The sequence below is a fragment of the Haliotis rubra genome, unplaced genomic scaffold (genome assembly GCF_003918875.1).
Source record: "Haliotis rubra isolate DU_JTF1 unplaced genomic scaffold, ASM391887v1 Scf45, whole genome shotgun sequence".
In the NCBI taxonomy this organism is placed as follows: Eukaryota; Metazoa; Mollusca; class Gastropoda; order Lepetellida; family Haliotidae; genus Haliotis; species Haliotis rubra.
In genome coordinates, this window is record NW_025767135.1 from 2401203 (window position 1) to 2545381 (window position 144179).

General features: G+C 40.0%; 2 protein-coding genes and 1 long non-coding RNA gene across 3 annotated transcripts; 1 reads left to right on the forward strand and 2 right to left on the reverse strand.

Annotated features, from left to right (window-relative positions):
- Positions 1-2556: 2556 nt before the first annotated feature.
- LOC124289834 (B-cell lymphoma/leukemia 11A-like) lies at positions 2557-73752 on the reverse strand. Its single transcript, XM_046726510.1, is given in 5 exon segments — positions 2557-4098; positions 4199-10639; positions 10641-12453; positions 34164-34580; positions 72751-73752. Coding segments are annotated over 4 exon segments (3096 nt in total). The 5' UTR covers positions 72803-73752; the 3' UTR covers positions 2557-4098; positions 4199-9825.
- On the forward strand, positions 23289-29993 carry LOC124289835. Its single transcript, XR_006901771.1, has 3 exons — positions 23289-23426; positions 26468-26471; positions 29982-29993. It is a non-coding gene; the product is annotated as an uncharacterized LOC124289835 (long non-coding RNA).
- Positions 73753-95028: 21276 nt separating the features above from the next.
- Positions 95029-98360, reverse strand: LOC124289800 (prostatic spermine-binding protein-like). The gene is made up of 2 exons (XM_046726467.1): positions 98339-98360; positions 95029-95477 (listed from the first exon to the last, which is right to left on the reverse strand). The coding sequence occupies exons 1-2, from the start codon at positions 98358-98360 to the stop codon at positions 95029-95031; spliced, it is 471 nt and encodes a 156-aa protein (XP_046582423.1).
- Between the last annotated feature and the right edge of the window lie 45819 nt (positions 98361-144179).

Genomic DNA, 144179 nt, shown 5'->3' on the forward strand with positions numbered 1-144179 from the left:
AACGGCACCCAGACCGCACTGCAACGAGACCCAGGTTTGTACGGCTTTTTAAGGGTTCAGAATAACCAGATTCACGCTCAAAAGAAACAAGTACTTTTCTTGCTCTTTTTACAAAACTCGTGTCCCTTGAGTACAGAAAATGCTGCAGGCCTAAAGATTTCTTTCGACCTTTCATCGAGAACACTGTAACGTTGCATTGAGCATGCTTCTGGTCCACTGCAGAAAGACGAGAAAACGATTCCCTTTCATACATAAAACGGTGATGCCGCTATTATTAGTTGTGGTATCATGTGTCTGATCATGTTTCTGCCAATAGGGCTACAGAGGACGATGACACTGAGGCATCAGCTTATAACGTCCAGGTGAAGAAGTACATCATACGTAGTGGAGTTGTCAGATGCGGACATTTAGTACAGACTAACAATATAGTTTATATTTAAAATGTAATTTTACAAATTATAATAAAATATAATCCAAAAGGAGCCAAGTAGAATGCTTATTTTCAGAGGCTATCTAGACTTCCAATTTTGATTATTTTCGAGGTTTTTGAGACAGGCCATTGAAACCAAAACCACTGGACATAGAATTGTGGCGGTGGGTGAGTGGGTGAGTGAGTGAGTGAAGTTTTACGCCCCCCTTAGCAACATTCCAGAAATATCACGGCAGGGTACAACAGAAATGGGCTTCACACATTGTACCCATGTGGGGAATCGAACCCGGATCTTCGGCGTGACGAGCGAACGCTTTAACCACCCGGCTACCCCACCGCCCCTGTGGCGAGGTATGAACACAGCGGTCTTAGCGATAAGGTGATCGTAACTCCCGTAATGTTACGATCGCTTTGCGGGACGGATAACTAGCCCGAAGAAGCAAACATTGAAAACGAGTAAATTGTCGGTTTAATATTTCAGCGTCCTTATATACCAGTTGACCACGATAACCGGGGGTCAGTTGTAATCCGGAAATCAAACAGGAATTGACTGATAAGGATGACTAAAACAGAACTTCCTTGGGAAACTGAATCGACCATTTGATATATACTGACGAAAATCAGGGAACAGTACAGATGGGTATAGACTGACAAAGAACATAACACGTTTACACAGTATAGACACTGAGCGAGTTGTGTTTTATACCGCTTTTCCATTATTCAAGTCATGTGGGAAATTTAACCCTGACCCCGGGTGAAGGCGGATGTTTAACTGTGGGGATTCGTTCTTTCGTATAAACGAAACCGTTAAAATAGTCTACTACAGTCCAGCTTCAGATCAACAAATATTGTATTTATGTATTCCCTACTTTTTTATCCCTGTATGAAGGCACGAGAGACAATACACGCTTCGGTTCATCGCACATGTTAGCTTAATTAGCAGTTGTCAGCTGAAACATACAACCTGCTGACCCGACAAAACCACATCATGCCGCCAAGCAACGAGACCACACTTCGGCAGATAAAGAATTTTGTTTGTTTGCTGTTTACAGCCGCACTCAGCTGTATTCAAGCTATATGGCGGCGGTTTGGAAATAATGTATTCTGGCTCCCGATCCACAAAGCGTTCGTAGCGCTACGACATCCGTAAACCTATGATAAACTATAGAGTTACGACAGGTCGTAACGTTACGAACGCTTTGTGGATCGGGACCCTGGACCAGAGTGAGTGAGTGAGTGAGTTTAGTTTTACGCCACACTCAGCAATATTCCAGCTATATGGCAGCGGTCTGTAAATAATCGAGTCTGCACCAGACAATCCAGTGATCAACGTCATGAACATCAATCCGGCAGGAATTGGCGAGGTGAAACGAAAGGTTATGTTCAGGATAACTGCATGTATATGTTTTGCTTGTTTTTTAACGCCGCTCTCAGCAATGTTCCAGCTATGTGACGACAGTCCGTAAAAATCTAAGTCTGCACCAGATAATCCGGTGATTGTCACTGATTGACATCATGAGCATCGATCTACCCAATTGGAATACGATGACATGCATTAACAGGCCACTGAGCCTGATCGCCCTTTCCCATTATCACCTCTTACAACAGTGGTTACAGCGTTCGCTCGTCACGCCGAAGTCCCGGGTTTGATTCCCCACATGGGTACAATTTGTGAAGCCCATTTCTGGTATCCCCCGCCGTGATATTACTAGAATATTGCTTAAAACGGCGCAAAAGCATACTCAGTCAGTCAGTCTTACAAACATGGTGTGCTGAAGACCAATTCTAACCCAGATACATTTATATTCCATGCATGCATGCACGTGCGTGTGCGGGTAAAGGTGGATGCTAGTCCGGAGTTATAACCATACAAGCGGCAGATTTAACAAAGACATATCCTCAGACACCCCACCCTGGCCCAGTATACCCACTCAACCGACATGTGCTTTATTTATCCCCTGTATAATAAAGCCGAATTCAAGGCAGGGTAACAATAATTACCATCCGTCTTGTGGTGTGAGAAGCAAGGATCGAACCACCGACGTTCCCTCTCCGACAGACGCTCTGTCCACAGAGGTGGTCACACAGAAATCAACAAAACATTGAAACAGAACAAAACCAATTGCTACATTTGTTGTCCTGGACAGAGTTTTATTGAAGTATACGAGTACCATGTACTGTCATTACAAGTGATAATCCACGTCATAAATACGTACATTAAGCCGGTCTAATAGTAGTACATCACATGTACGTACGATCAGGTCACGTCATAAATAAAGGCACGAGCGAAACAGGGAGGAGAACAGAACAGCTTAGCACTTTCATCTAGGTCAATGTGAGAAACTATGCATCTCAAACAAGAGGGAAAATTAAAAAAAGATGTAACAACGCCGTAAGAATTAAAGAAAAATAATATATATTTTCTTTGCATAAAATCTCCATTAGTTGTGGTACTAAAACGTAATAATATTCGCCATATAAGGGAGTAAGATTAGCTCCACATCACAGAAATTCACATGATGTATTTCCCGCCAAAACGTGAGGTTTAATAACAAGTACAATTCAAAATACACTTTTTAAATTGTTCAAATTGACAATACCCTCGTAATGATGCCCTGTTCATCCAGGGATCACCAAACAGAGATCAGAGGAAGAGAAGAACCCACCATCTTGTGAAGGAAACATCACATCTATATATTCTTCATGGCCAATGTAGACAGACAAAGACATCTGACCTTTTAAAGTCCACATCAATAATTGAAAAGCAAAACTCTTAACATTACCTTTAATATGGTCTCAGCTGGTTGAATTAAGCACAGGCCAGTGAAGCAAAGGCATTCTGCTGTTTATAATTAACTTTCAAATTGTAGCCACTTCTCTGATTTGCTATATAGAATTAAATACATTTATGATGAGATCAAGTTCTAGCTTCAGAGACTGGTGTGCATTTGACCTTGTTCATTATAAAATGCTGTGGGTTATTCATATTTAGCAATGTTTCCAAATCTAACCCAAGGCCAAATACATTGATGCAATTGATATTGAGACATTTTTGTAGGTTCTTGGTTTAAATTCTTTGCGAGATCATGTCACGTCTTCACATATCAGTTTTGTAATTACAAATGTTTGGCTGGCCTTTATCAAAAACCCTTGCTAGTACTAATCACTGTAGTTGCCTAAAAGGTGTCATGTTACCATTAGCAATGCCAAGACTAACAGCCATGGGACATTTTCCTTCATCTGATGGTGTTTTCCACAATATAATTAGCATGAAAAACATGTGATGCTCAGAAGATAAAACATAAAGTGACTTGCTGGAGGCTATAGATCACGTAACATACAACATTCAGAGACCGGAATCCCTTTATATGGAATAGGAAACACTACAAGCTTTTCTTCAACAGCATCACATGTTCTCATGTTACACAGGGCCATTCCGAGCCCACTAGATTGGCATTACTAGGACCTGTGGAACCACATTGGCATTACCATGAATTGTGGAACCACATTGGCATTACTTGGAACTGTGGAACCACACTGGCATTACCAGAAACTGTGGAACCAAATTGGCATTACCAAGAATTGTGGAACCACATTGGCATTACCAAAACCTGTGGCGCCACACTGGCATTACCAAGATTGTGGAACCACATTGGCATTACCAGAAACTGTGGAACCAAATTGGCATTACCAACAATTTTGGCATTACCAAGAAAACCACACTGGCATTACCAAGAATTGTGGAACCACACTGGCATTACCAGAAACTGTGGAACCAAATTGGCATTACCAAGAATGTGGAACCACATTGGCATTACCAAGAATGTGGAACAATTTGTCAATAAATCTTTTTCTTCTCCAATTATCTCAAGTTAAATCCTAAAATTAAACTTGTTAAATGTGTTACGTTAGTCAATCTGTTGGACATAATCCACAAAGTTAGTTAACCACATGGGATGGTACTACACAAGAGTGATGTGGAGACTATACATATTATGAATTAGAAACACTGAATGTAATACATTAACTATTTGTCCCATACAGAAAACAATCATCTTCAGGCTTTTTACATGCTTATACTTGAGCTATGAAATTCAGATTTAAGAATGCTATGATATTGAAAATGTATATTGTAAGAATTCTCAATTTCCAAAAATGCGAAAAACAAACTGTTTGAATGGATATGTTTTTTCTGGATGCATGAAGCAGTATTTTGGATATTCATTCTCTGTATGGAGACATCGAATAACGGACCGGGGGAGAAATGAGGATGGAAGTTACGAAACTACAGTGGAATCAAATTGTAATTAATAATTCATTAAATGCCATTTTCAATCCGTTTCAAGACCCTCTATGTTACATCTGGATCTAAATAACATGAGCAAAACTACACACGGTATACAAATGAAAATGTTCAAGATTCAAATGAATGGTATGTAACAAGATTGGGAGCAGGGTCCCTTGTAGACACTGCCCCACCCCCCATGGCTCTGACAGGGGGAGGGGCGGGACATGCAACATTTACAGAAGCAGCGGAAGCGAAACTCTAGAAAAACACAATCGTGTCATGATGTTGATACAAGTTAGAAGGTATCAGAGAAGTTCAACATGTTAAAGAAGAGGTCAGATGAGCTTAGGGGTTAGGGAAATATATTGAAAAAAATGCAACATTTCATACCATTGTTAGGTTCAGTTTTCAAGTAAACCATGCAAATTCCGACTAAATGTTACAAAGGATTCTCCCAAGATGGCGCCAGTAATAAATGTAGCAAAAACCTTGTCCTTAACACTTGTATTCAATCAAATTTCTCTCTCACAGTGATCAGTAACAATCATTAGATGCGTAGAAAGTCGAGTCTTAACACTGAAAACACAAACAACGTCTTAACTGTACAACAACTGTAAATTTTAAAAATCACTTTAAATATCTATTCAAATGAGATAACATTCCCAGTAAAGTCTGTCTGATTGTATCAGAATTACAAAAGAAATATACATAAGATCATTCTGTAAACAGACAAGAGTTTGTGCAGTTACAAGCAAAAGAATTTCACATCGTTTTGGGTAGATTTGATTAGTAGCAAAAAAAACCAGTCATATGACATTTACATTACTGACATGGTAAATATTGTCCAAATATTGGTTTTATTGGTAAAATATTAGAAAAATGAAGTTACAGTTCGAAAAGTTAATTTACTGTACAAAATGTCTTTCTTGTTGAAATTATAGATTTCAAAGTCTTAAACTGTTTGAGAGTTTATTACTTTTTAAGATAAAAATCCACATAGAAAACAACAAACAGAACCTTGCAGCGATATACTGAAGTAAACTGTTTACAAATCTTTAAGAACATGCAGTCTGCTACATCATGGACAACAATCTTTAGCTTACATCATTCCCAAACATCCATCAATAACACCCGCAGAAATTGTTGAATTTAAAGTCCTTAAAAATCGGACATTTTGCTACAAATCTTTCTTTAACAAATGAAATGTCCCACAAACGTCAAAAAGAACCATTGGAAGGTGTTTTGGAACAAAGGATCCCCCTTTCAGCCATGAATACACTGGTGAGTAATAAATGTATGGCACTTGGAGAAAACGAAACCCAACAGTTTTCAGAATTAAACTGGTCAAGTCAGGACAATCCTTATACACATAAATTGAGTTGTGACTAATAGAGATGTGACTGTCCTCTCACTACACAAAAGGTGCGGTCTCGAACTGATCAACTGCAACCTAGAACTGGACAACAGACGGTGTAGGACTCATAATACACAACTGATGGCACTGCTGTCTCATTCTCAGTGCCGATGGCGCTGCGGATCTATACTGGACAACAAATGGCACTGTGTTCTTTACAAGAAGTTAAGCTGCGTCTTGTTCTTGACCAAATTACGTTTGTAGTGGACAACAGATGGCACTTCATTCTTGTAGAGGCCCAGCGTTTTGTGCTGCATTCTCATAATGGACAACAGATCACACTGGTTCTTGTACTGCACAACTGGTGGCGCTGCATTCTTCTGGAGCAGGCAATGTCTTTGTCATTGCAAATCCAAATGGCACAGCTTCACAACTGACATTTATAGTGTGTATGAAGAGGACTGGACACACAACCGTAGTATCAGACAGAGGACGCCTCATGTGGTCACATCCAATCAGGACTGATACTACAGTTGAACTTGATAAATATCAACACAAAGCATCAAAAATAAACTATTTCTAGTGGTCTATTGTTCTACTCCATCCTCCGGTGCTTCTGGACCAGTGTTCTAGGATTCAAAAATCACCATGTAGGCAAATGGTTAGCCTAGTCTCCTGCACATTTACTACATGTATATGGCACCAAATTGTTGCTGTTCATTTTGAAAACATAACAAGGTTTTTTTTGTAATTCTTCACCGAAATATTCTTAACTTATGTAGTTACTGTAATTATCAAACCAGTCAACCCTTTTTGTCTGAAGGTTGAATCACTATCATGAACACATTATTTGCAAAAGGTTTTAAATACTTTCTCCAATTTTGCAGTTCTGGTTTTCCATTTCCAGAAGCATGATTCACATCTTCCTCCCACAGATCTAAGGTTTGACTGGTCTGAAATTATTTATACAAAAAACAGACATTATCCAATCAGCTTTTAGCCCAACAAAGAATACTATGCAATAATGCAATAAATAGCGTATTGCACGGACAGAGAAGTCCAGGGTGTTTTAGACTGCACCAGGCCGCAGTGAAAGGGTCAGCTATAGCCATTCAAGCTCAATACAAAATAGCGAATACACTGTCTATAACTGTAGTCATATGCTCATCTGCACCGCCAACAACACATTAACCATGCAATAAGTAACTAAAACACTGCTAATTGATAAGTTTTGCAAAGTTTGTCAAGTAGTAACTGTGTAATAAAAGCCCTCACATGCTTTCACCTCTAGCTCACTAGCTGCCGTATATTAGTTGCAAAACAAACCGCACCGGATTCAACAGCCCTTCATGATCCTTAGAGTACAGGAGTTTCACTCTTGCTGCTCCCGGACCAAGTCTCATTATGCGCATCCCAGTCTAACTGGCAGTAGTTGCATATTAAAAAAGTATCACCATTTCTCGTCCCTGCTTCATAAGGACCATAATTCCATGTCGATGACAACAACAACAATGATGGCGGCGATGCTAGCGGCCAGCCAATCACGTCCAGGCATTCTTGGAGGACTTGCTAACACTCCTGGCACAACAAACATTGCCCTCTCAACATCAGCACAATCCTGTTCGTAGGCGAAGGCTTGGCGAAATCCTCAGCATATGTCATTTTTTCAAGGCAACTCAATTTAACAAGTTCTGCTGCCAATAAACAATAGTTTTCAACTATAGTGTTATCTTCCCCTGCACAGACACAGTGTTGCTTGTAGTTGTCCAATGTTCCTCCAGGCCGTCAGCTGCCCCAGTGCGTACGGCCAAACATTTAATGGCACTGACCAAGTGCTTGCTACAGACCTACTTTTCAAGTAAACTTCGACAAGGAAACACAAACAGATGAAAATATTCACTTTGCATATGGAAGCATTAAGAACAAACAGCTTTTTAAGCTATAGGCAATCCGACACTGCATTAAGCTTTAAGCCAAACAAGGTATAGTATATTTTTCCAGAAAGTTAGTCTTTTTCACAGGTATGGGTTTATAGTCAGTATTTTACCTGACTAAGGTAATAAGCAAGAGTAAAATCTTTCTCTACCTGTAGAATAGACAGAAAAAATATAACATCTACACTATTGGATAACCACACTCACGCACTCAGTCCATTTCGAGGGCTTCTTCGAAGCCATAAAAAAACATTGTTTTCCAGAACCCCAAAGTAGTATTATCTTTGTACACAGTAATCCTTAGGCACTATGGTTCTAGTATAATTAACACAATAGTAACGGTATAATCTAACTCCCACAAAGCACCAGTCAATATGGCCCACTCAGACACATGAGTACGATGTTGCAACGATGTTTGGAACACTTAGCACTGTTAGCTGCTGTGGGAGGGTAAGTGTGACTGAAATATGTTGGAAACTAGGGGGGAACAATACAGCCATACAGCTGCCAATACAATGATAAACAGTGATTTACAAGGTTGTATCGTCACATGAATGACACCGAAATTTTTCATAATTAGAAAGCGAATACCAAAAGGTGCTCATAAAAAATTAACGAAAAATTCAAACATTCAAATTTTGTAAAATGGTACATTTTCCTGCAATCTTTGTATTGTGATACATATCCAATCTCAACCCTTGTATTGTTACGCCCCTAGTGGAACGTTTATCATACAAAACTCTTTTCATTGTTCTTACACACTGCCAATTCATAAAGACAGTTAAAACAAGACATAAAAATCTACAATATCTCATATATGTAACTTTAAAACAGCACTAACAATCAGGGGCATTATCAAACAACAAGTTGTAAATAAAATAACAATAGCACTTACGGATGACAGGATAACCCTTAATTGATTAACCAAGTAAAATTATTGAGACAATCATGCCATAGCACTTTGATACACAGTTTACTGTGATGGTAAAACTAGGAACATATAGATATCCATGCGACACTAAACAGCACTTAACAATCGTGTGATCAATACCATTCAGGACCCTTTCCTGTGGGTAGCTGCTCTATAGAAACTTATCACTGAACATGAAGGGGATCACAGGAGACTGACATTTCTTGGCAAGATTTCTGCTTAAATGTGAAATAGCTGATCTCTTTCTTAACCAATGCATACAAGTCACAACAAGGCGATGGAAATGTTTCAACATATTTCAGCCACTGCATGGCATACAGAGTGTACTTTAAAATAGGACCCTGTCTGGTGAACATCGAACACGCTAGATTACACCGTTCATGTGGGCTATCGTGGACACCTATTAACAGGTCACGTGACTTGACAGCTTACTGTCTCGTGTGTATATGAAGTGCAGTGCATAACATTTAAACAGTTATCAAACAGCTAAAGTTGGACTGGTACCAATATCAATGGTATCGCTCTACAGACAAGAATGGTGGTTGGTTAGCTGGGTCCCTCCCATGTGCAATATGACTTTATAACAGCGTCCCCCAAACCATGCCTACAAGTCTGTACAACCATACGGAAACAAGACAGATTACTTTTGTAGTATAACTTGGCATTTAGACTCCAAAACCAGAGAGCATCGTAAGCATTAACATGAATATGGCAGTAAGAAAGAAAGGAGAATGTGAGTATTTTCAAGTGTTTCATACATGAATCGTTCATTGGATAGATAATCAGTGTTACTTTGTGCCATAGAAAGAAACATCTTAAAATAAGAAATAACAATAGTGTCAATAATCAACAAGGTATGATATAAATGTCTCTACGTTGAGTGAGCAATCATAGGTTTGAAGCAGTGGTACTACTGGTGTCCGATGTGTCTATGTCACCCATCAAGCCAACTGGCCGATGATTTTCCATGTCTGGAAATCCCGGCCGACGACTATCCATGTCTGGATACCCTGGTTGACGACCATCAATGTCAGCCATCAGTCCTGGACGATTCTCGATGTCGTTTATCATTCCTGCCGTGCGGGTTTCGATATCAGTCATCGATCCTCCTGTGCGGTTCTCGATATCGGTCATCATCCCGCTAGATCGGCTATCACCGCCGTTGGACAAAAGTCCCTGACGTTCACTCTCGGTCATTTGAAGCCGGCCTGCTTGTCTGCTCTCTACACATTTCCGCATGTGCTTCTCCAGTGTGCTTGGCACAGAAAAGGGCATATTGCAGAATTTGCATCTAAAGACGTCTTTACCAAGTCGCCCATGTGTCTTCATATGTCGTGTGAGCTTACTTGATTGGGCACATGCATAGTTGCACAAGCCGCACTTGTACGGTTTCTCACCTGTGTGGCTGCGACGATGGACTGTCAGATTGCTGCAGTTCTTAAACACCTTTCCACAATATTCACAAGTATCGTTCCGTCGACTATCTTTTCGAGCAAGAGGGTTGCCATTGACGGGAGACGAAGGTGTACTTGGGCCAGGTTTTGGCATACCTAGAGCTTTCAAGGCACTTTCGGCTGCTGCCGAGTTGAAGCCATTCTGTTCTCTCCCAAAATCTCTATGCAATCCAAATGGGTTGAGAGCAGGGTAGATATCCCGCAGAGGATTAGCAGGGGGGAAACCAGTAGCGGGAATATATAGCAGCCTCCATGTTGCTGAGGGGTTCGGAGGTTGGCTCTCGCTTGATGCCATGCTTGAGGTGCAGGTCTGAGATAGGACTTGGTCCTGAGATAGGACTACCATAACTAAAAGCACTGTGGAGTGGGTGAGAGAGGGGGAATCTGTCACTGGGAGACATCTGAGTTGGGGAGTACTCTCTCTTGAGGTCCTCACTGCTACTTCGTCCATTCTCCTCCTTCTCTCTCTCAGTGTCAGATTCCTTTGAGCTGTCATGCCTGTAGTTGTTCTCTTCTAGAGCTTGTCTAAAAGCTTCGTTGTATTGTTGAATGTTTTTCAAACCAGAGTTCTCCATCACCTCAGTGAGCAAACTGGACGTCTGAGGTTTATCTTTAAGCTCTGGAGATCCTGCCCCTGAAGGGGTGCCGTTGTGGTTCACATAGTTGCCATCAGTTGACCCCTGATCCTTGTCAGAACAATTACTGGGGTTGTCAACACTGCGATTATCTATGCTGCGGTTATCATTGCTGCGACTGTCCATGTCGTTGTTGCTGTGGTCCCCAGCCAGATGTTGCTGATCCTCACCGATGTGGTCAGCACTAACCTGATGGGTTTGCCCCTCCTGGGCTCGCCGATCCTCCTCGGCCTCCTCGTTCATTGCCTCAATCTCATCCTCCTCCAAGTCCTCATCCATCAACTCCTCCTCATCTTCATCTTCATCCTCTTCATCATCCTCATCCTCTAATCCAAAGCCTGAACCATCCAGCTTTAGAAAGATGTTCTTGTTGGAATCTGGTGTACTGCTACTAGATGGAACACTGCCATCAGAGTTGGAGGCATTGGAGCCTGAGACACCAGACAGAGGTGATTTATTCATATGTGTCTTCATGTGGCGTTTCAACTTGCTCTGCTGGGTGCAAGCATGTGGACACAGTGGGCATTTGAATGGCTTTTCCCCTGTATGTGACCTTCGATGAACAATAAGGTTACTTTGAAATCTAAATGTCTTGCCACAGAATTCACAAGCTTTGTTAGTGAGAGGCTTGTTTGCATTTGGAGATAGATGTCTTGAGATACTATCTTGAGGAAGGCTTTGAACACCTTCTTGATGTCTTGAGGGCTGCGATTGTTGATTCTGAGGCGATTGCCTTTGCATCTGTGGTGAATTTTGTTGTTGTTGCTGCTGTTGCTGCTGCTGCTGCTGTTGCTGTTGCTGTTGTTGATGTTGATGCTGATGCAAAGATGTCAGTACAGATGCTGCCTGGGTAAATGGAGGGCCTTGCTTCTGCATCACAGGAGTTGCATGAGCCAGCTGTTGTAATCGCTTTGAATAAAAATCCATATGTGATTCTATTGAGAGTCGTGATCTGGATGCCGGATCAAATGCTGGATGGCTGAATGGAGGAAGAGGAGGTGGATGATGATGATGATGATGCTCCATCCCTGGTGACAAACCAATCAGATTGGGTCTCATCCTGAAGGGGTGATGCTCGTTCATCATATCAAGGGGGAAATCCAGCCCATGTGGTGGACGGTTGAAGGGACTGAGGGGCGAGCTGATGTGCAGCGGTGAGCCGTGGTGAGGGGGCTGGACAGTCTCCAGAGGGGGGCGAAATGGAGGGAAAGGTGATGGGTGTGGAAATGGCGACTCTGGCCCACTGCTGATTACCGAAGGAGGAGTTCGATGCTCGGTGCTTGGTCTGGGTGATGGTGTTGAGATGTCTAGTGGGGGAGGTGGGGTCGTGTAGATCTTCATACCATGTTCTTTTTGAGCGTGTTGCAGCAGGGTCCATGCTGAGTTGAATGTTGATTTGCAGTTCTCGCACACAAACTTGGAGGGTTCTGAAAAATACAGAAATAAACATAAATATGATGAAATTTGTTTCATCAAACATAAACATGTATTTCTTAAAATTGGGTACCATCCTCTATTCCATTTCCAATTGGATGAGGTCAATAATTTCTGCATCCAGGCTGTTGATAGGTTGAAAAAGCTCTGATTTCATTATTAAACAATTCAAATGTGTATCTACACACCTTGATCAACATAGATATGGAATTAAGCACCCATCACCCATTCTGAAGAAGGGCAATCTGACCATGGTTATACTACAAGCAGCTCAATGGTACCATAACAGGTGTTTCTTGCACAGAACTGGGTTAGGAAATATTTGACAAAATGACAAAGTGTTTGATATTACATTTTATTTATGATTTTTTTCTGAATACACTGACTGCCACACTAACATCACCTAATTCCAAAAGAAGCCCAACCTTTTGTCCCTGTCATTGACAATAATAAGGTACGACAGGCGATACTTTGATATTCACTGAGAAACTCATTCCTTTACTCACAAAATGATAATCTCTTTTCGGGTGACAATAAGTCATTGGTCTTCACTATTACCATTCATGAATGTTTATTAGGCAACATAAGGATTGTATTAGTGACACGATACTGACTTTTATTTGATGACATGAGCTGATTTGCAAGGAAGACAGTTCACTTTTGTAGAAATATTTACAAAATGTCATCTTCTTTGCAATTGTCAGGATAAGAAAATATTTTATTTAATTTCCTGTAATAACATTCCCCATTATTCAAATGCCTTATGGTGAACATATAGTCTATGAAATCTTTTGTTAACAGGGATAAAAATACTTTTTTATCTAAGTGTGCCTTAGGGCACCAGACAAACAGTTTAAATGTGCCTTTCAGAAATCAAGTGTGCCCATATGTTTTTAGAATAAATGACTGTAGCAGTGATGATGATCTTTTGAAAATAAATTTATTGTTAGTAAACAACAAATGTAACCTGTTTTCTGTTATCACTGATATGTCTTCTGTTTAAAGATGGCTTTCTTAAGCTTCATTTGTTCTGCTTTCCCCCCAACATCTTTAATAGCTAAGAATTTTGTGACAGGTTCACTTGTTCAATATATCTAACATGCACAATTTCCTGTTCAATAACCAAATTATCAGTACTCCCTTCACTCTAAATGGAAAAACAACCACATTTCTTTACATCATCCATCATAATTCCAGTGATTTCCTGGGCGATAAAGTCAATAAATGTTTTTACTTGTTTGTCATTTGCGTAAGTGTTTTGTTTGGGGGATTAAATGACTAAAGGTGAGTTATGTCTCTAAAAAATTAGGTGTGCCATAAGGGCACCAAGAACGTTTTTTATCCGTGCCATTTCAAAATTTACTGTGCCATGGCACGCTAATACATGTGTAATACATGGGGTATTTCGAACCCTGTGTTACACATTACATTTCCCTCCACTAAACCAAATGCTTGTGGTAAACTTCCAAAGCTTGCATCACTTCAGGCTGTCCTCTCATGTTTAACTTTTTAGACTTTTCAAAACAATGATAAACCCACCTTCCCTCCCACCCACCCACCCATCAACTCACTCACTCATAACATGATATATATTATCCTGATGGCGTGGAACAGCACTGGCTTCCTTTTTAGTAATCTGGATGGATTTTGTTTTCACAAAATACATGTTTTCCGCCACATGAACAGGACTACCATTTCTTCAACACAGCGCATGTGTTAAAGACTTACAACATGGCAAATGCACCCTTCCACTCTTCACGGTGCCTGCTGGCATGGTAACACAAGGATGGATGTCAGGTTTCCAAATTGTTAAAGACCAGTAATTAGCAATATCAAATCATATAATCTTCCCCTTGAAATCATATCAGCAGAGGGTTAAATGAAGGCAGATAGTTCATAAACAGCTTCACAGAACACAGGGAAGATGACCTTAACTGTGCTGTACATTTGGGTGTGACGGCATACTTTGACAGAAATATCTCCTGATGCACTTGCAATTACATGTTGCTCCTGGAACATGTGTCTGAGGCCTGGCCGAGGGGTGATGGGGAGAAGAGGGGGTGATGAGGGGGAGACAAGGGGGAGACAAAGAGGGGAGAGCACTGGGAGAGGACGCAGTGAGGGCAGGGACACAGACAGGCTATCTAGCTGTTGCCCATGCTTGCTGCAACAGCCTGTGTTTAGCATCCTAGCTGCCAGAGATGGAATGGACAGATTGAAAGCTTCGTTCTCAAGTTTCCCATCAGGCCACAGTTTTTTGTCTCCCCAAACAGAAGAAATGGCTGGTGGCCAGGTGGTGGCAGAGGATGGTGAGCGGGCCCAGGAGGGAGGGGGCGAGACTGTCCTGATTGCGAATAGATCCGCATACGGTGCATCACTTGATGAAAATGTGTAATGTTAGGAATCTTGATGGTGTTTTCTCACCAATCTCATTAAATCACTTGGCTGGAATCTTTCATAAAAATAGATAAGATGAAGGACAGAAACCCACAACAGACATTTATAACCTGTTGGTAAAAGTGGACCCACTTCCTGGTCAGACTGAAGACTATGACCCAACCTGAACTGAGGCCTTACAGTTCACACCTCACTAACACACTACTACCAGGTCTTCATACTCCTATCTCTGTCGAAAAAAACCCCTTTCCCTTTGCATGTTGAACAGGAGCCAAATAATCAGTTTTTCGGCCATTGGTTGGTTGTATATGACATGGCAGTCTAGATAAAGCCTTGTGCACTTGTCTGACATCGCCACAACCTGCGTTGGCTACTGAGGTTAGCTTCCTCAAGCTATGCCATGGAAACCTATCCGCCTGTTTTTATACACCCTGGTGGTTATAAATAACCCCCAACATTTCAAGCCAAACTAGGGCAGGGGTGAGTGAGGGAGGAGGGGTGGTGAGGGGGTCTGTCTGAGAGCAGGCTGGTCTGTGCTCAGTGTGTTCCCCCGGCACTGTGTGGTCTGGCCATCAAGGAGAGGCTGGGCAGGGAACGCTGCATCAGTGTGAAGCTGGCAAACAAGGCTGACACTTGATGGGAATGCCAGGCTCCCACTACAAGCAAGCATTCACACTTACATTATGCCATTGATATGTTACATACTTTCCACTTGGTTTACACATCACACAAATGGTGTCACACTTCATCCTTACCGTTGGTGCCAGAACACAGGACATGCGATAATGGCTGACAGTTAATCAGGAGCTGCTGAGTCACACAGTTTTCAGATAAGACATCAAGCACATTCTGTAAGATGTCTTCATGTCTTGCCAGAGATCTTTTAATCTGTACCATGTCCCACAGAGACAATTTATACCATGTCACACACAGAGACTATGTATACCATGTCACACACACAGAGATACAATCTGTACCATGTCCCTAAGAGACAATGTATACCATGTCACACACACACACAGATACAATCTGTACCATGTCCCACAGAGACAATGTATACCATGTCACACACACAGATACAATCTGTACCATGTCACACAAGAGACAATCTATACCATGTCACAAAGAGACAATCTATACCATGTCACACAGAGACAATCTATACCATGTCACACACAGAGACAATCTATACCATGTCACACACAGAGACAATCTATACCATGTCACACAGAGACAATCTATACCATGTCACACAGAGACAATCTGTACCATGTCACAGAGAGACAATCTGTACCATGTCACACAGAGACAATCTGTACCATGTCAGAGAGACAATCTGTACCATGTCACAAGAGACAACCTGTGCCATGTCACACAGAGACAACCTATATACCATTTAAACATACCATATCTATCGTGAGACAGTATATACCTTGTCACACAGATCTCATTACACACATCACACACGCCTCATAACATGTCCTGCACACCTCATATACCATATCACATTCATGCACTGGATTGTCTGGTCCAGACTTGATTATTTTGCAGGCCATACTCATGGCTCAAATATTGCTCAGTGAGTGAGTTTAATTTTACCCTGCTTATAGCAATATTCCAGTAATATCACAGGGGACACCAGAAATGGGCTTCACACATTGTACCCATGTGGGGAATCGAACCCGGGTCTTTGGCATGACAAACAAGCGCTTTAACCACTAGGCTACCCCACCGCCCCCAAATATTGCTCAGAGAGACATTAAAAACTAACACACATTACATCCCATGTGACTCAAAACCTAGTATATACAATGTCACACAAGAAAATGGGGTAGTTTAACTTTGGGATTGTAAGACATCACCGTATGACCCATCGATGGTCACAAGATACAGGTCACATCCCGTACAGCTACTGAAGCGCATCACACATTGTGGCCATGACACAATTACGTCTTCTGATAAGACATACCACTTTTATTAGATACTTTTGATCTCTCACTTTATTTGAAACCTTTTCAATTTGTCAAATTTCCATAGCTGTCAAGGCCGCCAATCTTAAAAATTTCTTAAAGATTATATAAATTCATAATTACATTTGTACAAAAAGGATGTTAATACTGTGTTATTCGATTTCTTCATCAAGACAAAACAAAGCTTGAGATATGAAACTATAAAAGGAATTTTGAAAATGAAGATCCCTTATTGCATAATATGCAGTGAGTTTGTTGTGGAAAGACATCCGTATGTAGACTCCCCCTGTTGTCTGGTAAGCAAGCAGGCCGACCTGTGAGAAGCAGGCAATCAGGCACACCCTGGAGGCCACTCTGTCCAACAGAGGGATCTTATGTCATCCAAGCAAGTGCCATACATGGCCTGCTGCCTGCCTTCCGAACCAGCGGACGGACATTCATGCCAGATCCCTTGATCTGCTCTGCCTGTACCGCTTGCTTGCACAGCAAGTCTGCACTGTGCAGAATGCACATGGGTGCGGCCAGTTAGCGCACGTAGCTTGAATGTCCTCCACTGCATATCACGAGGGTAAGAGTAAGCAATGGACAGTGGTGTGACTTGGTGCATGTGTGACCTACTGCACCCGCTAGAGCCGTCAGGCATTATCACCGAGTTGCTGCCTGCCACGTGTCAGACATATCAAGTACTTCCTTCTTTAACACTACCTATACAACCTATTACCTGGCAAGTCAAATACCAGGGATGCATAATTTTCAATACCGACCCTGCAGTTGATGGGCTAAATAGTTCCTATGTCATGTGTGTATCGTGTACACTTTGCAACAATACCAGCAGACAGTGTGTACATGTTGTAACCTGTGTGGCTGTTACACCCACGGGATAGATCCTGTGACATAACACAGGTACCTGCTGCCAGGTCGCACAACACAAACTAGGGATCACACTTTCACAACCGACAGGGATATGATCAGATATGATAACAGACATTTATGATCAGATTGGCCAATAGGAAGGAAAAGTGACATGGACTATGTCTTCAAGTTCAATGAACGCCTCTGGATGAAATTATCACAAAATACACCCTTCTCTGCAGAACAGACAAAATGTCTCAAAACTGTCCAATATTTAGGCAGTCATGATGCCTTCCCAACCATCGAAATCTCTTAATCAGATATCAGTTTGGAAGCACAGACTAACCATGCACTATAACATTCATGTTTGAGAGCAGACGACACTTATTACTATCAACTTGATAAAAAATATCACTCTGTAGGACTTCAAAAGAATTTTTTGAAAATCATATGTCAAAAACTATACCTACCAAACACATCTAATTTTGAAATTCATGTAATCTGAGCTACAATTATTTTTTAGGCTAAAGCAAACAAAACACCATAACGTACTGGAAGAACGCAGCCATAAATTAGACAGGCAGGTTTAAGCTGTCCAGCTAGACAGGTGTACAATGACAAGTCTGCACACCAGATCTACATGTCTTGAAAGGTGATAGGTCACTATCTCCACTCAATAAAATCCCCGCACCCGATCAGACTTAAGGTAAGCTATAAGAAAAAGGCTTGTGTCAGCCCAGCACCTTGGGCTATAGACAAGGCTGGGCTCGTCCCAGGATAAGCAATGAAGCATGAAAAGGTACAATTTGAATAATATCTCCGTCCTTACTATCAAATATTGACAGTGTTTATCACCATAATGTAAGTTTTGTGATCATTGTAAGATTGTTTGCACGAATTTATTCCTCTTTGAAGATGACATATCTTCCATGTCAGTGCCAAATCTGAGTTTATAACACTATTAATGTTTATAACATTAATAGTATCATCTTCTTCAAAAGGTTTCAGACTGATTTCACATTTAGAGAATAAAGAGAAACTAAAATGTTCTGAAGAATATTCAAAACTTCAATAATAATGTGAAAAGATTTTAAGATTTATGTTTTTGTAGTCCTGGATTCAAACATTACATAATTAACTGATAAACGATTCAACATATTTCAATATCTGTCTACATTTCAATCAATTAGTTAATTATCCATTGTTTCGATTCCTATTTTCAATGTCGGTGAAAACAATACTCACTCAACCCTCAAGATACACAATAAAAGAATAATATATAACTCCACCTAACAAAAACAGCTTCTAAGCACTACTTACGCAGAGGTTAAGATGACACCCAGTTTGTTCAATACATCAACTCAACCAGCTTAAATTCACCACAATATCATATCCAGATCACTTCACAGAACCAGTGCAATTGCATCAATTCTTTAAGTTGATCATAACAATCAAATAAACTTGTCAGCTCTCCACAGCATGCTGGTTTAGTCTCATTTTTAATTTGATGAAAATGATGGTTAATATTAACGTCTAGCTTGCTAGTTTTTTTTTAACAAAGTTTTTTTGTGTCCCCTAACTTACGCCCTCGTGGATATTATTGCTACCGTTGTTCCGAGACCATGAGGTAATAACACACAATTAATTCGCCATCCATCATAATCTGAAAAGAATGCTCATGTCTTTGAATATTCTTCAGCAAATCTAATTTTTTTTAAATCATGCCAATTTTCCATGACTACTCAAGTGTTTTAAATTTCTGGACGGGTCTGACAAATCCGGCCACCTGCTATTGAGAATAAGCTGTACAGTGACTGGCCAGCATTAAACATGGGCGGAGCTTTCTGTAGCTGCTCGCCACGTGCTTGCTCCCTGCCTCCCTCCCCCAGCAGAGCACATCCAGCAATGACAAAGGTACTGCGTGGTTCAGGGTCTACACAAAGACCAGGACAGTCATCCTCGCCCACTCGCTCTCGCACCAACAGTTGGGGCTTCTCAGGGCCTGGGAAAATACCCACAATTGTTCAAAATATCCAGTAAGAGCCAAAAAAATATTACTGGGAAGTCAGATAGATCTGCAGTTGCTGCACAGGACACATGGGTGTTGTTCTCCTTGAACTTTATAACACAGGTAGCAGGTCTCGTCCATGATGTCTGTCCACCCATTTGGTTGCAGAGACAAAAGGGAAGCATGAATTCATTTGTCATTTGACTTGCTGCCACCGAGTCAGCAACAACTCATGACACAAAATTCTTATCAGGCACCATTTCTCCAACTCCCACACACTAAAGATTTCAAATGAAACAGCTAGAGTAAATATATACTTTCATTTTAATAAAAACAACATCCGTAAACTCTGTTCTCATCCTGGTATATGTAGTTGAACCAGTCATGTATCAAGTCTTAAATTCTTCTCACCTCACTATAAGATATAGAGTGAAGTAATGTATGTAACATAATGCCTTACTGCCTTTTTCATTGGCCAACTACGTCCCTGCACAAGTGCTAATTAATACTGTCTAGGACCGTGTACATTTTCCTTTATCGCTGAACCAATGTCCTGTGAAGATAGGAGCGTGAACCAGCACCCAATATCTCCAAGTTTTATGCCTCCTACACTATATACCCTCCTGGGTTGATGGAAGTCAGGAACCTGCTAAAGAAACATGCTTGATGAATGTCTGTGTTAAAGCAAACTTTAAACCCTTTGACAATTTATGCCCCTTTTAAGTGATTAAACTTTAGCCTACCCATAAGCTACTTTCAATGATTGCCCTATCTCCCCGGACAATAGAGTCTGCAGCATGTGCAGCCATTCAGCATCCCCGACAACTCAATGCAGACCCTGGTTCCGCAACACTGCCCACTGTCCTAGACTAGGTCACAAGACCTTGTACTATCTCATCAGTTGCCCAGCCGACCAAACCTACCCGGTGTATACGAGAGATATGTCCCGACAGATGCTATACAATACGAACATGTCAGTTATACCATGTCACACTAGCAGAGGTTCCACATCAGTGCTGTTCAGTATGTCTTACGTCACTGCAGAGGCAACAATAGCAACATTCATCATCTTACACCAACATCAGTCGATGCAGACATGTTTCATCACTAGATGCAGACAATCGACCACTCTCTTCAAAACTATTTATGGGTATTTAGAATAGGGTCAACCATGCTGACCAAGAACATAAGAAGTTTTTGAACAGTGTTTTTATGTCTAATCATCTTGAAGTGAAGGTGCCCATGCTACAGTGCAATGGCAAATTCAAATACTATTTGCAAGACAACATATCTTTTGGTGTAAGATCAACCATGCTGACCAAGAACATAAGAGTTGAATTTTTATACAGCACTGAAGTACATATCATAAAATGTTAGAAACATACACTACACAAAAGAAGTTAGGAACCACACAATTCTTTAATATAACTATCATTAATATATGCAGATTATCAACAGTAATAACAAAAAATCCTGTTGTCCCTAACTACTTTTGAGTAGTATACTTCTCAACTTTTGAAAAGGATTTGCAGTATCCATGTGGGGTCTCCTGTTTGGATATGTTGTCTTACAAATAGCATTTGAATTTGCCATGGCACAGTAGCATGTGCACCTTCAATTCAAGATGATTAAACATAAATACACAGTTCAAAAAGTTAATTTGGTGTCACACTAAGTGCAGGATGAAATATCACAGTATCCCTATCAAATGTGAACTAGTTCAAATCAGTTGTGACACATATCTTCTGGCAAGTTTAAATGTCAAGAGAACGCAATGGGCCACTGGGAAGACTTGTAAAAGCATGTGCATGTGTCTACAGCCTTAGCTAAATCTCTTGCTATAATACATGCATAGTTTGCATACTTTGTCTATAACATCTGTGATATCCAATTCCTATACTGCCTACATTGCCCAGTCTACGAAACACAGACTTCAATGCACCAAGATCGTTCAACAATGTAACCTGAAACTGATAAATTTAGGTTTCTGTTACTCATTAAAATTCACAACAGCTGAATACTGATTTCTAGAACACAGAGGACAAGCTCTACGATGCAAACACAATACAGTTTGCCTGACAACCATCCACATCACATAGCAACCATTAACTCAAATTCATATGTCTAGGGCCTAATTACTCATTAATGAATACTTTAAATATCCATGATTTTTCAATAATTAGCAATGGAATCTATAACCTCATCCTTGACAGACTATTGGAACAAATTGGCCATTATCAATTATATATTTTGATAAAGTACCTTAAAACAGATGCTTTATCTTTTAAAAAACATTCATTTTACTAAATAAGAAGGCGCACTAAATAAAAGATGATTTCATTGAGTACCATGTATAAACAATGGCAAGTCTATGATGTTAATCAACATACATGAAAGAAATGGAGGCCAGCACTTACAATAATGGCCATAAACTGAATTCAAGCCCTGACATTTCAATCACCCTGTACAGTTCATTTTCATAAACGTGTCAAAAATGTAAATAGCCTGTCAATTGAAAATAAATATACCTCAGACCATGACATTATCATCAATGTAATACCCTATACCTAATATTTGAGTGTGTTCTACCAATAACGTTCTGTAATGTAGCTTTAAGGTAATATGCATCAAAGGAAAAACGTCTACATGATTTGTGCACAAAGTTGAAAATATTTCATCAAAGAACGAGCATAACCCCTGCTCATAAACCATGACACATTGTAGGCCTCTAGACCACAAAAAAAATATCTTTTCTATGGGCAAGTTGGAACCTCCTTCTAGCTGAAACTACAAAGTGTTTCAATAGTGAACGCTATGAGGCATGGATTTAAAAAGTTCAAAACATGACATATTCAAGGTAGGCCAGCATAGACACAATGCAAGTGTCCGAGGTTGTAGCGTCTGAGAGCTGTGTCGCCAGCACATGACAACCGGTTAGCCTGACAAGTAGGGTGAGGACGTGAACTCTCGCAGCTTGGCTTACCTGTGTTGTACAGCTTACCTACATTGCATCTACCCTAATATTTACCTGTGTGACGCACATGCAGTGCAGCTGTCGGTCGGTACTGCCCATCTTGATCTATATACCTTTCACAGGACACCATTAACCGGCTACTTCAACCATTTATTCTAGCTCACTAGATGTGTACCCGGTCTGTCAAGTTTTCAGGAAAGAAATTGAACATACAAGAGTATTTACTCGGTCTCCTAAACCACTCACATACCCCAATGTATGGCAGCCTAGCATCCTGCCTACCAAAGATTTAATATCGGTTTAGGATCCATTATGTGTACCATGAAAAGCATAATTGCAGTCAGTATAAGCACACGTTACTGTACCTATATTTGTGTATCAGTTTAAGCACCCTCGTAAAGTATCCACATTTGTGTATTAGTTTAAGCACATTTGTAAAGTACCCCAATTTGTGTCAGTTGCATACTTGCATCAGTTTGAGCACCCTTGTAATGTATCCATACTTGTATCAGTTTAAGCACCCCCATAAAGTATCCATATTTGTGTATTAGTTCAAGCACCCATATAAAGTATCCATATTTGCATCAGCTTAAGCACTTCTGCAAAGTATCCATATATGTATTAGGGGTGAAATGGTATATGGCGGTATTAGTAGAACCGTGGTAATTTGCCTTCGGTTTGGTATACCATGATGCAATCCAAAAAATCTGTATTTTCGGTTTTAGTACCATCATTTTATTAACCATTTTAAGCCTTTTCTAAAATGTCCAGAAATCGAATCACTTTGAAGTGGAACACTTTTTATGGATAGACAACTTCTTTGTTGCAGTGGTAGTTGCGACGCTTCGGTGTAGATCCTAACACCGTTATCAAGCAAAATGATCATCTACATCAAACGTATTTTTTCTTGATAATGGTGTTAGGATCTACAATCAAACGTCGATACCACCACTGCAACAAAGAAGTTGTTCATCATCATAAAAGCTTCTCCACCACATAAGGAATCGAATCACTTTGTCAAAATGCCATGCATTTCTTTTCTTTTAATGAATGATCAATCACTTTGGACCGAAATGGAAATCCGAAGGCATTTCTTTTCTTTTCTGTGCATGGTAAGATCACTGATTCACCCCTAATCTCATATACTGAAGAACCCTTGGATCCGAATCTGTATCAGGCCTTGTAAAGCAATTTGTATCAGTTTGAGCACACCTGTAAAGTAGATATTTGTATCAGTTTGAGCACACCTGTAAAGTATCCATATTTGTATCAGTTTAAGCACCCTTGTAAAGTATCCATATTTGTATCAGTTTGAGCACACCTGTAAAGTATCCATATTTGTATCAGTTTGAGCACACCTGTAAAGTATCCATATTTGTATCAGTTTGAGCACACCTGTAAAGTATCCATATTTGTATCAGTTTAAGCACCCTTGTAAAGTATCTATATTTGTATAAGTCTGAGCACACCTGTAAAGTATCCATATCTGTATCAGTTTAAGCACACCTGTAAAGTATCTATATTTGTATCAGTTTAAGCACACCTGTAAAGTATCCATATTTGTATCAGTTTATTTGTATCTATATTTGTATAAGTCTGAGCACACCTGTAAAGTATCCATATTTGTATCAGTTTAAGCACACCTGTATCAGTTTGAGCACACCTGTAAAGTATCCATATTTGCATCAGCATCAAAGTGAGTAAATGTACCCATATGTTTCTACCTATTTAAACACGTAAAGATGAAAAGGTTTAATAACTCCAGTGACCTTACCAGTATCAAGATTAATGATGTTCTGATAGATTCAATGCATTTCAGTCATGTTCAACAGTCAGCAAAAACTATAACATTGATATACCTTTGGACACCTGTCCTTCTGCCACTAAAAAGTAATATGTGTGGTGATAAGTTAAGGCAATGACCTGAGCGATTTGGAAAAAATAATTTAGTAAACAGATCTGGCAGTAATATCTTCATTAGTATGACACTGCATGCCATTACTCAGGTCACCAACACTGAGGCTCAAGGACACACAATTGCTGATGCATGTGGACAGGTAGGCATGAGACAGGCTTATCAATCTTGTACAGTCATGAAATCCAGTGAATTGCTCTGGCTTCAAATGCTATAACAGCCCTCGCATGGGAAAACTGTCAGTGATGGTACTGTGTCTGGTTGTTGGGTTGAATATGTAAGTAGTTGTGCTTGAGCAGACTAGCAGTATATAATATCCAGGACACCTGACGGGACAAAATAGGGCTACAAGGTCGAACAATCGCACACTGACCTCCTGTGACCTCACAGTAATCTACCTGGCTGGTTGCGTGTCCCAGCGCACCTGTCTTGACCAAACCACTGTCTGTTTTTCACCTATCTACACACAACGTTCATTAGCCTCATTTCATGTCTGAAGTAATCGGAGAACTTGAGCAAGTAACCTCAAAGACGCTTAAATATTTTGTTGGATCAGAATAAACTATAAAAATAACCTAAACAAACAACCTGGTCAATTCTGTACTAACGAAAGTAATTAATTTCTCAAACATGATGAGGCGTTTTTTTCCCCTGCACATGGAAGGGCATTCAGTATGTTGGTACTATTACACATAGTTAGGTAAGGAGATAATCGGGCTGTCTGGCTAGCTGGCCCCTACTCGTCCCATGTAAACACTGGAGGGCCACGACCATGTCTCGCTGATACTTGCTGATACGCAGACTATAAATTTCAGCACCCAAGCTGAGGTCACCTGTTCTCAATGTTGTCTGCAGATAAGGCGAGTGGACAGGTAAATGGAGAGAGAATATGCATTACAACCTCACTGCCCTGTATCGTGGACTACAGGTGAGGGTCCACATGGGGTAACTGGGGGGTCTGTATGGGGAGTGGACAGGTAAATGGAGAGAGAATATGCATTACAACCTCACTGCCCTGTATCGTGGACTACAGGTGAGGGTCCACATGGGGTAACTGGGGGGTCTGTATGGGGGCGAGTGGACAGGTATTTGGTGATTACTGCCTTGCCCTACTGTGTATTGGACTTCTGCTGGGGTCTATTTCGGATGGACTTGTGAGGGTCTGCATGGGTGGACTTTGAATTACTAGTATTTGAAACAAAATGAAGGCTGATCTTTTCAGATGACCGTAACGTAAATGAATGTTGATTGACTTCTAACTCCGTGAAATTACTTCACCTCTAACACAGCAGTCAGTAACAAGTCAAGTCTTGGCCAAACCTGTGATTGATAGCATGAGCACAGTCATTTCTAGTTGGCACTCGTTACAAGCAACAGTTAAATGGGACACCACAATTGTATCACAAAAAGAAATTGTAGCTAAGATAATATTATCACATGACAATGAGTGAATGGGTGAGTTTAGTTTTACGTCGCGCTCAGCAATATTCAAGCTATATGGCGGTAGTCTGTAAATAATCGAGTCTGGACCAGACAATAAAGGGATCAACAACATGAGCATCGATCTGTGCAATTGGGAACCAATGACATGTGTCAACCAAGTCAGGAAGCCTGACCACCCGATCCCGTTAGTCGCCTCTTACCACATGACAATGAACGTAAGAGTGAGTGAGTTGGGTTTTACGCCGCTTTTATCATTATAATGGCGGGGGGACACCAGAAACGGATTTCACACATTGAAGCCATGTGGGGAATCGAACCCGGGCCTTCAGCGTGATGAGCAAGCGCATTGACAACTAGGCTACCGCCCCTGACCGTAATCATAACTGAACTCTATGAACCAAGGCTTCGTTATGTGAGTGCTTATAACATCATATCACACAAAAGCAAGCATTGTTCCTTACACACACACATGCTTCCATTTTAATATTACAGAAATGGTATGACATCACCATTTACAGGAAGCGTCAAGTACTATTCTTACTGACTGAGAAACCCACCAACTCACGAAGTACTGATCTGTGGCAAGCAGAAGAACCTACGGTCCTAAACCGAAGTCTTGCAAAGGCAAATGTCAATCACACCAAGTGAAATAATTAGAAACATTAGATAAAAGCACCATAACGTTTTCCTGGTGTGACAGTTTGAGAATTTTGTGGCTATGTAAAGCCTCTATCTAACAATATGGGGTTAGAAGAAACATTAAAATGTTGGGGTGAACACGAGGAAGATGGAGAGGGACGTTAACAAGCAATCCGATAATGGAGGCAGGCCGGATGACAAGGAGATGCAGATCCTGGAACTAGTAGGGATTGGGCAGCTTAGCACTGACACTGCATGCACAGTGGCCGGAAAACAGGTCCAGAAATGACAACATGTAACTCAATTGATTAGCAGATTAATCACGAGGCTTTTAAGGAAAACAATCAATTTTTGTAGAAGACTTCGAAGACGAGGTAATTTTCATAAACAAATTTGGAATTATTATCAATTTTGTCTTTTAAAATATAATTTAGAGGGAAAGAACAAGAGAATGAGTGTTTATATCACTTGTAGCAATATTCCAGCGGTATCACAAAGGGATCACCTCATGTACTTTAGTTGAATTCAGTCCAGTTTTTCAGCACGACAAACTAAACATTTTGACCATGCGCTACTGAACCTAGCCTCGAGAACAAAAGATTAAAAAGCTGGGGTTTCTGAGTGGGGATCTAGTCATGAGAGATGTTGGGCCAATTACTGATATACAAATATATTATTTAGTGTTTAGATATTGTAATCTGTAGGTCTTGCCAGCATGTTTGTTCAGTGCAAACCGTTAACATTCAGAAGATCAATTGTATACTGATATAACCATAGTTCATTATCTACAACTGTGCATCGCCCAAGGCAATCACAGGAGCCCACAACACTGATCTCAGCTGAAGCATGTGTCAGTGATTTTTTCCAAGATACGTAACTTCTGTGAGGACATTCTGAAAGATCATAACTAAAGTTAGAAGATGGCTCCAGGTCATTTGGGGTGACGATCAGTCAGTACCAAAGAAACTCGACTGAACTGAAACCAAGTGCTGTCGTGCGGTTTCTAGGACACTAAGCAGTCACGAGGTCACATCTGATACGTATAAACTGGTCATGGCGTAAAGTGGTTCGTCCTAAATCGAGTGACCGCTCCTTATCACATTGTCCAATATGGCACAACATCTGAAAGCCGTGTCACACCCGATTACCTGGGGTCAAGCACCCCGCAACAAGCCCCATTCAGCTGATGGTCAAATACATTAGCCAAGATAATCAGGTCTTATGGCCGACTCCGGGGGTTAAGTCAAGTGGAAGGTGACTCCCTGGTTCCATTGTTCATCTCGGACAATCGCCCAACAGTGGACAACAGCCCAAGGCTACTGGCAAATGAGACTGGATTAAATTGTATTGTTGACAGGCCCAAGAAACAAGATGGTGTGGAGGTCATTTTGGGTAGTGTAATCCTTCGCCTTCAGATACCACCATACCAGGACCTTTATTTATTCATTAAAACACATCCCATAGGATTTAAAAGACGACATGTGGTTTATGGAATATTGGCCCAGGGTCCTAAATCCTGACATTTCATTGAGAGCCCAGCACAGAAATACATCTCATTTGTTGTAAGACAAATTGCAAAGGGAGCAATTTCTTGAGGCAATCAGAACAATTTAATCAATTACATAAACCTCAGCAGCAATGCATAGTTTCTAAGTTTGAGAGACAAATAAAGAATTCAATACTTTTCCTGTTGACAGATCATTTAAAATCAGGTCTATTGACACACAATGCTTAGTGTATGCTGACAGCATTCTGCAAAGAAACTTAGGATAACAGTCTGACTAGTTTTAAGGTGAAAGTAAATAATCCACAGTAGACTTAATTAACAAAATGATTGGACATACTTACATCTTATCTTCTTTTTCAAAATACAAGAAATGATATTTGACATATTATAAATTTCTAAAAAATAAGTATGATCATCTCTAATTGTCACACACTTTGTACAAATCATTCCCCACGGTTATTCGAGTGTGAGGTGAAGAAGAGGAAAGATGGAGTGGAAGAGTGGAGCTCAGATAAGAGATTTTTGTTTTCATTAAGTGACAGGATATCATTTTCACTCACTGTTTCCAAACAAATAAGCATGGCAACACATATTTTTCACAACTTGTTCTTTTCAGAACATAAGCATGTCCAGCAAACAATATACCTTAACCTGACTGAGAATTAATTTTGACCGGTATTTTCTGGAACAAATTCCTTTCAAACAACAGCCCATTCCTTCTTCAAAGAATATCAAATGGTCAATCCTATAACTTGTTTGGGGCAAATTTCAAAAGCTTCAGAGCATCAAACGACTGATTCATTCTTCATTTCATGAGATTTTATTGTATTCTTGCAAATTAAGTGTAACGTCTTCACAATGTTCATCTCAATCACAATGGTTAAAGGGTAAAATCTGCCCAAGAAACTACACAACTAAGACAATCTGAGAAAGGTCTTTGCATGTAGTCAGATACATTGCCACACACATTACACACAGCCTAACACACATTACACACAACCTACACATGGCCTTCACACACATCCTACATTACACACAGCCTACACACACCATACACACATCACACAGCCTACACATGGCCTACAAACAACCTACACCCATACACACACATGGCCTACACAGACATTACACACAATCTACACATTACACACGACCTACACACAGCCTACACACTGTATCATATCTACCAGGAATGCCTCAATACAAACATCAATCACACAAAACTTGTAAAGAATTTAGAATATTTCAAATGGGACTATTACTCTTACGACGTGTTCACTTGTGAAAATTTACCTGCACGAACTATGATCCTAAAAGCCAAAAGGACAGGTTAATGTTCAAAGTGAGCTTACATAAATGACATTAAGTGCACAAACCACCTAAAGATAGACCATCTTTAGAATATCATGCTTCTCATTGCCAAATACCACATTCAACAATTAGATCACAAACGAAATGATTAAGCATCCACATTCTTTAGTAAGCTTGATCCAGGTTGACAATACAGAAATTCAGCTGTCATCTATATGCAAATCGTAAAGATAATTTTGATGCAAGCCATCGGACAGACAACCTTTTAGCGGCTTTTAATTGATGACAGTTACAACAAGCAACTTTTGCCTAATCAAGGGAGTGCATCAAACTAGGTGCTGTGTGATCCGGCTTCTTAGTTGTCATAAATATTTCAACTTATGAACCTTTACTTTTTTGTTTCCTTTCTGAATGTGCTTTGATACATTAACGCATGACTGTAGCGAGTGTATTTTATGTCCTGTATGACTAAGATGAGATATGTGTCAGTATATCCATTCAGAAGTTGTCAAAATCTTACACGACTTTCAACCGAAGTTGATGAAGTGGGAAGCAAGTAACATGAATTTGTCAATCTTTCATAATGCAGCTGTCTTCAACATGTTTCATGGAAACGTCCATGTTTCTAATATTATTTTAAAAGAACTAAATATATCCATTCATGGATACTTGAACATGAAAGAGAAAATCTAACATCCATCAGATTGTTTTGCGAAAAGGTAAAGTTAAACCAAATTCCAATGTGAGATGTCTAAGGTTCGTGACTTCATTAGCTCTGCAACATTTTTGCAATATGACTTCCAAATGTTTAGATAATAATAAATTTGCATAAATATCATTAATATAGTGATTATTAAAAAAAGGCACCTTAAGGTTAAAACCCCCAGGTCAACTGAATTAAAACAACTGTTAGAGCACGACTATTTTGTCTCCTATCCAGTATTAACATAGTGATGTTAGTTGACAACCACCACAATTTGACATAGTCTCAAGTTGGGCCAATATTGATTGTATATTTGCACCAGGATGTGCATTTCAAAATGCGAGTCACTAAAGAGCGACATGTAGTGCCAAAGACAAAGGGTACATCTCGCAGGTATCATGCAGAGATGGCTCACAGAATTCTCACAGATTCCTTGAATCCCTTTCAAAGATATAATGATCAGAACAATGTCACTTACAAATTTTTGGTGCTAATCTTCTATAAATTTACCTGCTACAAGTAGGTTGGCTAGACTAACACTTAGTCTCTGAACATATATAAATTCTGATGAAAGCAAATAGTTCTATTTAAATCAAGAAGATCAAGCAAGATAGTAGATTAAGATCTTGAACCTGAGGAAATTTAGACTAGTTTTATTTAGGGATTTTGCATCGTAGAAAGAGGATGACGGAAGGAAAAAGTAGGTTGTCCGCACAAACCATTGTGTGTAATAACTGAAATGGAGTCAGAGGTGCAGAGCAATTTTAACAATTAAACAGGCCTCAGTGGACCAACCTGCATATAATGTCCATGAAACAGAGACAATTAAGAAAACAGTGATTATCTGTAACACTGTTAATGTTGTGTGGATGGCTCTACCAGCTTCCTCAGCTACAGATGATATAGAGAGCTGCAACGGAGGCGCCATCACCAAATCTGCCACAACTTTGATGATGCTGTCATATCCCATGAATATGGATACAACAAGTACCAAATATCAGAACTGCATACTTGACTACATCACATGTCATCAATCACAATTCTATGCAAAAAATAATTAGATCACAGTGACACTGAATAATTTATGAATGCATAGAATAAGAGCAATTAGATTTCATTTATATATTTCAGAATTGAAGCAGAAATGATTCTTAACTTCAATGAAATATTGAAATATTCAACATCAATGAAAATTAAGATTAATTTTTTTTGTACATTTAGAGATTTCACCTGATGTCTTTTGATGTAAGAAGACCCAATGAGAGATTCTATTTATCGCTCAAAATAATTTTTCTACTTTCTTTTGTTTGAAAACAGTAACATTACTGACTTGAGAGTAAAAAGTACAATAACCAGTGTCAGTGGCAGATTTGTGATGTCGTTTGATTGTGACATGGTAACAAATGACGTCACAATGCTGTGCAAAGTATTGTAATGCTATGATATCTTTTTACAGCGATATCTATCTAGAGGTATTTCTTGATTTCACCAAAATGATATATCCTGTCAGAAGCTGGTTTTAGATGACAAATCACATTCTTCAGCAAAACAAACTGTAATAAAGTCAGCAAAAACAAACCTTCTATCATGAGTCATCTTCATCGGAAAGAGATAAATAACTCACAAATCACATGGGCCTAAACTTGCACCTTGCACACATGAAGAAACGTCCAAGCGCAGCTGGTTTGGTCTAACTATGCATTACCATGAGAGATCATGAATTAATTCATAACCAAAAACATAAAAAAGGTACAAGGACAATTTGTTTCCACAGAGTCAGGATGATATGCAAATACTGCATACTTTCCAAGGTTATTGACATGAGGTCTCAAGAGACTACAGTTTAATTAACCTCTGTTAACCAAACACGTAAGTGGATCTAGTTGTTTCTCTCACAACTGTGTAACACTTAAATGTCACTTTTTGTGTGCAACCAAGCATGTGAGCAAGACCATACTGCACAGTTCCATAAAGAGAGCTGCTGTCCGAAATAACAGGGAAACACAGACACAAATAATCGAACATACGATCAGAAAAACTTGAACATTACCACACCCCACCCTGTATGTAAAACATGCAAAGAAGAAATATATTCAGCCCTTTGGCTTGAAGACATCCATCCAGCTTAACACAGTAACATATACTAGTTTACCTACATACATTTACAATATTTAGTGGGAGCTTGACTACAGGACGGATTTATGATGGGTTTCATCTTCTGGCAGCCTGAAATAGCATCAACATCAGCAGTGGAGGAGGCATGAACAGCAGTTGGTGTGTGGGTCCCTTGCCTCGTTCTCAGAGGTGAGTCGCTGCCACGCTCCGCTATACTCTGGTGTTAACAGCTTGACACTCACCAGTTTTTATATCACACGTGGTAGTTATTATGCAGACTTAGCCAAAACCTTGTGGCTGCTAACATTCCATCTTCAAGACCATGCAGCTCATACACTGTTACAGGGCAAAGCTGTAACAACATTCCACACTTTGCTACCCCTAGGATATACCAGACTACTGGCCATAGATGTTCATCACACACTGAAGCAGTAATAACATTCTGCATATCCCATACCCAGGAACATGACAAGTCCAAGCTATCTAATTAGTTTTACAGATAAGGTAACAATGCCTGTTTGGAGAAGCTGGAGGCTTGAAACCATGGTTACTTACTGAAAGGACATAGTGAGTTTAGTGCCAAAGCCAGCAAAATGCAACACATATGGCATCCTAACAAGATTGATCTGGACCAGGTAAACCAGTGGCGGGTCAAAGCCTGGATAAAGGTTTTTATTTTGTTTGTTGTTCAACGCCACACTCAACCATATTCCAGCTATATGGTGGCTGTCTGTTATAATCGAGTCTGGACCAGACAATCCAGTGATAAACATCATGAGCATTGATCTACACAATTGGGATACGATGACCTATGTCAACCAAGTCAGTGAACCTGACCATCCGATCCCGTTAGTGGCCTCTTAGGACAAGCATGGGATCTGAAGACCAATTCTAACCCAGATCTTCCCCATTAGGGAAGTCTGATATATAGGGACCGATCTGAGATGAATATCCTCATGGTTCACTGTAACGATTTGGTGGTTAAGTTGTTAAAGGACTGAGGAACACAGGTCTATCTGACTCAGTAATTTCATATTAATCTCCATGGAGACAATAGTATGTGGGGGTTAAAAATGTCAAAGATTTACCAACATTTGAAAGAGTAACAATGCTAAAGCAATTACAGAATCTCCATCACACGAAATGGCTGTTTCCAAGCCAGTCAATTGATTGCTTATACACGGCCTAGTGTTATTACTACTAAGTGCTATTACCATCATAAATTATGTATTGCTGTCATTTCTTTAGATCATTACTGGGCTATTTACTAAGTAAATTACGGAATCTAATCATGTAGAAAAAAAACAGAGTTCACTTTCAGTTTTGGTATCTCATGTATAGGTAACAATGCAAAGTTTAGAACTTAGTGAGCATCTCGAACCCAATATGTGCTCCATCCTTACAACCACTGCAACCAGTGGTGAAAGGGACGAAGTCATACAGAGTCTGAGTTGTTCTGAGTGAGTGAGTGAGTTTAGTTTTACATCACACACAGCAATATTCCAGCTATATGGCGTCTGTCTGTAAATAATCAAGTCTGGACCAGACAATCCAGTGATCAACAGCATGAGCATCAGTCTATGCAACAGGGTTACCAAGTCAGCAAGCCTGATCACCCGATCACGTCAGTCGCCTCTTATGACAAGCATGGGTTACTGAAGATCAATTCTTACACCCGGATCTTCATGGGTCTGTGTTGCTTCAGAAAAATCTATTAATTAAACCTGGTGTAGACAAACCAAAGATGTTCAGTAACAATGGCCAACAGTGACGAATCCTAATGGTTATGGAACTAAATTTACATCTCCGACATGTCCAAGTTGTGAACATTTTTCACGACAAAGGTAGTAAGAATGAGCGAACACTCACCTGATAACGTTGTGTTGGATTCTGCATCCACAACCTGTTTGGGCATCAGAGGTACTCTCTCTTTCGCCTCGTCTCTTGTATCGTCTTCGTCTGTAACCATGTGCTGGAGGGGCGGCGGCGGTTTGTCATCAAAGTTGAGGTCTTTCTGTGAGTCCAATGAGGGGCGGGGCGAGGGGCGACTCTCAATCGACTCTTTGCGAGTGATTGGGGCGGAAATGCTGGGCCGTTTAGAGCCAATGCATGCCAAGGCTGCAGTTTCGGAGTCTGCATCGTCTTCGTCAAAGTCGACACCATCAAGCAAGTCGATGTTCTCCTTGTTGCAGCGCCGGACCTTGTGGCGGATGAAGCGCAGGATATCCCGGAGAGGGAAGTTCGCCTGGCAGTCTCCGCACACCAGCAGGTCATTCTCCTGTTCCACTGCAACACAGACACAAACACATCCTCAGTATAAACTCAGAAACAAACACATCTCAAATACTGAAAACAAGTTCACAGATGATATTAGACTAATGCTTAGTCTCTGAATATATATAATTTTGATAGTAACAAACAAGCCCATTTAAATTGAAAAGGAGCCCTAGGGAGACCAGAGATCCCTGAACCTGAGGAAATCTAGACTTGCTTTATTTAGGGCTTTAGCACTGCAGATAGGGCTAGGCAGTAGGGAAAATAATGTGGTTCAGGTACTGTGAGACAGACTAAGATCATATTGAAAGTGAACTGGAACCCACAAATACCAATAAAAAAAGTAACTTAAGGAAGCAACAATTCAAAATTGTGAAAAATATCTGCACAATATGTTTCTTTATAGCTTACAATTTGTGAAGCCCATTTCTGGTGTACCCCGCCTGATATTGCTGGAATACGCTAAACATGGCGTAAAGCCATACTCAGTCAGTCAGTATAGTTTACAGTCTCATCACACAGGGTTCATCACAACCATATCAACATGTCACCTATCATGCAATACATCATGTTCTTCCGGAACTCAACAATACATAGTTCCTTAGATCACTATATGGCAACAATCAATTTATCTATCTCACTCATAGCTGCCAAGTTAACACTCACTTCCAACCCAAAACACCCGACACTTCTACATCCTTTACCTAATCTACATGGACTAATTATTCAACCTACCCAGTAAGCTGTTATCAGACCTGGTTAAAAAATCATCAGCATTTTACCAAAAGAGAAAAAATATCAATAAACATGATATTATTTCCTTGGAATATTTCACATTATTTTTAGGACGAGACCAAAATAAAGCATATCTAAGTTTTCTAGGATGAAAAAAAAATGATGTTATGTGACACAGCGTTTTATCTATTTACCTTGAGCTATTCCTGAAATGTGAGCCAATGTCCCTATCATAGTGCGTCCTAGGTGACCGTATCTCCAATGCCAGTATCTGCCATCTCTAACACTGGGTATCCGTAACAGTGTCCTGAGTGTCAGGTCAAGCCCACACCGTTGTCACTCATTAAATAGGACCACAGACAATTAATCCTATCATCATCTTCATCATCCCTTCAACACACAAATCACTGCTAACAAGTCTAAGTGAGGATCCTCTATCAACCACCGGTCTCTGCTGACCTCACATTAAATAAATAACCTCAGGGAGACGGAAGATTGATCACCATTGGTCAGTTTCAAACCACATCTCATATTCATAAACCAGTGTCCACTGTGGTCGGAGCCCACACTGACCATCTGCCTAAGTGGCCTAACATCCAGCTTGAGGCTTCTGAGTGGACAGCACATTCATATTCAGTACGGCTGACCTTAATACTCCCGAACTGACCCTGAACGGTCAGGCTGGCCTGAGCGCAAGGGAGTGAGGCAGTGATCACTGACCGACATATCTGGTATCGCTTAGCCTCTATCTGGTTATCGGCCCAATCCTCTCCACCCTTGGACACTGGTTGATTAACATCCGACAGGGCCCGACCACTTTATTGGTTTTTAAAGCCTTTACTTTAGCGCTGACCAATAGGATGGCCAGGTGGTGACCAAATCGAACTGACCGATATACATTAAATGGCCAGCATTTGCATGGGTCAGTGGCGAGGAAGGTAATGCTGTAGGGGCCACTGCAGGTAGTGTATTCAGCTTATTGGATTAACTGTCATAAAAAAGCTGACACAGTTAGTGACCAATGGCTCTCTCGGGAGATATACAGCTTGTTCATGCTCAGGTCATAAATGGGAGTTATGATGCATATCAAATGACAGCTGGACATCGAGCAGTTGTTTGGAAAGCTAAAAATACTTCCTAAGGCTAATAGGATTATTCACTGGCCCTCATACACTCAGGATATCAGGTCAAATTTAGCATATAAAACACTGAAAGGAACCACATAATAATGGGAGATTTTCTGAGAAAAGCTTCAGCAATGATTTGTGAATATCCTGAATCTTGAAATTAACCTCCAACTCTGAATTAAGCTCTGACACTGAATTAAAGGACTTTCATTAGTTTGAAAATAAAAAGACTTACAGAAATTCATTCCCTCATCATTTTCGGCATTTAAAAAAAAAAGTAGGCATTTAAAAAAACAAACATCACAAAAGTTAATGAAAAAAAAGTAGGCATTTCAAAATATTGAGACAAAACAAACATCAGTTGTAAAAGTTAATGAAAATCAGCTGTGCAATTTTCAAAATATTGAGACAAAAGTCAATCCAGAAGCTCAGTGTAGTTGTAGTTGTAGTTGTCAACAGCATGTAGATGTAGTTGAAAGATGTAGTTGTAGATGACCACCCGATCCCATTAGTCGCCTCTTAGACAAGATAGTCGCCTTTTATGGTAGATGTAGTTGTGAAGACCTATTCAATCAAAGGTGACAACTGACACTGAACAACACAGAGCATCAAGATCCTTTGCCATTCGTACACCTGGATATACTCAAGGTGGACAAAACCCCATTACCTTGTTGATCTAATTAGCTAATCAATTGTATGTTGAATAACAAGTAGTACTAGTTTGAGCAGAATGGCAAGCTCTTACAATGATGTAAATTATTGATAGGTTCCGTGTTGTCTCTTTCTATCCCTCATAACAAGCTGTTTTTGCCTTGTTTAACTGCCACCAACACATATCCAATATGATTCAAATACACTTAAGTAGTTGCTATAAGCTTGCAACTAGTGCTATGGATAACTACAAGATTCAGATACCCTTATAAACTTGCTGTTGTAGGCTAACAACTTATACTAAAGTCAACTACAAGATTCAGATACCCTTATAAACTTGCTGTTGTAGGCTAACAACTTATACTAAAGTCAACTACAAGATTCAGAGATACCTTATACTAAAGTACTACAAGAAATTTGCTGTTGTAGGCTAACAACTTATACTAAAGTCAACTACAAGATTCAGATACCCTTATAAACTTGCTGTTGTAGGCTAACAACTTATACTAAAGTCAACTACAAGATTCAGATACCCTTACAAATTTGCTGTTGTAGGCTAACAACTTATACTAAAGTCAACTACAAGATTCAGATACCCTTACAAATTTGCTGTTGTAGGCTAACAACTTATACTAAAGTCAACTACAAGATTCAGATACCCTTATAAATTTGCTGCTGTATGCTAACAACTAATTTTATGGCCAACTACAAGATTTTAATACCGTTCTAAAGTGCTGATGTCAGCTTACAACCAAAGCTACAGTCAACAACAAGATTTAAATACCCTTTTAAAGTGCTGATGTCAGCTAACAACCAAAGATATTGCCAACTACAAGATTCAAACAGCCTTCAACTTTTCCACCTTTCCTGCGATCATTCCATCTCATGTGATAAGCGATAATGAACAGCAGGCCATGGCTCTTTATTACAAAAGTTAAGGTTTTGAGTTTATGACACGTAGTTTCAAAGCATATCATGATTCACATCAGATACGATTTTGAGTAACACTATCAGCCTCAGCTTCTCAAATTGGACCACATATGAACTCCACTTATGAACTTGACAAGAAAACACTTAAACCATAACTACTCAACCTTTTAATTCTAATCAACCCAAGATATTAAAACTTTCACCTGCACACAAAATTCTATAGATATTGAAGAAAATGAGGTCAGTTTGATCTTTTGTGTCAGTACAATTAAGCAATACAGATTCAGCACATGACAAAAGTGTCAGCTCCAACATTCCATCCATCATGGAAATATATCAATTAATAAGGCCATAATGACTGCAGTATATGGATCATTTCTGACCTATGTTGTATTCACCGCGGCAGCTTGGCAACATGAATACCAACACTAAGGTAGATAATCTCCCACACCTGCTGAAGAATACGATCACATATTCCCAATAGCACTGTTCATTGGGCTTGTTGGAAACCAGCCAATGGTCAGCATAATTCTGACCCATTTAATAAATAGGACTCACACCGATGACCTAGTATATATACAATGATAATATCCCAGTCTGGATCTAACTGCTATTATTACTGTCCCAGTAGGATCAATGGCTAGTCATTGGGGGAGCATGGCCACATTGTGTTTACTAATGTAACTATTGATTGTTGCATTTCCCAATCAGTGAAACTAGTAATTACAGTGTCATTTTCTGCATGAGATATGACAGAGCTGGTATTAAAGGAGAAACAGCAGCCATTAGGTGTTTTTTCCTTCTTGATAATCAACGCTGTTGGGGGAAAATACATGTTATATTGATACACATGTCACTGTTATTCACAGCAAATGTGACAGCATGTGACAAATGTTCATAAATTCCTAGTGAACAGAACATAATACATATATTTGAAATGGTGGTTCTACAGTAATATTTTTCTCAGCATAACTGACCACAAATCTAAAGCTTATCAAATTGTATTCGTATTCATGCTAATTTGAACAAACCTTGCCTTAGGAAATAATGTGAAATTACAACCCACTATTTTCAATATTTTAATAAAAGGATTTTAATGTTGAAATTATTATAAAGAAAGATGTAAATTACTAAATTGAAAAACCTTTGGAACATTGGAAAAGCCTTAGTTATTTACTTTCAATATATTACAACTTATGGATTATGGGAAACCGAAAAACGAAACCTTGCCCAAATTTTTAAATGACTGATTTACAAATACATTTTCATCAACCCCAAATCTTTGCTTTTATTTCCATCAAGTCTGAATACGTTTGTGTCAAGGTTTACCTCTGGCAGAAAACAAGTTTATTTTGAATCAGTAAAGGGTCTAACCCTCTTTAAGAAAATCCCACTATCCCTAACAAATGGCCGTAACTGTTAATCAATGCTGTCAATGTTGATAAGCAGTTCACTTGATCCCCGTCTTCATAGCCCAGCCGCTGTACAGCCTGATAGATAGAACCATGGTGCCTTCTGTGCAGATGATGGTAAGACCTACTGCCAACTGTGCCATGTGTTAGAGGTATGTTTCCTCTCTCCTTCATCTGACCACTAACTGGTCACTCACCTGTCAATCATTACAGACAGGTAGATGTTATTGCCAAACACACGAGATTTTCCCTCCGGCAGTTGACCTATTTCTGTTTGAGAAGAAAAACATAAGGCCAAGATCCTATACTCAGAGGAACACCATGAGTACTTCTCCACCGCATTGTAACAAACAGTAACTCCTATAAATGTGGGGCGGTGGAGTAGATAGTGGTTAAAGCGTTTGCTCATCATGCTGAAGACCCGGGTTTGATTCCTCACAAGGGTACAATGTGTAAAGTTCATTCTGGTGTCCTCCACTCCCCCCCCACCATATTGCTGGAATATTGCTAAAAGCGGCGTAAAATTAAACTCACTCTTATAGAATGTAAGCTATCCATCAGTAAAATGAAAATGGGTTTGAATTTTTAGTTGCTCAAATGAAACTGATTGACCAAAGTTCAAGAAAAAGCAATTTCAAAAGACACAAAAAAGTCTTTCATTAAAAATGTCCATTAATAACAAATTTCATAACTGATTGGACATTCAGATAAGAACGGCTGTGTTTGCAATTTGTTTATCGGCAAACATTAACGGCTACTAACTCCCCATGGCATGGGCAGAAGCAATTAATAATTCTTTTCTTTCATTTCCGACCTTTTTGTTATGGCTAAAAAGTACGGATTGTTTTGTCAACAGGTGGCTTGCATGGTCAGCGGGTGACCAGTACAAACAGACAATTAGAGAGCAGGGTGCGAAGGCAGCTCATTCTGGTGGTCATTTGTCTTAAGTTTCTGTTGGGCAGCAAACACAGTCCATTCACCACTTAATTGTCCATACTATTCCCTGGTCGATAGCAAACTGTCAGAACGTTTCGCAGCCTCATTCCCACCACTGTCCCCAACAAGTGGTCAAGCCGTGGCCACAGAAGTTGGCTGTGTCCGGTCACTGCAGCTATTGTGACGGCTATTGTTACTGCTTTTGTATTGTCACTTCCGTGCTGACACTGCATCACCTGGACCGACCTCTGACCTTAACAGTGTTCAACCCCAGGCAACCAATGGACTGAGGAACATTAATCGCCGCAGCAAAAAATCATGTGACCCTTACTAATTTTTATTTTTCTTAACCACCTGGCAAGCTGGTTCAATAGAGGGTTGGTCTTAAAAAACTGGACACCTGTCATCGATGGCTACCTAGACGAGGGCCGTGGTCAGTCCGTGGTCAGTATGACAAACAATGCGAGTTGAGATTTAATAAGCCCCTTCTTTATTAACCGTGAACAGTATCAGCCTTGTGTGGGAGGGTCAGTCATGCCACGCAGGATAATATACACTGAAATAATTCTTTGTTTGTGGAAAACTACCTTGTAAGCGTGGGAACTGACCAAGAAATACAGCTGATGGTTTCACAAAATTACATGCCAAAATTTTTTTAAGTGGCAAACATGTTCTTTTAACATTCCTACCAAATGCAAAAATATCTAATTGCTGTAATTTCAGCAAAGTTTTCGCTAAAGATTGAACCAAAAAATTATAACTTGTTAAACGACCATAATTTTCAATGGACCTGTAATCAGAACAAATAACATTTATATCTTTAGACCTAATGAAGCCATACACATACATAAATAACAATCTTTTGATCTATGTCCTTTCCAGCTGAATCAATGAATCACTGAATTATTGAAATCTTACATTTGTAGAAGCATTATTTTTTTCAAACACTTTCATTTTTATGCAGCTCCAAATACACCATCATTCAGAAACAAGAATACATCGAGAAGTATCGTAAATACATAATAGACCAATATTCCTAAAGATTCAGCTTTACTTTAAGATATTCCATTATTTGAAATGAACAGTGTAGACGTTTGAATCATATTTGAAATTATCTTAAATGCCTTCTCTTCTAAAAAGTAGTTTCTAAGCAATAATAAATTGATGTAAATTGCCTCTACTCTCCATACCCGATTCCAAGACAATTGACCCGATGGAAGAACATAGGTAAGCCAGTCACACATACATATTTAATAAATGCTTAAGTATGTCACTTTGTGTTGAAATTCTGTTGAAATAGGACTTTGCCATGAGACCTTATACATTTAAATGAACAAAACAAAAAGTAAGATTGCTAGAATGTGGAACAGAGGTCAAGTCCTCGAATTACATTGTTATGGATGGCAAGCTTACCACACAAATGGTCCAAATGAAAAGGTTAAGGACTGTCAGAAAGCTATTTGATCCTACATAGGTTTTTAAATAATTCCATCTGAGTAACAACATAACTATATTTGTAAACTACTTAAAAATACATTTAAAAATGTTATGGTTACTGAAATAAAAAGGTTTATCAGAGCAGTGAGAACTCTTGAAAGGAACATCTATGGTTTCACTAAGACGTGTCGGTACAGGATTCAGATGTATCAAACACAGCTGAAGGTCTCTATATTAAATATCTAGAACAGAAAAATAACATTTATGTCACTTCTGAACCTTGGTGACAATAAATGTTGCTGCTCCGGCTGTTCGAACTTGATGATGACCAAAGGATCTTTCCTTCAAATACATCATGTGTGCGATAAGACAATTGTCCTCAAGCAAACCATGTGTCATAATCGCCACCTATCACACCCAGTATTCAAACCCCTCAGGACAACAGGCTTTGAAAGGACAGCATATTATATTTAAAAATGGAAAAGTAGTTCCTTTTAGTCATTCAAGCATCATTAAGATTGTGGAAAGAACAGCACACAGAAAACTTCACAGACCCATATTCAAAGAAACTTTCCACCATTTCAAACAACTTTTATCCCTATCTATGCTCCATAAAACAATTTAAATTGTGGTGTGAATTCCGAGACACGGTTTTCGACATCCCAACTCCGGTGACCCAGAGAACAAAGAAGTCATGTAGATAAAGAGGCTAGAAACTTTGAGCTTATTGCTGTCTGGAAGTTCCGCTTGAGGACACCAGGAGAAACTGAAGCCAGTTGGACAACCCGTCTATGGGTATTAAATATAGACATGGCTAACCTCTATACCTCTATTGAGTCAAACATTAATGTTCCTTTTGTGTCATGTCATGTGTCCTTGTGGTTTGTCAAGATTGCCACTAGGTCAGGTTTTACTGGGGTATCAGCTCGGTAACCCTGAAGCCCTCTCCCGGAAACTCAAGCTGGGAACACAACTGAATAACATGGATCGCCTTCAAACCAAATGTCCAGTTATTATGAAACTTTATATTAAAGTTACTACGATTATTGCAATAAATTTTTAAAAGCATATTTAAAAAAATTCCTAGTTAATTCGATGAATATTTAATTATTATTCATAATCCATGTCACAATAGTGACACAAAGTAATAACATCTTAGTATTTTATCTTAAACTGGGATAACTGTACATAACAATTTCACACTCATAAACACATTTCATCATGAGAAAAATTGTAAATATTATTTCCTCCAGTTTGATTTGAAATTCAGCCTTTCACATTAACAACATTTTGTTCCAGATCTATGAAAACACCTTCAACTTAATAAAATTTAAATAAAATGTTTGTACATCCGTCTGATGCTTCGCCAAGTGGATGAGACTACACCTTGGAAGTGATGAGGTAGTATCCTATGAAATAACACTGGAAGATACGGCATATATTCCCAGTTGTCAGCTGTCCTGTCTGTGATACCTCAAGGTTGAGGAACAAATCCATTCCTCTTCTAGTCTGACTATCTTGTCATGTTTCCACAAACAGTTTCTGTAAAATATGGCTTGTCTAATCCCCACAACTGTCCATGAACACCACACGTTAACTACATTGTTGTCACATTAGACTACTTTACCTATTAGGATTTTCATAAAACTTTCTATATTGTCACACGTAACTAAGCCATAGACATCAATAACCATAATAAATGCAAACATAACTTTTGAAATTTCAAACTAAACTTAAATCCAGAGCACAGGAAGTATCACAGTAAACTGTTATAATGAACTAAAATTAGTTGTCCAATTGGGTTCATTTTAATCATAATTTATTGTATGTCTGAATTAACCTCTTTAACTTGAAAATAATTTTTTAAATATTTTCAATCAAAATTGATTATATAATTGAAATGACATTCTGAAAAAACAAAGTTCAAAAAGTAAATTCAAATAAAAATTGTCAACAACAGAATGAACATATTTCAAATGTACTGATTCTAAGTCGATAAAGTTTTAGACTATTTCAAAGAAAAAATGACTACTTGGATGTGTGCTATGGCAACTTACTGTTTCTCAGCCAGTCCAGGACCTTGTTCCTGATAATCACACCACACATCTTTCCATAGCAAAGTCAATCTCAAAACTGACCACCGTTTTTTGCTGCACGTTTCATGTACTTTTCCCATAAAAGATATGGTGAAAAGCCCGAGGATTCTGGTCACATGACAAATACAGCTGACCACCAGAGGTCACTTTCTTTCATGGCTCGGTGGACATGCTCGGGACACAGGTGGTCAGGAGAATAACAGGTGAAGGGGGAATTTATTACCCCTGTAATTTGGAACCCTCTGGCTTAGACACAACCATTCAATTATACTGAAACTAATGTGCTTGGCTTATGTTTTGTCCATGAGGACAAATTGTCATGAGAAACAGATGACTTTAAACCAATCTTTAAGAATTACTGGATATTATGTTCCAGATTTAACACCCATGAAAAAAGCCTCACAAAACCAAATAAGCTTAAAATTTGAAAGTAACCAAAACATTTGCTTTTTTACATCTTTGTAAATTGCACTGTTTCTTTGACAATAAATAACATTTAAGCAACCGTTTTGATTTTGACTGACCAAACCTCTTAACTACCCTACCTAGGACCAATTTTCACAGGCAACACTTTTCATGTACACCTTGAATTTAGCCTGTGTGACCTCTGTAAGGTCAACCAATTGTTGTGGACTGACTGAGTGACCACGGTTGACCACTCCAAAGGTAATGGTCAAGGAAAAACTACTTCATTAAAATTTGATTAGCCCATTCACAGCGTGAAAGCTTAGCCGGGCTTGTCCGGACCATGACCGGTCACTGCTGGACCTTGGTCAAGCAACAGGACACGGCCAACTGTTGACTTTTCGATTCACATTAAACTAATACAACAGGTTTGAATGTTAACATGTTTATTTTATGTTTGAAATCATTTCTGAAACAATTTCCATGAAAAGCTGGCAGCAAGAAGCCAGGAATAGACTTGAAGACTGCAGCCAGAAAGTCCAGCACTGACGAGGATGGGGAAGAAATGATTCAGGTCCATCTCAGCAAACTCTTGTCACTACAATCTCCTCTAAGGGGATTGCTTGGCAAGGCAATGCTGTGATGAATGTGTCAATAATACTCATGATTAGTGAACACTTACACCAGGGAGGCCGAGGTAAAGGTGTATATGAAGACCTGGACTGGTCCATCCAAGAGATGAGCTTATGTCCCATTTATCAAGCACTTCGGACAAATACTAGAATTTGTTCATCAACACAGATAGAGCAAATACTTTGTTGCAGAGCTATTAAAACAAAAAGGATGCATAACATCCACTTCTTAGATGAATGACAACAAAATTCACACAAAGCCCTGACCAGTGTCTCCATCCAACACAACAAGTACATGGCAACATGAACTTCCTTTTGTTTGTTTGTTTGTTGTAGTTTTTGTAAAGCCACACTCAGCAATATTCAGCTATATGACGGCAGTCTGCAAATAATCGAGTCTGCGTTAACCTGCAAATCAGTGAGGCTGACCACCAAATCCTGTTAGTTGCCTCTTGCAATTAGCATGGGTTGCGGAAGACCAATTTCAAACCCGATGTTTTAGTTCTTTTTGTTGTGGTTATGTTATCCAAAAAGTATTAACAAAATGTTCTCAAACTAATCATACTTATGTTATGTATATTGCATGAAAATTTAACTTTTTCTACACACATTATACATCTTTGCAACGTAAGTCTTGATAATGGCAAAATATGTAATGTTAGGTGTAAAAACATACTGCTTTGATCATTACTAAGCTCCATAACTAATGAATACATTTAGTCAGTGAGTTTAGTTTTACGCCGTTTTTAGCAATATTCCATCAGCATCAGGACGGGGGACACCAGAAATGGGCTTTACACATTGTACCCATGTGGGGAATCGAACCGGGCTCTTCGGCGTGACGGAATACATTTAGTACAGTCAAATGTTGGTGTGTAGTTTTCTTTGGAGATGAGTATCAATAGTAAAGTGGATTTTGAGATTTTGGAGGAGATTCAGTTAAAGTGCAAGTTGCTCAACTCTATTATTTTCCTATTTTGGTGATAACTCTTATCACTGACTAAGATTTTTATCTTTATTTCCAAGAAAACATACTGTTAATTTTAAAGGGCACAACTGTTTTAGATGATGTGTGTGCACAATGCGTCACTGAGTTAGTTGGGCTTTACGTCACATCGGCATAATTTCAGCCATATAGTGATGAGATCAAGTCTGCATTGAGCTATATCATGAACAATTTTTGAGCTGGGCTTCAGATGTCTACCAGGTTATCGGTGTAGTTTTACATTTTCATATTGAAATGCCAGACATCACACGCTACACCAACTTCATATAAGATCATAAAATTAGCTGGGTATTTTTTGAGTATGAAAAAAAAGTTTCAAAAGAATAAAAAATAAAAAGTTGAATTTGAAAATTTAAAATGCCAAAGAACATGAGATCCTTGTGTCTCTGAGCAAAGTTTCATGAAATATCTTGAATGTTGTGTTTGTTCCATTAAAGATTCAAGTCCAAGTCCGGTTTCATTAGTCTTCTTTAGATGAAAACAAGGTAGCAAACTCAACATTCTAAATGCCAACAGCTCACTTCACTACTTGGACAATATTTACGCAAAGTTTGCAAAAGCAACTCTGATGGTGTAAGATCTACGATCAAGACACAAAACATGGCGGAACTGATGGATCTTCTTGTCGAAAGGGATTAAAAACGGTAAAATCTAAATATTCTTTCAAGCTCTTAGCATTGTTTTAAGTGTCAGAATTGCTGTGTGTTAGATCTGCTGATGGGACTCTTTTTCAAATAATACAATAATTTACAGGTCTTTTGAAACATTAGCATATCATATTGTCTTTCCAGAATTTTACACACAAAAAAAAATTGAAGTACCTCTGAAAATACACTGTCAGCAAAAATACATCCAAGCCATAAAAACGTTTGAGTTCAAAGCATAATTGCTTGTCTTTTAATGTCTGTGGCTGCCCTACATAACTCAAGTTATTAAAGTGAATCAATTATTAATGAAAGATGAAACATCCACCGTCACCAATGTCACTGTGACATATCATACTTCAAAATGGAGTCTAAATAATGCTCTTCAGCATTGTTTGATCCCCGTTTTTCACCCCAAGTCAAGATTTACCTAATTGTGAATGGAATGAGGTCTTGTCACCCTCATAATGAACTGCTTGTCCCCACAGGTAAACAAAAACACAATTCCCTTTTCACACGTATTTCAACATAGGCCCACATACGGCCCACCAATTTTCAGGTAGAAAAAAAGTTTTAAAAGAAAACAGGTTTAAAAGCTTTGAAATGTTCGGCATTTAGGGTAAAATCCTTTTAAAAAAGAGACAAACACCAGGGTTTATACAGTGAGTTGAGACATTTATCTAGGCAGAGGTCCAGTGTGCGAGAGTTATGGCCCTTTGTGGTGTGGGTGACGGGATTAGGGTCTAATTTAACCACTGATACAATGGGCAAACAGCGGGCCTCTCTGCTTCCTCACCTTATAGTTGCGGGCTGTTTACCCTCCCTCAGCAAACATACACAATGTGACATAATAGTGGGACCCAAACCATCGCCACTGCTGACAACGCCACCCTATAAAACCAGTAAGCTAGCATTTTCAAGCGACACCTCAAGACACCGCATATTGTATAAAACCGGTCAATTATTTATAGAGCTAGCCGTCGTCACTGTTAGATCACAACTAAGCTGCTCTGACGATATGCTAGACTGGCCGGTTTGGTCAATATCTGTGCACTCCGCCGCAACGGCCATGGCGACAAGTATTTCACCGCTGCCACCAACTGCTTGCCCTGGTGCGATACGTGGCATAGTCGTTGCATAGTCAGCTGCCCAGACAGCAAATCCTGTCAGGGTCATTCACGGCATACGTTGTTTTAGTTATGCAAGACAAAACATACACAACCCACAAGGACAAGCAACCCCTCAAACAGGCCAGACCCACAGTGGCCATTTGGCATGAAGGATAGTCATCACTTCAGTGTTTGATGTTCATTGTTGCACAGTCTGAATGGACATTCACCGTTGCTTGTAGTTATACAAAACAAATACAAGGACTGAAAGGCCACTGAACTATCCCACAGACTGTCTCGAGGGAGCATTTCAGCATCCAGACATGGGTCAAGTACAGAGGCTGACAAACCACTGAACCTTGTTAGCTGATGTATTGACGTCTGCTCTTCCTCTCAACCACAATGAACAAGTTATGCAACTCAGTCATCCATGCAATACCTGTCTGTCATGACATGAATTATTCAAAATGGACATGTAGGTCAAAGCACCCAGGTATTAGTTTCCAAATGATGTCAGTTGTTGTTTAGACCAAACTGACAACCGTTTACACTGTTTAGTCCATCCCACATTGAGATGTAACGTCAGCTCTTACTAAAGGCTGCTCATTGTAGGATGGGATGGTCAGATATTGAGAAATTTAAAATATATCTGATCAGTGTCCATACTATCCAGACCAGAACAACTAAGCTGCAATTCTCTATAAACTTTAGTGGAAATTTTAGTGAGTGAATTTTGTTTAACACCACTTCTTAAATCTATTCAAGTCTCATCATCTGCAACAGCTAAACAGAGCAGGAAAAACCAAAGTGATGCCGGTCTCAGACATTTACTAATACCATTAAATTAATGACCATAGGAATGGTGCTGGCAAGCCGAGAAACATACATTGGGACCAACTAGGACTTTAAAACACACACAAATGGGTTTCTGGAGTGCCAATGGGATGGCACCACAGATGATCAGGGGAACTAGAGTTGGGGTTGTAAATATGAGAAGGAAATAAACTAATTACTTTAAATATATCATTCGCTGCCTCTACTATTATGGAATGTAAGTCCATACTGAACAAAATTAGTTAGGGACCATGAATATTTGTGAAACATCTCTGCCATTTTGTATGCTCAGTCTTCAGTACAGAAATGGCCCCCAAAATATTCATGTCGCCCTACTTTTTTCAATATATCAGCACATATATTCCAGATACAGGACCAAGCAGAAGACTTCAGCTAACTTGAAAACCAAGATGGAGGACCAGAAACACAGGTTCTGCAGCAAACCATGTCCATGTATGCATGCATATGTAGTCTTGCTTGGGATAATTCAGAACACAACTTGTTCAGGCAAATATCAATACCCCCAATTATGTTCACAAACAGATGATTTTTTTTTATCATATTTGTTTAGTGAATTGACTACAAACAAACATTCCTTTCATCAACAAAATTTTCATATTTTATAATAAAAGAAAACTATCTTCATTTAAAACACGCACATACATGAAATTTGAAATTTCTCTACATCACTTTGATCATATAAATAAATTCTATTTTCTTTAATTATAATGAATGAAACCGAAGTTGTGTATATCATTTATACAAATAAAGAAATTCATGCAGTCAAGCATAGCAAAACAATTGCTTTTGAATAGACTTCCATCCATAGATGAAGGTATTTGTTGTGGTCCACTACATCAAGCAAGTTCATCAAGTAATGAGACAATCTTCAATCAGCACACCATTACAACCTCGACATGTTACAACATGATATTCGTCATGAACATACACCTGCATGGAGCTACAGGTGAGGTGTGGTGAAATTGGGTTTAACGTCGTGCTTGAGAATATTTCGCTCATATGACGACTCGCATGCGTGTGTATGTGTATGTGCGGCTGCTTGTACTAGCCTAGACTTAAGCTGGTTTTATAGTGCTAGCCCACTGAGATACCATGCCGCAGTGAAGCATGAATACCCATCTCAGACACATTATACTGACTCCGAGCCGACCAGTCCTTGTTGTACCCATTAATGCCAAGCGCCAGGCAGGGACCAACAAGTACCATATTTTAACGTCTTTTTGGTATGACGCGGTCGGGATCGAACTCTAACCTTCCGCTCTCCAGGTACTGGTTGTAGCCCAAATACACTGAAGTAATTATCGGTATTTACATCCAAGTTATATTTAATCAAAACCCTTGTGTCTCACCCTGTTTATCAAGGGAACAGATCAAGAGCTGTTCCGATCTATGAATACAAAATGCCTTTCAGAATTCTTTCCAATCTACACTCTGTGATGAAATAATTTCAGAAGCTATTGTTTTTTGTCAGAAAATCATTTTTCATAATTTGTCTAAAATGGAGATAGTGTTCAGGGAAATATTGTTAATACACAATGTGTGGCATGAATCAAAGGGAAACATTTTCCGCATTATATTTTCCACAAAACATTGATAATACATGTTAAAAAAGCCTCGGAATCCCTGCTGAGGTGCCTCACCTGAGCTGACCCTAACTAAAGTGGGCTGGACCAGTGATTAAGTAGGTGTGTGAAATGTCACTTGGGGGTATGAGAAGCGTTATATGGGCAGGTAATTACAGGTAAAGGGTGGTCATTATCACTGGTCATTCATTTGACGAGGGAATACAAGACTGGAGGCGGGTGAAGGAGAGCTGCTTGGACAATGGCTGGAGCCTTATGGTCATTGAGGCTGGACAATAACAACCAACTGGCCAGTGAGGTGGAGGGCTGGAGATTCCCTGCTGGGCAGTTAACAAGGAGACTGACCACTGCAACCAACCAATGAGAAGTGGGATATGGTTCATAGGAGGAGAGACCTAGGTGGGAAGGCATATGCTTGGATCATGGCACAGATGGAGGTGGACCAGTGGCTGAGGGCACTCAATGATTGGCCTAATGAAGTTAACACTGATACCTTAACAATTTAGTTTGTATTTTTCTAGAGGTAAAAGTTAAGATCCAAAGAAATCCAATAGTTCATAATATCTCAAAGTATACAACTTGAAGTCAATAGATCCTGATCAATCCTGGAATATCAAGTGGTGAAATGTTTAGACAAAGATTTTTTAATATACAATTTTTAAATGCAACAAAAGAGGATCTTGTCATCTCCACTCAAGGAAGATAGCCATTTCAAACACTGTAGGTAGATGTTGACTCTACAAACAGTTTGAACATGCTGGAGATATAAAGGACAGATCAAGGACATATGGCCAAGGTAGTGTTCACGCCTGATAGGACAAAGGACAAGCTCACTGATTGGACAGGACAGCCAGCCTGCCAGTGGCTGAGCTGTAATCAGAACTGACCACCACCAGTGGGTGGGACTGGGCAGTGGATCGGCCATCAATCATTTGAATCCTGCTGGACCTGAAAGGGGCTTAGCATGTAGCCTTGGCTGCACAAATGACCATCTCAGGTCAGTTGGGGACATGGACAATGGGAGGTGAAAGGTCAAACGTGGACATAATCTGCCTTGATGGACTGGCAGCCAATAAGGTTAAATACCAATTATCTGGTCCAGCAATGACCTCAGCTCATGGGGGGTCTTCAGGACAACAGAAATGACCAATGACTAACACCAGAGCATCACGCACATCAGCTATTTATTAAAATTTTAAATCTCAATGGTTCCAATTACCCCTGCTTTATTAATTTTATCTGCCAAAATTAAATTACTTTTAATTCATCAAATATATGGTCAATGACAAAATAGCTCACTGTTGCAGAATACAAAAATCATAGGTGCGAGACATTTGCATTCTCTGCTCCATGTGACTGATATATTTTGAACCTCAACATGGTATCAGTAGAGAAATGCTGTACAACTGAGTGAACAACTGACTCATCATCCCTAACAGTAGTTGTGATGTCCTTCTTGAACACTCACTTGACATTTGGACATTGAGCACCTCTAGCCAAGATGTAAAAGAAATAAACAATTATCACAGAACAAAGAGCATTAAAACAAGAGTATTACTGATTATTTAACCTATGAATAAAATATGTTTAATATACATAACCTTTTGTATGGAATGATTAAGAATAATGTTTCAGCAATCATGAGTAATTCAAAATAATTTCACACTTTATCACAAGTGACCAAAACAATTAACATGAACTAAACTCATGGTAAAATGGTATTCATCTGTAATTGTCCTTAAAAACTTCAGGTTGGGGAGAGACAGCAAAATTTATTGTGGAATTTTAATTAACAAAGTAAATGTTTTATCCAATCAGTGTTCAACTTGAGTAAGCTACATGAAATTTGAAAATGAACTCTGAATTAAAAAAAATTCTCTTTTCAGAAATTTCTATTCTTATTAAATTCCATATTCTCAAGTATGTATTATGTTCACAAGAAATGTAACATTATGATTCCAGGGTTGACCCTTTATACATTTAAAACAGCTGAAACAATAACCATATAAATGAATACATAATGTTGGTCTTTATAAAAACAAAAGTCATTCATGAAGAATTCAGTAGGCCACCATCTTTATGGAAATAGTTTTTAAAAAATGATGACGTCAATTAACCAACCAGGAAAGTATTGTGAAGATCAATCCAAATTTTGAATAAAACAATTCAGATATAAATTACATACTTTTTAAATTAATACCTGTTCAATTAGATGGAATTAATCATTCATGAGATACTATAGGTTTTAATACTGAATAGTACGTGAATACTGGCTAGTATAACATAGTGGGTACAGAGCCTGGCGACAGGTAAGTTACAGCAAGCTGTTTCTGCCTGACCACTGTGAACACACCTGTCGCTAGTAGACAAAAGCACCTGCTGTCTACTAGCAACAGGTACACATTGATAATGCAAAAACAAATCAGAATTTGTGTGCTGTATACTTTATTCAATATGGCAGTACTAAAATCAACTCCCTGAATTCAAACTATTTTCCACCATAATTTCTACCATTCCAATATGTAGATCTTAACTTCCATTTCCTTTCACAAAAATAAGCTTGATTTGAAATTTATTTTTAAAATTGTTTTCCTCTCATTATAATTTTCAACTATCGCTTTCCATTCAAGTTTAATGAGATTAAGTAGTGTCTGAGTATGATGTGTGCCTGAACAGAATGTCAGTGTTCCTGCTATTATTTAACCTAACATATCTGTTTGGTTAAAGGAAACATCAGCCTAACTTGATGTCAACAGCAAATCATTAAGCCGCCATCACAACAATCACAAATTCAATTCCATCAAAGTCCGGACTTGGTATGTCTGGACAATTTTTACCCTTCCTCTCTGACCCACCATAATGGATGAATTCTTATGCAATGTTTGAATAAACCCAAGTGGCTCACTCTCGCCAACTGTAATTCAGTTTATAAACACTACAGCGTTTAGAGCCTGTTACCCGCAGTGCAAACCCACGCTAAAGGAAAGCTCAAAGGGCCAGGGGAGACAACTCTGTACTCTCGTCTCACTTCACTGTGAAATACATCATGACTGCATGGGTGGAAATTCCTGCCAAGGCTTCCCTTCCATAGCCCAATGTGTAACCAATAAACCCACAAATGATCTCGGCATACTCTAGTGGATTGTCACATGAAGGGGCATTAGATTAAAAATCTTGACATATTATTAAACTTTGCTGGCATTTAAAGAATCATCGTAGTCAGGATATAATGAAACAAACAACTCTGGATGGAGTAAGGACAATTCATAAATGATAGGCAATGTGAATGTATACATTTTCAAGTGTCAGACATTATGCCCCCTGTCTAGAGAGATTTTCTAGGGCATACATACACAACCTTTGGCCTGTGTTCTGGTCACCTGTGTTCTGTATTTTGAACCTATATGTCTCGTTCCTTACTGGAAAGCCTTGACACTATGCTAGTGCATGTGTCACATGACATGTCTGTACAGAATGACACATGGCATGTACTGTGAGTGAGTGAATTTAGTTTTACGCCGCTTTTAGCAATATTCCAGCAATATCAAGGCAGGGGACACCATAAATGGGCTTCACACATGTGGGGAATCGTACCCGGGTTTTCGGTGTGACAAGCAATTATGCTTTAACCCCAAGGCTACCCAGCCACCCCTGGCATGTACAGAATGACATAAGGACTGTAATGACAAATGGTCTGTACAGCGTGACACATGGTATGTACAGAATGAAACTGTAAAGTGTGAGTCTGTACTGAAGGACACATGGTATGTACAGAATGAAAGTGTGACAACTGTAAAGTGTGAGTCTGTACTGAAGGACAAATGGTCTGTACAGAATGACACATGGTATGTACAGAATGAAACTGTAAAGTGTGAGTCTGTACTGAAGGACAAATGGTCTGTACAGAATGACACATGGTATGTACAGAATGAAACTGTAAAGTGTGGATCTGTACTGAAGGACAAATGGTCTGTGCAGAATGACACATGGTCCATACACTGTGACACATGGTCTGTCAGTCACAAAGCTTATCGGCCAATTCCATCTCATTCACAAAAGAAGTGTCACATGGTCTACAGGTCACATGACATGCCTATCTCCCCTAGCCTGTAGTGGACCCTACCCTGCTGCTGGGACTACTGGTGGTGTGTGCTAGGAAGGGGACGATGCATTTCATGTGTTAGGGTGACATGGAATGCCAGTCACTTCCTCTCTCCCTTGACCTGATTCCATCACAGACTTGGTACCAGGCTGCAAGTATGGCTCAAACTCCCACATAATGTCACCCAGTATGAAGAGGCCTTCCACAGGTCGGGCTCCTCCCTCAACATTTCAAACCACCATGACAAGATCCCACAAACTCTACAAACTTTCTAAAAAATCACAACAAGCAAATACCACCCACATCAACAATGAAGTCCTATTTATGCATCTCTTGCTTTGTAACTTTTTCAAAGGCACATTGTGTAACTTGATACATATACAACTCTGAATTCGGTGAAATAAGTCCAGTAAATTTGACTAGCCAATGTCAGCAGATCCACCCAAGTCCTGCATATCTCAGCTATGACCAGTCAAGCTGTACAAGTGACATAACCTGCGGCTGTTTCATTTCCATAATCTCGGATCAACATGTTGGGTCATGCTTAGTGTCCCTACATAATACCCACACATAGATCACCTACAGAAAAGGGTGGGTCTCTGTTCAGGTCACATGACTTGCATGTCATCATATTTTTAAAGCTCATCCTTACATGTCTCACATTAGTGGACCATGATCAAACAAAATATTTACTTGTCAATGAAATTACCGGTACCTTTTTCAAGGATGGTCATGTTAATCATTTCAAATTATTATGACACCATTCTAGAAGCTAGTACTGAAAGGAACCTGATTCATTGACATTTGCAATGGCCTTAAACAGTAATGTAATACTTCCTAACATTTAGTCTGATTTCTTAATGCTCCTGAAGACAACAAACCTGCCACCCCTATTAATCTGTACTTTATAACTCAGTCAATGCATTGAACTTCAACACCACCAGGCAAGCCAATGTCTTGTACATAATCTTACACCAAAAACTGGAAGTGGATGGACATTAATATTTCTTTAATCAGTCAAGAATCTTAGTATTTGGCACGCTGTTCCTAAAGTGATGACTGCCGTTGACCGAAGAGGGCCTCTTGTCTAGTCAGTGTGGAGGGGTGATGGTCTGGCTGGGGGGAGGGGGTGCGGGAGGGAGAGTGGTGTGATTCCCTGCTCCAACAGGAAAGAGCGTACATACACAGCCTGCCACTAGGTCTTGGGCCAGTCTGCGGCAGCTCTTTCGGCATCTGTGGTGAGGTAACCCTATACCCCCTCACAACCTCCACAAACGTAACCACCACCACAGCACTGCTGACATACTCAAGTCCCAAGTAAATTGAAAGCCTGCCCTGGTTCCCAAGCCAGACCTCATGACCGGACCAGCTTGTCTGGAACACAAATAGTTGAGGGGGAAATAGTTTTTGAGGTCAAAGGGCTGGCACTGATGGAAACTGCCAATATTTTTTGGAGCTTCTCTCAAAACATGTCTTGGAGTGTCATATGTAATTTGCAGCAAGAAAGTAATTTATATTTTCATTGCTTGATATGTCGTAGGGTGCAGGACGTCTTTGGATGTTCCCAGCTTTGTCAGTAATCCCAGTGCTGTAAGGATATCTCTGACAGGCTAAATAGCCTGTAACCACTACCATGTGCCACTTTGCCAAATGTGGGGCGAAGTCAGTCTCAGGTATGTGGCATGAGGTGGGACATTACCTCCTGACAGAACCTCATCTCCAGTAAGGCAATGCCATTGTGCCAATCTACATCATCACTGATAACACCACTAACAGCCTACTAGCACTGAAGTGTGAGTCCATGAAGACATGCTGAAACTGTAGAAGTCAACTCCTACAAAAACAATACATTCAATTCTATTTTAAGAAAACCTTCAAGCAAAAGATTCTCATCACCCTGAATACTTTAAAATCTGCATATTTTTATCCACCAGATACTGATTGGCACTTTGTAATATCATTTATATCATATACCAATGTATGTCAAAGAATTAAAAAAAAAAGTGCTTCAAATGTTTCATGTGTACTGCAGATTTCATTTGTCATTAATCCAAATCAAACTTTAAAAAATATTTTCAAACTTTTACAAATATGTAACCATCCAAATTTAAATGAACTGTTCAGTATGACCCACCCTACCAAACACCAGTTCACATTCCAAGTTTAACCCTTAAATTTGAAAACAAAAAAGCTAAGATTCAGCAACCCTTAGTACAGCAACTCGGAAAGTGGAGATGAAAGATGCAAAAATTTGCCAAGTGAGGTGGCAAGAAACGGAAACCGTTGAGACATATCTTTCATCACTGGTCCTCGGTATCGGCCCCACAAGCGGAACACTTACACCAAGATTTAAACATGGCTCTCTAAACACCAGTGTCGCCGCACTGCTGGTCATCAGAAATAGGACCGCCATTGTTCTGTTAGCGCATGGACACTTTCAGGTGATGTAATCCAAGGCTAAGCAAACATTCCTGGCCTTTTTCTGGCCGATCTGCAAGTCGGCAACAAACCCTGTCCACTCTCGATCCCTGAAACCACACCTCTTTGTATCACTAGTCCACAGTGCAATTGGGTCTGCCATCATGCTTCTGGAAATATTTCAGACATCAGCAATGTTTCTTTTCAGAGTTGAAATATGACAAGCAATCCAAATCTTAAGATGTGTAACATATTTCATCTCTGGGCTTAATTGCTGTCCTTGTAAAATTTACAATTTTTTCACTGAAATATTAAGTAATCATATTTGTTAACAAATCTTACTTGTCCCCGCTCTCCACATTGTATTGTGCATTGTTGAAATGGATTCCTTGAAATATTTCATGACTTACCTCCCCTGTCATTAACCAGCAATGGATAATTTGAATCTTCAATATTGAACGAATCTTACATGTTTAGAAGAACACAATATCCATGTAAGCAGTATACTGCTTGTTTACCAATCTGGTTCCACTTTTGGAAATAAATATGTTTAAACAACTGATTATCCATGTACAAATCATTTTAAATAAATAAACTGAGAAAGCAACATTAAAACTCAAAACAATATTTACTGTGCGATATCACAAGACTAATTAGGTCTATTTGAATTATCAAACTAATTTGGGGCACAACCTATTGTTCTATTAACTTATTATCTCAGTATATTACCTCTTTAACTAGACTTCTGCAAATTTACATTGTAGTCTTAAATTAGTCAAAACTCTTGCAACGATTATAATTTGTTCCATAATAATAAGTCAACAATTCACCTCTCAATGTGTCAACTAGAATGGTGTGAATATTAAATACATGTCATTAATTACATGTATTGATCTTTCATATTGTAATTACAATTGAAATTCCTGTGAGCAACTAATATGTGTGTGTATCATAAAACTAGTCTCATTGTGTGGGTGTTGAATCAAGCTGAGAGCTGTCATCAGTCACCAACCGCTTATCATCGGTTAATAAATGCTTTGTTCAAAATGATCAATCATCTGAAATAATCAGTTACAAAACTTCAACAGATATTTCAAGTTTATGATAATGTTAACTCATCATTATCTTATTCCAGAAAATATTTCTTCAAATATTACGGATATAACCATTTTGGGATTACAACAGAATTTTTAAAAAACATTTAAATCTGCTTTTATTAAAACAAATATTTTTCATTACAATCGATTAACAACACAAACTTTTTCATTTAATTGTTACAGGGAAACATCATCGATCACAGAACATCCCTCGACAAACCTAAAACTACATTTTGGAATAATCTTGCAATCTAATTTAAAAAACAAATTTGTTGTTTCTTGGTGGTGGTTATTTAACAATTAACTTAAATTAATTATTCATAAATAGATAAATCAAAACATTCCTCAACATGTTGCTTAGGAATCAAAATATGTGAAAACAACTCTCAAGATGAATTGTGTCTTCACACATTAAGATTTTAAATTGAAAAACATCATCTGTTGAAAGTCGAAACAAACAATTACCTGGTATCCAAAGGTCTATAGTGATATTATTTTCATTTAGACACCCAATTCTAACCTTATTACTTGTGTATGACGTTAAGCGAAAAACCTTTACACTGGCTCGAAAGTCAAATTTTTCAATTTTCTATCAATTTTCTCTTGTAACTGAAATGGCGACAAAGCTCCTGTAATCAATTCTTGTATGATTCTTTGCCCTCTCCAGTCAACAAACAGTAAATAGATAAACCATGTGCAAATGAGCGCCAGATAAATGTGGTTCCTCTGTTTGAACAGATAGCCGAGAGGCTATCACTTTCTTTGTAGCTGTTGCCAGTAGTTCGTAATGCAGTGTGGTGGCCATGCACAGTCCAAGTGTGCAACATGCAAAGCGAGCATGTCACGACCATTTATGACTGTGGCGGCAGGCAGAAACACAACGGGCAGCGCAAGTGATCTGCGCCCTCGCATGCGCAGGAGCGAGCGAGCAGTTGTGGCAGTGGCAACTCCAACCTCCCTCCGATGGCCAGGCAGTGACCTAGGTGGCAAGGTGCCCACTGACGCCTCGATGTAATGTGGGGTGGCGGCCTGGCATTATATAGGCATCCTTGTTTACACCTCCCTATTCTCTAGGCTAGGGTGACAATGTGCCACAAATGTGGCGTATTCACCCAACCCACTCATATGCAACAGGGTCAAATGTTACGGCTTTTACCAACACCCGTGTTATAGCGAGACAGAGAGAATCGCTATGCAGTACATCTATTCCCCACACAATTAGTTAGTCTTTTTTCACTCGCCACACAAATGGTGGACAACTGGAGAATACATCTGTGGTTATTTCTCGCCTACATAGTCACTTGGAATGGCCAGTCACATTCTCAACAATTGCTTTGGGTGAGAAGCAGGCTTCTGTCAGACACAGACAAGAATATCTCTTGTGATAATAAGACTCAGCAAGCTAAGAAGCCTCTTGAAAAAAACTTCTTGAACTTGTAAAAAAATAGCCACTTTCGTATCATGCTGAGCAAATAACCTGAGCTGACCAATCAGTGTGCAGATTCCTGCGTTTTGTGTACTCGATCACTACCTTAGTTATCAAACCTCAAATGACCCCCTCTCGGTCCTTAGACTATGTTAATACCCTCTGATGAGCAGTTGCTAGGATAAATGGCCCAGACGAAACTTGTAAAGAAGTTGCTGTGCGGGCAGTGTAGCGTGTCCTGTGTGGGAACACTTCAGTGAACAGTGCCCTATATGTTCAATGATTGAAGACCTGAGTGACGCCCTCAATTTAGGCAACTAAGACCTCATAGAACGGACAGGGAGACCTGACAATGGCCAGCCAAGTGGTGGCCAACGGCAGACCCGGGAACAGGATCATCTCAGGACAACCTGGGTCACCTCACCTGACCTTGCTTATCTAAAATTACACAACCTCGCATAAACTTGCCCAAGCGCTGGTTGTGTGGAGGTAGCTGGCTGGCTGGCCTGTCTATCTATCAGGACGCACAGAAGGCATTCATTACTGGAGGGGGGAGGACGAGGGGAGGGGGGAGCCTCCCCACTTCACCAGCTGTCAAGGGGCAGTGACTCATTCACTACCCAGTCAACTGGTATGTCCAGTCTTAGGCAACTGCTCGGCCCTTGAGTCAGGTCAACAAATACCCCAACAACTGGCCATTTTGTGGCAAGGGCGGTTATGTCATCGTGGGTACTATTGAAATCCTTTCCTTTCCTGCCCCTTCACACAAGGCTGTTAGCCAATGCAGGAAGCAGACAGAGGGCCAGTGTGGGATAATATGTAGCTGTATCAACACAACCTTACGGCAATTGCCCGGGCAATGCAAAAGGACAGACAGCCAGCCACAAACTCGCAGACAAACGAGACAGCCCACCGGCCAACCGGCCATACTTTCAAGCAGACAGCTGCTTGCTCCTATTCAATTCCCCCTTAAACAGCTGTGAACTTGCTTGTACCAGAAGTCGCACCAACAAGGATGAGAGTATACACCACAGCCAACAAACTGCCTATCTGACACCAAGTCTCCTGGCCAGCAAGCAGGGTAACAAGGCCTCCGCGCTCACCCCCGACCTATATATTATCTCTCCAAATGCCTCGCTCACTGTGCAAATAGAGACAGGTCAATACATTATGTAATTAAAAACAACTTCTAAAAATAGAGATAATTAGATACATTGGATTAGTCATGAGAGCAAACAAAGATGGATCATTAAAAGGGAGAAAGGATCTATTGACTGCAGATTATAGCTGCTCTACAACTACTTTTCAATAGATGGTAATGTCATCTGTTCAAATACAATAGTCATTTACAGCAAATACTTTCCCAACAAAACCTATTCATACGAGCCACCGGAGACAATATGGAATCTGCTAATGTTTTGAGCAGCCTTGAGTAGCCAACAATAATTTCTCATGAAGTTCTTCATGATAAACAATTCATGAGATAAAATAACTTGTAGTTTTTGCAATCTTCCAGTGTCTTATGTCATTTATTTCAGAACAGTTTTACTACTTGCTGGTTAGCAATCAATAGAGGATAATATTTCTTGTGGAATCTTTGTACACAGACTAGCTCCTTCCCATACTGATAAACCAGGCAAACAACTCATACAAATGGTCAACTCCTTGCTTGAGACTCAGGAACATGGACAATAAAGACTTGTCACACTACATGTCTCATCTTACTAAATCTTGTGGTTATAAGAAGTTTTACATCTGCTGTATGCAGTATGTTTCAGTTAAACAATTTTTTTAAACAGTGACAAAAACCATAAAATTCACTACTGGAAATGTTTGGCCTAATATGAATACTGGTCATATTTCCTAATCCTGGTAAAGAATCAACTGTTATTGGTTCTTGATCATCATATCATGATGTATGATAGCTGATTTTATAGGTTAATAAAAGGGAAATGGAAAACCTTCATGAAACTTTAACCTCACTGTCTCATGGCTATAACATCAGCTTTTCAACAAAAACATCCCGGTTGCGAGGTTGTATCATCCCTGTTTCAAGGCTAAATCATCCCTGTTTCAAGGCTACAACATCCCTGTTTCAATGCTACAACATCCATGTTACAACAGCCATGTTTCAAGGCTACAACATCCCTGCTACAAAATCCCTGTTTCAAGGCTACAACATCCCCGTTTCAATGCTACAACATCCCTGTTACAAACATACAACATCCCTGTTTCAATGCTACAACATCCTTGTTACAACATCCCACTTTCAAGGCTACAACATCCCTGCTACAACATCCCCGTTTCAAGGCTACAACATCCCTGCTACAACATCCCCGTTTCAAGGCTACAACATCCCTGCTACAACATCCATGTTTCAAGGCTACAACATCCCCGTTACAAGGATACAACATCCCTGTTACAAGGATACAACATCCATGTTACAAGGCTACAACATCCCTGTTTCAAGGATACAACATCCCTGTTTCAAGGCTACAACATCCATGTTTCAAGGCTACAACATCCCACTTTCAAGGCTACAACATCCCACTTTCAAGGCTACAACATCCATGTTTCAAGGCTACAACATCCATGTTTCAAGGCAAAGGCAGAAGGGTCAATGGTAAAAATTGGTGCTACATGCTGAAGACATATTTTCTTTCCAGGTCTTAAAATCCAACTACTACATAAATATGTAAATTGTATTTAGAAAATTGCAGACAGTTTTCACACTAGCTTCCCCTGCTGCAAGCTCAGATGTAAATGGTGTGTTTATGCCTCCATAATAAACTATGTCAAGTGCAGACATGGACTATAGACACTGCATGAACTATCAGAGCAGCAAGGCCTTTGACTTCTCTTGTATCACCTATAAAGCTTGGGGATACGTTCAACTGAATATTTATTCTTGTCTATGAAATGACTTTACATATTCAGATCATACATTAACTATGTGAAGCAGAGTTCTGTTTAACGCTGTGGAGCAGTGGGTAGTTGTGACTACACAACTTGTTCTAAATAGAGCCATGATTTGGGGGATAAAAGTAAAATAACCAATATCAAAGTTTAACACTAAAATTCCTTTAGATATACATCATCATTTCTTCTCTTCAATTAACTATTCCTACTAAAAAATGCTATCTTTTAAAATCATATTTTCTTTTTTCGTTAAAAAAATCATCAATTAGAAGAAATGAGGTTTCTGTAAGTAGCCGCGTGTGAATTGTCCACCATCCAATGCAAACCTTTGTTTCCATAGCTTGTGGTGACACTTAGATAATTATGGGTCCTTATTTTTCACTCTCTGTGGACAAAAGAATAGGCGAAACCTACCACAAAAGTTACTTAAAATCTGATTGGTGGGATCATTTGAGAGGAGGTATAGGACAGCTGACTGTAAAACATATTACTTATTTCTGACACAAACTATCAAAATGGACTTGAACCCGTGAGAAAAAAAACTATGGTTACACTCACATATATTCCCTTCTTACAATATCTTCACTTCTACTGTCTTTGAACAATTCATACCGTATTGCAAAATAGAACAAGGCAGTACCTCCAAGGAGGATACCTAACAACATTTATATAGTTTGTATAAGGATGTTCATAATTTCCCATGTTTAAATATTGTTTGACGAAGTTCATAGCTACAATGAAACAGCTCAATAAATCTTGATTTTAAAACAACGTACAGTGACATGTTCCAATGTATTGAAATAGAGCATCTGTTTATCTTTTGCAAATACCTGGATGTTAAGAAGAAAAACATGAAAATCACGAACTATATGTCAGCATGCATAGAACCTAGAATGGCATTGTCGTCTTGATCTGAATACCAGCAGGAAGTCAACATTACACATTATATGTACATGAAACAAATATTAGATTCAGTTTGAGTCTACTGCGTATTGTAACCATCACCATAGCGATTGTTGGAATTGGTTAGAAATCAAGAAGTTCCTTGGGTCTTTAGGGCTTTCGGCTGTATTTTTTTAACTCGGTTCCTCAAATTCATAATTATTGTTTTCAAAGGAATGCTTGACTTATGTTTTTATTCTAAATACTGAGATATAATAATTGCTAATTTCTCTGATTTAGATTCATTTATTTTCCACTTGCCACTGTAACACACAATATCTAATGCATGTGTACATCACAATAATCAGACACCACTACACATGCTTACATAACTGTTTCCACCTAAAGCATGTCTATAGATCAAGCAACTGAAGTGGGAATGGAGCTTTCAATATGGTTAGGAACAGTTACTATGCCACTTAATGATGGGGAACAACAAAACACATTGGCTGATGCTGGACATTGACTCAACTGACTTCATGTAACATAGGGTCAAACACCCACAGATAGACACAGACACTGCTGAAGAACATCTTAAAGGGGGGCTAACTTCAGACCAAAAGGCATTCCCCAACAGTTGGATTCAAGTCATTCCAAAGCCATTGCTAACTCAAAGTTTATAATATATACTACAACACAAGTTAGAGAACACCCACAATTAGAGTGAGTTGTATTTAGTCCTAAGCTGCCTTTAGCAATATTCCAGCAATATCATGGTGAACGACATCGGAAATGGGCTTCAACCATTGCACCCATGTGGGGAATCGAACCTGGGTCTTCAACGTGATGAACAAACGCTTTATCCACTAAGCTATCCCGACAATTAGAAGGCAGTGATGCCATACCAACAGACAAAGTGGAATTACAGTCATATAAACATACTGGATGTTCAGGGAAAGAAACCTTTCAAACTTTCCCACTAGACCACAGGACCAGTGAGTGGACAATAATTAGTGGTCCTGTCTGTACTTCACTGGTCAAAAATAACATTCATAGTTTTACTTAACTATCAACACAAAATTCACTGGCCGCCAGGGCCACTGCAAACTTATCATTTTTTCTACTAGCCAGGGACCGCAGAACCAGCGTAAATTTTGCACACTGATGTTTCTTAACTCCTTGTTAGTAGGGGTGGTGGGGTAGCCTAGTGGTTAAAGCGTTGGCTCGTCACGCCGAAGACACGGGTTCGAATCCCCACATGGGTACAATGTGTGAAGCCCATTTATGGTGTCCCCCGCCGTGATGTTGCTGGAATATTGCTAAAAGCGGCGTAAAACCAAACTCAGTCAGTCAGTCAGTCTTTTTAGTAGCACATATAATAATAATATCAGTTGAAGTTCATCAAGTTTCAATGTGCACAGTGTAATGAAAGTGTAGACTTAAGTGATTTCCCAATAACTTACAATTGATTTTATACATGAAAATATTTATTTACCAAATATACTCCACGTTCAAGTCCCAGACTAGCAGACCAATGGACCACTATCTGTGTCGTGACCTGATAATATATAGTATAATTCAGAGATAATAACATAGTCTGCAAAATGAAAGAGGTCGCAGCCTAATTTGAAGTCACTCTCATTATTTTGGAGTCATATTAATAATCCAGACATACGTGTTGAACTGTTGTAAAGGTCTGTGACCAACTGGTGAATATCTGCCAGCAGTGGTATAATGTCAGCAGTGACGCGGGTCAGTAGAGCAACTCGGAACATCCCTGTCTTGGAACAAAGCTGTCCTACAAGTTCTTTTCTTAATTATCAAAGTTGCATAAAGGCTAGACCATGGGCGACCCAGACAATAATGAAGGTAGAAATTAACATTCTGGACCAAATTATGCAAAAAGGATCAATTATGTCTAATGTATATTTCATAGGCCAGTAATGTATGCCACTGAAGATCAACAATCGTCAGTCACCTAATTTCACTGTCTACATTTCCAGACTCTCCAGTGGAGTGGCATGTTTTCCACTTTTCAGTTTATATATTTGTGTTTAAAACAAAGATGTACTCATTTAAAAAATCTAAACATGAAAAGGGACCATGTTCAAAGTAACACAAAATGGCATTTTCAACAACAATTCCCAAACTCCACAATCCATGGAAACAAATATTTTAACGTCATATCCTAGGCATGATCACAAAATCCACATAGCCGCCACAAGTAGGTGATGACAATAGAAACTGCCTTGGTGAAGTCTCTCAACTTTTAGTCACACCAGTTATTATTTATAAACTTTCAAAGATGAAGAATGTGCGAGTACGAAAGGGTTCAATGCATTTAAAATAATCTGCATCATCACAATGAGATAACATGTAAGACTCGACCCCATGACACACATCCCCTACTATCTGAGTACACAGTAAGGCTGTCATAAATTAATTAGCAGGTGTTCATTACTGACTGCCTCACTGCATATATACCTTATTTCATATAATTTCATCATACCCAAAGTCAAGGCAATGACAAATGACACTCAAGATCCTGCATTTCTTTTGATGAAACACAATCAAACATATAGTCCCACCTTCATGAAACCAGGTCAATCACCATCAACAGCTAATACTTAAAGACTGCTAAACAAATATAAATATTTACTGTCTTGATGTTGTAACTGGATAGAGAAACAGTTGGAAATGTCAGTAAAGCAAGAGATACTGTCAGCATTTATATTCAAGTTTTACTGCATTGAGGATGACGATTAAAGACTAAGATCAGTGATTTGACCAAGTTGTTATCCCGAGAAAAAACTTACATACCAAAGTTTAACTTTGTTAGTCTGGCAGTTTTATTGTAATTCTGATAAGAAACCTTCAACCAACTTGGAACTACACTTCATGACATCTCACCCAGCAACTTTCAGACATACTGCCCTTCATGTCTTGAAGAAAATGTAAGAATATACTCTTTATAAATCAAAGATGTCTACCTGGTGGCCATATTGAATTTTCAAAACCTTTCAGGACAGTTAAGCCTAAACATATCCATCATACTTTTAAAATCCTCTTAAAAATCTAATAATTTATTTATTGTTTGAAAATGATGGCTAAAAGGGATATTAGTAACAGGTATTAATTATATTTTGGGATTGTGTAACACAATGCATTCAGCAGTTAACTTATCAATATAGCAGCATCATGATCAATCTTTACCTGAATGCATTGTGATACTGTTGCCTGTAATTACACACAGTATTTCTTGTCTTGTTGTCATACAAAACATTTAGAAGAACTGGGGTGTATCAAGTTGATACAACAATCGGATATCAAAGCACAGCTCAAGGCTATTGTCCAACAGGAGATCATCACCAAGTTCATGTTTTCAGATAAACCTCTATGTAATGAAGTGTTACACAGCAAGATATAGGCCAGTTCATTATTGGGACAATGGGGCAACTGGCATTGTCCACCCTTCTACCTTGACAGATCACTGAGTCAAAATCAAAGAACTGGCTGTAAAATAATACTTTTTTAGAACCCTCAAATAATCAGGCCATAGACACATGTACGATACACACTTGTACCATGAGTTTCCATATATCTTACAGCTGGTACATAGTGTACCATGAGTAATGCATTGTGTGAGATTCTACCATCATATGAAAATGAAAAATATGTTACAAAATATAAAAAATCTAACCAATTAAAGGGATCCTGGCTTTTTGGCCACGCTTTTTGAATCTCATGACAATATCAGTCTTCCAGCTATATCATTAGACGAACAACAAGGACCCTTTTTCTTTCAATTTTAAACTACAAAATTGTGCACTTAAAATTAAGAGCCTTATTTCCAAATTTAAGGCACACTTTTTAATGTTTATCAGTAGAAATTAAGAACCTACAATCATCTGAATTATGATAGACACTTTTTAATCAATGGAGCGTTTCAGCAGCTGTTTTCCATTCTGAACCACTGGACTGTTACAGCTCTGAATAAATCTACTGCTTGTAAATTGAAATGGAATATATATGTTTGAAAAAATTATATTTTTGGAAATTGAAATAGAATATATGTATTAGAAAAATTATATTTTTGTAAATGAAATATATAAAAATACTGCTTGATGTAGGAAGAGAAAACGACTATAAAAATTAATAACAAAAGACAAATGTCCCAAAGCAAACTTTCAGAACGATGTAATCTGAACCATCATATTCAGATTACACTAGTACACATGACCTTAAGAAAGAAGTTCAAGATGAAGATTGAAAATGACAGCCATTTTTCAAATTTGATGCAACTGTATGACATATAAATGATAGATGGCACTATAGTTTCTTTTATTCCATTATTGCACCATGATAATGCCAAGGAAATACCAAGAATTTATCATGAAACAGATGCTGTCATGGCAATTGTTGGACAAATACCATTCTGTGCATCAATTTTTACAGGGAAATAATGTCTCTGCTCCACATTATCCACTTACCCAGAATATTATTGAAGATTATGAAAACCTCTTCAGCTCCCTTAAAAACATTAGATGATTTCAGACACTTTCAACACTGTAGATGATTACAAACATAGATACAATTTTTTCCAAAAAAGACTTTCAAACCAACCATCTGAAGTTCACAAATGATAGGTCATTTTTATTCTTAAAATCAAATTGAAATTAAGAGTGATGGTAGGTCTTGTATTTTTTGGCAAGTAAATCGAATCATGGCGTGGACACTAATTCTAAAGGTATGACACTTTATTCAGCAACAGTGCATCTTAAAGATAACCCCACAGAATAATAATATTCAAGGTTTATCTCATCATGCTGAATTTGATACATAATAATTAAGTCACACCGATAAAGATATTATTAAAAAAAATATATAAAATATTACCAGGATATCTACATTAACACTAAAATCACAAGTCTCAGCAGATTTTTTTGAATCGGACAAAAAGAAGCATGACATTATTTATACCACAGTTGGGTCATGTAATGAACAATCAATGGCTTGTCAACAGATGACAACAGTACATCTTGTGTAAGCATCATCCAAACTGATGACGAGCAGATTCTACTTGCAACAGTCGCATTATGGCTGAGATAATGCTGATGTGATGTTTAAATTTTAACTCACTTGTAAAAAGTATGTGTTGGTTACTTATGGGTAAGTACACACAGCCAGATTATATGCAGTCCTACTCCAGCCATAGGAGATAAATGTATTGAAAATGGGACAAAATTGATTATACTAGAGAAAATGATAGTAGCAAAATATTTACACAATATAGATGCAGAGCCTTTTGAGTGTTTTGAGTGAGCACATGTTTCAGCATGTATTATGGATATAAATGATGCATGCAATGCAAGCATATAGTGAAACCATATGTATTCATATGGGCCTGTGACCCATGCTGGACTCCGCAGTCAAATACCTACATCACCAGCTGATGTGACACTATGAGGAGGACAGTTCATGGGAATCTTTTTGTTTAGGCCCATATCTTGACAAATTTCTCTTGTGTGCATGTGTGTGCACATGTGTATGTATGTAAATTATAAGCACAAAATAGGTGGTGAGGCAGTCAGTACCTTTCTTACTCTATTTTTCAACAACACTTTGTGGGATTTCAGGTGTCTCAAAACATTTGCAGGACAAGTGTAAACTGACTTTCCTAATTCCCACAAATAACATTCACTTCCTTGCTGTCATGATGTTGAATTTACTTCGGTTCCTGTCCAGCCAACCACGAAGCCAGTATAAACAGTTACTTCACCAAAATTGTCTTGTTATGAAAATTTACATTTACTGAAACTATAACCTTACACCATTATTCATATCAAGCTTCAGATTCTGAATGGAACATTAATTCTATTTTTCCAATTTTTATAGAATTAAAACAAACTGTTTGTTCAGATTCTGAAAGGAGCATTGAAATATTTTTTTTCTTCATTTTTTCTAAAATAAAAAAAGGGTTGTTGTACCTTTTCTTGTACACTAGGCATTGACATGATTTACACAGGAGCTTAGAACATTGGACCAAACATGATGTGACGACTTAAGCTGTCAAACGTTAATACACATGACATAGAACAGTACTAATTTTCAACAAGTGACTAACTGTAGTTATTGCACTTATTAATATATTAATGATTAACAAGACATATATAACTTCTGTCCTGAATATATTCCTGGTCACATCCATTTATAAAGCTATCAGTTGACATTCAATTTTTAACTTAGAATAAATATTGTCAGGTCAAATAAAACAAACAGAAGATTTTCTTTTTGTGTCAATTACATTTCGTACTGACATAAATCAGTAATTTATTCTCTAAATATCAGTTCTGAAAATATAAAACCTGAACTTTTCACAAGTTTCCTATCTAACTCCTTCTGTATCAGTTTTCTATTTTCACCTCTGCTTTATCTCCTGGCTTCTCAGAATATCTGGCTAAAGATGTTCCCAGATGCATCCTTTTCTTATAACATTCTGGTTACAAATTTTGCATTCATATAGCTATGGATTAACCCCATGAAGCACAATCTGACCACTCTATCATTCATATAACAGACATTTTTTTGTCATGACTGTCAGTCCTAAAAACACTAAAAAAAAGACAAAGAAAGGGTGTTTATCTTTAAATAAATAATGACAGTTTACTGAGAATCTATAAAGTGTCTGAACCATATAATGAACACAGAAAATCTTTCTGTCTAAATTAAGAAATCAGCTGGAAGGTTTGCTGGTCATCATTGCTATCTCCCTAACTACATGAGCCTTTTCCCCCTTTTTTTACAGAAATATTAATATTGTCAACTCATGTGAATATCCTAATCAATTAACTAATCAAATGGAACCAGTTGGTTTCACTGGTCAAAATGAATTTTATTTTTTTATTTTTAAAAATCAATATTCAAAGCCTGGGAAATTACTCCATTGAACATAATTGGCATTTTCCCTGATTCTTGGTGTTTGGTTATTTTTTATGATGTCTTTAGGGCAGGATTTATATATAGATTTCCTTGAATTCAAGCGGGTAAGGTTCGATGTTATTGGTCGTAAAAGAGCGAGTTCAATGAAATAAAGATGTTTTACAACCTCACTATTGTCCAGAGTACAGGACAAGCACCTGTTTTCACAGAGTCATACAATAACTTCAGGATGATTTTTCTTAATTGAAAATTCACTTTATAACTTTATAATTATTTCCATGTTAATTCCATATTTAAATATAAATATTTGGTTTAAATCAGGGAAGTGATGCCTAGAGGGCACACATAGGTCACACTGCACTTCCTTGTGTTGCATAAAACATTTAAAACTGACGCTGTAGCAACCACACAGGTCTGACAATCAAGCAAAAAAACAAAACAACAATAAGCTTACAATAAATCACTGACAATATTTCATTTGTACTAGTTATGCTGCCATGTTGTGAAGAACACACATGGCGTAAAGAATCATTTAATTTCAGGGTTCATATTGGGAATCATTAACCTTTCATGTCTTTACTACCCAGACGAAACAAATAAATGATGTGCTGACTATTAAAGTAGAGAAAAACATCTCACCGTGATATTTAATCTCCTGTGATTTCCCTTTTAGGTCAACAACCACAAAGTCATGCAAGCAGAAACTGATAAGTCTCTCAGCCACTAAATATCAAAATGCAAGATAATCTTTTATGAAGCAAACTTAACCATAAATATTTCAAAGTGAACATTTTCAGTAATTGTAACAAAGAATAAAACTAACTCTAACCTCCCTTTACAGTTTTCAAATCTTACCAATGTTAGTTTTTACCAACAACTAACTGTACAAGACAATAAAGACTGACAATGTCAAAATGACTCTTAAAACCAGTTACAATCTGTTATGAACTATACAGGCTAAAGACCTGATATAGTTTAGGTGACTGGACAAGTGCTTTAAGTCCCATACACCCTGGGGCAACAGTGAAGTCATAAGTCACTGCTAGACTTAGTGATTCATACAACACAGTGACTGTCGACCCCTATTTCAGTATCCACCTCACCCAGTCAACTGGCCATTTACAGCTAGAACAGTCAAGGGTGTGACCAGTAACACTGCTGGCAGCATTAATTAATCCCCATGCTAATTGCTCAGGCTAATCCAATTTAAACTAATTATGTGGCCTTCACAGCTCGTTAATCAGTAATTCCAGATCCCAGTGGATCAGTACTTGATTGCATAATGTTATGTTAGCAATATAGACTGTTGTGTTAAACTGTTCACCACCTCCTGACTTAATCTGTTTATACTAATGTAGCTTTTGTTGTGTATGTTTAGCTCTTGGCTACTGCTGTGAGGCAGGCTTATACCAATACTTTCTGTTGGTACATAAACATTTACTGTAAACTGATTTTTCACATATGAATATTATAGCTAATATCTTTGAAAAGAATCCTTTGCATTTCTTAAAGAATCCATACAAATATAAAACATAAAAAATATTGCTATAATAAAGTTACTAAAAGAGAAAAAGAATATTTAAAAGCAAATAGAAAACACAAATAAACCAAATTAAAAATAATCATTGAAACCTGGATTGGCAATATAGAACATCTATTTTGTGAAAAGACCATAAAAATAATCTATAAAGTTAAACTGTTTCAAGTATCACAAAAACAATGTTGACAAAACAGCCATCCACAAAACACTATTTTTTCAGGGCACTACCAGTCATATCAAACTGTTGATTGTTTAACTGTTACACATTGTTGGAGATTTAAAACAGTGTAAGAAAATAAATAGTACAAACACACAGTGAGAAATAACACCAAATACAACATTGTGCAAATAAATGTCTAAGGACAATACCTCTTCCGACCATGTAATCCCAGTGCTCTGTATCATAATACACTTTCCATACAATACAAGACACTTCTATCGACTCAAAAACAATGTCTTGTCCCTTCATTCTATCATATTTCTGAACCACGTAGATAAGTTCCCTCCACAAAGCTATTTTCATAAACTGTAACTGCAATACACCTCAGTTATATCAATATTCCTCTGTATTGTTCTTGTGCTGGAGTCAGCGCAACTTGATTGACGTACTGTATTGAAGTTGCTATCACGTGTTGTATCTCAGCGGAACTAGCTGGATACATCAGATCAGATACCCAAGTCCCTAGGAAGGAGAGTGAGAGAGACAGTGTTTCGTGGATAATAACCTCGCGCCTGTACTCCGTTTGGTCAAACATACATGTGCCTAAAGAGTCCTTGTGAGACGAGACATCGACTTTAACCCTGGGTACGTCTGAACAGTGGTCATTCTGTTACATTGCCTTTGCTACTGTGACATTACGACAATTCACGTGTCATTTCTTTATAAACTTCCCTATCCTTTTCTAATTCGTTAGACTTGACGATTGTCATGACTCTACAACACGTCCATTACGTCATACACTTGGTTCGCCTCAAAGCTTCAATGTCAAAATCCCGGTAGACCCTATGATAAATTTAGCGCCAAAGTATTGGCTACTGCAATCCGCGACCCTGTAAATGACCGCTTGAAAACAATGGTTAAGTTGACAGGATTTGTTTAAGAAGTTTACCAACTTTCGTAATATATGTGTTACCCCTCCCCTATGGCGCAACATGATCTCCCCGACAAAGGCCTACAGCGAGTATATGGTCGTCCGTGGCCCTCTGACCAGTCACTGGTCCGCTGACGCTAGGGCCGATCGGGGGTGACAGCTCTCAGATCGGGTGAAATCAATGAAATAAAAGAGTGACATGAAACTCACATGAGTCCGTGGCTTTCCGCTGCTGTGGTCGGCCCTGTTTTCGCCGTGACATGGCCTCAACATTAAAATCGTGAACTTGTCGCTTTACATCTGGACAAAGAGTATCAACAAAGATGGCGGCCTTCCAGCTGAATCATGGGTAACAATTTCCCGCACCTGCCGTATTTCTCCCTGTCTAGCTTCTTCCTTCTGTCCTTCCGTCAAGTCGCGAGCCGTCTACACGGCTACCGGAGTGGGTTCATCTAAGGTGACCCAAGCTTATTGGGTGGGAGGGGCTTGCTGACCGCTGTCCTGAGTCCTATAAATAACTCCCGTTGAGCCACGGTATATTGACCGCTGCCACTAAATCGGAGTGCTTGGCGACACGGCTAGCTGTTAGCGAAGACTGGTCATTCTAGGAATTGTGTCACTCAGCACATGTGTAACAGTAAATGTTTGGCCAGTGTCCGCGCTGAAACATGTGGATCACTGAAATACTAAGGGCGACTCCACTTGGCTGGTGTAACTTCTATCTCCCGAGTCTAGCCCCGGTGACTTGGCGAGCTGCGATTCTCTGATAGTAAAAAACTAAACGCGCCAGCTAAGAGCCGTCTGCTGCTGAACGCCCCGAAAGGCTCGTGGTCAAGTGATGCGTGGTGGCCCCAATGTGTGTTGCAGTTGGCTGACCCCGCCGACCGGCCCAGTCCATTTCCTGTAGGGGTGAAAGGTTTTACTATAGCGTATGGACATTAGCTCATGATCGCGTACGTAACAGTTGTCTGCCGAAGCCAAGGCCGGGCAGGGTTCGCGAAGGCGGATATAAGATGATCCCCTCTTGTTGAAACGGGAAACTTATTTTCTCAGTCTATCACACGTGTTTTCATTAAATATTTACACACATATAGGTATTCATGACAATGACAATATTTGTAAGGGGAAGTATGTATCTATATGTGTACATGTGTATGCTAGTGAATGGACAGTCTTATTATCTTGTCTTCTGGAGCCCTGCCCTGTGAACGCATGTAATCAATACACGCTCAGGCTCGCGGACTGACCAGCGCGGGCAGGCTCGTGTCCTCAGCTCGGACCACTGACCCCGCGCGCGTAATGTATGCCGAAGTATTGACCTAACTATATAGGGCACTAGTACGGCCCTAGACAGGCCGGGCCGATGTCTGACAGAGGTGTTCGCTGGCAGCTTGCTTGTCCGTCTCTCGCTATGGTCCTACCGACTGCTGTGGTAGGGCCATGGACGTACACGCAGAAACTATGAGGCGGAGCTCACTCGATCCGAGCTGGCAACGCTCATTTCACAGTTTTCTGTGTGTTGACTAGCAAGACGATTAAATGGTAACTGTTGCTTTCGTTCGTTAAATAGATTTCAGTTGCTGAGCGAAAGTTTAAATACCGTGTCACGTCCTGCGATTTGTTAGAAACTGCACCGTGCATATCGACATTGGTTAGAACTGACGGAGGATCGACCGGGCCAAAGGAGGGATTTTACAGCAGTTTTGTAGATTCCAGTGTTTAGTAGAACGAGAAGGACTCCAAAGATTCGCACTCCTTTACTTTAATAAAATCTACGGTTTTTCGTATACGTCAGTCAATTTTCGTTTATTGATAGTTATCAACACGTAACTATACTATAATAAGATATCCAATACTCTTAAACCCTCAAATACAAAGTCAAATACTCACTCCAACGGCATGTCCTTAAAGTCAGGTTAGATTATTAATTGTTTATTGGTGTGTGTGGAATGGTTAATACAATTCTTTGACAAAGGTCGAGACTCTCGCGTTGTGATAGTCTTCGTTTCATACAAGAAGCCATTCGCGTGTGCCGTCTAATTCTTTAGTTGATAAGGACCGTGCTACGACTGAGTATGAAATATGCAAAAAGATGACGTAAAGGCTGTTTGACTTGGCTCCTTCTATGGCTTCAGGACTGCGCTTCCCATGCCCGGCTTCAAAGTTAAATAAAATGTCAATTGCTTTGAAGAACAGGTGCGAGGGTCGCTTGTCGCCTCACTTCCCCCGAAGATTATCGAAAAACTGAAAAACAGATCAAGTTATACGTTACCGCGAATGTAACCTTTACGTCATAGATTTCATTTCTTGTATCGTGATGTCACAGAATCCGCCAATGTTTTGTATTGATTTTACGTCATATGGAGTAAATATTTTTTGGATGAAATTGAAACGGGTAGTGACTTGATTTAAAGATAATTTTCAATAATTAATCATTAATTATACCGATGAAGTATGACATATTCTACGAAATTAAGCAATAATGTGAGCTAGGCAGTGGTTCAGGGTTGTTTGTTGCTAGGCGAGCGAACGAACCGTCATTTCTCTCTCGGCCACCACCACCCCATCCCTAAGTAGTGGAAGATTTCAATCGACAAAAATACAAAAAATATAACAGACGATGACTAAATTAAACTGGCTACTATGTTGAAAACAGTGTCCGGAACACACAAAACTGAAGTCGGAAACCCAGCCAGGATTCCCACATCGAAACATCGCCATCGTATAACATTTCGTGTTTGAAGGACCCGGGTTCGATTCCCCATATAGGTACAACGTGTGAGGACCATTTCTGGTGTCCCCCACCGTGATATTGCTGGAATATTGCTAAACGCGTCGTAAAACCTTACTGGCACTCGTCTTTGGTTTACCTTTGGTCGGTTAATATATTGATTGTGTTACCATTAACTAAAATCTTCTGTAGAGATGAGCCATAATTCTTGAATATCTGCGGTATCTTATAAAGTGCACATGCTTAGTTATGTTTGCCCGTGCACGAAAACTCATGATACGAAATAATATATATTCCTGTGGATATAAAGATATATAAGCCCGCTGTGATGTAACAGCATTTTGTAAGAAACGCTGAAATAAGCATGTGTCATTGTATTGTGGTGTACTTAAATGTACCATTGTGTAAAGGCGCCTAGAGTTAATGATTACATACCGTTGTAACCACCTTCTTTGTGTTAATATGTTATTGTGTTTAGAAACAATTATATTGTGTTAACATGAGGAAAAGTACGCTGTATTGTGTTCAGAAATAAATACATTGTGTCAACAGGTGGAAATGTACACTATTGTGTTAAGAAACAATTAGATTGTATTAATATGTTGAAAATTACACTATTGTGTTAAGAAACAATTAGATTGTATTAATATGTTGAAAAGTACACTATTGTGTCAAGAAACAATTAGATTGTGTTAACAAGCAGAGTATACAAAATGTGTTGAAAATAATTCAACTGTGGTAGCATGCACAGTCATTTTAAACCAAAAAACACCACAAAAAACACAAAAGGAAAAACGTCAGTTTCATTGGTGTTAACGCGTGGAAACCTGAACCATTGAGACATAAAAAAACAATTGTAAACAGCACACCAGTGTGTTAACTTACATCCACAGAAATTATACAAGCGTGTTAAAAGGCGACTACTGATTTTGCCCGTATATTATTTTTGGTGATACCCATTTGTGAGACACGCCAGTCGTCAGACGCTTGAATGAGGGTGGAGAAGGCTCACCCCTACAGAAATAATAGATCAGTCCGATCAGTCCTAATTAGCCCAAGCTCTGATCTACTTCAATATACACTGATTTGTACGAGTACTGATTTCTGAATGATTTACCCGTTCTACTGAATTAACCATAAGTCTATATAATTGTTTAAAAGAATCTTGTCAATTATGATTCTGGTTTTTTTCATTTTCGAGTGAGTGAGTGATACCCGTGACACCCGTGATACCCGTATTGTGTTAAACTCCTGATATACCAACACAATGTGTCATCCCGCAGCCATATGTGCAACTTTATTTATTTTACGTCACTCATATATATATTCAAAACAATATAGAGCATGTCATGCTTGCAGTCAGCACAATCTGTGAAAATACATGCTTTTGTTGATCTAATCAAACAGACAAGACGTAAATATAATCCAAAACAATAACGACATTAACACCATAGTGTAAACAAGTAGAAATATTTTACATATGAATCAAACTGGGTTTTTAAGCATGATATGACCCAATTGTGTAGAGACCGTGTATGTCGTGTTAAGCTGTAAATTCCGTAATTCCGAATTATGGCTTGAATTAGTCTTTGATGTTGCCGACCGAAATATAAGTTAGAGAGTTATTGCTGTGGTGGGTGTGTTGTGGTTTAACTGTTTACTGTTGTTTAACTGTTTTTAAGTTTTGTTTACTGTTTAACCATTGTTTACTGTATCCGGATGCTGTATCATCATCGTCATCGTCACCGTCGTCGTGTGTGATATATAACCTTTATTCATTATCATCCAGTTTTAGAGATTTAAGGTTTGTGTACATCTACAGAATAGTATATCAGCGCATGTATGTATGTATGTATGTATGTATGTATGTATGTATGTATGTATGTATGTATGTATGTATGTATGTATGTATGTATGTATGTATGTATGTATGTATGTATGTATGTATGTATGTATGTATGTATGTATGTATGTATGTATGTATGTATGTATGTATGTATGTATGTATGTATGTATGTATGTATGTATGTATGTATGTATGTATGTATGTATGTATGTATGTATGTTTGTGTGTGTGTGTGTGTGTGTGTGTGTGTGTGTGTGTGTGTGTGTGTGTGTGTGTGTGTGTGTGTGTGTGTGTGTGTGTGTGTGTGTATGTATGTATGTATGTCTCTTTATGTGTATTTCCAAATAGTCGTTTAATATTGTTATTTTCAATTTCTAAATACATATACGACAGATATTTTGAAACTGAAACTGAATTATTTCCACACCTATATACCTTGACAGTAGACACGATAACCCAATTTCTCCTTAGGTAATGTCTGCGTTCCCAAATGTTTCATTTTAAATGACATTGAAATGCAATGTCCGTTGTGATAAAACTGAAATATGATATGTCTACATAGTTTGTCTACTTAGATATATTAATAATTAATACATTATCTTCCCACTAGTTTCTGCTAGTGGCGTCTCCAAATTATTCATTCCTGACGGCACCAGGCTTGATGTGATAGCGAACGACCATTTTTATATGACCATAATTAAGATAAATAAATGTCTGCAATCATATTCATACTGTTTGTTTTCAAACTATGCATTGTATTCACATATTGGACAATGTAATGTCTTCCCATGTGTGGCAACGTACAGGATGAACGGTGCATCCACCATCATCTGAATTATTCATCACGTGTCGGTGATGCAGAACCTACTCACTACTTCTTCTGCCGCCGGGGACTATTTTATGTCGCTTATGACACTGTTCATGCTTCTTTTAAAAAATGTGAAGTGTCATTTTCTGCAACCTTGAAGAATATATTTTTTTACTGGACTCTTATGGAATGATTTGTTTGGTAATGGAAGCAGAACTGTATTATTCATAGTCTTTTTGTAAAACAGTACATGGCATAAAGTCAGTTTGAACATGTCGGGAAATGAGACTGTTTTCAGAGGATCTGCAATGTATAATTCGGAATTAAATTCATTTTGCCCAAACTGGTGGATAAATCCACATGCACTTAATATCATTCATAATTGATTGAGTGAGTGAGACAGCGTATTATTTTACGCCACTTTTTGCAATATTCTAGTAATATCACGGCGTAGGACACCAGAAATGGACTTCATACATTGTACCCATGTGGGGAATCGAACCCGGGTCTTTGGCTCGACAAGCGAATGCTTTAACCACTAGGCTACCCACCGCTCCCGTCTATAATTGGGTACACCGAGCTACACACATAGACTTTAGGAAACAAGAAGTATGGAGGAAGTCTTCCCCCACGTGCCACAAAACAAAACAAAACCAAACCAAAGAAAAAAAATAACAGCCCAAAACAAAACAATAATGAATAAACAATCTGGAAGTCAAAGGTGATTCTTTTAAAAATAAAGTTTATGATCTCACTGTTTCGGATAATACCTTAGTTCAACGGGACGTTAACCCTTGGACAATCGTATGCGTTAACCTATGGACAATAGTATGCGTTAACCCTTGGGCAATCGTATGCGTTAACCCTTGGGCAATAGTATGCGTTAACCTATGGGCATTCGTATGCGTTAACCCTTGGACAATGGTATGTGTTAATGTCATGGGGGGTGGTATGCATTAACCATGTGATGTTGGTATGCATTGTCATCTGGGGATGGTATGCGTTAACCATTGGACAATGGTGTGCGTATGCCATTGATGGTAGCATGCGTTAACCCATGCGGTGTGGACAAAAGTATGCATTAACCATTGACAATGGGGTATGCGTTAACCCTTGGACAATAGTATGCGTTAACCCTTGGACAATAGTATGCATTAACCCTTGGGCAATTGTATGCGTTAACCCTTGGGCAATATGAGAGCATATGTCATGTGATGGTGGTGTGACACGTCATGTCATGTGGTGTGTCATGTCATGTGATGGTGGTATGACATGTCATGTGGTGGTGTGAAATATCATGTGATGGTGGTATATCATGTGATGTGGTGTGTAATGTGATGTGGTGGTGGTGTGACATGCCATGTGGTGGTGTGACATCATGTGATAGTGGTGTGTTATGTCATGTGATGTGGTACCCGTGAAGGTCCGGGTTAGAATTGATCTTCAGTAGCCCATGCTTGTCTTAGAGGCGACTAACGGGATCGGGTGGTCAGGCTCGCTGACTTGGCTGACACATGTCATCTGTTCCCAGTTTCGCAGATCGATGCTCATGCTGTTGATCACTGGATTGTCTGGTCCAGACTCGATTATTTACAGACCGCCGCCATATGGCTGGAATATTGCTGAGTGCGGCGTAAAACTAAACTCACTCACTCACTCATGTGATGTGGTGTGCTATGTCATCTGATGTGAGGTGACATGTCATGTGATGGTGGTGTGACATGTCATGTGATGGTGGTGTGTCATGTCATGTGATGGTGGTGTGACATGTCATGTGGTGGTGGTGTGACATGTCATGGCGGTGTGACACGTCATGTGATGGTGGTGTGACACGTCATGTGATGGTGGTGTGTCATGCCATGTGATGGTGGTGTGTCATGTCATGTCATGTGTGACACGTGTGATGGTGGTGTGTCGCGTCATGTGTCATGTGTGATGGTGGTGTGTCATGTCATGTGATGGTGGTGTGTCATGTCATGTGATGGTGGTGTGTGTAATGTATGTGATGGTGGTGTGACATGTCATATGATGGTGTGTGTGTCATGGTGGTGTGTCATGTCATGTGATGGTGGTGTGTCATGATATGTGATGGTGGTGTGTCATGTCATGTGATGGTAGTGTGTTATGTTGTGTGATGGTAGTGTGTCATGTTGTGTGACTGTTGTGATTTGTTTGAAGCTATATCGTTGTGGTGGCGCCATGTCATGTTATATGTGGATGGTGTCTCATATCATGTGACGTTTGCTTTTCCCTCTTAATACCCACATGGTGAAACAGAACCAGTGTCATATATATCGTATGTGCACATGTGCATATCACTTTTGCCCAGCGACCATTGCTTCTGTATTTCGTCGTCTGTAAATTCATTAAACAATTGAACGCGACGTCAATGAAGTGGACCGATACACTTGCTTACCATGTTTTACTGCACAAATGTACATGAATAAATGGATAATAAAGAAATGATTACACTCGAGCAAGTGTGTCATATGAGTTATACGAAACTTTAGGGTAATACAAAATTTCACACTCATTTCGTTTAAGTCGTATGACACATTTGCTCGTGTAATAATCTCTACATATGCATGCACATTTCAGAGCACACACAGACATAAAAATGACTTATCAAAGATATGCATTCCTTATGATTAATAATAATAATAATAATAATAATAATAATAATAATAATAGTAATGTGTACTTCTATAGCGCTAAATTCCATACACCAAGTGCATGCTGGAAGCGCATACAAACAGACAGTTCATCATTACCCCGGACAACCCAAGCTGCCTGTGAGGCGCTAGAAAGTTATAGTCACATGACTTATCCCACCGGGTACCCATTTTCTGCTGGGTGAACAGAGGCATGTTTGAACAATCTCACTTGCCTAAGGTGAGACCACATGTATCACACGTGCTTCGTTATAGGGCAGGACTGAAGTCCTAGAAACTCTCAGGAGTTTATTAGATTAGATTAGAAGTTATTGTTCATATATTTACAATATGACCTTTTGTTACCTGCAGGATGTTACAACATCACCAAACTCACAAGACCAATTTATGTTAAAAAGAGTTATTACGTTTCTGAAAGTTTTAGACGAATTCATAGATATCACACTTAATCTATGGAAAACATATAAGTTTATACCATTTCGAGCATCTTATAGTGCTAAGCACAGATGGCTTCAATACCGCATTCTCCATAGAATCCTTACAACAAATAAAGATGTATACAAATACAAACTAATAGAATCAACACTTTGTACATTTTGTGATGTTGAGATAGAATCGATCATTCATCTACTATATGAATGCAAATATGTCAAACAGCTGTAGCAAGATCTACTGGAATGGATTGAATATGAAATAGACACCCATTTGAAATTAAACGTAGAAACCATTATTCTCGAATTCAAAGACAGAAGAAATGATGTACTGAATTTCATTTTCATATTAACTAAAGAATACATATATTCCAGAAAAGTAGCTAACATTGTACCTTCTCTCGCTGGTCTGAAACCAAAATTGAATTACAATTACCAATTTCATAAATTTAATGCCCACTCTCACTGCAAATATGACACTTTTGTTACATTTTGGTCGTCTTACCACAATCTATTTACATAGGTAATGACCTGCTTTATATACTACAAATATGCCGACATGTTAAACGTATATGAAATGCTGTACCCAGATCAAAAAAAGACAAAAAGTGATAAAAATATAATATGGTACTATTTTTGGCATATTTCATAACAATATCTCAATTGCCACATCGAGTAATCACGACAAAAGATGGCCCGGATGTACCTCACCTTTTTCAAAACAAATTTATTCAATGAAAATGTATCTTAGTAATTCGTTCTGGTAAATTACTTGTGTACTTTCAGAAACAAACGGAAACACAAAAATAAAAATATATGGGTGGGTTAGCCAATCAAATGCTAATCATTAGCAGATTATTAGGAAGAAAAAGCACTAAGGAGGTAATGTGTACTGAAATTACGGGTAACGAAATAAAATAGGTCACACAACTGTGGTGACCTACAAAGGACATGGCCACGTTTTCGAGTATTACACGTTGTCATTTGAAGAAAAATATTGTTTGTTGATGGCTTGTGTGCGATATGAAACACGACGTGAGCAGTACATTCCTACTAAATGTTTGTCATGCGTGACAAATGCAATATGCTTTTAGCATCAGCGATGCATATGAAAATAGACACCTCGCTATGTATATTCAATTATGTAAATTGCTAAAGAAAGATCCACGTTGACTAATTATTGACACTGTTTTATATATCATATGTTCACTTACCACCTGTACGAATATGGGCTTGAGGTGTACTTTCTTCATGATGAAAGATCAAAACATTCGAACTATTAAATGTCTGTTTAAAAAGGAATCTGGAAACATCAGAAAAAACCCCGAAATAAACGAGAATCTAAAAAATATTGAATATTCGCCTGGATTGTGACACGCAAAGTGTCCAAAACGTTTGTCAGGATTTTAAGCGTACAATATGTTAGAATTAACTCTGATGTCGCCGCTTTCAATCCATGGCGACAATCGCCGCCCGCCGCACGCATGAGGATTGAGCCAGGTGTGAACATGTTATTTATCGTTTGTAAGCATCTGCCGCTAAAGACTGATACCACCAGTTGCCTACCCAATATATGCTGGTGACCGAGACGACAGAAACACAGCTCGGCATTTCACAGTTCACGCTGAGGTTGTCTAAGGTGGCGAATGTTCACAACGATGTTGTCCAGGGTAACGAATGCTCATGGCGAGGATGTCCATGGCGACGCATGCTCACGGGGAAGTTGTCCATGATGACGCATGTTCACGCTGAGGTTGTCCATAGTAACACATGTTCACGGCAAAGACATCCATGCTCACGGGGAAGTTGTCCATGGTAACACACGTCCACGACGAGGTTGTCCATGGTACCACATGTCCACGGCGAGGTTGTCCATGGTACCACACGTCCACGACGAGGTTGTCCATGGTACCACATGTCCACGGCGAGGTTGTCCATGGTACCACATGTCCACGACGAGGTTGTCCATGGTAACACATGTCCACGGCGAGGTTGTCCATGGTACCACACGTCCACGACGAGGTTGTCCATGGTACCACATGTCCACGGCGAGGTTGTCCATGGTACCACATGTCCACGACGAGGTTGTCCATGGTAACACATGTCCACGGCGAGGTTGTCCATGGTACCACATGTCCACGACGAGGATGTCCATGGTACCACATGTCCACGGCGAGGTTGTCCATGGTAACACATGTTCACGACGAGGTTGTCCATGGTCACACATGTTCACGGCGAGGTTGTCCATGGTAACACATGTTCACAGGCGAGGTTGTCCATGGTGACGCAAGTTCACGCTGGGGTTGTCCAAGGTGGCGAATGTTCACGACGATGTTGTCCAGAGTAACGAATGCTCATGGCGAGGATGTCCATGGTGACGCATGCTCACGGGGAAGTTGTCCATGATGACGCATGTTCACGCTGAGGTTGTCCATAGTGACACATGTTCACGGGGAAGTTGTTCATGGTGACAGTCATGTTCACGGCAAAGATATCTATGCTCACGGGGAAGTTGTCCATGGTGACGGAATCAAATTTCGTGCATTTTTATGGTTATATTGGTGAATACTTTCAATACTTGCATAAATTGCAGCGCAAAAGAAAATATACGCTTAAAAATTAAGTTACCCACAAAATTGCAAATGGCTATGAAAACGTTACTTGGCTGAAAATAATGGCCAAAACTCTGCGAATTACCTTTCGAAACGTAACTGTTATATCCATATCACAATATGCATTTCTTACTTGTTTCATTTTCAGCTGCCAGCAAACATGAAATAATACGTTCCTTTGTCCGGTAATTTATGTTTTAAAGTTTAAATTAAAGTTTTTAATTTATATTTTAAAAATATCTCTCACGGTTTTAAGGTCTAATGCTAAATGCTGAATTAATTTTTGATGATTCAGCATTTTTCAGTTCCAAGGAATCTGGAAAACGTCTGAATAGAGGGCGATTTGTGTGTGTGTGTGAGTGTGTGCGTGCGTGTGTGTGTGCGTGTGTGTGTGTGTTCGTGTAGGAGTTCGTGGAAGTGTGGGTGAATGGGTAGGTGCCAACAAGGCAAGTTATAGGCGTCGATAAGAGCAACATACAATATATATTGGTAAACTTTTTAAGGTCGATATATGAACTCTCATAAATCTAACAGCTCATTTAGTGATTTAAGCTATGCGTTGATGTGCGTATCGCTACGTCCTGGGCCTAATGACCCCGCTGGTACATTGGGGAACAGCATCGACGACGTCGTGGACAGCCAATGAAGCTGGCAATGTTGATTACCAAAGCACAAACCATTCGTCAATTCTGCAGCATCTCTTTCAACAAGAACGTTTATGGCTGAGTGTATCATACATAATACATAGTCAACCATTACCACTCGTATGGCTATAGCTGGCTTGTTTGCTAGTAGTGTTAAATTGACAAGAAAACTAATTAATCACATCGGTTGTAAAATCTGTCTCCTGATGCTTATACAGTCGTTGAGGCAGTATTTCATCTGCGGGGCGTACATCCGCCATGATGTTCTGTTCATGGGAATCTGATGTAAGAGCCGACAGGAGCGTAATGTGAGGGGAAATGGGGTTTAACGGCTCGTTCAAGATTAGTGCATGTGTGTGTGCGTGTGTGCGTGTGTGCGTGTGCTTGTCTTGTGGACCGTGTCTGCCGAAAACGCGAAAGGTCATGTCTTCGATATTTGTAGGATGGAAGTGGTTCCATTGTTAATACTGAGGTATGGGCTAACAATATGAAACGACAAATTTCGCGACGAAAACAAGTTTGCATAGGCATACGCACACGCACTCACATTACGCACATACAACGCTCTATAGGTGCAATAATCTTGAAAGCGACGTTAACCACATATAAAATCGTCTTATATTCAGGTCTTAGATGTTTAATATCAGTCAAACACTGTGTTATCAAAAGTACGGGTGTCCCGAAGTAAAGGCTCGCCCCCTGCGTATTCCTTCTGTAGTACAATTTTGCGTTTAAGCCGAACCCCGGATTACTCGAAGTATTTGCGAAGGTTCCTTGAAGTTCGACACATCGCTGCACGTGATGACATGATCAACGCTCAACGTCATCGAGGTAACATGACACCCAGTCAACCAAGTCACCAGACCACCCAATCCCCATTTTCTCACACTATCCTAAAATAGAATCCCAACAGGATTCCTTCTTTGTCATGGGATTTCATTCCCAAACATTTTTAGAAAATAAACTGAGTGTAAAACGATGCTTGAAAATATACTATCCGAAAAAAAGAAACGCATAGGCATTTGTAGTATTCAAAATCTATTAATTACCTATTGTGTTCAAACATTCATCAAAATATGTAACAAAAGTGTTGATAACATGATTTTACACAATTACACAAGTAAAAAATCGACTTTACCTGAAAATGTGGATTTTGGTGCGATTTCTTACAAGGATTGAAAGGACATCGCCACAACGCAACAGAAATCACCTTCCAGTTGAAATTGTGCAGCAAAGACCATGCACTGTCTGGCTATAATAATCCAGATTACTTTCAGAAATCGGCATTCGTTTTGAAGGAGTTTCAAGGTCAAATCACTACGCCACATCTTGACGCTGCGATAGGGAACATCGCCATTGAAAGAATACACGCTGGAGATTACCAATCTTCTGTTGCCAGGCGTCTGGATGTTAGTCTGAGCACGAGATCACGGCTTACAGCTCGTTACAACCAAACAGGTATAACAAATGACCGTCCCCGTAACAGGCAGACCTCGAGTCACCACTTCAGCCCAAGATCGGTACATCCGGGTACTACATTTGCGTGTTCGTACTACAACGGGTGAGAGCACAGCAGCCAGGGTGCCTGGATTTCAGGAGGATATCCGGTCAAACTGTACGGAACAGGTTGAGAGAGATTGGACTGAGAGCCAGGAGACCCGACGCTACGTCGTCACCATCGCGCTCAACGTCTCCGTTATCTAAAATTATCCACTTGGTTGTATAGACATTTCCTTCTTCTAAACTGATGTAAAAATTCATATACTAAAGTATATTTGTGGATGAGTTATACATGTTTGAAAATACAACATTTTCGCAACAGATTTCTGGTTTATGCGTTTCTTTTTTGGGATAGTATAATTTGTGGTAAAATATTGACTTAAAGAACTGGTACATATTTACAAAATGACATACATTTATCTGTGAAAACTTCATCTAATGTTGTGAAAATTCCTTTAGAATCAACAGCTTCATCAAACCTTATCATACATGGGATTCGACGATTCTATCGTCTACTGTTTATGTTCGTGATGTTGTGTCCTGCGTTTAGTTCAGGAAAACTGAGCATCTCATTTACCCAAGTGTGAAGTCTCGAATCAGGAAAAGATAAACATTAGTAAACGTTTATTCATTAATAATTGTTACCTTTGTAAACAAGTACACTCCTCTTTACCATAGTGAACGGGCGATAATGGGTTAATTATAGAACCGGAAGTACTTTATGCTCGGGGAATCCCCTGTTGTAATTCCTTTGTCTGCATAATTGATGCCCAAGGTCAATGAAAGAAGTGTAACTGGGAGCGGACGAAAACGAAATGGGAATATGTACGTTAAAACAGAGGAAACGTAAATAAAAGGTGAACATTTCTTACGACAATATTCATTCTACAACTATTTATACAATTCTCGACATTCCTTTGGAAGTGCTTAGCTCGGCCAAGGTTTTATTACATAATGTTTACAACGGCGCTCATTTTTATATGATAATTTTGACCTTTTTGTAATTATTTCCGCAGTGATAGCTTCCTTAATCGTACATAATCAACGAGCAAGGCGTAGACATGTATTTTCAGTTACTTGTCTATGGACTATAACAATGCCTAACTATAAATGAATACATTTTGCAAATTGTAAATGTAGTAATTTTAAATTAATTGTTAGATTTAAATGCATTCCATTTCATTGCATACATTTCTGCAAAAAAATATGTTATATGTTGGATAGAAGATTATATACATGTATTTGCAGTCTGGCCATTGTATGCTGACATTAAACTATCTGCAAGAAATGAGATTACTAAAATTTGAATACGTTTAAAGTCACTTTGAAATTAAACAATAGTAATGTAAATCAAGTTAAAAGATGTTATATATTTATCACACCTGTTTAAACATGCAATATTTCCATCGACCGGAATGTAATACCACACATTATTTGATTGTTTTATTTGGATTTTGTTGTTGTTTAACGGTTACGCCTCACTCAGCAATATTCCAGCTATATTGCGGCGGTCTGTAAATAATCGAGTCTGGACCAGACAATCCAGTGATCAACAGCATGAGCATCGATCTGCGCAATTGGGAACCGATGACATGTGTCAACCAAGTCAGCAAGCCTGACCACCCGATCCCGTTAATCGCCTTTTACGACAAGCATGGGTTCATACCCGGACCTTCTTCACGGGTCTGATTGTTGGAACGGTCCCGTTACACATATGCTGTGATTATTGCTCAAGACGATATACATCTATATACACTCCTTTGGGAGTGCTTAGCTCGACCAGGGTTTTATTGCATAAAGTTTACAATGACATTCTTCTTTATGCTAATTGTGAAAGTCAGTATGACCGTTTTTGAAATTATTTCAGCAGTTATGGCTTCCAAAGTCGTAAATTATCATCGGGCATCGAGCTCGTCTTGAGCAATAATTACAGCATACATATGTGAAACTGTCTAAATCATGCAACCTCTAATCGTGCCAAGATGAATTGTTATTGTTGAACCATTGGCTACTTTCAATAAGTGAGGTGAGGTGAGGTGAAATTGAGTTTAACGTCGTGCTTGAGAATATTTCGCTCATATGACGACGTGCATGCGTGTGTATGTGTATGTGCGGCTGCTTGTACTAGCCCAGACTGAAGCTGGTTTTATAGTGCTAACCCACTGAGATACCATGCCGCAGTGAAGCATGAATACCCCACTCAGACACAGTATACTGACTCCGAGCCGACCAGTCCTTGTTGTACCCATTAATGCCGAGCGCCAGGCAGGGACCAACAAGTACCATATTTTAACGTCTTTTGGTATGACGCGGTCGGGGATCGAACCCGCGACCTTCCGCTCTCCGGGCGGACGCTCTAACCACTTCACCACGGAGGCGGTCACTTGCAATAAGTACCGAAATATAGGGTAATCATGTCTATTGATCTAATTTGATATCATATGTCACTATCTGTCAATACTTTATGTATGTCAGTGTGTCAAACCACTTGCATATCTTTCCCTAGAATATTCATAAAACATTTATATGACACAAAATTACCAACGTCGTCCAACCGTTAGTATGCTGAGAATACTTATCGAAATATTGCATGGAAGGTTTAAACACAAACCCGAATCACCGTCGCATAATGATTTTTTTGTTTCAATAATGGCCACAATGAAAAGTGAGTAAGTTCACCTGCCCATCTGCCGGCTTAATTTAAATACATCATATGACACAAAAGCATCATTAATATCCTATATTAGTATACGCTTTGAATCCATATACTAGTATACTACAGCATCTCATATGTCTGCCTGTCGGATGATACAAGTGAAACCAATCATGCATATAGCCCGTGAAGATCCGGATTAGAATTGATCTTCAGCAACCCATGCTTGTCATAATAGGCGACTAACGGGATCGGGTGGTCAGGCTCGCTGATTGGTTGACACATGTCATCGGTTCCCAGTTACGTAGGACGATGCTCCTGCTGTTGATCACTGGATGGTCTGGTCCAGACTCGATTATTTACAGACCGCCGCCATGTATCTGAAATATTGCTGAGTGCAGCGTAAAACAACTACAAACTAATCAGATATATGAATATATCGATGTTTGTCATACACTCGCGAGTTCGATACATACATTAGATCGAGGTATTGTACAAATAATTAAACATATTGTACAAATAGTGACCTCTGCTGTTCAATTAGTGTCCAGTATTGAACACTCCTTCACCGGTATTGTGCGATGAATGATAAATACTCTATTACCGACAAGCATTATTCACACCGTGACCCGTAATATAGTTAGCAACTAGTACTGTCACGTATCACTCACCCAATATTTAACAATCATTTGTAGGTGACGTGCATAAACTGACGTACAAAAGAAAGTATACACCCGATTCTTTTGGATTACTGTCCAAAAAGCGACGTAAATGTTTTGAAAAGAGTTTTACAGTGATATAAGTCACAGACGTTCCTAATACTGAACCGCAAAAGAAACGCAACTTTCTTTGTGAAACATTCAAATAAATATATTTTAGGGGGGAAAACTATCCCATGATGAAACCACTCATTCCAAGATGGTTTTGCCGTTGTTTCCGGTTATTCTTGACCATATCGCCCGAACGCGATTGTTTTCATGCTTTTGGTGTTTTTTTGGTGATCTTTTCACGTTTCACACAAAAATGCGTGCATTTCCATCCAGTTGAATCCTTTATAAGGCAGGTCATTCAAAAAACACCATACACCACAAAATCGACTTGAAGAATGCTGAAAAAAACATGCCACGTCTAACGCAACAGCAGCGAGGGATCGCCATTGGAATGTTGCTGACCGGATCAACAGCAACTGCGGTGGCCAGGCACTTCGGATGTTACGTGACATCAATCACCAGACTCTCCGCAAGGCATCGACAAACCGGAAATGTTCAAGACCGGCCACGCTGAGGACGTCCGAGAGTAACAACGCCAGGTCAAGATTGTTACATCCGGGTTACTCATCTGCGTAACCGACAACAACGAGCATCACAGACGGCTGCAACCATTCAAGGGCCACCTCGTAACATTTCTGCAGACACCGTTTGTCGTCGACTGAGGACAGCGGAGATCAGATGTCGCCGTCCTTACGTCGGACCGATACTGACACAACGTCACCGCCAACATCGTTTACAGTGGGCTCGACAGCACCAGCGTTGACGACGCCAACAATGGCAACAAGTGTTGTTTGCTGATGAGTCGAGATTCAACATGTCACACGCCGATGGCCGATTCCGCGTGTGGAGACGATGTAATGAGCGTTACGCCAACTGCTGCGTCCTGGAGGCTGACCGCTGGGGAGGAGTTGCGTCATGGTGTGGGGTGGCTTCAGCTACCACCGGGGAAACCTTTGCACGTGTTTCGTCAACGTGTGACTGCTGTAGTCTACACAAACGAAATTCTTCATTACCACGTTGTACCGCTGTTCCTGGCCCAGCCTCAGCTCCAGGTTTTCCAGCAGGACAATGCTCGTCCTCAAACAGCACGGGTCTCTATGGACTTTCTGAGAGGGAACAACATTGCTGTACCCGCCTGGTCCTCTCTGTCCCCGGATATGGCACCGATCGAGCATGTGTGGGATGAAATAGGAAGATGGATACAGGCAGCTGGTCCACCTCTAAACCATAGGGATTTGGAAGCCAGATTGGTCAGAGAATGGAATCAAATGCCCAAAGCCTTCTTGCAGACACTTGTTGACTCAATGAGTCGACGCTGTACTGCGTGTATTGCAGCCAATGGGGGTCACACCTGCTACTGATGGAGATGACATTTTTTGTGTTTGGGGGTGGTGTGGTGACAAGTGCTTTTTCAATAAACATTAGTGTTGTTTTCACCAGAGACCACTACCCATTTCTTCAACGTTTACTTGTCTGTTGTTTATTCATAATGTTAAAATTATATGTTCCATAAATTAACATTTATTGGCATTTGCAATTCAAGTTGCGTTTCTTTTGCGGTTTAGTATATGTTGCCAGAATACCACAGATATCGTGCCCAATTGCAAAGTTGCCAGTCAAAATCACAACACTTTTCAAATAATCCCAAAACACCAGGTGTGTACTTTTTTTGTACTTCAGTTTATTTCCAAGTAGTGATCGATACAACCATCCATAAGTAGTATGCTTTTTTGTAGGCTAACATCTAGTCTCTGAAATGAAAAAAATTAACAGAAAATAAATTCAAATTTTTTCTTCAACGTAAATAATTCACAGGGGCCTAAAGATTTTCTTTATTCATTTTCTGAAAAAGCCACATATTCTATACCTGCAAGGGCTGTACTGGGGATATTGTTTCAGGGTCTGAAAGACAGATTGGGCCTCTGTTCCGCGTCCTTAACTGAAAAGCTCTCACCAGTGTCTCACAACAGACAGACAGACAGATATTTTATTCATGCCCCGCGTTATGTACTACACTTTAAAACACAGATAAGAGTATATCAGCCGTTCTCTACTGAACGATGAGAAACTATGCACATACACCGCACATTGAGTAAACTATTTATGTCATAGCATTAAGAATATATCAATGCTGGACGTGTATCTAACGTATGATTTCGGTATTTTAACAGTTATGCCTTTGTTTGAAATTAAAGAGCAGGACTTTAGTACAAAAGATAAAACGCCACATTCGTCATTAAAATACATTGCTGATGAAGATGAGGTAAATCGTAGGTCTGAAGACGTAGGCAGATTAGTAAAACATGAAGCTCGTTTTGAACAGAATTGTAATAACATAAGGGTGCATTGTACACACGCTACATTCAACGGTCAGTAGGCCAACCTCATTCAGCTAGACTCGTTAATAATCCATTGCAATAGATATCAAGTAGGCTAAGGCTTGGTCTCTGAAAAATGTGAATTTACTAGAAATGAACGACTATGTTAACACTGAAAGGAACCCCAGTGAGATAGGAGATTCTGAACCTTTGGAAAAATAACACTTGGTTCATTTAGGGCTTAGCGTTATAGTACATTCTGGCTGAAGGGGAAAATATGGTACAGGGACTGTGAGATAGATTTATCTATTCATGCACTGTGGTGACATTTACCTGGCCGACTCGGGTGCATTAATTATCAATGCAGTTATGTCAGTTATGCGAACTGACGTAAGACATGAGCTTCAGAGTGAATGAGTGAGTGAAAACAAGTCATAAAAGCGGTTTTAAGTGCCACAGACTAAGTACACTCATGTAGTATATATGAGTAACACTTTGCTTGCTTTTAAGGGTACAATCAGTATCCACGACGACCAGGTACTACCAGTAATCTGTCGAAGACGGTTGAACAACTCCACACGGCGTGCTGGCGTTTGCCAAATGGTATCTATCGATAGGTAGTTTCTACAGAAATACATTTAGAAAGTAACTGTACACGATATGACAGCAGATACGCCGTATGGGATTAAAAATAATCAAGTAGTATATTCTATCACTACTATGGATCCGGAAGTAGGGTGTTCTGCTTTCGTGGTCTAAGGAGGCGGTGGGGTCGTCACACTGAAGACCCGGGTTCGATTCCCCACATGGGTACAATGTGTGAAGCCCATTTCTGGTATCCCCCGCTGTGATATTGCTAGAATATTGCGTAATACTCACTCAGTCACTCACTCGTGGTCTAAGGGGATGATGAGTTTTGCATTTAGTTGACTCAATAAAGCTGTTTCCACTTTCATACGAAATATTCCGAAAGCAGCGAAAATGTCACGATGATAATAATGATAATTATATATATTGTCCACTTATATAGCGCTGAACTGCACGACGCAGGGACATGCTCTCAGCGCATACAACATGAAATATTGCTGAGTGTGGCGTTAAACAACAAACAAAACAAAAACATCCGTCGATGACATAATATTCCAGCGGCGGTCTGTAAATAATGAAGTCTGGACCAGACAATCCAGTGATCAACAGAATGCGCATCGATCTACGCAGTTGGGATACGATGACATGTGTCTACCCATCCAGACAGGAATTTAATTGAATACAATGGAAGTTTGGATATTGGTCAGAAAATAACATACATGTAGTTCATTTTTCGATAGACTCGCTTGTTTGGAACACTTGGTAACATATATACCTATGATAATAATACTAGACCTAAATAAGGGTTCCTTAATAACGTCATATAAATTTTGTGTTATATATATATATGTATAGCAAGAAGAGACCAACAAACATTTTCAAACCAGTGAAGAACCTATGTTTGTTCTTAGTGGTGACTAACGGGAACGGGTGGTCAGGTTCCCTGGCTTGGTTGACACATGTCATCGTTTCCCATTTGCTTTAATCGATGCTCATTCTGTTGATCACTGGATTAATTATTTACAAACCGTCGTCATATATCTGGAAGTAGATAACTTGGTGTTGTGTTAAACAACAAACACGCAATTTCATATTACTTTAAGTTACACACAAGCCTTTAAAGTGCCGACATATTCAAGTTGACTTATCTGGCACAACTTCCTGTTAACGTGTTGCTCCTGGTGAAAATTTCCTTCACGTCTTTTCCGGGCGCACTTTGTGAAATGACATTAGGAAATACATTGTTGTCAGATATTATATCAATGCGACATCTGGAAACAGACCAGTTATTTGTCTACATACGTTGATCAGGATAGGAAACAACGAAATCATGATCAAATAATACCAAAGAAGGACTAAACTTCAAATAGAATATATTTCATAAGATTGTTTAATGTTGTAATTAATATTTCATTTCTGAGTCCAATGGCAGTGCTTGGTCCGGATCATATAGGAAGAGATAGACATCTCTAAAAGAAACAAGCAAGACTATACCAGAGTTGAAAAGGCAATTGTGATGTAAATAAGTTCTGTTACCGAGGTTCATATTAAGGTATGATGTTATGGACTCAGATATTTAAAAAAAATTAACACTGACATATACACTCACTCACTCACACTCAGATTCACTCATATTCTTCACTAAACCATAAGGGGGTTTAACATAGGCACCACAAAACATACATTTAAGAAGTCAAGAACAGTTGCACTCATTAGATCAAGATACATGAACTTCTGAAATCGACATTAGCTAGTTCCTGGTACAACTGCACTTTGTATAGAACTCACCTTGTTTGCTTTTGCTGTAAACTGACTGACTGACTGAGTATGGTTTTACGCCGCTTTTAGCAATATTCCAGCAATATCACGGCGGGGGACACCAGAAATGGGCTTCACTCATTGTACCCATTTGCTGTAAACAATATTTCTTTCAATTATATACCTGTTGTGGGTATAGTGTTTAAAGTGATGAAAATTTAGGGTTGTTTTCAAAACTTTACATTTATAGATAAGAATTTAGCTAAAAGCAACAGTAGGTCAAACACATCATCAGTATATATGTTTTTCTTCAGACCAAACAGAATTAGTTGAAGGTCAAATTTCAAATTATGGATGTTTGATACCATTCAGGGAAAATTCTTGACTGAAAAATGTTTCTTGTCCTATATTGAATTATGATCTCGATTTAAAGCAGAACACGCTTACCCTATTCGCGAGCACCTGTGTCAAGAATGCTTTTCGGTAATCTATTCAAACAATTTTCTTTTACGCAAAATGGAATCCGTTTCGGCGAGTTTACCATGACTAGTTATTCTCTGGCATTTAGAAACTTTTAGAGAAGAGTGAGTTTAGATTTACGCCGCTTTTCCAGCAATATCACGGCGGGGGACACACATTGTACCAATGTGGGAATCGAACCCGAGTCTTCGGCGTGACGAGCGAACGCTTTAACCACTTGGCTACCCCACCGCCCTTTTAGAGAAAGAAGAGCGTTACCAATCAAAGACAACCTTTTGACCTTTTCTTTAACCCCTTCTGGACAACAGCAAGGGCACGACGAGGGCAGAAACAGTTTGTCTTGCTCCACCCATATAAACCAGGCAATAGAAGTGTTATTGTTACTGATTATATTTTTATGAGAAAGAGATGAAAGGGCTATGAGAATTATGGCCACTCTACAGCCAATACTCTTTTCATGGCGTTAGCCCCATAAACTAGCAACAGCAGCAGCTCTTCAAAAGTGGAAAGCACGAAGTGGAAGGAGTTTTATCGGTATATTCCGATTTATAACACGGTGTTTAGCCACACAGTATTGAAACATACACTGGGAAAATCTACCGTTGTGTGTCGTTGTATTAAACGATCTGTTGTTGACATTGGGCACGCGATCCTCTGCACAACGCGCCAGTCACAAATCAGGTGGTGTCCGTACCATCGTTGGTCGCAGCGAGTTGGATGGGTGTAAAGGATCTGAAAATGATAACTGAATCATTATGGTCGTCGTTGTCATCTTCCTCCTCCTCGTCGTCATCTTCATCAGGATCATTGTCATCGTCGTCATCCTTATCATCTTCGTCGTCGTCATCTTCATCCTCCTCCTCGTCGTCATCTGCCTCATCATCATTCTCGTCGTCATCTTTTTCATCAACGTCATCATCAACTTCTTCATCATCACCGTCGTCGTCCTCGTCATCCTTATCATCTTCGTCGTCGTCATCTTCATCCTCGTCGTCGTCATCTTCCTCATCATCATTGTCGTCGTTATCTTCGACATCGTTGTCATCACCTTCTTCATCATCATCGTCGTCCCCGTCGTCGTCATCCTTATCATCTTCGTCATCCTCATCCTCCTCCTCGTCATCATCTTCATCATCGTCGTCGTCATCATCATCATCCTCGTCGTCGTCATCGTCATCCTCACCATCATCGTCGTCGTCATCTTTTCCTCAGTCATCGTCGTCGTCATCATCATTATTCGCTATCAAACTAAAAAATAATATCCTGTTACGTGATGGATAATGGTAGCCACACACCCGTCGATCTATCACTGAAGTCTTCAGATCCTCGGTGGATGTCCTTCCTACATTTCTGGGCGGTGGGGTAGCCTAGTGGTTAAAGCGTTGGCTCGTCACGCCGAAGGCCCGGGTTCGATTCCCCACATGGGTACAATTTGTGAAGCCCATTTCTGGTGTCCCCCGCCGTGATATTGCTGGAATATTGCTAAAACGGCGTAAAACCATACTCAGTCAGTCAGTCCTACATTTCTATACAGAGAAATCACAGTGGTACAAATGGTCAACTGTAGAATCCGACCTGAACAAAGCGCGACTGATACATGTGTCAAGATCTTTTCAGGTGTCTGCCGCCGTGATGTGTCTTGAATATTGTCAAAATGTATACTCACTCACTCACTCACTCACTCACTCACTCACTCACTCACTCACTCACTCACTCACTCACTCACTCACTCACTCACTCACTCACTCACTCACTCACTCACTCACTCACTCACTCACTCACTCACTCACTCACTCACTCACTCACTCACTCACTCACTCACTCACTCACTCACTCACTCATTAGAGTGACCATTAGAAAATTATATCAGTTCACATTTAATGTAATGGCCCACTGTATCGCACAGAATCACTGTCCAAGTAAAGCACAATATAAATTCAACTTGTTCTGTATAAAATATGCCAAAATGTGAGATCAGACTCACTCGTATACAAAATGGATTGAGATAGTTATTACGATTCTTATTAACTGAAATAATACTATGAATTAAATAGTCAGAATGCGTAGATGCGTTGAAACTATTAGCAAAATATTGCCTCTGTACATTAATGAGGTGTCCGCGAACGACACAAAACGCAAAAACAGCCTTTTCAAACGTCCAATACGTTCAATTATACATAGATGAACAAGTTAATGTTATTCAGAATCACTTCACGTGATCACATAACTGTTAGACGTTATCAAACAACTATCCCTCAACGTTTTAAACTTGAATGAAGATTAGGCTTTTCATTGTAATTGAAATTTTGATAGTGAATAGTTTCACGCTTTTCTTGTGATGACTAACTAATTACATTTTTCTGCTAATGTTTTACAGTGATTATTTACGATATTGAAAATTGAATATTGGATTATTGTAATCATTTATGAATTTTCACTCTTGCAGAATGTGATGTGTAGTTCGGTATCAAAGTCTGTTTTTAATTAACACATTAAATATAGAGTAAAGTAGGCAACAGCTAAAATGTATTTCATAGCTAGAAAAAACATAAATGCTTTTGCCCATCACTCCGAAACCATTCTGGAATGTTATCAACAGCAACATTTCATTTTTTTCTTTTACCTATTTTTGCATACTTTGAGAAATATCTGTGGAATTTGGCGTTAGAATGGTAAATGCAATAAAAAAATCCACAACGTTTGTTATATTTGACAAAGTGTTTAAAATATTTATGAAATTAAACGGAGGGACCTCCTTGTCTGTGTTCGCTGATGTGACAGTGTTATGCGTTGACTAGTTCGTTCTGTTTTGTTCTTCATGCCTGAATATTGAATAATTACTTAGTATTGCATTTACTAAAATGTATTTTTTGAAGTTTCTGAATCGTTGTAAATAAGAAGTAAATATTTTCAGTTCCGTTTGTGACACAGAGCAGTACCAATGTGATATTAACTAAACTGATGGGTGTTAGGATGGGTTGGTTGTTTTGTTGTTTAACGCCGCTCTCAGCAACATTATTGCTATATAAACAAGAAGACAAAGTCATCAATATCCCCCGCAACGGCAAAATACTCTTTATTAATATGTCTACTAGTTATGATTATGTCAAATGTTTTGGAGTGTATACAGCAAAGTGGAAGGAGATTATTGAAAGGTTTTTAAGATCTGCTCCAGAGAGGAGCACTACCACAAAATTCAGTTGAAGCCTAACTTGTTGCCATGGAAATGCAACAAGATGACATCCTCGTAGTCACAGCCTTAGTCATGTTTCCATGGAAACCACAAAAAATAAAATTCATATCTGGGTCTAACTCCCCAAAAGGCACATCTAGGGATCATGCTTGACATATGTACCAAGTTTGATGAAGCTAGCATGTATAGTTTGGGAGATCTGCTCCGGACAAGATGACATCCTCATAGCCACAGCCTAAGTCATGTTTCCATGGAAACCGCAAAAAATAAAATTCGCATCTGGGTCTCACCCCCAAAAGGCACATCTAGGGATCATGGTTGACATGTGTACCAAGTTTGGTTAAGTTATCATGACGGACGTGTGACGGACGCACGGACGTACGGACACACGGACGGACGGACGGAACTCGTTTCTATATCCCCCGCAACTTCGTTGTTGCGGGGGATAATAATCGAGTCTTGACCAGACAATCAAGTGACCAACAGCACGAACATCGATCTATACAAATGGGATGCAATGACACGTGTCAACCAAGTCAGCGAGCCTGACCACCCGATCCCGTTAGTCGCCTCTTACGACAAGCATGGGTTAATGAAGACCAGTTCCAACTCGGATCTTCACGAATCTGTTATATTGGGTGAGTGAGTGAATGAGTATGGTTTTACGCCGCTTTTAGCAATATTCCAGCAATATCACGGCGGACACCAGAAATTGGCTCCACACATTATACCCATGTTGGGAATCGAACCCGGGTCTTTGGCGTGACGAGCGAACGCTTTAACCACTAGGCTACCCCTTTTAGATTTGGACGTCATCGTGGTACGTTACAGGATGAAGAACAGCAATACCGAATATTGTGTATAACCATCTTCATTGGACAACGCCTCAATTCCTTGTCTAATAATGTTGGCATGCTTGGGGTCTACACGTAAATGAATTTAAACATGTTCTATGTGTTTACCTTCTTAATACATTGTACAATTTAGTTAAGCAGGCAAATTTTGCTTGGTGGTTTAACATTTCCGATATACTTATCGTTGGTAGTGATTTATATTCGAAGGGAAGATGTTTCAAAAATGCTGTGGGATGCTTTCTCTGTAGGTTTTAAGATTTTGCTGATAAAATGTGTATTCGCTTCAAGAATAATTTATAAATGACATGTTGACGGTACACATGTCGTAGTGGAGTTACATAGGTGAATATTTAATAATTAACACATATTTCCTGTTGTGAAAAATGTATACATATTCATCATTTTATGAAAAATTATAAATTCGTGAAATTCTTGACATCTTGAATATCAATGTATCATATATTTCTGACTTTTTAGCTTTGTCAAAATGATCAGTCACAATTGGCCTCCTTAATTTCATGTAACAATCATATACTATATACAGTTGCAACAACATAATTGTATGCATGGAATGACATGACAGCAACATAACATATGCAATACAGCAAGAAATATACACAACGGAAGCATAATAAGTACCAGAAACAACAACAGCATAATATAAACGTGGACACAAGAACAAAACAACGTATACGTGAACACAATAACAGTATAATCTATACGTGGAAACAACAGCGTAATACATACGTGGAAACAACAGCATAATATATACGTGGAAACAACAGCATAATATATACGTGGAAACAACAGCATAATATATACACAAGAACAAAACAACGTATACGTGAACAGAACAACAGCATAATATATACGTGTGCAAAACAACAGCATAATATATACGTGAACAAAACAACAGTAATATATAGGTGAACAAAACAACAGCATAATATATACGTGGACACAAGAACAAAACAACGTATACGTGAACAAAACAACAGCATAATATATACGTGAACACCAGAACATAATAATATATACATGAACACAAGTACAAATGGTGACCACGATTGAAAAACAGTTTTTCTGACCGGTATGATCCTTTGACTCATAAAAACGACAAAATTATTTGAATCCATTTTGATTTTGTGAGGATAAATGCTCATTTAAAAAAACACACTGATTATCATACAAAACCATGTCTGTACATGGCCTGGAATGTTTAATGTTGAATTTATTGGTGAATGTGAACGTTCAAAATGTCATAATATATACGTGAACACAAGAACAGCACAATATACACGTGAACACAAGAACGTAATAATATATACCTGAACTCAACATAATATATACGTGGAAATAACAGCATAATATATACGTGGAAACAACAGCATAATATATACATGTACATGGAAACAACAGCATGTATATATTACAAGGGAACATGGAAACTCGTCGACAACAGCAATATATACAGTGCAACAGCATCACATACAATGGCAACAACAACAAAAACAACAGGTATATATTTGCAACAGCATAACACTTTTTAAGAACATTATGCTTGTACATATACCAGCACCAGCTTCAAACTACATGTTTCCATACACTTTGCATGAATTATTTTCTTTGTGGAGCATACCGTTACCTGCATCAGGTATGCTACCGGGTATGCTACCGGGTATACTAGACACGAACCTAACTAAATACCATGTACCGATATCACCGACATCGAGATAACGCTGCAAGCTTGGTCTGTCGGTCATCTTCCCCTCTCTCCACGTGATGGACATTGAGATAAACAGCACGAGGCCTTTGAAATATTCATATATCTATGTCTTTAATGTGCATTCCTTTCGTATCATATGGTAACGGTCTTAAATACCCGATATTTCGCAGCGTCCTTTTCTGATAAACTCACCTGGTAATGGCCCACTATGGAATATCGAATTACAGGTAGAATATATAAACCTGAGAATGGCCGGGAAAACGATAACATTCTCACAGTTAAATTTAAATGACCGATTGGAAATCAGAGATGAAGCCTGGAAAAATATGAAGGCGGCTGTATTTCCGTATTTTTTATACAAAGAAGCAAGACAACATCTGCCAGCACTGCAACGATTGTTGAAAGGAAACATTCATCCACTCAGTGGTCAGGATATGGTTCATGTTTTGAGGTTCACGCTCATTAATCGAATCTTTTATGAATCTTTCGTGAAAAAGAAGGAATAATAAAAAATCCTACTTGACCTTTGAATTAAATTGACGAGCAAAAGAAAGTACACAGGTGTAATTGTTGTTGCAATCCCAAATATGCGTTCTAACTAATAAAATTATTGAAAAACATTGATTGTATAGAACGCAACCATAATGTTTCATTTGCCAAAATGCAACCAAAAACATTTGTACGTGTTTTGCACGAAGTTTTGCAAAATTGTGATAATTGTCCCATGCACCAGCACTTTTCTGACAGAGAGTATAAAACCTGTTTGTCGTGAAGACTGAACAATCACTTGACAGAAATCTCACGTGGAAATGCCAAGATTGACGTCGGCGCAACGAGAACGGGCCAAAGGAATGACACAAATGGGTGCTTTCAACAGCGATATTGCAAGGACATTGGGTTGCACAAGACAAACTATAATTCGGCTGTTTAACCGTTTCAGTAAGACAGGCCAGACATGTGATCGACCCAAAAGTGGACGTTCCAGAGTCACAACACCCCAAGAGGATCGCTATCTGCGGGTTATTCACCTACGCAACTGGATGTTGACGGTGACGTCATCAGCAGCCACATCATTGGGTCATCGCGTAAGCCGATTCACAGTGACAAGACGACTTCGTCCTGCTGGCATGTATATATATGAGCCTACCGACCGCTGCGTGGAATGGCCTTGACCTTCCAGCATCGTAGGAACCGTCTGCAGTGGTCATCACTACATCGCTGTTTATTGTTACAATGCCATTTTGCTGATAAAACACGTGTATTGCAGTGTGCTTCAACATACATTTTCCATTTCATCAAAAGGTTTTGTTATTTTTATCTTATTGGAAGAAACACAACCTGTGTACTTTCTTTTGCACGTCGGTTTACAAACGTTATCAACACGTTTCCAGGCTGACAACAGTCACCGAACACTGAACACTTAAGGTCCAAGTGAGTGAGTGAGTTTAGTTTTACGCCGCACTCCGCAATATTCCAGCTATATGGCGGTGGTCTGTAAATAATCGAGTCTAGACCAGACAATCCAGTGATCAACAGCAAGAACATCAATCTACGCAGTTGGGATACGATGACATGTGTCAACCAAGTCGTCGAGGCCTGACCACCCGATCCCGTTAGTCGCCTTTTAGGACAAGCATGGGTTGCTGACTTCTAACCCTGATCTTCACGGGTACTTAAGGTCCAAAATATAACTATGAGACTAATGTCAGCTACCGCACAATCGAATCTAGTCTGTCTCACAGTCCCTGAACCGCATCATTTTCCCTACTGCCTACCCCAGCCTGCCATGATATAGCCCTAAATGAAGCAAGGTCTAGATTTCCTCACGTGAAGCATTCCCCTTTTCTATGTAAATGGGATTATTTGTTACTATTAAAATTATATATATTCAGAGGTGAGGTGAGGTGAAATTGGGTTTAACGTCGTGCTTGAGAATATTTCGCTCATTTGACGACGTGCATGCGTGTGTATGTGTATGTGCGGCTGCTTGTACTAGCCCAGACTTAAGCTGGTTTTATAGTGCTAGCCCACTGAGATACCATGCCGCAGTGAAGCATGAATACCCCACTCAGACACATTATACTGACTCGAGCCGACCAGTCCTTGTTGTACCCATTAATGCCAAGCGCCAGGCAGGGACCAAAAAGTACCATATATTAACGTCTTTTGGTATGACGCGGTCGGGGATCGAACCCGCGACCTTCCGCTCTCCGGGCGGACGCTCTAACCACTACACCACGGAGGCGGTCAATATATATATTCAGAGACTAAGTGCTAGTCTAAATAGAATCGAAATAGAGTCTGTATATTGATGCACTCATAAAACATGATGTATACTTTCTTTATTAGGTTAGTATACCTGGAAAGGTTCCACACGTAGGGAATAGAACCGAACCACTGTTTTGGCAAGCGAACTCCTTCACCAGACTGCTACCAAAGGACATACTAATAAAAACAGGGTACATATAACAGTAATGGAGGATATTCTTTACCGTTATTTCTAAGCAATGTTAATTTTCAATTACATAAACATAGTGGAAACATGTAGTTCCGCCTGGTGGCACCCGTGGTCCGATACTTCACAACTACTGGCAGTACCAAATTATTTACTTTATCACATTTACCTCACAAAATAACTTTTCTTCACGGATCATAGAAAATATAGGCATATGTCTCGAAAGGTACACCGGTGATTTAATTGAATCCAATGCACATATTTCAAACCGCAGTATGTCTCGTAACTTGAAACAATTCTAGCAACTGGTTACAGCGGCGTGAACAAGCGACACCTAGCGTGGCGGTGCTGTGGAGGAGTTTCGCAGTATGTCATTCTGTAATGTTAGGCCTTACTTTTGTAAATAATCGGTTTATTTTTTTTGCGTCTCGAACCATAATTGCTCGTTAATCGAAATCGAAATATAATTTGACTTTCTTTTTACTATTTTTATTGATTTTCTGGGAATGTAGCCTTGAGTGTGCAACGACGTGGCACCTAGATTGTAATTGGTAAGGCCTTTTCTCCACAATAGGAGAATTCACAGCAACAGAAAAACCTTGTTGAAAGGTTTTGAAAACGTTCACATATATACACACTTAGTTAAGCACCCCTGTATGGTTTTCAACACGAACACAATACAACTCGTCGTTTCTGACCCGTATGATCCTTTGACTTATTATAAAATACGACAAAATGATTGGAACCTATGTTGATTTTATTATGATAAATGCTCATTTAAAAAATACCCACTGATTTTCATACAAAACCATGTCTGTACAAGTATAGCCTGGAATGTTTAATGTTGAATTTATTGGTGAATGTGAACGTTCAAAATGTCGTTTTTCGTGTCTTACACGATTCAAGGTCAATACCGAGTGTAACCTCCATGTGACTGTATGACAGCCAGCACACCCCTCCTCATACCCCCTGTCCCGATCCTCTGAAGGGCCAGTCTACGCCATTCCTCGTGTAAAGCAGCCTTCCAGTAGGGCCAGGTTTAGACTAAGGCTTAGTCTCTGAATATGTATAATTTTGATAGTAACAAACAAGCCCATTTATATTGAAAAGGAGCCCCAGGGAGACCAGAGATCCTGAACCTGAGGAAATCTAGACTTGCTTTATTTAGGGCTTTAGCACTGCAGAGAGGGCTTGGCAGTAGGGAAAATAGTGTGGTTCAGGGACTGTGAGACAGACTAGGCCAGGTTCTGTACAGGAAGGTGCCACGCGACGACCAATCATGTCCCAGATATGCTCCAAAGGGTTCAGATCAGATCATTCATTCCTGAGATATGTCAGGGGTGCTTAACTAAGTTCTCTGTGTAATATTTACAAAATATATTCTTAGTTTGAAACTAATGTTTGTGGAGTTTATTGAAGTTTGCAAAAATTGTTGGGGAAAAACATTAAAGAAACCTTAGAAAATAGCATTGGTCAGTGTCAAGAACAGCTCTAGGATCGATGCTATGGGACTAGAATCATGGATCGAAGCTATGGTAATCGAATCAGGGAATTCTGTCAGCTCTAAGGCTAACATATTTATATATTTTTACGTTCTTGTAGCACATAATTTATACGATTATTGAAAAAGCGAACGTATAAAAATCCGGAATAAGAAACTCGATATATCGTCCTGACAAAAGTTCAGTAATGATCCTGTAACACAAAAATATCATTATCTTTCTGTAAGAAAAGTGCGTACACAGTTTTTGGTCCGTTACCTTTAACGGTCGATATTTTATTCAGGGACACTGCTTTTCACTGACAACATACCAGTTCTAAAACATCTAGGTCACACTTTATGTCTTCTCATATATGTCCATGCTGTAGTATGTATTATCTCCTAAGGTAGGTAGCAGCGTCTCGACGTCGTCGTGTGGATGACGGATGAGGCTGAAGGAGTAGCTCGGGGCGTCAGACGAGGGCTGTCTAGACGTTAGAAACATCGGCGTTATTGCTTCTAGACGGTTTGTCTACCATATCCTAGAAACTGACACCTACGCTGTATTGGTACTTCTGGGAATACTGCTCATCTTATCTCCATCTTATCTCCACGCTGTATCTCCACAAAAAACAACTCCATCATCCACCCGGATTAATCTTAACTTTGTCCTGATTTTTACCTACAGCCAGCATTTCAGCTTCATTGTTTCCAACCAGTTCGTTTCTAATAAGTCTTAAACACTCTTTATAGCTAAAAGTCCTCACTTCTATCAACAAACCTCACTCCTAGTGATATACTAGATCACACAGATCGATTAGACACTGATTTGCCTGGCTTGAGTCGGTTATTCACTCTTTAAACACCAACTGTCTTCACCATGTTGATCTAAATCTTTACCTAACTGTACCTTTAACACTTGCAGTTTCTCACATCACTGTTGAAGATCTGTCTCATTTCACTCCCAACACAACGTCATTCCACCAAACACAACGTCATTCCAACCAAACACAACGTCATTCCACCCACACAACGTCATTCCACCCACACAACGTCATTCCACCAAACACAACGTCATTCCACCCACACAACGTCATTCCACCAAACACAACGTCATTCCACCAAACACAACGTCATTCCACCCACACAACGTCATTCCACCCAACACAACGTCATTCCACCCTACACAACGTCATTCACAACGTCATTTCATTCCGTCATTCCACCAAACACAACGTCATTCCACCAAACACACAACGTCATTCCACCCAACACCGTCATTCCCCCACACACAACGTCATTCCACCCAACACAACGTCATTCCACCCAACACAACGTCATTCCACTAACACAACGTCATTCCACCCAACACAACGTCATTCCACCAAACACAACGTCATTCCACCCAACACAACGTCATTCCACCAAACACAACGTCATTCCACTCACACAACGTCATTCCACCCACACACAATTCCACCCAACACAACGTCATTCAACACAACGTCATTCAACACCAACACAACGTCATTCCACTCTTACACAACGTCATTCCACTCACACAACCACAACGTCATTCCACCAAAACAATGTCTAAACCCACACCAATCTCATTCCACCCCACACAAGGTCACTCTACCCAACACAACGTCATTCCACCCACACAACGTCATTCTACCAACCACAAAGTCATTCCACCCACACAACCACATCCCACCACATCCACAACACAACCCTCGTTCACAACCTACTACATCCTACACACACCCATCCTCAACCAAACCACAACACCATTCTTCGACCCTTTGAGGACCCCTCATAATATAACCCGAGGCCGTCGTCTCTCAAGGCCACGGTCTTTGTAAATGACAGTGTGTCAATAACGGCAATCCAAACACGACGTTCAACTCGTGATACATTAAATATAATGTGTATATTAGTAGTTCCCTAATGCCGTGTGTGTAGATATTCTTATCAATAATGATGGCATTACAACGAATTATGTTCCACTACGTCTGATACAGGGTTGTCAACGAGAGCGATACATCTCATATTCACTTGATAAAGACATTTCAATTCCTTGCACGGTCACATGTCTGTTCCAGCCAGCTCATCACTGCTGTTGTCGAGTTTTCTCGCCGTCTACATCACGACGGCATTTGGAGATGTTGGATGGATGGCCCAATACTCAAGTCCCAACCAATTACATATTAATCAATCACGATGTATAATTACTGAAACGTTTGATATTAACTACAATCCTCTTTTATAAATCAAAGAAACTTGCTATCCCAACAATTATAAATATTCAATAACAAAGTTCGAGCTCTGTCAGAGCTGTAGAAAAAGATTATCAAGATGATAAAACGGTTGTAGATTTTCTTAACATAGACTACCCACCAAAAGTTTAGACTCACTAGTGTAAATATAGCTACTTACTTCAGTCAGCCTTTCTAAACTAGATTTTGCAAAATATTCCATACTGTTTAAAGATACTGTTTACACATGAACTGATGTATTGTAAAACAAATTCGTATTGTTGAAAAAATTATTGTCATAAGTTCAATAAATGATGAAACTCGGTGAAAATTGGCAAGTTCTTAACAAAACTTTACACCACAACGCAGCTGTTCACATGCACGATATTTGCACATGCTTTTCTGCAATTTGATGCATGGTATTTGTGCAATTCATCTGCATAAAGTTTGCTGTTGCTTATTCCCAAGATAGTGGAGAAATCAATCTTCGATGTAACCATATATATACATACATAACATATAGTGAGTGCTTTAAGAGAGTCTAAACTTTAGATGGGTAATAATATATTATGGAATGACGTTATGTTAAAACAGCTGTTTCTGTTATCAATAAAATCACAGCTTTTAAAACCATACAACACAGTCATTATTTTCTCAATTTAGTATGAAATTTCAACATCAGGAAACAAGTAGTCTCGATCTTCCAACGAAAGAGATTCATTCATGGGCGTAACAGGCAGAACATAGGTGTAATTTATTCAGTAACCCATCCTTGTCGTAAGAGGCGACTAACGGGATCGGGTGGTCAGGCTCGCTGGCTTGGTTGACACATGTCATCGGTTCCCAATTGCGCAGATCGATGCTCATGCTGTTGATCACTGGATTGTCTGGTCCAGACTCGATTATTTTACAGACGGCCACCATATAGCTGGAATATTGCTGAGTGCGGCGTAAAACTAAATTCACTCACTTACTCATTTATATGAATGGACCATACAATATCATTGATGACAGCAGGTGTTTCCCGAAACGTTTGGATAAACTGGAAGATTTTGATATTTCTTGCGTAGATATTAGGATGTAACTCACTGATAGATAGACATATTAAGATTTTTAGATTTTAAGTCATTGTTTCTCCAGATGTATCAGAGTCTTTTCAGGCCGCTACAATTTTGGCAGGTAATTAATGTAAGGTGGATGAGTGGGTGAGTATGGTTTTACGCCGCTTTTAGCAACATTCCAGCAATATCACGGCGGGGAACACCAGAAATGGGCTTCACACATTGTACCCATGTGGGGAATCGAACTCGGGTCTACGGCGCCACGAGCGGACGCTTTAACCATTAGGCTACCCCACGACAAGTAATTACATTTTACTTCACTTTATGGGCTGAAGTACACAATGCTCAAAGTTCAAACCTAGTCATGTCGGTTTGTATTCTGTATACGATTATGTTCATAAATATCCAGAAACATAAAAAACTAGAAGAACCTGTTAGAAAAACGTTTATGTGTTTTCTGTCTTAGAACAGTTGTGAAGTATTGTATTACTTTACTCTTTTATTTAAGACCTCTTAAGATCAACCAACATTTAGAAAACATGTTTCCCGTTTCAATTCGTCTGTTTTGTCTCTGAAAAACCTTTGACACGGAGGATGCATTTTTCGTTCCGGTTTTGAGTTTGGGTTTTACATATTCACAGGCCAAGCTGTGGAACTGACCTGACTGATGCTATAATACATGTACTAAACAGTTCCATAATGTAACCAAATCGGACTGCTTCATTAGGAAGAAAGGTCATTGAAAATCGATAAACTGTATTAACTGACTTCAGCTGTAAATGTTTAGAAGGCTATTGACACTCGCTATATTCTCTATCACACACGGCAATGAGAGCATTGTGGTTCGAGACAGGCTGTCGTTTTCGGGTTCATTAACTCTCTTATATACGTATTAAATTCTAACTTCTTGACTATATATTGCCACTTAGCCCCATAACTTCTGATAGCGAAGACTAAACACTTCTATGTGTTAATAATTAAACATGTCAGACACAGAAACTGCCTATATGAGAAGGCCATACAGAAAAAATCCAATTATTTATTCAATCTGAAATGGGCATTGGTTCAAATGCCTCTGTTCGCTAAAGGTTGGGAAATGTGTAGGGCAGCCATGGAGAGTGGGTATATATAATCGGAAGATAGATGAAATTAAATTAAAATAATTGTTTTTCTTTTGTGATTCAGGGACATGTGTACATTAATATGAATAGACGTTTGTACTTGCTACTATTTTTTATGTACGATACGACAGCGTTTGACAAGACACTTGCGTCTCAATCAGTCATGTTGCAATCCCAACAATCATCGACTTAAGAAGAAGTGCAAGACATAAATTATAGATCTAAGTCATATTCAGGTCAGAAGCCAGTACTTGTCATGCCCTAGATTGATGACAATGACTAAACGGATTGCCTGCCTTACAACCACCCCCACCCCCACCCTCCCCAACCTATCCCAGCCCCTCTTAGTTAATGGTATATGCACATATGAGTGATATGCTATCCCTTTGTTTGTCATACAGACCCTGAAACAAACATATCCAAGAAAGCCCATGCAAGTCTATATTATGTGGCAAGTCTAGATTTCCACAGCTTCAGGGATCCTTTTCATTATGGTTTATGTTTTTTTTATCATGAACTGTTTTTGTCTGTAAAATATGTTCATTTCAGAGACTAGTGTACATTAAAATAGCTAGACGTGTGTACTTGCTGGTGGTTTTATATACTACCATGGTGCACACGGCGGTGTGTGAAGACGATCTCTCTCATTCTCTCTCTCTCTCTCTCTCTCTCTCTCTCTCTCTCTCTCTCTCTCTCTCTCTCTCTCTCTCTCTCTCTCTCTCTCTCTCTCTCTCTCTCTCTCTCTCTCTCTCTTCATCGGTAAACTCATCGTTCGAAGACAGCGGAATTCTAAATTTACAGGTCATAACAATACCATTATGGCATACAGGGAGTCTCGTGTTATATGAATCACATATTTACCACCCAGACACAATACACAGACGCCGAGCCTTTCCCTCCCGGGGTTCTTCCCTTGCAAATGTTCCACTATAGTGCGGATACAGAGATTGAGAAGCAGATACAGACAGAGGCTATTTCGAAAATATCAAACATGTCCCAACACATAACAAATTGAGTTGTCAACAGAGATCGATACCCATGCTGTTGATCACTGGATTGTCTGGTCCGGAGTCGATTATTTGCAGACCGCCGCCATATATCTGGATTATTGCTGAGAGCGGCGTTAAACAACAAACCACCACCAACAACAGATATATTAAACTACGTTTATAACGAACACGGTTATAACGAACTGACAAATAACCAGCTGTTTTTTCTTTTTGTCTCAGACACTGCATATTTTAGCTGAAGTGCTTATACGAACCACGGTTATAACGAACTAAAAGTTGTTTTCCCTTTGAGTTCGTTATAACCGTAGTTGACTGTCTTGTCGTAAATTACATTCCCAGTTCGAATGTTTTCTAAAACTGGCTACGGATCGCGAATTTGCGCAACACACGGTATGTCAAGTGATGCTGGACAGCCAGCGGTCATGGATACATTCCACAAGCAACGTGGTGGGCAACGTTGTCGAATAGACTCCTTCATCATCATGTGAGACAAGATCCTTTGTCCCGGGTAATTACAAAACCATAACGATTCACGGACAAGAGAACAAAACGAACAACAACATTATCAGTAAAGAGCTTATATTGATGAAAACGTATAGCATTACTAATGAATAGTCTTTATATAATGAATAACTTATGTTTGAAAAATATAACGCCAATGGATAGATTGTTTAATGGTGCTCCGCTTGGCTCGAGTGTCTGTGAAATTTATCCTGGGAACTAACCTCTTCAGTGAAATCCACGGGAATGGGTATAGTGCGTGACTCCTGGCACGTTCAAGGGACGCAACTCGGCACTGGGTCTCAATGCTTTGCCCTCGCCGTCTTGGCTACGTGTTGCTCGGTGTATTTTCAGTGAGTACTTCGAGTTAAGGCGGATTCCGTGTACGTTGTCATAAAAAGGATAAGACATTTAGCAGTGTGTTTATTAATCAAAAGCAGGCCGGTAAAGATCCGGGTTGGAATTGGCATTCAGCAACTCATGCTTGTTTTACAAGGCGAATAACGGGATCGGGTGGTCAAGCTCGCTCTTTAGGTAACTTCATGTCATCGTATCCCACTTGCGTAGTTCGATGCTCATTATGTCAATCACTGGTTTGTCTGGAGCTGATTCGATTATTTACAAATCGTCGTCATATAGCTGGAATATTGCCGAGTGCGGCGTTAAACAACAATATAGAACAAACTTTATGGATAACAACTTCTTTTTATTCGTGAGTGCGACGTTTCGATACAGATTCTTGTACCGTTGTCAAGCATATGAGTGCGACGTTACGATACAGATTATTGTACCGTTGTCAAGCATATGAGTGCGACGTTTCGATACAGATTCTTGTACCGTTGTCAAGCATAATGCTTGACAACGGTACAAGAATCTGTTTCGAAACGTCGCACTCACGGAATGCTTGACAATGGTACAAGAATCTGTATCGAAACGTCGCACTCACGGAATGCTTGACAATGGTACAAGAATCTGTATCGAAACGTCGCACTCACGAATAAAAAGAAGTTGTTATCCATAAAGTTTGCTCTATATTGTACTTCCCAACTTCTAAAATGCCACTCAAAGAAGTTAAACAACAAACAAAATGTCAACAGAGTTTTATTTATATGAAGTCCCTACTAATTACAACTTTCAGAAAATTCGCGGGAATGGGTATCATGTTATGTTTGGAAACAACGTCGTTAGGAGACATTGCTGAGATAATCTTTGAAAACAGGATAATGGCTTCGTGACAACTATTTAAACGTGAGACAGCGGAAAAAAGAACTGTTTGTACTACTGCACTAATTAAAGCCAAGAAGGACGTCTTGCTCCAGCGTTGCGTCCATTCAACAGATCTCCGCCACTGACCACATACAATATCCCCCTCCCGTCCTGTAGTGTCGTTACGGGTAATGGTCAGTTAGATCTAATGTCTCTCCTGTATATTGTTTTTTACACCTGTCGAGGCAATTATTGACGGCTGAGTAATTAGTTTCTTGGCATTTGCATAAGGAATTAACTTGTCCACGTAGCATAGCGGTTACACAGGTGCTATCGATTCCGTGCAGACATGTCGCCTGGTATTGTATTTGCTTAACAGACCAACGGGGTTTGTGTGGAGTCCACGGGGTTCGATTTGGCGCATTCTGTGGTGACATCATTATCTCGTGATTTTACGCTCTCGTTGCCTCGCGAAACCGAAACATGGCTGCTTCCATGGAATGACAGCAAAAGGTCACATTGACATTTTCGGTGACATTATTTTATTAAAGATCTATTTTTTATAATAAATGTGAGAAATTTTACGAATTATTACCTGAGAATAAATTATGAGAAGTTAGTAATAGAGATTGATTGCTCCTTTAGAGTCAGAGACGATCGCGTCAAGAAACAGTCACAGGTAGAATGGGTTCGCCCTACGCTAATGCTTAGTTTCTGAAAATATATAAATATTACAGAAAAACAAAACCTGAAAAGAAACCAGACTAAATTCATTTAGAACTTTGTCATCAGAAAGGGTTGGTCGGAAAGGAAAATAATATGCAGAGTGTCATCCATTCATTATGTAGAACTCGACTCCGTCATGTCGACTGTGGGAAATATAGCTCTTGGTCTAAAGGCAATCGGCATAAACGAATACGGTTCCACGTAAACGTGGTATTCCATTCTACATTTATACAGTATATGTTCATATCTGCGGCTTCTTTAACACTGTCAGCAAGCCTTTGTGTTTTACATTTGTTGAATTACTTCTCATGCTTGAAATGCTCGTGACAGCACAGAATGTGCCTTTAGCGGAGAGCTCTTATGCGTTTCGAAATGGTTTTGAATTTTTTATTCACAATGAAGCCAAGCGAGGATATTAACGTCTTAATATTTTCGGACATTTTTTCAAGCCTTTCATCGGAAGGAACACGTTGATGTTGTTAATTTTATTTATTTTTAAAATTTTTTGGGGAGAAAGGGGGCTTTTTCTATTATTCAAGTTTTCCTTTATGTTACCATATCACTTTGATGTGTATGAGATGGAAATGTGCATACACTTTGTCAAAAAACCCTGAAATGTGCACTTAAAACAAACCAAGATGACCCTTATTAACCATTCAGCTAAATTTTTGTATATTACGAACTTCCGTGAATATTAAAAAATATGATAAGATCGACACGTGATATTGACCATAGTTTGATAAATGTCTATGATATCACTGACATGTGATGTATATTCCTCCAGTTGAAGAGACTGTGTCAGATGTTATGATGGACATATGACAAATTTTCCGTTAGAAAATATACACAGATAACGATTTTTGATAATTGCCTTTTTTATGGGAATAGCCTCGTGGTGCTTATTAAAATATAACTGTATATTTATTGAGTTTGCACACTCACCTTCACGCACTCTGAAGTGTCGTGTGGAATGGATGTTGTTTTCTGAATGTATGCCAGGGTGATGGGATGTGACCAAACAATTCAGGAATTGTCTTGCAATATTATTCATTCAATAGACACATACGGAGCTGTTTCAGATGATGTAGGACTCTTGCACTGGGCAAGATCTATAGATTATAACACTGATGGCTAGTTCACCAAGTGTAGTGGAGCTTTTGACAAAAAGCCCTCCTCAAATTGATTGTATGTGACTCGTTAAAACGTAATGTATGTGCAGGAACGCGATATGTGAGAAGAGTTCAACATGGACAAACCGAACCCAGTTGAAGACAAATGGAGACAAATGGAGTTCGTGTTATTTATGCTTTGTTAAGTCTTCGTCCTCGCGGGGTGGTGCGGTTGAATAGTCTAGTGGGAAAGGTGTTCGCTCGTCACGCCGAAGTCCCGGTTTCTCAACATGGTTAGAAATGTGTGATGCCCAATTTTGTGTTCTCCGTCATGATCTTGCTGCTGATGTATTTATGAGTGAGTGAGTTTAGTTTTACACCGCATTCAGCAATATTCCAGCTATATGGCGGCCCATTTCTGGTGTCTTCTGCGATGATGCTGCCGGAATATTACTAAAAGCGGCGTAAAACTAAAGTCACTCACTCACTCATGTTTGAGACCCGTGAAAGGCGGGTTAGAATGAATCTTCAGTAACCCATGCTTGTCGTAAGAGGCGACTAACGGGATCGGGTGGTCATGCTCGCTGGCTTGGTTGACACATGTCATCGGTTCCCAACTGCGCAGATCGATGCCCATGTTGTTGATCACTGGATTGTCTGGTCCAGACTTGAACCACAGACAAGTTCACAGCAAACTGTCTATACAACAAAACGTGATACGCTATGTTTCATTTAAAATATTTGCTTCAGATGTCAAGAATCTTTATCTATCTAGGATCACCGTCGAGAACAAATGTCCACCAACAATATTTCGACATATAACTTGGGCCGCTATCAAATGACATAACCTAGGGGATCTATCTAGGATCACTGCTGAGAAAAACTATCTTACGAACACTGTTTGGCCTTATACAACTTTGGATCACTATCTAGAAATATCTAGATTAATCAGCTGGGTAATTCCTAGGACAACTATCTTATTATGACATAATCTAGGGCATCGATCTAGTATCACTGTTGAGAAAAACTGTCTTACGAACACTTTTTGGACATATAATTTGGGCCAATATCAAGTGACAAAATATAGGGTGTCGATCTAGGATCACTATCTGGAAATATTAGCAAGATTAATTGGCTGGGTAGTTCCCTTGGATAACTATCTCATAAAACTGTCTAGAATCTATCTAGGACAAGCATCGATGGCCGCTGTGTAGGCCATGACAACTATCTAGGAACACTATCCTGTAAACCTATCCAGAAGCACCTTCAGGGATCACGATGTTCGCCAAAGATCTGCACTGAACTTGTATTGTGTTGTTGCATTATGTCTTGTTGATGTCTACAAAACCGTGGTCCAGTGGAATGACGACGAGATCAATGATCCCGTCAGACACGATCCAGTGTATCTCTTAACGATATCATAATTAATAATTAGTGTATCACTAGACAACAGGATGAATCGATCTGCGGCGGGGTGACTGAGTATCGATCTCTCCCAAGGCCACAACATCTCATTGACTGATAGTAGTCAATGAGAAAATCAACTGTGTTGTGTCGGTCGTGTGTTGACTTTACAGGTCGCTGACAACGCACCTGGCTTTCAGACAAGCCTATGTGAAGACTCGCAACAGTTTGAGTAACCTTCCATTGTCTGTCCTCAATGTGTACGGGTTACGCCACTTTGAACAGTACTCGGTCATACCATGCGAGTACAGCATGACGTAACTCAGTCCGTAGATGCTTCTATAGACAAACGCTCAGTCACTGTAAAAATGTTTTGCGAAATTTTGAAAAGGAGTCCTATTGTTGTGGAAAATCTATTCTTTATTTAGGGCTTTAGCATTACAGAAAAGGATGGTCGGAAGGAAATATGACACGATTTTGGAACTTGTGTTTCTACTTTCGATACATTCGAGCAGGGGTATGGTGCTTGTGAACCAATACGAGATTCGAACGGGTCATATCCGCTAATGGACATAACATAAGGTAATAAACGTACAACTTTCTCTCTAATCCGTTCACAGTATCAGAAAGCGATTTTATAATTAAGACAATTCCAATTCCACACTACCTTTACGATTCTGAATCTTTTGGAAATGAGTTTGTTCGTGTCAAGTTTATTGCATTTAGAACTTGGGTGAATTTTAAACCAGATCAGGTAAGAAAGAAACATTTTGACTCTTTTATGTTTTGGAACGTCATCTTAATATTGATATTGAGAAAAATATAAATATGTTTACAATTTGTTTATAATGCCTTAGTGATACGACTATCGTAAGTGTGTGTTGGAGCATAGAAGGTAAGATCGTCTTAGTGCTAGGATTACTTTGCGGAACGAAGCCATTGGTTGTACACGGTTACCTTAGTGCTAAGGTGATCGTAACTCCCATACCCCAATATAGACATACGACAGTCGTAACCCTGAGGCTCCTTTGTACAACAGATCTCTGGTGGCCACTTCCTAGAGCGGCGTTCAACACAACGATCGTAGGGAAAAGACCATCTTAACTTACCATAAAAAAATATACTTGACTTAGCCAACCATTATTAATATTAATAAAATTAAAAACGTAGCAGACTGAATCTTTTTTCCATTCCATTATACCAAATTTATAATACATAACAGTTAGTGTTATCTTAATAAATTAATTGACCTACACTCAAAGAAAATTCGGAAGCTTCTCGCATTTTCTCGGATCAATACAGTGAACCAAATTTTCAGAATGTGAAAGTTGTAAAATCGAAAATTATGAAAGGAACATATGGAAACAAATACAATTAAATACTGTGCAACAATATTGTAGAAGAATATATACAATCAGGGATTGTGCCACAATGTGGAACTAAGGTATATTCAATCAAGAATTGTGCCACAATGTAGTACTAAAATATATACAATCAAGGATTGTGCCACAATGTGGTACTAAAATATGTACAATCAAGGATTGTGCCAGCAGTACACAATGTGGTGCTAAAATATGTACAATCAAGAATTTGTGCCACAATATGGTTCTGAAATATATACAATCAAGAATTTGTGGCATAATATGGTACTGAAATATATACCATCAAGAATTTGTGCCACAATATGGTACTGAAATATATACAATCAAGAATTTGTGCTATAATATGGGACTGAAGCGTGTGTGTGTGTGTGTTTCTGTTTGTGTGTGACAAGATACGTTTAAATATTAGAATCTCTGTATCAATTAACACCAAAGTACCATTCAAAGTACTGTTTGTGCTATTTCGTTCATCTTATCTGTATCTATTTCGTAAATAGTACATATGAATATATATATAATGAATGTTATCATATTGTGTACATAAGGACAAGATTTATATCAAACTAATATTTACACGAATCAATACTTTAGTCTCCAAACAACACAGAGTAATTGAGTCATTGTACAGCTGCTAGCTGCTTGTTACAAAGCTACTAGTGAAGATGATGTTTCAAGTATTTCGTGTGATAAAGCAAGTAGCTGCTTTTTAACTGCCCTTGCACATCTGGAGGATTTACACCAGGATGTTTTTTTTAAATCAATTGATATTTTTGTATGTAAGAGGACCGCGGTCTGTTGCCAATACCCAGTATTGGTCTAGACCTTGTTACATGAACCTTAAATGAACCTACGAAACTGTTTATACATTAATTGCTAAATTGATATCCATCATTAGCGGAATTGAACAACTTATACTGAACGATAGTACCATATTTTTGTATTATTACATACGTTTACAAGTAGTATCTTAGCAGAATTTATACGTGGGACTCTGTCAATGGATATTCAAATAGAGAGGTTTTCTAGATCAGTGTCCTCTTTAAACAATCGAGAGTACATGTGTTGTAATCAATATTATTTAGGGGCTGGGTTACATTGACTGGTTAACTGAAAATAATTAGACCAGAAATACAACTTTTGAGATCTGCTTCTGATTTAAAGTGTGTCATTCTAGCCGTTTCATGACCAGTTCATGCAGGTAGCAAAGGTACTGTAAGTTCCCATGGCCCTTAGTATAGTGATCTACCTTCAGTTGTTGGCGATCTACAGCCCGTTTTCATATTGTGTTGTTCTGTTTAGAAATCCACATTTAGAGTCAGATGCTAGGTATATACAGTATTCTGGTTCTGTGATATGCTAGTGCTTTTCACTGTCCTTTGTCGGCAGGTGATAATTAGTTTAATTGTTTTTATCATGTATTTAGATTTTGTTTTAGTCACGATATGGCTGAAATAAAATAAATGTCGATGTGACTTTAAGTTTTAACTCACTCACGTTTTATGACCAGTTAGTATCCTTAATAGTTTCTGAAATATATGTCAAACCCAAGCTGCCAATACCCCAACAATAAATGAAGCAAACTTTCTACTTGTCGGTTAATGTGTTTTTCTGATAATTCAGTGTCTCAAGGGGCATGTTAGAGTAAGATTTCAACACAGAGATACGGTTATCTTGTTATAAAATACAAATCTGCAATTTCTGCAAAATCCATGAGGAGCCCCAAGCAATGCTGAATTTCAGTGCTGATCAACATAGAGTTGCCAAATCATTCTAGGCTACTAAGGGACAGTTCATAATTGATGGCTATGGGGGTGGGTTGTGGGTTGTTATAATGTTGTAGGACATAAATTATGAACGGTCCCTAATTGGCTCAAACATAGTGTTACCTTTGATAACGTGGTGCACACGCAGACAGATATTGAGAGAGAGAGAGTGGGAGAGTGAGCGAGAGAGAGAGAGAGAGAGAGAGAGATATAGGGAGAGAGATATATAGGGAGAGAGAGATAGGGTGATAGGGAGTGAGATTGGGTAAGAAATTGGTTGAGAGAGAGAGAGAGAGATAGGTAGAGAGAGCTAGGGTGATAGGGAGTGAGATTGGGTAAGAAATTGGTTGAGAGAGAGAGAGAGAGAAAGAAAGGGTGATAGGGATCGAGATTGGGTAAGAAATTGATTGAGGGAGAGAGAGAGATAGGTAGAGAGAGAGAGATAGGGTGATAGGGAGTGAGATTGGGTAAGAAATTGGTTGAGAGAGAGAGAGAGATAGGTAGAGAGAGAGAGAGATAGGTAGAGAGAGATGGGGTGATAGGGAGTGAGACTGGGTAAGAAATCGAATGAGAGAGAGAGAGAGAGAAAGAGAAGAGTGAGACAGACACTTAATGTGCATATAACATGTTGGGGATAATTAAATGAGATTAATGTATCTTACATTTGCACAAGTTGGTAGTTTATCAATCATTCCTTTGGCAAAGTTATCGCTGCTGTCGATATATATATTGTATAACAATGTTCTCATTCATGCGTGGAACAAGTACATCAGTCATTATTTTCCTGGTATCAGTAATTACACCCATCATTAACTTCAACTATCACTCCTTCAACAGGCCAAATCTCGCCCGATCGAGACTTGACGTGTTTTAACAAGGATGCTGTAATGATATCGTGTAAGTAATATAATCTATATAAACTTGACTGGGCAGTCCCTACATCACCACATCTCGACTATTCTGTTGTGCGAAACAATACTACTTCCCCATCGACCCTGTAACCCTCCGAGCATGACAGGACCCAACATTGGGCTTAGTCGCGTGGAAAGTCCCAGCAATTACCGGCCACAGGGCTGTTTCAACAGCATGCCTGGCTAGTTTCGCAACAGCAGCGGGCGAAACGCAAACAGTATCTTGAAGGGAAAATAATATCATTTTATTTCATTTTCATAGCGTCCCCCTCTTGTCTATGAGGAAATGTTAGCAGTGGTGACACCTTTTCTGGAGTGCTGATTGACACGTGTCTGGCGTCGTTGTCGTTACGTTTTGACGTCGTAGATACGTTTAATAGTCAATTTATAAATATGAATATCATATATCAACCGTAAAATCTCATTTTTTTTAAAAAGACGCTTCGTAAATTTCGTACGTAGTATCCTGACCTGAAAAAATAAAATCTACAGACACTTGTGGTTTGACTAGCCTGTATTGCCGCGGGTAACAAAAGAACCAAACTCACAAAGTTTTTAACAGTGTTTACACATCCAAAAACCAAACTCTGATTGACATGCATTTATCAAATAACCAGCAACGAACTGGTGATATATTGTTAGGTGGGCTGTACCTACCCAACAATGTGCCCAAGCAAGCCTTGCGTTTGCATTAAACCCATTTCATCGCCATTTTTTACGAATTATGCAGTAAATATACATATCAAAACACAAGGAATGGCTTCTTGACATGGTTTGTTTAATTTTAGGGTATCATTGTTCAAACGAACTGTTGAAACAGGTTTTGTCATAGCATGGTCGTAGGTAACTTTATATCGTTATTCATAAAATACGTGTATAAATGTGAAAACACCCTTTAGTTATTCGTAATATATGTCTGCCTTTGACTGTGGACAATGCTCAGCAACCACCTGAGTCATCGAATTATCTGTCATCAAAGCCTCCCCATTAGATACAGTAGAAAGTCAAAATAACAATTACATTGACTCGATTAGATAATAGACGGGCTAGATGCATCTCCTTGGCTGGGCCCGAGTTGAGATTCAGCGATCCGGAACGGCCGTCTCCTCTCCCTGCGGAGCTGCCCTCCGTAAAGCAGGTGCATGGAGACAGATCGAGGAAGACTTGAATGACGCGCTTCACTGGACATCAAAGAAGCCGACGAGTCTATTTGGACAGGTATCTCAGGTGGGGTTTCAGGACAGACTTACGTCACGTGGTGTCGCTTCGATACGGATGACTGGGAGAGCATGGTGTACCGCGGTGTACAGTTAACATGCTGTAAAGGATTAATTAATATATCATGATACCGCCCCATTGGGGAATTGAGTGGTTTGCTGTCATCCACAAAATGACGTAAACGATTATAAAAAAAACATAAATTTTCGCATGATTCACGGTACATTTTGAAGTTGTTAGACTGTCAACATTACCTGAATTACAAAAAGGAATATTTACTATGATAATAAACATACAAAACTGTTTCCTGAAAATTTATCACAAAATCTTCGGAAGAATCATAACCATATATCTAATTATAACAGATCAGAAATGGGCAAGTAGAATAATATGAATTATATTGTTTCTGAAATTTACATGGTGATGTATTTATAAGAACGACATAGCAACGTAAGGCAGCCTATTGAAACAACACGGTCTGTCAAAGGTGTATCAACCGTATATGTGTCGGTACAATCAGTCAATCAGCTTCATATTCCAGATAAGCCGTATAAAACCCTACCCCCGGGCTGTGCCCCGTGCGCCCCCACCCCCACCTACAGCAATTAACATTCAAGTGTCTTACATCCACATCAGGCGACAGAACCGTTTGACGAGTTCACAGTGACCCTCCGGCCTAAGATCGATCAATCACGGAAAACGATGAACCACTGCGTATATAGGATATTTTTATTCACAATGAAGTACATACTGCACATGACGTTTTAAAGTATTATTGTATAAATATAGTACGTTCACTTATACCTGGAGTGTCAATCAACCATCTTTGTAACCAGCGTATCTAACCTTGACCTTTGACTTTCCTGTACGAGATCAATTTCCTTATCATTGCTTTTCAACTTCTGAAAAGACATATGGAACTAAAGTAAAAGGTTTAGCTGTAACTAAACATGTGAAACTAAACCTTATTAACTTTACATACAACATGTAGACCAGCTTAGTATAATATATCATTTTGAGGAGCAATTAAAAACTCTATAAAAATTCAAAAGAATCTACGGTGAGATTGAAGAATGATTCATTCAGGGCTTTTAAACTGAAGGACATTTTGGGTGGAAAGTAAAATAATATGGTCCAGGGACTGTGAGACAAAGTACATATGAAGGCATTTTAAAAATTAAAGCCATGAATAGTCCTATATTTGACATGAACATATTCGTTTAAGCTTTAATCTTTACACATGAAACTAAACCTGTTTAATTTTGAATTAGTCATATGAAAAAAAACCGAGTTAATCTTAAAATTAGATATATGGAACATACATTTGGGGGGATGAACTTGACATTTGAAACGTTAGTACATGTCAAGGTATAGCATCTCTGTGCAGGAGTTGTGTACAACATGTATCATGATACTATGGTACAACTATCCAAGCCTGAGTTTTTTTCTTGTGTACTGTAGCTTACAGCTCAACATTAAGATGCACCCACTGTGTGGTTTATGTACCACGTATACTACAGCTATACATTACGATATATCCATAGTATGGTATATGGACAACATACACTACAGCTAAACATTACGATATACCCATTGTATGGTATATGTACCACGTATACTGCAGCCATACATCACGATATACCCGTGGTATGGTATAAGTAATACGTATACCAAAGTTAAACATGTTATATATCCATAGCATTATATATCTACCAGATATACTACAGCGGCACATTATGATATATTCATGGCGTTGTATTATGATATATTATAGTGTAATAATTATGCCATTGTAGGTCATTATAATACCAATCATATTTCTTATACTAGTATACTGTATAAACAGGTTTATATAGCTCAACTGCACTTAGCCCCATAATTATATCCTAAAAATATATACTAGAAATATGTCTCGTCTACATCGTGGGTGTCTTACAGCTGTATGTTTTGTCTTTTGCCACATTGTCATGGTAACAGGTGCCAACGTGTGTATTTTTCACATAGCTATTAATTATGATGGGTTTTGATCGCCAGGTGAAGACCCACCCCCGGGATGTCCCAGGTTCAGGACACCGGCCATGTTTCCTGGACATGACATTTTTGCTTCATACGTATATTGTAAAACATAATCCCCAGTATATCACGGCGGATGAGTTTCCGGTTCGGGGATTTGGAGGCGGTGAAAAGGTCTATCCTGTCAGCGTGGTCCGTGATTGCCCGGGGGTCACTGCTATTGATGTCTCACCCCGTCATGCTTACATGGTAATATATTACGTTCATAAACGGGGGATACGTATTTATGTCTTTAATACACCAGTCGGTTATGTCAGTATTTTTGGATTTGTCCCATATCCTAGATTATGCTGTCAAGAAGTTTTCCAATAGGCGCTGGATGTGTATTGTTAGACTGACAACTAGACTCTGAAATGAACATATTTTACAGAAAAAAAGTTCATAGTAAAAAAATATATATATATATTGAAAAGGAGCCCTGAGACTTTCTCATTTTCGTGTATTGTGTATGTTCAAATACGTGAAAAGGCCTTTGTTGATGAAGTATGTGTGGGTAATGTTGAGGTCAGTGTTGGGAATTGTGTGAGGCCAGTGTCAGGTAGTGTTGTGCTCAGTGTGGGGGTAAGTGTTGAGGTGGTCAGTGTGGGGTAGTGTTGTGGTCAGTGTGGGGTAGTGTTGAGGTCAGTGTGGGGTGGTGTTGAGGTCAGTGTGGGGTAGTGTTGAGGTCAGTGTGGGGTAGTGTTGTGGTCAGTGTGGGGTAGTGTTGAGGTCAGTGTGGGGTGGTGTTGAGGTCAGTGTGGGGTGTGGGGTGTGTGAGGTCAGTGTGGGGTAGTGTTGAGGTCAGTGTGGGGTAGTGTGGTCAGTGGTGTTGAGGTCAGTGTGGGGTGGTGTTGAGGTCAGTGTGAGGTAGTGTTGAGGTGTGGGGTGGTGTTGAGGTCAGTGTGGGGTAGTGTTGAGGTCAGTGTGGGGTGGTGTTGAGGGTCAGTGTGGGGTGTGTTGAGGTCAGGTGGGGTCAGTGTGAGGTCAGTGTGGGGGTGTTGAGGTCAGTGTGGGGTAGTGTTGAGGTCAGTGTGGGGTGGTGTTGAGGTCAGTGTGGGGTGGTGTTGAGGTCAGTGTGGGGTGGTGTTGAGGTCAGTGTGGGTGGTGTTGAGGTCAGTGTGGGGTGGTGTTGAGGTCAGTGTGGGGTAGTGTTGGTCAGTGTGGGGTAGTGTTGAGGTCAGTGTGGGGTGGTGTTGAGGTCAGTGTGGGGTAGTAGTGTTGAGGTCAGTGTGGGGTGTGTTGAGGTCAGTGTGGGGTGAGGTGTTGAGGTCAGTGTGGGGTAGTGTTGAGGTCAGTGTGGGGTAGTGTTGAGGTCAGTGTGGGTGGTAGTGTTGAGGTCAGTGTGGGGTGGTGTTGTGGTGTGTGTTGAGGTCAGTGTGAGGGTGTGTGAGGTCAGTGTGGGGGTGTTGAGGTCAGTCAGTGTGGGGGTGATGTTGAGGTCAGTGTGGGGGTAAGTGTTGAGGTCAGTGTGGGGTAGTGTTGAGGTCAGTGTGGGGTAGTGTTGAGGTCAGTGTGTGGTCAGTGTGGGGTGGTGTTGTAGTGTGAGGTCAGTGTGGGGTAGTGTTGAGGTCAGTGTCAGTGTGGGGTAGTGTTGAGGTCAGTGTGTAGTGTTGAGGTCAGGTGGTGTGTTGAGGGTCAGTGTGGGGGTAATGTTGAGGTCAGTGTGGGGTGGTGTTGAGGTCAGTGTGGGGTAGTGTTGAGGTCAGTGTGGGGTGGTGTTGAGTAGTGTTGTGGTCAGTGTGGGGTGTTGAGGTCAGTGTGGGGTAGTGTTGAGGTCAGTGTGTGGGGGTGGTGTTGTCAGTGTCAGTGTGGGGTAGTGTTGAGGTCAGTGTAGGGGGTAGTGTGGGGTAGTGTTGAGGTCAGTGTGGGGTAGTGTTGAGGTCAGTGTGGGGTAGTGTTGAGGTCAGTGTGGGGTAGTGTTGAGGTCAGTGTGGGGTAGTGTTGAGGTCAGTGTGGGGTAGTGTTGAGGTCAGTGTGGGGTAGTGTTGAGGTCAGTGTGGGGTGGGGTCAGTGTGGGGTGGTGTTGAGGTCAGTGTGGGGTAGTGTTGAGGTCAGTGTGGGGTAGTGTTGAGGGTCAGTGTGGGGTAGTGTTGAGGTCAGTGTGGGGTGGTGTTGAGTGTTGAGGTCAGTGTGGTCAGTGTGGGTGTATATTATCAATTACCCGACCCCCATATATATACATCAATAAACACATTGTCCTATGGTATGGGTGGGTAGCTTAATGGTTCAAGCGGTTGCTTAGCTTGTCACGGTTCCCGGGTTCGTTTCAACATTTTGATTCAGCTTTCAAGTATATTTCGGTTGGCTTCTCCGTTTTGAGATTGCTTTAATACCAGTAACGCCGGAGTAATTACCTATCAACTCCCCCCCGGAACGATTCATTTTATTTCATATCCCAGTAGACAAATATTGACGTTAAAAACGAGACTGACGTTGGAGTGTGGTTAAATATTTGAAATGTACTACGTTTGAGGAAAGGACGCAATTAAAGTCGGCATTGTTCCTTAGTATACTGACCACGTGAGGACGAACGAATTAAAATAAATACACGACTTGGCCTGGTCAAAGCTTTTCATCAGGTTTAAATTCAAAGTAATGAATCATAAAAATCGTTGTCATGGAAACGAGTTGGTAATTACGATCGATAGGAGAAGCCATATGTTGAATGCACGAGGAACGACTTTCATACCAATATCTTGATCTCTTACATCACGTCTTACAGACGCTGATTATATCAAGGTGATTAGCCGTGGCAATTATCACACTGACCTTGAGAAACCAACGGAAAGGTAAACAGTTACTTAACAGTATCTTCAGGAACCTCTTAATGGCAGTTCTATATATAACAACATTTGCTTAATTAACCGGTGCAGTTATGTGCAAGTCCAACAATGATGTGAGACTGCTGTCTCGTGGGGTTAGCATTGTCAGGGGGATCTCGGCGTGTTGTTTGTGTTGTGGATGAAGACGTGGTGGTAATGATGGAGTCGGTAGTGTTCATGTCGTGGTCAGTCGGGATGGCGGGGTCTGTAGTGTTGGTAATGTGGTCAGTAGTGCTGGTGATGTTGTCAGTAGTGTTAGTGATGTGATCAGTTGTGTCAGGGATGTTGTCAGTAGTGTCGGTGATGTTGTCAATAGTGTCGGTGATGTTGTCAGTAGTGTTGGTGATGTGGCCATCAGTGTCAGGGATGTGGTCAGCAGTGTTGGTGATGTGGTCAGCAGTTTTGGTGATGATGTCAATAGTGTTAATGATGTTGTCAGTAGTGTCGGTGATGTTGTCAGTAGTGTCAGTGATGTTGTCAGTAGTGTCAGGGATGTGGTCAGCAGTGTTGGTGATGATGTCAATAGTGTTAATGGTGTTGTCAGCAGTGTCGGTGATGTTGTCAGTAGTGTTGATGATGTGATCAGTTGTGTCAGGGATGTGGTCAGCAGTGTTGAAGATGTTGTCAGCAGTGTCGGTGATGTTGTCAGTAGTGTCAGGGATGTGGTCAGCAGTGTTGGTGATGATGTCAATAGTGTTAATGGTGTTGTCAGCAGTGTCGGTGATGTTGTCAGTAGTGTTGGTAATGTGGTCAGTAGTGCTGGTGATGTTGTCAGTAGTGTTAGTGATGTGATCAGTTGTGTCAGGGATGTTGTCAGTAGTGTCGGTGATGTTGTCAATAGTGTCGGTGATGTTGTCAGTAGTGTTGGTGATGTGGCCAGCAGTGTCAGGGATGTGGTCAGCAGTGTTGGTGATGTGGTCAGCAGTTTCGGTGATGATGTCATGTCAATAGTGTTAATGATGTCAGTAGTGTCGGTGATGTTGTCAGTAGTGTCAGTGATGTTGTCAGTAGTGTCAGGGATGTGGTCAGCAGTGTTGGTGATGATGTCAATAGTGTTAATGGTGTTGTCAGCAGTGTCGGTGATGTTGTCAGTAGTGTTGATGATGTGATCAGTTGTGTCAGGGATGTGGTCAGCAGTGTTGAAGATGTTGTCAGCAGTGTCGGTGATGTTGTCAGTAGTGTCAGGGATGTGGTCAGCAGTGTTGGTGATGATGTCAATAGTGTTAATGGTGTTGTCAGCAGTGTCGGTGATGTTGTCAGTAGTGTTGGTAATGTGGTCAGTAGTGCTGGTGATGTTGTCAGTAGTGTTAGTGATGTGATCAGTTGTGTCAGGGATGTTGTCAGTAGTGTCGGTGATGTTGTCAATAGTGTCGGTGATGTTGTCAGTAGTGTTGGTGATGTGGCCAGCAGTGTCAGGGATGTGGTCAGCAGTGTTGGTGATGTGGTCAGCAGTTTTGGTGATGATGTCAATAGTGTTAATGATGTTGTCAGTAGTGTCGGTGATGTTGTCAGTAGTGTCAGTGATGTTGTCAGTAGTGTCAGGGATGTGGTCAGCAGTGTTGGTGATGATGTCAATAGTGTTAATGGTGTTGTCAGCAGTGTCGGTGATGTTGTCAGTAGTGTTGATGATGTGATCAGTTGTGTCAGGGATGTGGTCAGCAGTGTTGAAGATGTTGTCAGCAGTGTCGGTGATGTTGTCAGTAGTGTTGGTGATGTGATCAGTTGTGTCAGGGATGTGGTCAGCAGTGTTGATGATGTCAGCAGTGTTGAAGATGGTGTCAGCAGTGTCGGTGATGTCAGTAGTGTTGGTGATGTGATCAGTTGTGTCAGGGATACGGTCAGCAGTGTCGGTGATGATGTCAATACTGTTAATGATATTGTCAGTAGTGTTGGTGATGTTGTCAGTTGTGTTGATGATGTTGTCAGTAGCGTCGGTGTCCGAGAAGAAGGTGCTGTGTTGGTGGTATTGGCATCACTTGTGTTGGTGATGGCGTTTTCATTTGTTATGATGATGATGATCCTGTTTCGGTGGTGTCAGGTTAGGTTGTGTTAGGATTACATCAGATGTTCAGTCAATCGCAATCATCGCAGGGACGTTCAACGCGGCCTCCCGCCGACAGACACGATCGATGCTACTCACCTGTCGCCGGACAGGTAAACTCTCACAAACTGGGTCAGTCAACCATAACGGGAACAGACGCCACGTTCTGTGCAATCTCTGACCTGAACAGGCAAAATGTAGAAAACAGTTGGATGTTGAACAAAAATTCATGGTTGGAGGTGTTTTGCTGGCAAATTAAAAAAGGTTTGTGGAAGAAAGTGCATCTTTGGCTCTGATCTCCGAGCTTCTCCGATAGCTACATTACCATCGGTAACAAATGACACGAACTAAATTTATGTGATTAAAAGAACATAGTCTGGTCCTCGGACAAATTCAACTGAACATTGATTCGGATTAATTTATGAATTGGCTCATATAAAACATTACCCGTGGTGTAGAACGATCGTGCGCGAGTGCTTTTACATATTTTCTTAAGCGCACTTCAGAGCTTATGAGTGCTGATAGGTCGGTTGAGCATTAATGACGTCTCAATCTCAGATTGATAAGAATAATAATATTTGACATCATCACTACGTTCAAGACGTTTTAAATAGATAACAATAAGTTTCACTGAAGTGTATCTGTAGAATCGACATTTTATACATTTTCTTAATTACTTAAAACAACAATGAATAATAAACGTATAGGATAATATATGTATAGGAAAACCTGCTTGAAACGATCAGCTGTCCCTCGGTGATCAATGAATATACATATAGAAATGTACATCCCCGCATGACAATGATAATCTGTAATTCCACGTGTCTCGTAGTTTACCAAAGTAAATGCTATTTATCTTCCCAAAAGTTGACAATGGTTCAGAAATGCGTATTTCTATCAAAGTTGATAATCTTATAGATCCGATGTTTGATAGGCATTTAGAAGTTGATTAGGGTAATACAACACATTTGATATGGGTGTGCAACTTCTTTATTATTTACACACGGCGTTTCTGGGCTAATAATTCATCAGGTGAATGAAGGGGCAAGTATTAGCCCAGAAACGTTGATCATTCACCTAATGAAGGGGCAAGTGTTAGCCCAGAAACGTTGATCATTCACCTAATGAAGGGGCAAGTATTAGCCCAGAAACGTTGATCATTCACCTGTTGAAGGGGCAAGTATTAGCCTAGAAACGTTGATCATTCACCTAATGAAGGGGCAAGTGTTAGCCCAGAAACGTTGATCATTCACCTAATGAAGGGGCAAGTATTAGCCCAGAAACGTTGATCATTCACCTGTTGAAGGGGCAAGTGTTAGCCCAGAAACGTTGATCATTCACCTAATGAAGGGGCAAGTATTAGCCCAGAAACGTTGATCATTCACCTAATGAAGGGCAAGTATTAGCCCAGAAACGTTGATCATTCACCTGATGAAGGGCGTATTAGCCTAGAAACGTTGATCATTCACCCTAATGAAGGGCAAGTGTTAGCCCAGAAACGTTGATCATTCGCCTGATGAAGGGCAAGTATTAGCCCAGAAACGTTGATCATTCGCCTGATGAAGGGGCAAGTGTTAGCCCAGAAACGTTGATCATTCACCTGTTGAAGGAGCAAGTATAAGCCCAGAAACGTTGATCATTCACCTGTTGAAGGGGCAAGTATTAGCCCAGAAACGTTGATCATTCACCTGTTGAAGGAGCAAGTATTAGCCCAGAAACGTTGATCATTCACCTGTTGAAGGAGCAAGTATTAGCCCAGAAACGTTGATCATTCACCTGTTGAAGGGGCAAGTATTAGCCCAGAAACGTTGATCATTCACCTGTTGAAGGAGCAAGTATTAGCCCAGAAACGTTGAACATTCACCCGTTGAAGGAGCAAGTATTAGCCCAGAAACGTTGATCATTCACCTGTTGAAGGAGCAAGTATTAGCCCAGAAACGTTGATCATTCACCTGTTGAAGGGAGCAAGTATTAGCCCAGAAACGTTGATCATTCACCTGTTGAGAGGGCAAGTATTAGCCCAGAAACGTTGATCATCCACCTGATGAAGGGCAAGTGTTAGCCCAGAAACGTTGATCATTCACCTAATGAAGGGGCAAGTATTAGCCCAGAAACGTTGATCATTCACCTGTTGAAGGGGCAAAATTAGTGTAGAAACGTTGATCATTCACCTGTTGAAGGAGCAAGTATTAGCCCAGAAACGTTGATCATCCACCTGATGAAGGGGCAAGTGTTAGCCCAGAAACGTTGATCATTCACCTAATGAAGGGGCAAGTATTAGCCCAGAAACGTTGATCATTCACCTAATGAAGGGGCAAGTATTAGCCCAGAAACGTTGATCATTCATCTAATGAAGGGGCAAGTATTAGCCCAGAAACGTTGATCATTCACCTAATGAAGGGGCAAGTATTAACCCAGAAACGTTGATCATCCACCTGATGAAGGGGCAAGTATTAGCCCAGAAACGTTGATCATTCACCTAATGAAGGGGCAAGTATTAGCCCAGAAACGTTGATCATTCACCTAATGAAGGGGCAAGTATTAGCCCAGAAACGTTGATCATTCACCTGTTGAAGGGGCAAGTATTAGCCCAGAAACGTTGATCATTCACCTGTTGAAGGAGCAAGTATTAGCCCAGAAACGTTGATCATTCACCTGTTGAAGGAGCAAGTATTAGCCCAGAAACGTTGATCATTCACCTGTTGAAGGGGCAAGTATTAGCCCAGAAACGTTGATCATTCACCTGTTGAAGGAGCAAGTATTAGCCCAGAAACGTTGATCATTCACCTGTTGAAGGAGCAAGTATTAGCCCAGAAACGTTGATCATTCACCTGTTGAAGGAGCAAGTATTAGCCCAGAAACGTTGATCATTCACCTGTTGAAGGGGCAAGTATTAGCCCAGAAATGTTGATCATCCACCTGATGAAGGAGCAAGTGTTAGCCCAGAAACGTTGATCATTCACCTAATGAAGGGGCAAGTATTAGCCCAGAAACGTTGATCATTCACCTGTTGAAGGGGCAAGTATTAGCCCAGAAACGTTGATCATTCACCTGTTGAAGGGGCAAGTATTAGCCCAGAAACGTTGATCATCCACCTAATGAAGGGGCAAGTGTTAGCCCAGAAACGTTGATCATTCACCTAATGAAGGGGCAAGTATTAGCCCAGAAACGTTGATCATTCACCTAATGAAGGGGCAAGTATTAGCCCAGAAACGTTGATCATTCACCTGTTGAAGGGGCAAGTATTAGCCCAGAAACGTTGATCATTCACCTGTTGAAGGAGCAAGTATTAGCCAGAAACGTTGATCATTCACCTGTTGAAGGAGCAAGTATTAGCCCAGAAACGTTGATCATTCACCTGTTGAAGGGGCAAGTATTAGCCCAGAAACGTTGATCATTCACCTGTTGAAGAGCAAGTATTAGCCCAGAAACGTTGATCATTCACCTGTTGAAGGAGCAAGTATTAGCCCAGAAACGTTGATCATTCACCTGTTGAAGGAGCAAGTATTAGCCCAGAAACGTTGATCATTCACCTGTTGAAGGAGCAAGTATTAGCCCAGAAACGTTGATCATTCACCTGTTGAAGGGGCAAGTATTAGCCCAGAAACGTTGATCATCCACCTGATGAAGGGGCAAGTGTTAGCCCAGAAACGTTGATCATTCACCTAATGAAGGGGCAGAAGTATTAGCCAGAAACGTTGATCATTCACCTGTTGAAGGAGCAGAGTATTAGCCAAGAAACGTTGATCATTCACCTGTTGAAGGAGCAAGTATTAGCCCAGAAACGTTGATCATCCACCTGATGAAGGGGCAAGTGTTAGCCCAGAAACGTTGATCATTCACCTAATGAAGGGGCAAGTATTAGCCCAGAAACGTTGATCATTCACCTAATGAAGGGGCAAGTATTAGCCCAGAAACGTTGATCATTCATCTAATGAAGGGGCAAGTATTAGCCCAGAAACGTTGATCATTCACCTAATGAAGGGCAGAAGTATTAACCCAGAAACGTTGATCATCCACCTGATGAAGGGGCAAGTATTAGCCCAGAAACGTTGATCATTCACCTAATGAAGGGGCAAGTATTAGCCCAGAAACGTTGATCATTCACCTAATGAAGGGGCAAGTATTGGCCAGAAACGTTGATCATTCACCTAATGAAGGGGCAAGTGTTAGCCCAGAAACGTTGATCATTCACCTAATGAAGGGACAAGTATTAGCCCAGAAACGTTGATCATTCACCTAATGAAGGGGCAAGTGTTAGCCAGAAACGTTGATCATTCACCTAATGAAGTACCCAGGGCTGATGAAGTATTAGCCCAGAAACGTTGATCATTCACCTAATGAAGGGGCAAGTATTAGCCCAGAAACGTTGATCATTCACCTAATGAAGGGGCAAGTATTAGCCCAGAAACGTTGATCATTCACCTAATGAAGGGGCGAAGTGTTAGCCAGAAACGTTGATCATCCACCTGATGAAGGGGCAAGTATTAGCCCAGAAACGTTGATCATCCACCTGATGAAGGGGGGCAAGTGTTAGCCAAGAAACGTTGATCATTCACCTAATGAAGGGGCAAGTATTAGCCCAGAAACGTTGATCATTTACCTGTTGAAGGGGCAAGTGTTAGCCCAGAAACGTTGATCATTCACCTGTTGAAGGGGCAAGTATTAGCCTAGAAACGTTGATCATCCACCTAATGAAGGGGCAAGTGTTAGCCCAGAAACGTTGATCATTCGCCTGATGAAGGGGCAAGTATTAGCCCAGAAACGTTGATCATTCGCCTGATGAAGGGGCAAGTGTTAGCCCAGAAACGTTGATCATTCACCTGTTGAAGGAGCAAGTATTAGCCCAGAAACGTTGATCATTCACCTGTTGAAGGGGCAAAAGTATTAGCCAGAAACGTTGATCATTCACCTGTTGAAGGAGCAAGTATTAGCCCAGAAACGTTGATCATTCACCTGTTGAAGGAGCAAGTATTAGCCCAGAAACGTTGATCATTCACCTGTTGAAGGAGCAAGTATTAGCCCAGAAACGTTGATCATTCACCTGTTGAAGGAGCAAGTATTAGCCCAGAAACGTTGATCATTCACCTGTTGAAGGGGCAAGTATTAGCCCAGAAATGTTGATCATCCACCTGATGAAGGGGCAAGTGTTAGCCCAGAAACGTTGATCATTCACCTAATGAAGGGGCAAGTATTAGCCAGAAACGTTGATCATTCACCTGTTGAAGGGCAAGTATTAGCCAGAAACGTTGATCATTCACCTGTTGAAGGGGGCAAGTATTAGCCCCAGAAACGTTGATCATCCACCTGATGAAGGGGCAAGTGTTAGCCCAGAAACGTTGATCATTCACCTAATGAAGGGCAAGTATTAGCCAGAAACGTTGATCATTCACCTAATGAAGGGGCAAGTATTAGCCCAGAAACGTTGATCATTCATCTAATGAAGGGGCAAGTATTAGCCCAGAAACGTTGATCATTCACCTAATGAAGGGGCAAGTATTAGCCCAGAAACGTTGATCATCCACCTGATGAAGGGGCAAGTATTAGCCCAGAAACGTTGATCATTCACCTAATGAAGGGGCAAGTATTAGCCCAGAAACGTTGATCATTCACCTAATGAAGGGCAAGTATTAGCCTAGAAACGTTGACCATTCACCCTAATGAAGGGGCAGAGTGTTAGCCCAAGAAACGTTGATCATTCACCTAATGAAGGGACAAGTATTAGCCCAGAAACGTTGATCATTCACCTAATGAAGGGGCAAGTATTAGCCCAGAAACGTTGATCATTCACCTAATGAAGGGGCAAGTATTAGCCCAGAAACGTTGATCATTCACCTAATGAAGGGGCAAGTATTAGCCCAGAAACGTTGATCATTCACCTGATGAAGGGGCAAGTATTAGCCCAGAAACGTTGATCATTCACCTCATGAAGGGGCAAGTATTAGCCCAGAAACGTTGATCATCCACCTGATGAAGGGGCAAGTATTAGCCCAGAAACGTTGATCATCCACCTGATGAAGGGGCGAGTGTTAGCCAGAAACGTTGATCATTCACCTAATAAAGGGGCAAGTATTGGCCAGAAACGTTGATCATTCACCTAATGAAGGGGCAAGTATTAGCCCAGAAACGTTGATCATCCACCTGATGAAGGGGCAAGTATTAGCCCAGAAACGTTGATCATTCACCTAATGAAGGGGCAAGTGTTAGCCCAGAAACGTTGATCATCCACCTGATGAAGGGGCAAGTATTAGCCCAGAAACGTTGATCATCCACCTGATGAAGGGGCAAGTGTTAGCCCAGAAACGTTGATCATTCACCTAATGAAGGGGCAAGTGTTAGCCCAGAAACGTTGATCATCCACCTGATGAAGGGGCAAGTATTAGCCCAGAAACGTTGATCATCCACCTGATGAAGGGGCAAGTGTTAGCCCAGAAACGTTGATCATTCACCTAATGAAGGGGCAAGTATTAGCCCAGAAACGTTGATCATTCACCTAATGAAGGGGCAAGTATTAGCCCAGAAACGTTGATCATCCACCTGATGAAGGGGCAAGTATTAGCCCAGAAACGTTGATCATTCACCTGTTGAAGGAGCAAGTATTAGCCCAGAAACGTTGATCATTCACCTGTTGAAGGAAGAGCGAAGTATTAGCCCAGAAACGTTGATCATTCACTTGTTGAAGGGGGCAAGTATTAGCCAGAAACGTTGATCATCCACCTGATGAAGGGCAAGTGTTAGCCCAGAAACGTTGATCATTCACCTAATGAAGGGCAAAGTATTAGCCCAGAAACGCTGATCATTCACCTGATGAAGGGGCAAGTGTTAGCCCAGAAACGTTGATCATTCACTAATGAAGGGGCAAGTGTTAGCCCAGAAACGTTGATCATCCACCTGATGAAGGGGCAAATGTAGCCAGAAACGTTGATCATCCACCTGATGAAGGGCAAGTGTTAGCCCAGAAACGTTGATCATTCACCTATTGAAGGGGCAAGTATTAGCCCAGAAACGTTGATCATTCACCTAATGAAGGGGCAGAAAGTATTGGCCCAGAAACGTTGATCATCCACCTGATGAAGGGGCAAGTATTAGCCCAGAAACGTTGATCATTCACCTAATGAAGGGGCAAGTATTAGCCCAGAAACGTTGATCATCCACCTGATGAAGGGGCAAGTATTAGCCCAGAAACGTTGATCATTCACCTAATGAAGGGGCAAAATGAAGGGGGCAAGTATTATCATTCACCCAGCCCAGAAACGTTGATCATTCACCTAATGAAGGGACAAGTATTAGCCCAGAAACGTCGTGTGTAAATGATAAAGAAGTTGCACACACATATCAAGTTGGTTGTATTCTCATAGATCGCTTTGACCGCGATGACATGACATTGGTCATAAGGTCAGCCTACGGGTAACACTCTCTGGTCATGTCCGGAGCCGATGCCTGCAGCCAGTGTCTGGGTGATGTTTCTGTATAATAGTACTGCTACCAAGTGTATAAAACAGTACTGACTCGCACTGATCAGTGACAAAATTTGTAGAACCTTTCATAACCAGTGAAAAACACTGTCTGATTTCTTTAATTCAATACAGGTTATAGAACATCAGCCACTTGTGACGATCACTTCTTCTCGATGGGCAATGTATACTTGTTTGGTTTACCTCTCAACATCGCTACCCCAAAAAGCTTCCCCTACCCAATTAATCAATCCTCTCCCCCCTCCCCCTCCCCATCTCACCCAACCCTTTCGACCAGTACCCCTTCCCCACGCCTCTTCTCTACTCCTCTCCCCCACTTGTCCTCCTCTCAACCCCATCTCCCCCACGCCATCTTCCTCATCCTATCTTGTCCTAGCCGCTTCTCCATTCTTCGTCTCTCTTCCACTTCTCCACCTCATCTTCCCCACGCCTCTTCTCCACTTCCCCTCTGCCCATCCGTTTTAACCCCCTTTGTCCAGACCCCTATGCTTCAACTTCTTTGATTTGGTCACACCTCCGGACCCGTGAAGGTCCGGGTTAGAATATTGATCTTCAGTAACCCATGCTTGTCGTAAGAGGCGACTGAAGGGATCGGGTGGTCAGGCTCGCTGACTTGGTTAACACATGTCATCGTATCCCAATCGGGTAGATCGATGCTCATGCTGTTGATCACTGGATTGTCTGGTCCAGACTCGATTATTTACAGACAGCCGCCATGTAGCTGGAATATTGCTGAGTGCGGCGTAAAACTAAACTCACTCACTGGTCACACCTCCGAAAACTATGTGTCTATATTCGCACGACCCAATATTCTATCATGGTGAATCTATCTACATGCTGGTTCTAGTGCACATCGATTGATCGACACGTGACATCATATCGTATATTATATAATCAGCAGTCAATTATCCTATTCAATTGTTCTTCCAAGCGTATAATTACAATTCTTTTCATGAGTGGTTACAATACACAATAAATCTGTTATCGGTCTGTGTAATAATCTGACCCCATGTCGCACTGTCATCAAAAGGGGCGGTGGGGTAGCCTAGTGGTTAAGGCGTTCGCTCGTTACGCCGAAGACCCGGGTTCGATTTCCATATGGGCACAATGTGTGACGCCCACTTCTGGGATTCCTCGCCCTAGTATACCTGAATATTGCTAAAAGCAGCGTTAACTCACTCACTGTCATTAAAATAGCCGGAAGCTTATCACCTTGCTTGATATTAAATGTCTTTGGAATGTATATTGGTAATCACAATTATTGCAATGCCGTGATATCATCTTGGATGTGATTATATAACACGTAAAGACACCAGATGTTCTCAGACATCTAGTAAAAGAATTCGCGAGTATATATGTCGCTGAACGGTCGTATAAAGGTTGTAAGCGTTAAGAAAACGTTTCTTGGCGATGACGTTTTGGACGCAGTCGTCTTCGCTCCTGCTGATTGCTGTTTTGTCCCGTCCACGTTATCGAGGTATTAATCTGATGTGTATTACATGTACAATACTTTATTCACACTAAAAGTATTCACTAAATAGACGGCATATTATCGGACGTATTTTCCTACCGAAAGACGTTTGAAAGAAGGTACATATTTTAGCCTTGGGATTAACAGGGTAAAACAAGTGGTTAGCTCACAGTCAGTTTTCTGTTCCAGTAGAGTGTTCTTGTTAAACTGCGTATGGTTTGGTATCTCAGTGGGCTAGGACTATAAATCCCCAAAAACCTCCCCAACCCCTCTTCCTTCCCCTCTCTCTCCTCTCTCTCTCTCACTCACACACACACATACACGCACATACACAAGAAAATAAAAGCGACAAATGGAATCTCTGCCAAACAGATAATTTACTACATAATATATTACTCCGACTCTGTCATCAGCATGCGTTCATGAATCACTATGAAATAGTTGATGGCATCAGGTATACGCTAAAATGTAAGCTTACGCTGTTTCAGCGTGCTCACGTGACTCTAATTACAACATGCTCACCGGGACATTAAATCTATGTCACCTCACCACATATTCGCATAACATTCTCGGGTGGCCATGTGGGTAAAGCGTTCAGTTGTCGCCCAGAAAGATGGCTTCCTCATCTGAGCATAGTTTGAGTTTGACTAGTACCCCTCGTCTTTAACGCAACCAAAGAGGGACCCCGGCTAAGTCGCAGATGATGTATGTATATTGCTGACTCAGCGATTATATTACCGATATAACTAAAACCATCTTCACCATATGGTCGATGATAGAGCGCGTTATAACGAGGGCGAAATCGGACAAGTCGTTTACATACCTTTAGCAACCTATTACTTATACATTGGCATATGACGCTTATAACTGTAATATTTATTTTTCACAAATTGTACGAGTTTTGTCAACGTCCCAAGAATGCATGGATATTGTGCAAAAACATCAAAACCAAACAAAAATTGAAAACACGATTTTGCAGTCCAAGATAGCCGAACGTGTGTCAAAGAAAAACAGCACATGTGCTTTGTTTTCAACTAATTTTATTCTGTCACTGTTTCAGACAATCCCAGTGATCAACAGCATGAGCATCGACCTGCGCAATTGGGAACCGATGACATGTGTCAACCAAGCCAGCAGCCTGACCACCCGATCCCGTTAGTCGCCTCTCACGACAAGCATGGGTTACTGGAGGTTCATTCTAACCCGGACCTTCCCGGGTATCCACTGCTTGACAAGTGAAACTAGAGATCATTATATTCATCATGTTTTTAACCCGATATTTTCTCTTAAATCTCAGTTCTCAGTTTATCTGAAGCATAAATATGGTCAGATTTATGATCTTATTCCTGAAATATTGATCTTACCACCCTTTGGATTTGTGTCCTTTGCAAGGTCCCATTTTCGTACAGCAACAACAGATGATGCACAAACACCCGGACGCCGTATGGTATCTCTGAGCAAGCAAACGTCTGATATGGGCAAAGTATTTAAGCACATTAAAAAGGACCTGTCATCATATATGCAAATAGAAATGGATCATTTCCAAATATTCTGAATGAGGTCATTAGAAAACGATTTGCTCCAATCGCAGTCAAATATGTAAAATGCTTGTAAAACATTTCCCTCATGTCAACAGTAATAATGGTGAGTCTGTTGTTTTACAGACAACACGTGTGTCCACGAATTAATGTCCCCCATCAAAAGGTTAGAGTCACTAGTGTAAATGTAGCCACTTACTTCAGTCAACTGATCTAAACTAGATTTTGCAAAATATTCTATACAGTTTAAGGGTACTGTTTACAAATGAACTGATGTATTGTAAAACAAATTCGTAACTTTGAAAAGTTTATTGTCATGAGTTCAATAAATGATGAAACTCAGTGAAAATTGTCGAATTCTTAACAAACTTTACACCAAAACGCAGCTGTTCACATGCACGATATTTGCACATGCTTTTCAGCAAGTTGATGAATGATCCTCGTGCAGTTCATCTGCATAAGGTTTGCAGTTGGTTCCCCCAAGTTAGTGGAGAAATTCATCTTCGATGTAACCATATATATATATACATAACATATAGTGAGTGCGTTAAGTGAGTCTAAACTTTAGATGGGTAGTATATATACATGTAGTGTCCTGGAAAGGGGAACACGTGCATTGTGTCCTTGCATGTATTGTGTCCAAAGAAGAAGAACACGCGCGTTAAGATTTGAATCAGTTCACGTGTCTTGTGAGTAGAACCAGAATACGTGCAATTTCTGAGCAGAATCAGACCACGAGCATTGCGCGCGGAATCACGTGCATTGTGAGAAGAATCATAACTCGAGCATTATGAATAAAATCAGTTCATGTGCGTTGTGAGAAAAATCAGTTCACGAGCGTTTTGAGAAGAATCAGTTCACGTGCATTTTGTGAGCAGAATCAGTACACGTGCGTTGTGGGAAGAATCCCAACGCGTGCGCTTCCAGAAGGATCAGAAGACGTACGATGTGGATGGAATCAGTATACGTCTATTGTACAACATGACTGAATCTGTATCAACCTGACGTCGACATGACGCCCGGCCAAGCAGGCAACACACGAAACGTGCATAATGAAAGTCAAGGAGGTTGTCAGTGCCTAAAACACCGAAATGTAGTGTCGGCAGTAACTTCTAATCCAAAGTGACACCGAAAATCTGCACTATCGGCAAAATGACAGGACGAATAAATTGAGACTTTGTAACTTAGACTGTCAGCGGCACGGCGTGAAATTACTGCCCGCAACTGACCCGGCGACTTGGTCCGCCTGCAGCAGTACCACATAGGGAAAGCGAGGTTCCGTCTTTGATGTTCCTATTTCCAGGAATGTACATAAATACGGCTAACTAAATGTTTGAATTCCAAGGGTGCATGGATTCCACATGTTGGAACTCTCTGGTGACCCTTGACATGTGTTTGTGTGGTGGGAGTGGTGGTGGGGAGATTGGATGGTTGAGAGGTGGGTGGGTACATGGCGTCTTTGGTATAAGTGGACTTTGATGGGTAGATGTTTGTTGTGTTTGTTGGGAATTGGGGTCGGGAATGGGTTTCATTGTACCATATGGGGAATCGAACTCGGACCTTGGCATTACAGGAATATGACTATAAAGTTTAAAAGTTAAACTTATTCCCTTCAGATAATTAATAGCTTGAAATTAAAGAAACACAGCTTCCAACAATATTACAGCAGCAGCACAAATTGTTCCCATCTTCGGCTTCGAACCAGGAATTCACAGTAAGGGAACGAACACTTTACTACGTTGCGACCAGCCTGTTTCAAAACAGTAAAGTATCAACTGCTGTACGAACTAAAACTTTAGAATATGCTATGAAGTACTTCAAATAGTACCGGCTATATTGTGAGTCTTTCTGTCCAGGAATTGGTCCACCGCCAGGAAATAGTTCTGGGAAATACTTAACAGATGATTGTTATCAAGTTACCCAACTAGCTACAGCCGTTGCTCACGGTTGTAGTTCACAATAGGTAATGTCTTCAACACCATATAGAAGTACACACCAAACAAAGAACAAGGTCTACCTGTCTGCGGCGGTGCGCCTAGCAATAATCAGACCGACTGGCTACACCAAGCCCTTTAACTAACTCCTATATGCCCAGTTCGCGTGCTTCACGTCATGATTTGGTTTCCAGCACCGTGAGTTCTCACCAAGAGTAGTTTTACAGGCTATGAACAGGTAATGTACAGGTATAAACGCCCTTGGTCATTTGTCCGACCAGGCTGAGAACTGGGCCTCTACCTTGACCACGGTCATCCTAGACTCCTGGACTTGCGACAGCATCGACGATTCGCATCAATACCATGTGGTAACATGAGAACTTTATTGTCCTTGTACCATGGGCTGTGTATCATAAAATATGATTAAATGTGTGTGTAATGTTTCGATCAGGCATTCGCATTAGTTTTATTAACCTATCGATAATTTCTATCATGGAGACAGTCACGATATTTGATCTTGGGTTTAGTGTTGTACGTTGTTGGGTATAAAGACATATATAATTGAAATTGTGTTCTGTTAAAAATTGATTAACTAGAACTTTAACATGACATTTGAGGGCAAAGCCATTAAACCAGTTGTTTTAAGTGGTACTGATTACTACCTTAATTACTGTCGTAATTAGTAATTGTTTCCGATACTTTAGTGATGAATGTAATTATCAGAGATGTTTGCTAGCTGGATAAGAGGCTGCAAGGTCAAGGTCAACTACATGGCATGGCAATGACGCAAGTTTCATTAGTGGACCCTTACAACCCTCAAAAGACACTGTGGTACGTTACTCTTTAATCGCCCTTTGGGGATTCCGGGGTGGATTTGGTCCTCGTCAACTTTATAACTTTGAGAACTAATTGAACTGATCATGTGGTCTGGTGATCTGGAAGATTGGGAGTCAACGTGACTCTGTGTGTCGTTGCTTGGAATTCAATCATTGGGTAACCTGGCCCAATTTTTCACAGGTCGCTCCGATAAGCTGAAATATTAATACATGACACGTTTAAGGATAACAAGTTCTTTTTATTCTTTATACGACGTTCGAGAACTAATTCTTGCTTCTTCGGCTAAGTTAGTGCACAAAGTTAATCTATATTGATAGAACATGTTTACACAAGGCAAGGTGGGAAAATACAAGAGCGGGGCATGTTTATCACCATTGCCATCAGTGACTTTCAGTGTTCAAGTCATATATTTTCTTATTGTAATGCCATTTTGTCTTTATGCCTAACTGAATGTGGTTAAACAAATCGTCGAGATTGTCTATTCTCTGGCGTTGAGATTTCTAAAACTTTGGTGGCCTGTGAAGAATTTAATTCATTATATTTCACATCGCATGTCAAATTATAGTGTTACAACAGTTAACACAATTATGTGTGCATGTGTGCATTAACAAGGTGACCATCACCACATGTTCCAATATTGCAGAAGAATTATATTTATTTATTTATTTATTTATTTATTTATTTATTTATTTATTTATTTATTTATTTATTTATTTATTTATTTATTTGCCTGTTTGTTTGTTTGTTTATTTGTTTAAAATCTACCTTTTTGAGTTAACAGAACTGTAGAAATTCAGTTGTATCAAATACATGTACATTGAACAAGTATAAATGCTTGAATGGCCATCAGTCATACTGAAATTTCCAGTTACTAATATCATAAATTAATATTATTAATGATTAACTTCAAAAAATGAAATCTGTCAGTTCTATTTTAAAGGTTATTGACTACATTTCAAGTTCAAGGGAAAACAAAGTCCCTGACCTTGAATGCACTTGCTGGATGTAACAGTAAACCACAGGTCGTTAGGTCAATCTCCCGGTCAGTCTCACTTGAAACACAACCCCCCGGCCCCGTGAGGGGTGTGTTAATTGTGCTTGTTTACGATGGCGAGTGATCCACACGGCGATAGTGTCACGGTAATGGTTCCTCGCAATGACCAATGGTCATTCAAACCGCGGCTAATTTGTTGTTCTCACGTGGTAATAACGGTCCGGTGTCACTCTTAGTGACCATTGACACCGGCGCACTTTTATACCCCTAGGGCATGGATAATGACTGTCCATTCACTGACAATTGACTACCCAACTTCAGTGTAACATGTGCACCCCAGGTATTCCAAACGCACCCCGGGGTTCTTGAGTGAATGTTGTTTAGTAGTCTAACGCTTAGTCTCAATACATATAATTTTGATAGAAACAATCAGTTCCTTTCAAACTGAAAAGGAGCCCCGTGAGATGGGAGATTCCTGAGGATATCTAGACTTTCTTCATTTAGAGCTTAAGCGTTGCAGGGAGGGCAAGACAGAAGGGAAAATAATGTGGTTCTGGGACTGTGAGACAGACTGGTAGCGTATGGTGATTATGTTATTAATGTGGGCGAAGATCACTATAGACTATTTCTTCTCATTACAGCTCAGTCATGCTGTCCCAACGGGCCCTGGTCACAACATATCACGACTCCACAATTAACTCCAGAATTTTACCGACAAACGTTGTTGTTTTACGCCGCTTTTAGCAATATTCCAGCAACATCACGGCGGGGGACACCAGAAATGGGCTTCACACATTGTACCCATGTGGGGAATCGAACCCGGGTCTTCGGCGTGATGAGCGAACGCTTTAACCACTAGGCTACCCCAGCAGTCCCAGGTATTTCAAACGCACCCCAGGGTTAGTGAGTAAATGTCGATTAACTCCACAATATCACCGACAAACGAGTACAGGGTCAACGCCGAAGGGACACGGTAGGTGTGTTGAACTGGCGACATATTGTGGCATTCACAGACAACAAAATATGTACTAAATGGTCGAATAATATGCAAATCTAATTAGATTTTGCAACGTGTGCCGACCATATAGTTTATGTCCACATAATTATATCCACGTTTTGATAGGTACCACTTCTTCGTTGAATATATGTCACCTGCATCATATTATTGTATCGGATGATAACAAGCTCGGGCGAGGCCCACAACAGCTGTTTCACTGAGAGCCACACTCCTGTCACTTGGTCAGGCGGACATCCACTGTCCACGACCGGTCAGACTGGCGCACGTCCATAAGATTGTGTCAGTGGTCCGGTTCCACGAATGGTCGTAGGCCTTTCGTAAGACCGGGTTTAAAGTTTGTGTGTTAGGGTAGCGCTTAGTCGGAACGAAGCCGTGTGGGTGATATGTTCGCCTGGAATCGAGCTCCAGATTGATCGATGAATAAATGTTATGGTTGAGGATGTGCCCTGTGGTGATGTGCTAGTCTGTCTCATAGTCCCGAAACCACATTATTTTCCCTACTGCTAAGCCTTATCTGCAGTGCTAAAGCCCTAAATAAAGCAAGTCTAGATTTCCTCAGGTTCTGAATCTCTGGTCTCCCTAGGGCTCCTTTTCAATTTAAATGGGCTTGTTTGTTACTATCAAAATTATATATATTCAGAGACTAAGCATTAGTCTAGTGACGTGCATGAGCTGAACACCCGGTGTCACGCACCACACGTTCATTAATATGTTCTGTTTGTTGTTTTTTATTATGACCTTGGCCGTGGATTCAAAAGACAATTTCTTCAGAATGTAAGTACTGTCGTCTTCTTCAGGTTAAATGCGCTGTGGGATTTTTCACGTTAAAGGCGCCCCTTGTCCTCATCTGACCTGTATACAGGTGAAGCATTGGCGGATCCAAGGGAGGGGGGGGGGTGTTTCAGGGTTTCGAGAGAGAACTTTCGACCCCCCACCTCCCTTTTTCTTTTTTTTAAAATGACTAAAGACCACATTGAAGTTAATGTTTTGCATTGGCTGAGCCAAGTGGTGGGGGTGCACACACACACGCAACACGAACACACACACGCACACACACACGCACGCACGCACGCACGCGCGCGCATTCCTGGTTCCGCCTGAGTGAAGGATCCCGTGTCCTCATATGACTTCCATACATGTGAAGGATCTCGTGTCATCATAGGACCTCTACACCTGTGAAGGATCTCGTGTCCTTATATGACCTCTATTCATGTGAAGGACCTCGTGTCCTCATATGACCTCTATACCTGTGAAGGATCTCGTGTCACCTCTATACCTGTGAAGGAGGATCTCGTGTCCTCATATCACCTCTACCTGTGAAGGAAGGATCTCGTGTCCTCACCTCTATACCTGTGAAGGATCTCGTGTCCTCATATGACCTCTATACCTGTGAAGGACCTCGTGTCCTCATATGACCTCTATACCTGTGAAGGATCTCGTGTCCTCATATCACCTCTATACCTGTGAAGGACCTCGTGTCCTCATATCACCTCTATACCTGTGAAGGACCTCGTGTCCTCATATCACCTCTATACCTGTGAAGGACCTCGTGTCCTCATATGACCTCTATACCTGTGAAGGATCTCGTGTCCTCATATCACCTCTATACCTGTGAAGGACCTCGTGTCCTCATATCACCTCTATACCTGTGAAGGATCTCGTGTCCTCATATCACCTCTATACCTGTGAAGGAGGTCCTCATATGACCTCTATCGTGAAGGTCCTCGTGTCCTCATATGACCTCTATCACCTCTATACCTGTGAAGGAGCTCGTGTCCTCATATCACCTCTATACCTGTGAAGGACCTCGTGTCCTCATATCACCTCTATACCTGTGAAGGACCTCGTGTCCTCATATCACCTCTATACCTGTGAAGGACCCCGTGTCCTCATATCACCTCTATACCTGTGAAGGACCTCGTGTCCTCATATCACCTCTATACCTGTGAAGGACCTCCGTGTCGAAAGGACCTACACCTAAATTATATGACCTGTTTGAATGGAAGGACACACGAAAGGACCTCGGCTACACTAAATTATACTACGACCGGTGTGTGCACTTGACCCTGCTTGAAATGAAGAGCCTGGTGTTCTCAAATGACGTCTAAAGTGTAATTGACCTGGTATGACCTTCAGACGAAGCATTGAGTAGCCGACTGCTTGTTTAGACTAGACGATCAAGGGACTGATATCATGAGCATCCAGTGATATGATCACAACATAAACAAAGTTAACGGCGACCCGAACCTGGGGGTCGACTAATGTCCT

Coding starts and splice junctions, on each gene's coding strand:
- LOC124289800 (XM_046726467.1), bottom strand. CDS start 98,360: ATGACGTCCAAATCTAAAAGGG. Junction 95,478..98,338: donor GACGTCCAAATCTAAAAGGG/GTAGCCTAGTGG, acceptor ACGATGATGAAG/ATGATGACGAGGAGGAGGAT.